The sequence below is a fragment of the Anastrepha ludens genome, chromosome Y (genome assembly GCF_028408465.1).
Source record: "Anastrepha ludens isolate Willacy chromosome Y, idAnaLude1.1, whole genome shotgun sequence".
NCBI lineage: Eukaryota > Metazoa > Arthropoda > Insecta > Diptera > Tephritidae > Anastrepha > Anastrepha ludens.
In genome coordinates, this window is record NC_071504.1 from 1,819,532 (window position 1) to 1,963,710 (window position 144,179).

Sequence of the window (144,179 nt, forward strand, 5' to 3'; positions counted from 1 at the left end):
TCGAAGATGTAAAGAAATTATATTTCTTATTATATTACATATTCATTTAGTTTTAAATTCACCGCTCATCTCTTAGAGTAAGGGAACACTTATTCATTTGCATTCATTACAAATTCAAGTGGAAATATTAAATTTCATTCATTTTAAAAAATCAATCGTATTTGCGAGATCTCCCCTGATGAGTTCATGGGGGAGCTTTTCCATTTGAACCTGAAGGAGTTCAGCCCTGGTTGTCCGGAGAAGGACGTCAGGATGGTCAGCCGTCTTTGGAAGGTCAGTCCTGATGGGGTGACGAATGTTGTCCTTGAGGGCACGGACATGCTAATGTCCGCCCTCTTGGAGGCAGGTCGTTGCTACGTCAAGTGGTTTTCCTTCCGGATACGGCCGGACCAGTTGACGCCCGGCTGTTTCCGCTGCATGGGCTTTGAACATAGGGTGGCGGAATGCAGGCCAAGAAGGATGTCTACCGAAGGTGCGGGCAGGAAGGGCACAGGAGTGCAGGTTATGGCAATGCCCCGCATTGTCCCAACTAAACCGTCAGGAGGCTTATGCCGTAATGTGTGAGTTGGGGGCGCGTATGTTGGAGGGGGGCGCGTATGTTGGAGGGGGGCTGCGGCATTGCTTTGCTCCAGGAACCATGCTCTACCAATGGGGTGGTGAGAGGTCTTCCTGGGGGCTTTAGGGTCTTTACTGACCTTTGAGTCAATGCCGCAGTAGCTGTGTGTGAGCCAAGCTACTCTTATGTAGTAGTTGACTCATGGTGAGGAGTATTCATATGGGCTAGAGACCAAAAAAAAAAGCTAAATCAAGTTACGAAAATGGACGCACAACGATATGCACCACCCCGTTATTCTCTCCATCGTGGGTAGCAGCAATAGGGTTATGATTTTAATTTGTTTCTATTCATTTGGTCTCTAAATTGTCAAATGTTGCTTACGTTTTATCCAATTCGCGTGAAGGGTCAATCTTTGTTTATAGATTTAGAGATTCTAGGGGCAAAAAGCAAAAATAAAATTCATTGCACTACTGCTGCTACCTGTTTAATGTGCCTTGAGCTACATAGAATTTTTTCAATCACGTAGTAACCGTAGAGATGTAATTTTGATTTTTTCAATCATTACAAATTCAAGTTGAAATCTTTAATTTCATTCTTTAAAAAAAAATTAATTTCATTCTTGCCAAAAAAAAAATAATTAGTATAGTTGTAAATTCTATTAAATATAAATTAAGGCGGCCAGTCGCGAAATACTCGTATTGATTTCACATAAAATACCCAATGATTGAGATTGAAAAAAAAGCATCGACCCGCTCAGCGAGTAAAGCGAATTGTGTGTCGAAAACAACACTTTACAAAACGAAAGCTGGAAAATGCCAACGTCCCATTCCCAACGGAGTGCTCCATCGTAATCCATATTTGAATTTCTTACGTGAATTTCGCCTTCGCAATGGTCATCTCCCTGCGGTGGAAATTATTCGTCGCGGCGCCAAGGAGTGGAAGAATATGCCTAAAGAGGGATAACTTGGCGAAGAATGCCAAGTTTTCTGAGGTGGCGCTCGATGTGAGCGTAAGACGGAAGCTCCACCAATGGCTTATGGAACTCCTGCACCAAAAATAGCAGAAACAGTTTTAAGGTCTTATAATTTTAATCTGAAAACAGAAAACAAAACAATTGAAATTGATGGATATAAAATTGATAACCCAGTTTGGGAAAATAATGGATCCTTTCCATTTGGAATAGTAAGTTCTAATTGGCATCCAGGGGAATTACACCGAATGGCTTATACATTTTTGGTAGAAAATTTTATAGCAATTAAAGATCTGGCTTGCAATGTAATAGAAATGGCAATGTATACCAACTCGGATATATTGACAAAAGGAAGACAAACTTGGGATCCTATAAATGAAAGAAGTGGTCCAAGTTCGCAAGCTTATTCCAGTTATTGTGAATTCTTAGTTGAGAAGGGCTTCCCAAATCATCATAGCCTTATGGGATTAATTAAATATACCTTTGAACCGATGGACAAACCAACAATAATTGGAAAGAAAGTTTTATGGAAGTATGAAGAAAAGATAAAAGTTGAAAAGGGACAAAGATTAATTGTTAAGGTGAAAAAGTCTTATATTGTTAAAAAACAATATGATGGTGAAGAAGCAAGAAAATATGTAATGAATTTAATTCGTTCTTTTTGTGGGTATAATAAAAGCGGATAAAGGGCTCACCTGAGAAGAAGAGCAATTGCTTCCCCATCAATCCCCATGCGAGCTTTTCTATTGCTCGTTGAAGAATTCCATCTAAAACTAGGGAAAAAGATTCCTGGAATCACTATATCTATTGAAAATAGTTGGCACTATGGGGAAAGCTAAAGTGGACCCAGAAGCTGTTGTTTCTTTACAATCAACTCAAGGCGCCACTAAATGGAATGAGTGTCTAAGGGCTAGTGGTTTTGGCATGATGTCACAAACGTTTTTTGATTCAGAAAGAAGAAGAATCCTTGGCCTTCCAAGTTTAGACAACTGTGCAAAGATATTTGCAAAAGTCTGCCAAGCTAGTCATTTTTTGCTTACCGTGAAACGTATAGCATTGGGGAAAGGGTTACAAGGTAAATCAAAGATTTTGGCAAAAGAAAATCTTTTCAAATTCAGTCAAATATCTAGGCCATATAATACAAAATAACACAGTACGACCAATAAGGGACAATTTAATTTCAATCAAAAATTTTCCAATACAAAAAAATCAAAAGAATATAAGACAATTTTTAGGGAAAATTAAATTTTATCATGAATATATACCGAATAGTGCCAAAATATTAGAACCACTCCATAATTTACTTCAAAAAGATCAAAAATTTATTTGACCTGAAAGTTGTCAAAATCATTTGGAATAAAAATATTGTTCAAAAAATAAGTAAAACGACGAAAAGCAATACGAGTACAAATACTCATAAAAGCAACCACAACTACAACGATTTAGATGCTAACAATGATATGTCGGATGAATTGAGCGCGTACAGCTCGGAGGAAGACGAGGTGACATCACGAAAATCGCGAAAAATACAGCCAACTGATGCTGCGGATTACGAGGATGGGGGCGGAATGTAAAAATGTAAATTAATTTGTGTGCAAATAAATTACAAGTGATATTTTCATATTTGAGCCGTAAGCCCTGGCAGCTAGTGTTCCTTTTTTTATTGTAAAATAATAATTTATTGTTATTTTCCATATATTAAATTAAATTAATTAAAAATATTGTTATGCTCACAACCAATCTTGGAAATATTTGATCGAAGATGTAAAGAAATTATATTTCTTATTATATTACATATTCATTTAGTTTTAAATTCACCGCTCATCTCTTAGAGTAAGGGAACACTTATTCATTTGCATTCATTACAAATTCAAGTGGAAATATTAAATTTCATTCATTTTAAAAAATCAATCGTATTTGCGAGATCCCCCCTGATGAGTTCATGGGGGAGCTTTTCCATTTGAACCTGAAGGAGTTCAGCCCTGGTTGTCCGGAGAAGGACGTCAGGATGGTCAGCCGTCTTTGGAAGGTCAGTCCTGATGGGGTGACGAATGTTGTCCTTGAGGGCACGGACATGCTAATGTCCGCCCTCTTGGAGGCAGGTCGTTGCTACGTCAAGTGGTTTTCCTTCCGGGTACGGCCGGACCAGTTGACGCCCGGCTGTTTCCGCTGCATGGGCTTTGAACATAGGGTGGCGGAATGCAGGCCAAGAAGGATGTCTACCGAAGGTGCGGGCAGGAAGGGCACAGGAGTGCAGGTTATGGCAATGCCCCGCATTGTCCCAACTAAACCGTCAGGAGGCTTATGCCGTAATGTGTGAGTTGGGGGCGCGTATGTTGGAGGGGGGCTGCGGCATTGCTTTGCTCCAGGAACCATGCTCTACCAATGGGGTGGTGAGAGGTCTTCCTGGGGGCTTTAGGGTCTTTACTGACCTTTGAGTCAATGCCGCAGTAGCTGTGTGTGAGCCAAGCTACTCTTATGTAGTAGTTGACTCATGGTGAGGAGTATTCATATGGGCTAGAGACCAAAAAAAAAAGCTAAATCAAGTTACGAAAATGGACGCACAACGATATGCACCACCCCGTTATTCTCTCCATCGTGGGTAGCAGCAATAGGGTTATGATTTTAATTTGTTTCTATTCATTTGGTCTCTAAATTGTCAAATGTTGCTTACGTTTTATCCAATTCGCGTGAAGGGTCAATCTTTGTTTATAGATTTAGAGATTCTAGGGGCCAAAAGCAAAAATAAAATTCATTGCACTACTGCTGCTACCTGTTTAATGTGCCTTGAGCTACATAGAATTTTTTCAATCACGTAGTAACCGTAGAGATGTAATTTTGATTTTTTCAATCATTACAAATTCAAGTTGAAATCTTTAATTTCATTCTTTAAAAAAAAATTAATTTCATTCTTGCCAAAAAAAAAATAATTAGTATAGTTGTAAATTCTATTAAATATAAATTAAGGCGGCCAGTCGCGAAATACTCGTATTGATTTCACATAAAATACCCAATGATTGAGATTGAAAAAAAAGCATCGACCCGCTCAGCGAGTAAAGCGAATTGTGTGTCGAAAACAACACTTTACAAAACGAAAGCTGGAAAATGCCAACGTCCCATTCCCAACGGAGTGCTCCATCGTAATCCATATTTGAATTTCTTACGTGAATTTCGCCTTCGCAATGGTCATCTCCCTGCGGTGGAAATTATTCGTCGCGGCGCCAAGGAGTGGAAGAATATGCCTAAAGAGGGATAACTTGGCGAAGAATGCCAAGTTTTCTGAGGTGGCGCTCGATGTGAGCGTAAGACGGAAGCTCCACCAATGGCTTATGGAACTCCTGCACCAAAAATAGCAGAAACAGTTTTAAGGTCTTATAATTTTAATCTGAAAACAGAAAACAAAACAATTGAAATTGATGGATATAAAATTGATAACCCAGTTTGGGAAAATAATGGATCCTTTCCATTTGGAATAGTAAGTTCTAATTGGCATCCAGGGGAATTACACCGAATGACTTATACATTTTTGGTAGAAAATTTTATAGCAATTAAAGATCTGGCTTGCAATGTAATAGAAATGTCAATGTATACCAACTCGGATATATTGACAAAAGGAAGACAAACTTGGGATCCTATAAATGAAAGAAGTGTTCCAAGTTCGCAAGCTTATTCCAGTTATTGTGAATTCTTAGTTGAGAAGGGATTCCCAAATCATCATAGCCTTATGGGATTAATTAAATATACCTTTGAACCGATGGACAAACCAACAATAATTGGAAAGAAAGTTTTATGGAAGTATGAAGAAAAGATAAAAGTTGAAAAGGGACAAAGATTAATTGTTAAGGTGAAAAAGTCTTATATTGTTAAAAAACAATATGATGGTGAAGAAGCAAGAAAATATGTAATGAATTTAATTCGTTCTTTTTGTGGGTATAATAAAAGCGGATAAAGGGCTCACCTGAGAAGAAGAGCAATTGCTTCCCCATCAATCCCCATGCGAGCTTTTCTATTGCTCGTTGAAGAATTCCATCTAAAACTAGGGAAAAAGATTCCTGGAACCACTATATCTATTGAAAATAGTTGGCACTATGGGGAAAGCTAAAGTGGACCCAGAAGCTGTTGTTTCTTTACAAGCAACTCAAGGCGCCACTAAATGGAATGAGTGTCTAAGGGCTAGTGGTTTTGGCATGATGTCACAAACGTTTTTTGATTCAGAAAGAAGAAGAATCCTTGGCCTTCCAAGTTTAGACAACTGTGCAAAGATATTTGCAAAAGTCTGCCAAGCTAGTCATTTTTTGCTTACCGTGAAACGTATAGCATTGGGGAAAGGGCTACAAGGTAAATCAAAGATTTTGGCAAAAGAAAATCTTTTCAAATTCAGTCAAATATCTAGGCCATATAATACAAAATAACACAGTACGACCAATAAGGGACAATTTAATTTCAATCAAAAATTTTCCAATACAAAAAAATCAAAAGAATATAAGACAATTTTTAGGGAAAATTAAATTTTATCATGAATATACACCGAATAGTGCCAAAATATTAGAACCACTCCATAATTTACTTCAAAAAGATCAAAAATTTATTTGACCTCAAAGTTGTCAAAATCATTTGGAATAAAAATATTGTTCAAAAAATAAGTAAAACGACGAAAAGCAATACGAGTACAAATACTCATAAAAGCAACCACAACTACAACGATTTAGATGCTAACAACGATATGTCGGATGAATTGAGCGCGTACAGCTCGGAGGAAGACGAGGTGACATCACGAAAATCGCGAAAAATACAGCCAACTGATGCTGCGGATTACGAGGATGGGAGCGGAATGTAAAAATGTAAATTAATTGTGTGCAAATAAATTACAAGTGATATTTTCATATTTGAGCCGTAAGCCCTGGCAGCTAGTGTTCCTTTTTTTTATTGTAAAATAATAATTTATTGTTATTTTCCATATATTAAATTAAATTAATTAAAAATATTGTTATGCTCACAACCAATCTTGGAAATACATATTTGATCGAAGATGTAAAGATATTATATTTCTTATTATATTACATATTCATTTAGTTTTAAATTCACCGCTCATCTCTTAGAGTAAGGGAACACTTATTCATTTGCAATCATTACAAATTCAAGTGGAAATATTAAATTTCATTCACTTTAAAAAATCAATCGTATTTGCGAGATGTCCCCTGATGAGTTCATGGGGGAGCATTTCCATTTGAACCTGAAGGAGTTCAGCCCTGGTTGTCCGGAGAAGGACGTCAGGATGGTCAGCCGTCTTTGGAAGGTCAGTCCTGATGGGGTGACGAATGTTGTCCTTGAGGGCACGGACATGCTAATGTCCGCCCTCTTGGAGGCAGGTCGTTGCTACGTCAAGTGGTTTTCCTTCCGGGTACGGCCGGACCAGTTGACTCCCGGCTGTTTCCGCTGCATGGGCTTTGAACATAGGGTGGCGGAATACAGGCCAAGAAGGATGTCTGCCGAAGGTGCGGGCAGGAAGGGCACAGGAGTGCAGGTTGTGGCAATGCCCCGGATTGTCCCAACTAAACCGTCAGGAGGCTTATGCCGTAATGTGTGAGTTGGGGGCGCGTATGTTGGAGGGGGGCTGCGGCATTGCTTTGCTCCAGGAACCATGCTCCACCAATGGGGTGGTGAGAGGTCTTCCTGGGGGCTTTAGGGTCTTTACTGACCTTTGAGTCAATGCCGCAGTAGCTGTGTGTGAGCCAAGCTACTCTTATGTAGTAGTTGACTCATGGTGAGGAGTATTCATATGGGCTAGAGACAAAAAAAAAAAGCTAAATCAAGTTACGAAAATGGACGCACAACAATATGCACCACCCCGTTATTCTCTCCATCGTGGGTAGCAGCAATAGGGTTATGATTTTAATTTGTTTCTATTCATTTGGTCTCTAAATTGTCAAATGTTGCTTACGTTTTATCCAATTCGCGTGAAGGGTCAATCTTTGTTTATAGATTTAGAGATTCTAGGGGCCAAAAGCAAAAATAAAATTCATTGCACTACTGCTGCTACCTGTTTAATGTGCCTTGAGCTACATAGAATTTTTTCAATCACGTAGTAACCGTAGAGATGTAATTTTGATTTTTTCAATCATTACAAATTCAAGTTGAAATCTTTAATTTCATTCTTTAAAAAAAAATTAATTTCATTCTTGCCAAAAAAAAAATAATTAGTATAGTTGTAAATTCTATTAAATATAAATTAAGGCGGCCAGTCGCGAAATACTCGTATTGATTTCACATAAAATACCCAATGATTGAGATTGAAAAAAAGCATCGACCCGCTCAGCGAGTAAAGCGAATTGTGTGTCGAAAACAACACTTTACAAAACGAAAGCTGGAAAATGCCAACGTCCCATTCCCAACGGAGTGCTCCATCGTAATCCATATTTGAATTTCTTACGTGAATTTCGCCTTCGCAATGGTCATCTCCCTGCGGTGGAAATTATTCGTCGCGGCGCCAAGGAGTGGAAGAATATGCCTAAAGAGGGATAACTTGGCGAAGAATGCCAAGTTTTCTGAGGTGGCGCTCGATGTGAGCGTAAGACGGAAGCTCCACCAATGGCTTATGGAACTCCTGCACCAAAAATAGCAGAAACAGTTTTAAGGTCTTATAATTTTAATCTGAAAACAGAAAACAAAACAATTGAAATTGATGGATATAAAATTGATAACCCAGTTTGGGAAAATAATGGATCCTTTCCATTTGGAATAGTAAGTTCTAATTGGCATCCAGGGGAATTACACCGAATGGCTTATACATTTTTGGTAGAAAATTTTATAGCAATTAAAGATCTGGCTTGCAATGTAATAGAAATGGCAATGTATACCAACTCGGATATATTGACAAAAGGAAGACAAACTTGGGATCCTATAAATGAAAGAAGTGTTCCAAGTTCGCAAGCTTATTCCAGTTATTGTGAATTCTTAGTTGAGAAGGGCTTCCCAAATCATCATAGCCTTATGGGATTAATTAAATATACCTTTGAACCGATGGACAAACCAACAATAATTGGAAAGAAAGTTTTATGGAAGTATGAAGAAAAGATAAAAGTTGAAAAGGGACAAAGATTAATTGTTAAGGTGAAAAAGTCTTATATTGTTAAAAAACAATATGATGGTGAAGAAGCAAGAAAATATGTAATGAATTTAACTCGTTCTTTTTGTGGGTATAATAAAAGCGGATAAAGGGCTCACCTGAGAAGAAGAGCAATTGCTTCCCCATCAATCCCCATGCGAGCTTTTCTTTTGCTCGTTGAAGAATTCCATCTAAAACTAGGGAAAAAGATTCCTGGAACCACTATATCTATTGAAAATAGTTGGCACTATGGGGAAAGCTAAAGTGGACCCAGAAGCTGTTGTTTCTTTACAAGCAACTCAAGGCGCCACTAAATGGAATGAGTGTCTAAGGGCTAGTGGTTTTGGCATGATGTCACAAACGTTTTTTGATTCAGAAAGAAGAAGAATCCTTGGCCTTCCAAGTTTAGACAACTGTGCAAAGATATTTGCAAAAGTCTGCCAAGCTAGTCATTTTTTGCTTACCGTGAAACGTATAGCATTGGGGAAAGGGCTACAAGGTAAATCAAAGATTTTGGCAAAAGAAAATCTTTTCAAATTCAGTCAAATATCTAGGCCATATAATACAAAATAACACAGTACGACCAATAAGGGACAATTTAATTTCAATCAAAAATTTTCCAATACAAAAAAATCAAAAGAATATAAGACAATTTTTAGGGAAAATTTAATTTTATCATGAATATATACCGAATAGTGCCAAAATATTAGAACCACTCCATAATTTACTTCAAAAAGATCAAAAATTTATTTGACCTGAAAGTTGTCAAAATCATTTGGAATAAAAATATTGTTCAAAAAATAAGTAAAACGACGAAAAGCAATACGAGTACAAATACTCATAAAAGCAACCACAACTACAACGATTTAGATGCTAACAACGATATGTCGGATGAATTGAGCGCGTACAGCTCGGAGGAAGACGAGGTGACATCACGAAAATCGCGAAAAATACAGCCAACTGATGCTGCGGATTACGAGGATGGGGGCGGAATGTAAAAATGTAAATTAATTTGTGTGCAAATAAATTACAAGTGATATTTTCATATTTGAGCCGTAAGCCCTGACAGCTAGTGTTCCTTTTTTTTATTGTAAAATAATAATTTATTGTTATTTTCCATATATTAAATTAAATTAATTAAAAATATTGTTATGCTCACAACCAATCTTGGAAATATTTGATCGAAGATGTAAAGAAATTATATTTCTTATTATATTACATATTCATTTAGTTTTAAATTCACCGCTCATCTCTTAGAGTAAGGGAACACTTATTCATTTGCATTCATTACAAATTCAAGTGGAAATATTAAATTTCATTCATTTTAAAAAATCAATCGTATTTGCGAGATCTCCCCTGATGAGTTCATGGGGGAGCTTTTCCATTTGAACCTGAAGGAGTTCAGCCCTGGTTGTCCGGAGAAGGACGTCAGGATGGTCAGCCGTCTTTGGAAGGTCAGTCCTGATGGGGTGACGAATGTTGTCCTTGAGGGCACGGACATGCTAATGTCCGCCCTCTTGGAGGCAGGTCGTTGCTACGTCAAGTGGTTTTCCTTCCGGATACGGCCGGACCAGTTGACGCCCGGCTGTTTCCGCTGCATGGGCTTTGAACATAGGGTGGCGGAATGCAGGCCAAGAAGGATGTCTACCGAAGGTGCGGGCAGGAAGGGCACAGGAGTGCAGGTTATGGCAATGCCCCGCATTGTCCCAACTAAACCGTCAGGAGGCTTATGCCGTAATGTGTGAGTTGGGGGCGCGTATGTTGGAGGGGGGCTGCGGCATTGCTTTGCTCCAGGAACCATGCTCTACCAATGGGGTGGTGAGAGGTCTTCCTGGGGGCTTTAGGGTCTTTACTGACCTTTGAGTCAATGCCGCAGTAGCTGTGTGTGAGCCAAGCTACTCTTATGTAGTAGTTGACTCATGGTGAGGAGTATTCATATGGGCTAGAGACCAAAAAAAAAAGCTAAATCAAGTTACGAAAATGGACGCACAACGATATGCACCACCCCGTTATTCTCTCCATCGTGGGTAGCAGCAATAGGGTTATGATTTTAATTTGTTTCTATTCATTTGGTCTCTAAATTGTCAAATGTTGCTTACGTTTTATCCAATTCGCGTGAAGGGTCAATCTTTGTTTATAGATTTAGAGATTCTAGGGGCAAAAAGCAAAAATAAAATTCATTGCACTACTGCTGCTACCTGTTTAATGTGCCTTGAGCTACATAGAATTTTTTCAATCACGTAGTAACCGTAGAGATGTAATTTTGATTTTTTCAATCATTACAAATTCAAGTTGAAATCTTTAATTTCATTCTTTAAAAAAAAATTAATTTCATTCTTGCCAAAAAAAAAATAATTAGTATAGTTGTAAATTCTATTAAATATAAATTAAGGCGGCCAGTCGCGAAATACTCGTATTGATTTCACATAAAATACCCAATGATTGAGATTGAAAAAAAAGCATCGACCCGCTCAGCGAGTAAAGCGAATTGTGTGTCGAAAACAACACTTTACAAAACGAAAGCTGGAAAATGCCAACGTCCCATTCCCAACGGAGTGCTCCATCGTAATCCATATTTGAATTTCTTACGTGAATTTCGCCTTCGCAATGGTCATCTCCCTGCGGTGGAAATTATTCGTCGCGGCGCCAAGGAGTGGAAGAATATGCCTAAAGAGGGATAACTTGGCGAAGAATGCCAAGTTTTCTGAGGTGGCGCTCGATGTGAGCGTAAGACGGAAGCTCCACCAATGGCTTATGGAACTCCTGCACCAAAAATAGCAGAAACAGTTTTAAGGTCTTATAATTTTAATCTGAAAACAGAAAACAAAACAATTGAAATTGATGGATATAAAATTGATAACCCAGTTTGGGAAAATAATGGATCCTTTCCATTTGGAATAGTAAGTTCTAATTGGCATCCAGGGGAATTACACCGAATGGCTTATACATTTTTGGTAGAAAATTTTATAGCAATTAAAGATCTGGCTTGCAATGTAATAGAAATGGCAATGTATACCAACTCGGATATATTGACAAAAGGAAGACAAACTTGGGATCCTATAAATGAAAGAAGTGGTCCAAGTTCGCAAGCTTATTCCAGTTATTGTGAATTCTTAGTTGAGAAGGGCTTCCCAAATCATCATAGCCTTATGGGATTAATTAAATATACCTTTGAACCGATGGACAAACCAACAATAATTGGAAAGAAAGTTTTATGGAAGTATGAAGAAAAGATAAAAGTTGAAAAGGGACAAAGATTAATTGTTAAGGTGAAAAAGTCTTATATTGTTAAAAAACAATATGATGGTGAAGAAGCAAGAAAATATGTAATGAATTTAACTCGTTCTTTTTGTGGGTATAATAAAAGCGGATAAAGGGCTCACCTGAGAAGAAGAGCAATTGCTTCCCCATCAATCCCCATGCGAGCTTTTCTATTGCTCGTTGAAGAATTCCATCTAAAACTAGGGAAAAAGATTCCTGGAATCACTATATCTATTGAAAATAGTTGGCACTATGGGGAAAGCTAAAGTGGACCCAGAAGCTGTTGTTTCTTTACAATCAACTCAAGGCGCCACTAAATGGAATGAGTGTCTAAGGGCTAGTGGTTTTGGCATGATGTCACAAACGTTTTTTGATTCAGAAAGAAGAAGAATCCTTGGCCTTCCAAGTTTAGACAACTGTGCAAAGATATTTGCAAAAGTCTGCCAAGCTAGTCATTTTTTGCTTACCGTGAAACGTATAGCATTGGGGAAAGGGCTACAAGGTAAATCAAAGATTTTGGCAAAAGAAAATCTTTTCAAATTCAGTCAAATATCTAGGCCATATAATACAAAATAACACAGTACGACCAATAAGGGACAATTTAATTTCAATCAAAAATTTTCCAATACAAAAAAATCAAAAGAATATAAGACAATTTTTAGGGAAAATTAAATTTTATCATGAATATATACCGAATAGTGCCAAAATATTAGAACCACTCCATAATTTACTTCAAAAAGATCAAAAATTTATTTGACCTGAAAGTTGTCAAAATCATTTGGAATAAAAATATTGTTCAAAAAATAAGTAAAACGACGAAAAGCAATACGAGTACAAATACTCATAAAAGCAACCACAACTACAACGATTTAGATGCTAACAATGATATGTCGGATGAATTGAGCGCGTACAGCTCGGAGGAAGACGAGGTGACATCACGAAAATCGCGAAAAATACAGCCAACTGATGCTGCGGATTACGAGGATGGGGGCGGAATGTAAAAATGTAAATTAATTTGTGTGCAAATAAATTACAAGTGATATTTTCATATTTGAGCCGTAAGCCCTGGCAGCTAGTGTTCCTTTTTTTATTGTAAAATAATAATTTATTGTTATTTTCCATATATTAAATTAAATTAATTAAAAATATTGTTATGCTCACAACCAATCTTGGAAATATTTGATCGAAGATGTAAAGAAATTATATTTCTTATTATATTACATATTCATTTAGTTTTAAATTCACCGCTCATCTCTTAGAGTAAGGGAACACTTATTCATTTGCATTCATTACAAATTCAAGTGGAAATATTAAATTTCATTCATTTTAAAAAATCAATCGTATTTGCGAGATCCCCCCTGATGAGTTCATGGGGGAGCTTTTCCATTTGAACCTGAAGGAGTTCAGCCCTGGTTGTCCGGAGAAGGACGTCAGGATGGTCAGCCGTCTTTGGAAGGTCAGTCCTGATGGGGTGACGAATGTTGTCCTTGAGGGCACGGACATGCTAATGTCCGCCCTCTTGGAGGCAGGTCGTTGCTACGTCAAGTGGTTTTCCTTCCGGGTACGGCCGGACCAGTTGACGCCCGGCTGTTTCCGCTGCATGGGCTTTGAACATAGGGTGGCGGAATGCAGGCCAAGAAGGATGTCTACCGAAGGTGCGGGCAGGAAGGGCACAGGAGTGCAGGTTATGGCAATGCCCCGCATTGTCCCAACTAAACCGTCAGGAGGCTTATGCCGTAATGTGTGAGTTGGGGGCGCGTATGTTGGAGGGGGGCTGCGGCATTGCTTTGCTCCAGGAACCATGCTCCACCAATGGGGTGGTGAGAGGTCTTCCTGGGGGCTTTAGGGTCTTTACTGACCTTTGAGTCAATGCCGCAGTAGCTGTGTGTGAGCCAAGCTACTCTTATGTAGTAGTTGACTCATGGTGAGGAGTATTCATATGGGCTAGAGACCAAAAAAAAAAGCTAAATCAAGTTACGAAAATGGACGCACAACGATATGCACCACCCCGTTATTCTCTCCATCGTGGGTAGCAGCAATAGGGTTATGATTTTAATTTGTTTCTATTCATTTGGTCTCTAAATTGTCAAATGTTGCTTACGTTTTATCCAATTCGCGTGAAGGGTCAATCTTTGTTTATAGATTTAGAGATTCTAGGGGCCAAAAGCAAAAATAAAATTCATTGCACTACTGCTGCTACCTGTTTAATGTGCCTTGAGCTACATAGAATTTTTTCAATCACGTAGTAACCGTAGAGATGTAATTTTGATTTTTTCAATCATTACAAATTCAAGTTGAAATCTTTAATTTCATTCTTTAAAAAAAAATTAATTTCATTCTTGCCAAAAAAAAAATAATTAGTATAGTTGTAAATTCTATTAAATATAAATTAAGGCGGCCAGTCGCGAAATACTCGTATTGATTTCACATAAAATACCCAATGATTGAGATTGAAAAAAAAGCATCGACCCGCTCAGCGAGTAAAGCGAATTGTGTGTCGAAAACAACACTTTACAAAACGAAAGCTGGAAAATGCCAACGTCCCATTCCCAACGGAGTGCTCCATCGTAATCCATATTTGAATTTCTTACGTGAATTTCGCCTTCGCAATGGTCATCTCCCTGCGGTGGAAATTATTCGTCGCGGCGCCAAGGAGTGGAAGAATATGCCTAAAGAGGGATAACTTGGCGAAGAATGCCAAGTTTTCTGAGGTGGCGCTCGATGTGAGCGTAAGACGGAAGCTCCACCAATGGCTTATGGAACTCCTGCACCAAAAATAGCAGAAACAGTTTTAAGGTCTTATAATTTTAATCTGAAAACAGAAAACAAAACAATTGAAATTGATGGATATAAAATTGATAACCCAGTTTGGGAAAATAATGGATCCTTTCCATTTGGAATAGTAAGTTCTAATTGGCATCCAGGGGAATTACACCGAATGACTTATACATTTTTGGTAGAAAATTTTATAGCAATTAAAGATCTGGCTTGCAATGTAATAGAAATGGCAATGTATACCAACTCGGATATATTGACAAAAGGAAGACAAACTTGGGATCCTATAAATGAAAGAAGTGTTCCAAGTTCGCAAGCTTATTCCAGTTATTGTGAATTCTTAGTTGAGAAGGGATTCCCAAATCATCATAGCCTTATGGGATTAATTAAATATACCTTTGAACCGATGGACAAACCAACAATAATTGGAAAGAAAGTTTTATGGAAGTATGAAGAAAAGATAAAAGTTGAAAAGGGACAAAGATTAATTGTTAAGGTGAAAAAGTCTTATATTGTTAAAAAACAATATGATGGTGAAGAAGCAAGAAAATATGTAATGAATTTAATTCGTTCTTTTTGTGGGTATAATAAAAGCGGATAAAGGGCTCACCTGAGAAGAAGAGCAATTGCTTCCCCATCAATCCCCATGCGAGCTTTTCTATTGCTCGTTGAAGAATTCCATCTAAAACTAGGGAAAAAGATTCCTGGAACCACTATATCTATTGAAAATAGTTGGCACTATGGGGAAAGCTAAAGTGGACCCAGAAGCTGTTGTTTCTTTACAAGCAACTCAAGGCGCCACTAAATGGAATGAGTGTCTAAGGGCTAGTGGTTTTGGCATGATGTCACAAACGTTTTTTGATTCAGAAAGAAGAAGAATCCTTGGCCTTCCAAGTTTAGACAACTGTGCAAAGATATTTGCAAAAGTCTGCCAAGCTAGTCATTTTTTGCTTACCGTGAAACGTATAGCATTGGGGAAAGGGCTACAAGGTAAATCAAAGATTTTGGCAAAAGAAAATCTTTTCAAATTCAGTCAAATATCTAGGCCATATAATACAAAATAACACAGTACGACCAATAAGGGACAATTTAATTTCAATCAAAAATTTTCCAATACAAAAAAATCAAAAGAATATAAGACAATTTTTAGGGAAAATTAAATTTTATCATGAATATACACCGAATAGTGCCAAAATATTAGAACCACTCCATAATTTACTTCAAAAAGATCAAAAATTTATTTGACCTCAAAGTTGTCAAAATCATTTGGAATAAAAATATTGTTCAAAAAATAAGTAAAACGACGAAAAGCAATACGAGTACAAATACTCATAAAAGCAACCACAACTACAACGATTTAGATGCTAACAACGATATGTCGGATGAATTGAGCGCGTACAGCTCGGAGGAAGACGAGGTGACATCACGAAAATCGCGAAAAATACAGCCAACTGATGCTGCGGATTACGAGGATGGGGGCGGAATGTAAAAATGTAAATTAATTGTGTGCAAATAAATTACAAGTGATATTTTCATATTTGAGCCGTAAGCCCTGGCAGCTAGTGTTCCTTTTTTTTATTGTAAAATAATAATTTATTGTTATTTTCCATATATTAAATTAAATTAATTAAAAATATTGTTATGCTCACAACCAATCTTGGAAATATTTGATCGAAGATGTAAAGAAATTATATTTCTTATTATATTACATATTCATTTAGTTTTAAATTCACCGCTCATCTCTTAGAGTAAGGGAACACTTATTCATTTGCAATCATTACAAATTCAAGTGGAAATATTAAATTTCATTCACTTTAAAAAATCAATCGTATTTGCGAGATGTCCCCTGATGAGTTCATGGGGGAGCATTTCCATTTGAACCTGAAGGAGTTCAGCCCTGGTTGTCCGGAGAAGGACGTCAGGATGGTCAGCCGTCTTTGGAAGGTCAGTCCTGATGGGGTGACGAATGTTGTCCTTGAGGGCACGGACATGCTAATGTCCGCCCTCTTGGAGGCAGGTCGTTGCTACGTCAAGTGGTTTTCCTTCCGGGTACGGCCGGACCAGTTGACGCCCGGCTGTTTCCGCTGCATGGGCTTTGAACATAGGGTGGCGGAATACAGGCCAAGAAGGATGTCTGCCGAAGGTGCGGGCAGGAAGGGCACAGGAGTGCAGGTTATGGCAATGCCCCGCATTGTCCCAACTAAACCGTCAGGAGGCTTATGCCGTAATGTGTGAGTTGGGGGCGCGTATGTTGGAGGGGGGCTGCGGCATTGCTTTGCTCCAGGAACCATGCTCTACCAATGGGGTGGTGAGAGGTCTTCCTGGGGGCTTTAGGGTCTTTACTGACCTTTGAGTCAATGCCGCAGTAGCTGTGTGTGAGCCAAGCTACTCTTATGTAGTAGTTGACTCATGGTGAGGAGTATTCATATGGGCTAGAGACCAAAAAAAAAAGCTAAATCAAGTTACGAAAATGGACGCACAACGATATGCACCACCCCGTTATTCTCTCCATCGTGGGTAGCAGCAATAGGGTTATGATTTTAATTTGTTTCTATTCATTTGGTCTCTAAATTGTCAAATGTTGCTTACGTTTTATCCAATTCGCGTGAAGGGTCAATCTTTGTTTATAGATTTAGAGATTCTAGGGGCAAAAAGCAAAAATAAAATTCATTGCACTACTGCTGCTACCTGTTTAATGTGCCTTGAGCTACATAGAATTTTTTCAATCACGTAGTAACCGTAGAGATGTAATTTTGATTTTTTCAATCATTACAAATTCAAGTTGAAATCTTTAATTTCATTCTTTAAAAAAAAATTAATTTCATTCTTGCCAAAAAAAAAATAATTAGTATAGTTGTAAATTCTATTAAATATAAATTAAGGCGGCCAGTCGCGAAATACTCGTATTGATTTCACATAAAATACCCAATGATTGAGATTGAAAAAAAAGCATCGACCCGCTCAGCGAGTAAAGCGAATTGTGTGTCGAAAACAACACTTTACAAAACGAAAGCTGGAAAATGCCAACGTCCCATTCCCAACGGAGTGCTCCATCGTAATCCATATTTGAATTTCTTACGTGAATTTCGCCTTCGCAATGGTCATCTCCCTGCGGTGGAAATTATTCGTCGCGGAGCCAAGGAGTGGAAGAATATGCCTAAAGAGGGATAACTTGGCGAAGAATGCCAAGTTTTCTGAGGTGGCGCTCGATGTGAGCGTAAGACGGAAGCTCCACCAATGGCTTATGGAACTCCTGCACCAAAAATAGCAGAAACAGTTTTAAGGTCTTATAATTTTAATCTGAAAACAGAAAACAAAACAATTGAAATTGATGGATATAAAATTGATAACCCAGTTTGGGAAAATAATGGATCCTTTCCATTTGGAATAGTAAGTTCTAATTGGCATCCAGGGGAATTACACCGAATGGCTTATACATTTTTGGTAGAAAATTTTATAGCAATTAAAGATCTGGCTTGCAATGTAATAGAAATGGCAATGTATACCAACTCGGATATATTGACAAAAGGAAGACAAACTTGGGATCCTATAAATGAAAGAAGTGGTCCAAGTTCGCAAGCTTATTCCAGTTATTGTGAATTCTTAGTTGAGAAGGGCTTCCCAAATCATCATAGCCTTATGGGATTAATTAAATATACCTTTGAACCGATGGACAAACCAACAATAATTGGAAAGAAAGTTTTATGGAAGTATGAAGAAAAGATAAAAGTTGAAAAGGGACAAAGATTAATTGTTAAGGTGAAAAAGTCTTATATTGTTAAAAAACAATATGATGGTGAAGAAGCAAGAAAATATGTAATGAATTTAACTCGTTCTTTTTGTGGGTATAATAAAAGCGGATAAAGGGCTCACCTGAGAAGAAGAGCAATTGCTTCCCCATCAATCCCCATGCGAGCTTTTCTATTGCTCGTTGAAGAATTCCATCTAAAACTAGGGAAAAAGATTCCTGGAATCACTATATCTATTGAAAATAGTTGGCACTATGGGGAAAGCTAAAGTGGACCCAGAAGCTGTTGTTTCTTTACAATCAACTCAAGGCGCCACTAAATGGAATGAGTGTCTAAGGGCTAGTGGTTTTGGCATGATGTCACAAACGTTTTTTGATTCAGAAAGAAGAAGAATCCTTGGCCTTCCAAGTTTAGACAACTGTGCAAAGATATTTGCAAAAGTCTGCCAAGCTAGTCATTTTTTGCTTACCGTGAAACGTATAGCATTGGGGAAAGGGCTACAAGGTAAATCAAAGATTTTGGCAAAAGAAAATCTTTTCAAATTCAGTCAAATATCTAGGCCATATAATACAAAATAACACAGTACGACCAATAAGGGACAATTTAATTTCAATCAAAAATTTTCCAATACAAAAAAATCAAAAGAATATAAGACAATTTTTAGGGAAAATTAAATTTTATCATGAATATATACCGAATAGTGCCAAAATATTAGAACCACTCCATAATTTACTTCAAAAAGATCAAAAATTTATTTGACCTCAAAGTTGTCAAAATCATTTGGAATAAAAATATTGTTCAAAAAATAAGTAAAACGACGAAAAGCAATACGAGTACAAATACTCATAAAAGCAACCACAACTACAACGATTTAGATGCTAACAATGATATGTCGGATGAATTGAGCGCGTACAGCTCGGAGGAAGACGAGGTGACATCACGAAAATCGCGAAAAATACAGCCAACTGATGCTGCGGATTACGAGGATGGGGGCGGAATGTAAAAATGTAAATTAATTTGTGTGCAAATAAATTACAAGTGATATTTTCATATTTGAGCCGTAAGCCCTGGCAGCTAGTGTTCCTTTTTTTATTGTAAAATAATAATTTATTGTTATTTTCCATATATTAAATTAAATTAATTAAAAATATTGTTATGCTCACAACCAATCTTGGAAATATTTGATCGAAGATGTAAAGAAATTATATTTCTTATTATATTACATATTCATTTAGTTTTAAATTCACCGCTCATCTCTTAGAGTAAGGGAACACTTATTCATTTGCATTCATTACAAATTCAAGTGGAAATATTAAATTTCATTCATTTTAAAAAATCAATCGTATTTGCGAGATCCCCCCTGATGAGTTCATGGGGGAGCTTTTCCATTTGAACCTGAAGGAGTTCAGCCCTGGTTGTCCGGAGAAGGACGTCAGGATGGTCAGCCGTCTTTGGAAGGTCAGTCCTGATGGGGTGACGAATGTTGTCCTTGAGGGCACGGACATGCTAATGTCCGCCCTCTTGGAGGCAGGTCGTTGCTACGTCAAGTGGTTTTCCTTCCGGGTACGGCCGGACCAGTTGACGCCCGGCTGTTTCCGCTGCATGGGCTTTGAACATAGGGTGGCGGAATGCAGGCCAAGAAGGATGTCTACCGAAGGTGCGGGCAGGAAGGGCACAGGAGTGCAGGTTATGGCAATGCCCCGCATTGTCCCAACTAAACCGTCAGGAGGCTTATGCCGTAATGTGTGAGTTGGGGGCGCGTATGTTGGAGGGGGGCTGCGGCATTGCTTTGCTCCAGGAACCATGCTCCACCAATGGGGTGGTGAGAGGTCTTCCTGGGGGCTTTAGGGTCTTTACTGACCTTTGAGTCAATGCCGCAGTAGCTGTGTGTGAGCCAAGCTACTCTTATGTAGTAGTTGACTCATGGTGAGGAGTATTCATATGGGCTAGAGACCAAAAAAAAAAGCTAAATCAAGTTACGAAAATGGACGCACAACGATATGCACCACCCCGTTATTCTCTCCATCGTGGGTAGCAGCAATAGGGTTATGATTTTAATTTGTTTCTATTCATTTGGTCTCTAAATTGTCAAATGTTGCTTACGTTTTATCCAATTCGCGTGAAGGGTCAATCTTTGTTTATAGATTTAGAGATTCTAGGGGCCAAAAGCAAAAATAAAATTCATTGCACTACTGCTGCTACCTGTTTAATGTGCCTTGAGCTACATAGAATTTTTTCAATCACGTAGTAACCGTAGAGATGTAATTTTGATTTTTTCAATCATTACAAATTCAAGTTGAAATCTTTAATTTCATTCTTTAAAAAAAAATTAATTTCATTCTTGCCAAAAAAAAAATAATTAGTATAGTTGTAAATTCTATTAAATATAAATTAAGGCGGCCAGTCGCGAAATACTCGTATTGATTTCACATAAAATACCCAATGATTGAGATTGAAAAAAAAGCATCGACCCGCTCAGCGAGTAAAGCGAATTGTGTGTCGAAAACAACACTTTACAAAACGAAAGCTGGAAAATGCCAACGTCCCATTCCCAACGGAGTGCTCCATCGTAATCCATATTTGAATTTCTTACGTGAATTTCGCCTTCGCAATGGTCATCTCCCTGCGGTGGAAATTATTCGTCGCGGCGCCAAGGAGTGGAAGAATATGCCTAAAGAGGGATAACTTGGCGAAGAATGCCAAGTTTTCTGAGGTGGCGCTCGATGTGAGCGTAAGACGGAAGCTCCACCAATGGCTTATGGAACTCCTGCACCAAAAATAGCAGAAACAGTTTTAAGGTCTTATAATTTTAATCTGAAAACAGAAAACAAAACAATTGAAATTGATGGATATAAAATTGATAACCCAGTTTGGGAAAATAATGGATCCTTTCCATTTGGAATAGTAAGTTCTAATTGGCATCCAGGGGAATTACACCGAATGACTTATACATTTTTGGTAGAAAATTTTATAGCAATTAAAGATCTGGCTTGCAATGTAATAGAAATGGCAATGTATACCAACTCGGATATATTGACAAAAGGAAGACAAACTTGGGATCCTATAAATGAAAGAAGTGTTCCAAGTTCGCAAGCTTATTCCAGTTATTGTGAATTCTTAGTTGAGAAGGGATTCCCAAATCATCATAGCCTTATGGGATTAATTAAATATACCTTTGAACCGATGGACAAACCAACAATAATTGGAAAGAAAGTTTTATGGAAGTATGAAGAAAAGATAAAAGTTGAAAAGGGACAAAGATTAATTGTTAAGGTGAAAAAGTCTTATATTGTTAAAAAACAATATGATGGTGAAGAAGCAAGAAAATATGTAATGAATTTAATTCGTTCTTTTTGTGGGTATAATAAAAGCGGATAAAGGGCTCACCTGAGAAGAAGAGCAATTGCTTCCCCATCAATCCCCATGCGAGCTTTTCTATTGCTCGTTGAAGAATTCCATCTAAAACTAGGGAAAAAGATTCCTGGAACCACTATATCTATTGAAAATAGTTGGCACTATGGGGAAAGCTAAAGTGGACCCAGAAGCTGTTGTTTCTTTACAAGCAACTCAAGGCGCCACTAAATGGAATGAGTGTCTAAGGGCTAGTGGTTTTGGCATGATGTCACAAACGTTTTTTGATTCAGAAAGAAGAAGAATCCTTGGCCTTCCAAGTTTAGACAACTGTGCAAAGATATTTGCAAAAGTCTGCCAAGCTAGTCATTTTTTGCTTACCGTGAAACGTATAGCATTGGGGAAAGGGCTACAAGGTAAATCAAAGATTTTGGCAAAAGAAAATCTTTTCAAATTCAGTCAAATATCTAGGCCATATAATACAAAATAACACAGTACGACCAATAAGGGACAATTTAATTTCAATCAAAAATTTTCCAATACAAAAAAATCAAAAGAATATAAGACAATTTTTAGGGAAAATTAAATTTTATCATGAATATACACCGAATAGTGCCAAAATATTAGAACCACTCCATAATTTACTTCAAAAAGATCAAAAATTTATTTGACCTCAAAGTTGTCAAAATCATTTGGAATAAAAATATTGTTCAAAAAATAAGTAAAACGACGAAAAGCAATACGAGTACAAATACTCATAAAAGCAACCACAACTACAACGATTTAGATGCTAACAACGATATGTCGGATGAATTGAGCGCGTACAGCTCGGAGGAAGACGAGGTGACATCACGAAAATCGCGAAAAATACAGCCAACTGATGCTGCGGATTACGAGGATGGGGGCGGAATGTAAAAATGTAAATTAATTGTGTGCAAATAAATTACAAGTGATATTTTCATATTTGAGCCGTAAGCCCTGGCAGCTAGTGTTCCTTTTTTTTATTGTAAAATAATAATTTATTGTTATTTTCCATATATTAAATTAAATTAATTAAAAATATTGTTATGCTCACAACCAATCTTGGAAATACATATTTGATCGAAGATGTAAAGATATTATATTTCTTATTATATTACATATTCATTTAGTTTTAAATTCACCGCTCATCTCTTAGAGTAAGGGAACACTTATTCATTTGCAATCATTACAAATTCAAGTGGAAATATTAAATTTCATTCACTTTAAAAAATCAATCGTATTTGCGAGATGTCCCCTGATGAGTTCATGGGGGAGCATTTCCATTTGAACCTGAAGGAGTTCAGCCCTGGTTGTCCGGAGAAGGACGTCAGGATGGTCAGCCGTCTTTGGAAGGTCAGTCCTGATGGGGTGACGAATGTTGTCCTTGAGGGCACGGACATGCTAATGTCCGCCCTCTTGGAGGCAGGTCGTTGCTACGTCAAGTGGTTTTCCTTCCGGGTACGGCCGGACCAGTTGACGCCCGGCTGTTTCCGCTGCATGGGCTTTGAACATAGGGTGGCGGAATACAGGCCAAGAAGGATGTCTGCCGAAGGTGCGGGCAGGAAGGGCACAGGAGTGCAGGTTATGGCAATGCCCCGCATTGTCCCAACTAAACCGTCAGGAGGCTTATGCCGTAATGTGTGAGTTGGGGGCGCGTATGTTGGAGGGGGGCGCGTATGTTGGAGGGGGGCTGCGGCATTGCTTTGCTCCAGGAACCATGCTCTACCAATGGGGTGGTGAGAGGTCTTCCTGGGGGCTTTAGGGTCTTTACTGACCTTTGAGTCAATGCCGCAGTAGCTGTGTGTGAGCCAAGCTACTCTTATGTAGTAGTTGACTCATGGTGAGGAGTATTCATATGGGCTAGAGACCAAAAAAAAAAGCTAAATCAAGTTACGAAAATGGACGCACAACGATATGCACCACCCCGTTATTCTCTCCATCGTGGGTAGCAGCAATAGGGTTATGATTTTAATTTGTTTCTATTCATTTGGTCTCTAAATTGTCAAATGTTGCTTACGTTTTATCCAATTCGCGTGAAGGGTCAATCTTTGTTTATAGATTTAGAGATTCTAGGGGCAAAAAGCAAAAATAAAATTCATTGCACTACTGCTGCTACCTGTTTAATGTGCCTTGAGCTACATAGAATTTTTTCAATCACGTAGTAACCGTAGAGATGTAATTTTGATTTTTTCAATCATTACAAATTCAAGTTGAAATCTTTAATTTCATTCTTTAAAAAAAAATTAATTTCATTCTTGCCAAAAAAAAAATAATTAGTATAGTTGTAAATTCTATTAAATATAAATTAAGGCGGCCAGTCGCGAAATACTCGTATTGATTTCACATAAAATACCCAATGATTGAGATTGAAAAAAAAGCATCGACCCGCTCAGCGAGTAAAGCGAATTGTGTGTCGAAAACAACACTTTACAAAACGAAAGCTGGAAAATGCCAACGTCCCATTCCCAACGGAGTGCTCCATCGTAATCCATATTTGAATTTCTTACGTGAATTTCGCCTTCGCAATGGTCATCTCCCTGCGGTGGAAATTATTCGTCGCGGAGCCAAGGAGTGGAAGAATATGCCTAAAGAGGGATAACTTGGCGAAGAATGGCAAGTTTTCTGAGGTGGCGCTCGATGTGAGCGTAAGACGGAAGCTCCACCAATGGCTTATGGAACTCCTGCACCAAAAATAGCAGAAACAGTTTTAAGGTCTTATAATTTTAATCTGAAAACAGAAAACAAAACAATTGAAATTGATGGATATAAAATTGATAACCCAGTTTGGGAAAATAATGGATCCTTTCCATTTGGAATAGTAAGTTCTAATTGGCATCCAGGGGAATTACACCGAATGGCTTATACATTTTTGGTAGAAAATTTTATAGCAATTAAAGATCTGGCTTGCAATGTAATAGAAATGGCAATGTATACCAACTCGGATATATTGACAAAAGGAAGACAAACTTGGGATCCTATAAATGAAAGAAGTGTTCCAAGTTCGCAAGCTTATTCCAGTTATTGTGAATTCTTAGTTGAGAAGGGATTCCCAAATCATCATAGCCTTATGGGATTAATTAAATATACCTTTGAACCGATGGACAAACCAACAATAATTGGAAAGAAAGTTTTATGGAAGTATGAAGAAAAGATAAAAGTTGAAAAGGGACAAAGATTAATTGTTAAGGTGAAAAAGTCTTATATTGTTAAAAAACAATATGATGGTGAAGAAGCAAGAAAATATGTAATGAATTTAATTCGTTCTTTTTGTGGGTATAATAAAAGCGGATAAAGGGCTCACCTGAGAAGAAGAGCAATTGCTTCCCCATCAATCCCCATGCGAGCTTTTCTATTGCTCGTTGAAGAATTCCATCTAAAACTAGGGAAAAAGATTCCTGGAACCACTATATCTATTGAAAATAGTTGGCACTATGGGGAAAGCTAAAGTGGACCCAGAAGCTGTTGTTTCTTTACAAGCAACTCAAGGCGCCACTAAATGGAATGAGTGTCTAAGGGCTAGTGGTTTTGGCATGATGTCACAAACGTTTTTTGATTCAGAAAGAAGAAGAATCCTTGGCCTTCCAAGTTTAGACAACTGTGCAAAGATATTTGCAAAAGTCTGCCAAGCTAGTCATTTTTTGCTTACCGTGAAACGTATAGCATTGGGGAAAGGGCTACAAGGTAAATCAAAGATTTTGGCAAAAGAAAATCTTTTCAAATTCAGTCAAATATCTAGGTCATATAATACAAAATAACACAGTACGACCAATAAGGGACAATTTAATTTCAATCAAAAATTTTCCAATACAAAAAAATCAAAAGAATATAAGACAATTTTTAGGGAAAATTAAATTTTATCATGAATATACACCGAATAGTGCCAAAATATTAGAACCACTCCATAATTTACTTCAAAAAGATCAAAAATTTATTTGACCTCAAAGTTGTCAAAATCATTTGGAATAAAAATATTGTTCAAAAAATAAGTAAAACGACGAAAAGCAATACGAGTACAAATACTCATAAAAGCAACCACAACTACAACGATTTAGATGCTAACAACGATATGTCGGATGAATTGAGCGCGTACAGCTCGGAGGAAGACGAGGTGACATCACGAAAATCGCGAAAAATACAGCCAACTGATGCTGCGGATTACGAGGATGGGGGCGGAATGTAAAAATGTAAATTAATTGTGTGCAAATAAATTACAAGTGATATTTTCATATTTGAGCCGTAAGCCCTGGCAGCTAGTGTTCCTTTTTTTTATTGTAAAATAATAATTTATTGTTATTTTCCATATATTAAATTAAATTAATTAAAAATATTGTTATGCTCACAACCAATCTTGGAAATACATATTTGATCGAAGATGTAAAGATATTATATTTCTTATTATATTACATATTCATTTAGTTTTAAATTCACCGCTCATCTCTTAGAGTAAGGGAACACTTATTCATTTGCAATCATTACAAATTCAAGTGGAAATATTAAATTTCATTCACTTTAAAAAATCAATCGTATTTGCGAGATGTCCCCTGATGAGTTCATGGGGGAGCATTTCCATTTGAACCTGAAGGAGTTCAGCCCTGGTTGTCCGGAGAAGGACGTCAGGATGGTCAGCCGTCTTTGGAAGGTCAGTCCTGATGGGGTGACGAATGTTGTCCTTGAGGGCACGGACATGCTAATGTCCGCCCTCTTGGAGGCAGGTCGTTGCTACGTCAAGTGGTTTTCCTTCCGGGTACGGCCGGACCAGTTGACGCCCGGCTGTTTCCGCTGCATGGGCTTTGAACATAGGGTGGCGGAATACAGGCCAAGAAGGATGTCTGCCGAAGGTGCGGGCAGGAAGGGCACAGGAGTGCAGGTTATGGCAATGCCCCGCATTGTCCCAACTAAACCGTCAGGAGGCTTATGCCGTAATGTGTGAGTTGGGGGCGCGTATGTTGGAGGGGGGCGCGTATGTTGGAGGGGGGCTGCGGCATTGCTTTGCTCCAGGAACCATGCTCTACCAATGGGGTGGTGAGAGGTCTTCCTGGGGGCTTTAGGGTCTTTACTGACCTTTGAGTCAATGCCGCAGTAGCTGTGTGTGAGCCAAGCTACTCTTATGTAGTAGTTGACTCATGGTGAGGAGTATTCATATGGGCTAGAGACCAAAAAAAAAAGCTAAATCAAGTTACGAAAATGGACGCACAACGATATGCACCACCCCGTTATTCTCTCCATCGTGGGTAGCAGCAATAGGGTTATGATTTTAATTTGTTTCTATTCATTTGGTCTCTAAATTGTCAAATGTTGCTTACGTTTTATCCAATTCGCGTGAAGGGTCAATCTTTGTTTATAGATTTAGAGATTCTAGGGGCAAAAAGCAAAAATAAAATTCATTGCACTACTGCTGCTACCTGTTTAATGTGCCTTGAGCTACATAGAATTTTTTCAATCACGTAGTAACCGTAGAGATGTAATTTTGATTTTTTCAATCATTACAAATTCAAGTTGAAATCTTTAATTTCATTCTTTAAAAAAAAATTAATTTCATTCTTGCCAAAAAAAAAATAATTAGTATAGTTGTAAATTCTATTAAATATAAATTAAGGCGGCCAGTCGCGAAATACTCGTATTGATTTCACATAAAATACCCAATGATTGAGATTGAAAAAAAAGCATCGACCCGCTCAGCGAGTAAAGCGAATTGTGTGTCGAAAACAACACTTTACAAAACGAAAGCTGGAAAATGCCAACGTCCCATTCCCAACGGAGTGCTCCATCGTAATCCATATTTGAATTTCTTACGTGAATTTCGCCTTCGCAATGGTCATCTCCCTGCGGTGGAAATTATTCGTCGCGGAGCCAAGGAGTGGAAGAATATGCCTAAAGAGGGATAACTTGGCGAAGAATGGCAAGTTTTCTGAGGTGGCGCTCGATGTGAGCGTAAGACGGAAGCTCCACCAATGGCTTATGGAACTCCTGCACCAAAAATAGCAGAAACAGTTTTAAGGTCTTATAATTTTAATCTGAAAACAGAAAACAAAACAATTGAAATTGATGGATATAAAATTGATAACCCAGTTTGGGAAAATAATGGATCCTTTCCATTTGGAATAGTAAGTTCTAATTGGCATCCAGGGGAATTACACCGAATGGCTTATACATTTTTGGTAGAAAATTTTATAGCAATTAAAGATCTGGCTTGCAATGTAATAGAAATGGCAATGTATACCAACTCGGATATATTGACAAAAGGAAGACAAACTTGGGATCCTATAAATGAAAGAAGTGTTCCAAGTTCGCAAGCTTATTCCAGTTATTGTGAATTCTTAGTTGAGAAGGGCTTCCCAAATCATCATAGCCTTATGGGATTAATTAAATATACCTTTGAACCGATGGACAAACCAACAATAATTGGAAAGAAAGTTTTATGGAAGTATGAAGAAAAGATAAAAGTTGAAAAGGGACAAAGATTAATTGTTAAGGTGAAAAAGTCTTATATTGTTAAAAAACAATATGATGGTGAAGAAGCAAGAAAATATGTAATGAATTTAATTCGTTCTTTTTGTGGGTATAATAAAAGCGGATAAAGGGCTCACCTGAGAAGAAGAGCAATTGCTTCCCCATCAATCCCCATGCGAGCTTTTCTATTGCTCGTTGAAGAATTCCATCTAAAACTAGGGAAAAAGATTCCTGGAATCACTATATCTATTGAAAATAGTTGGCACTATGGGGAAAGCTAAAGTGGACCCAGAAGCTGTTGTTTCTTTACAATCAACTCAAGGCGCCACTAAATGGAATGAGTATCTAAGGGCTAGTGGTTTTGGCATGATGTCACAAACGTTTTTTGATTCAGAAAGAAGAAGAATCCTTGGCCTTAAAAGTTTAGACAACTGTGCAAAGATATTTGCAAAAGTCTGCCAAGCTAGTCATTTTTTGCTTACCGTGAAACGTATAGCATTGGGGAAAGGGCTACAAGGTAAATCAAAGATTTTGGCAAAAGAAAATCTTTTCAAATTCAGTCAAATATCTAGGCCATATAATACAAAATAACACAGTACGACCAATAAGGGACAATTTAATTTCAATCAAAAATTTTCCAATACAAAAAAATCAAAAGAATATAAGACAATTTTTAGGGAAAATTAAATTTTATCATGAATATATACCGAATAGTGCCAAAATATTAGAACCACTCCATAATTTACTTCAAAAAGATCAAAAATTTATTTGACCTGAAAGTTGTCAAAATCATTTGGAATAAAAATATTGTTCAAAAAATAAGTAAAACGACGAAAAGCAATACGAGTACAAATACTCATAAAAGCAACCACAACTACAACGATTTAGATGCTAACAATGATATGTCGGATGAATTGAGCGCGTACAGCTCGGAGGAAGACGAGGTGACATCACGAAAATCGCGAAAAATACAGCCAACTGATGCTGCGGATTACGAGGATGGGGGCGGAATGTAAAAATGTAAATTAATTTGTGTGCAAATAAATTACAAGTGATATTTTCATATTTGAGCCGTAAGCCCTGGCAGCTAGTGTTCCTTTTTTTATTGTAAAATAATAATTTATTGTTATTTTCCATATATTAAATTAAATTAATTAAAAATATTGTTATGCTCACAACCAATCTTGGAAATATTTGATCGAAGATGTAAAGAAATTATATTTCTTATTATATTACATATTCATTTAGTTTTAAATTCACCGCTCATCTCTTAGAGTAAGGGAACACTTATTCATTTGCATTCATTACAAATTCAAGTGGAAATATTAAATTTCATTCATTTTAAAAAATTAATCGTATTTGCGAGATCCCCCCTGATGAGTTCATGGGGGAGCTTTTCCATTTGAACCTGAAGGAGTTCATCCCTGGTTGTCCGGAGAAGGACGTCAGGATGGTCAGCCGTCTTTGGAAGGTCAGTCCTGATGGGGTGACGAATGTTGTCCTTGAGGGCACGGACATGCTAATGTCCGCCCTCTTGGAGGCAGGTCGTTGCTACGTCAAGTGGTTTTCCTTCCGGGTACGGCCGGACCAGTTGACGCCCGGCTGTTTCCGCTGCATGGGCTTTGAACATAGGGTGGCGGAATGCAGGCCAAGAAGGATGTCTACCGAAGGTGCGGGCAGGAAGGGCACAGGAGTGCAGGTTATGGCAATGCCCCGCATTGTCCCAACTAAACCGTCAGGAGGCTTATGCCGTAATGTGTGAGTTGGGGGCGCGTATGTTGGAGGGGGGCGCGTATGTTGGAGGGGGGCTGCGGCATTGCTTTGCTCCAGGAACCATGCTCTACCAATGGGGTGGTGAGAGGTCTTCCTGGGGGCTTTAGGGTCTTTACTGACCTTTGAGTCAATGCCGCAGTAGCTGTGTGTGAGCCAAGCTACTCTTATGTAGTAGTTGACTCATGGTGAGGAGTATTCATATGGGCTAGAGACCAAAAAAAAAAGCTAAATCAAGTTACGAAAATGGACGCACAACGATATGCACCACCCCGTTATTCTCTCCATCGTGGGTAGCAGCAATAGGGTTATGATTTTAATTTGTTTCTATTCATTTGGTCTCTAAATTGTCAAATGTTGCTTACGTTTTATCCAATTCGCGTGAAGGGTCAATCTTTGTTTATAGATTTAGAGATTCTAGGGGCCAAAAGCAAAAATAAAATTCATTGCACTACTGCTGCTACCTGTTTAATGTGCCTTGAGCTACATAGAATTTTTTCAATCACGTAGTAACCGTAGAGATGTAATTTTGATTTTTTCAATCATTACAAATTCAAGTTGAAATCTTTAATTTCATTCTTTAAAAAAAAATTAATTTCATTCTTGCCAAAAAAAAAATAATTAGTATAGTTGTAAATTCTATTAAATATAAATTAAGGCGGCCAGTCGCGAAATACTCGTATTGATTTCACATAAAATACCCAATGATTGAGATTGAAAAAAAAGCATCGACCCGCTCAGCGAGTAAAGCGAATTGTGTGTCGAAAACAACACTTTACAAAACGAAAGCTGGAAAATGCCAACGTCCCATTCCCAACGGAGTGCTCCATCGTAATCCATATTTGAATTTCTTACGTGAATTTCGCCTTCGCAATGGTCATCTCCCTGCGGTGGAAATTATTCGTCGCGGCGCCAAGGAGTGGAAGAATATGCCTAAAGAGGGATAACTTGGCGAAGAATGCCAAGTTTTCTGAGGTGGCGCTCGATGTGAGCGTAAGACGGAAGCTCCACCAATGGCTTATGGAGCTCCTGCACCAAAAAATAGCAGAAACAGTTTTAAGGTCTTATAATTTTAATCTGAAAACAGAAAACAAAACAATTGAAATTGATGGATATAAAATTGATAACCCAGTTTGGGAAAATAATGGATCCTTTCCATTTGGAATAGTAAGTTCTAATTGGCATCCAGGGGAATTACACCGAATGACTTATACATTTTTGGTAGAAAATTTTATAGCAATTAAAGATCTGGCTTGCAATGTAATAGAAATGGCAATGTATACCAACTCGGATATATTGACAAAAGGAAGACAAACTTGGGATCCTATAAATGAAAGAAGTGGTCCAAGTTCGCAAGCTTATTCCAGTTATTGTGAATTCTTAGTTGAGAAGGGATTCCCAAATCATCATAGCCTTATGGGATTAATTAAATATACCTTTGAACCGATGGACAAACCAACAATAATTGGAAAGAAAGTTTTATGGAAGTATGAAGAAAAGATAAAAGTTGAAAAGGGACAAAGATTAATTGTTAAGGTGAAAAAGTCTTATATTGTTAAAAAACAATATGATGGTGAAGAAGCAAGAAAATATGTAATGAATTTAATTCGTTCTTTTTGTGGGTATAATAAAAGCGGATAAAGGGCTCACCTGAGAAGAAGAGCAATTGCTTCCCCATCAATCCCCATGCGAGCTTTTCTATTGCTCGTTGAAGAATTCCATCTAAAACTAGGGAAAAAGATTCCTGGAACCACTATATCTATTGAAAATAGTTGGCACTATGGGGAAAGCTAAAGTGGACCCAGAAGCTGTTGTTTCTTTACAAGCAACTCAAGGCGCCACTAAATGGAATGAGTGTCTAAGGGCTAGTGGTTTTGGCATGATGTCACAAACGTTTTTTGATTCAGAAAGAAGAAGAATCCTTGGCCTTCCAAGTTTAGACAACTGTGCAAAGATATTTGCAAAAGTCTGCCAAGCTAGTCATTTTTTGCTTACCGTGAAACGTATAGCATTGGGGAAAGGGCTACAAGGTAAATCAAAGATTTTGGCAAAAGAAAATCTTTTCAAATTCAGTCAAATATCTAGGCCATATAATACAAAATAACACAGTACGACCAATAAGGGACAATTTAATTTCAATCAAAAATTTTCCAATACAAAAAAATCAAAAGAATATAAGACAATTTTTAGGGAAAATTAAATTTTATCATGAATATACACCGAATAGTGCCAAAATATTAGAACCACTCCATAATTTACTTCAAAAAGATCAAAAATTTATTTGACCTCAAAGTTGTCAAAATCATTTGGAATAAAAATATTGTTCAAAAAATAAGTAAAACGACGAAAAGCAATACGAGTACAAATACTCATAAAAGCAACCACAACTACAACGATTTAGATGCTAACAACGATATGTCGGATGAATTGAGCGCGTACAGCTCGGAGGAAGACGAGGTGACATCACGAAAATCGCGAAAAATACAGCCAACTGATGCTGCGGATTACGAGGATGGGGGCGGAATGTAAAAATGTAAATTAATTGTGTGCAAATAAATTACAAGTGATATTTTCATATTTGAGCCGTAAGCCCTGGCAGCTAGTGTTCCTTTTTTTTATTGTAAAATAATAATTTATTGTTATTTTCCATATATTAAATTAAATTAATTAAAAATATTGTTATGCTCACAACCAATCTTGGAAATACATATTTGATCGAAGATGTAAAGATATTATATTTCTTATTATATTACATATTCATTTAGTTTTAAATTCACCGCTCATCTCTTAGAGTAAGGGAACACTTATTCATTTGCAATCATTACAAATTCAAGTGGAAATATTAAATTTCATTCACTTTAAAAAATCAATCGTATTTGCGAGATGTCCCCTGATGAGTTCATGGGGGAGCATTTCCATTTGAACCTGAAGGAGTTCAGCCCTGGTTGTCCGGAGAAGGACGTCAGGATGGTCAGCCGTCTTTGGAAGGTCAGTCCTGATGGGGTGACGAATGTTGTCCTTGAGGGCACGGACATGCTAATGTCCGCCCTCTTGGAGGCAGGTCGTTGCTACGTCAAGTGGTTTTCCTTCCGGGTACGGCCGGACCAGTTGACGCCCGGCTGTTTCCGCTGCATGGGCTTTGAACATAGGGTGGCGGAATGCAGGCCAAGAAGGATGTCTACCGAAGGTGCGGGCAGGAAGGGCACAGGAGTGCAGGTTATGGCAATGCCCCGCATTGTCCCAACTAAACCGTCAGGAGGCTTATGCCGTAATGTGTGAGTTGGGGGCGCGTATGTTGGAGGGGGGCTGCGGCATTGCTTTGCTCCAGGAACCATGCTCTACCAATGGGGTGGTGAGAGGTCTTCCTGGGGGCTTTAGGGTCTTTACTGACCTTTGAGTCAATGCCGCAGTAGCTGTGTGTGAGCCAAGCTACTCTTATGTAGTAGTTGACTCATGGTGAGGAGTATTCATATGGGCTAGAGACCAAAAAAAAAAGCTAAATCAAGTTACGAAAATGGACGCACAACGATATGCACCACCCCGTTATTCTCTCCATCGTGGGTAGCAGCAATAGGGTTATGATTTTAATTTGTTTCTATTCATTTGGTCTCTAAATTGTCAAATGTTGCTTACGTTTTATCCAATTCGCGTGAAGGGTCAATCTTTGTTTATAGATTTAGAGATTCTAGGGGCAAACAGCAAAAATAAAATTCATTGCACTACTGCTGCTACCTGTTTAATGTGCCTTGAGCTACATAGAATTTTTTCAATCACGTAGTAACCGTAGAGATGTAATTTTGATTTTTTCAATCATTACAAATTCAAGTTGAAATCTTTAATTTCATTCTTTAAAAAAAAATTAATTTCATTCTTGCCAAAAAAAAATAATTAGTATAGTTGTAAATTCTATTAAATATAAATTAAGGCGGCCAGTCGCGAAATACTCGTATTGATTTCACATAAAATACCCAATGATTGAGATTGAAAAAAAAGCATCGACCCGCTCAGCGAGTAAAGCGAATTGTGTGTCGAAAACAACACTTTACAAAACGAAAGCTGGAAAATGCCAACGTCCCATTCCCAACGGAGTGCTCATCGTAATCCATATTTGAATTTCTTACGTGAATTTCGCCTTCGCAATGGTCATCTCCCTGCGGTGGAAATTATTCGACGCGGCGCCAAGGAGTGGAAAAATATGCCTAAAGAGGGATAACTTGGCGAAGAATGCCAAGTTTTCTGAGGTGGCGCTCGATGTGAGCGTAAGACGGAAGCTCCACCAATGGCTTATGGAACTCCTGCACCAAAAATAGCAGAAACAGTTTTAAGGTCTTATAATTTTAATCTGAAAACAGAAAACAAAACAATTGAAATTGATGGATATAAAATTGATAACCCAGTTTGGGAAAATAATGGATCCTTTCCATTTGGAATAGTAAGTTCTAATTGGCATCCAGGGGAATTACACCGAATGGCTTATACATTTTTGGTAGAAAATTTTATAGCAATTAAAGATCTGGCTTGCAATGTAATAGAAATGGCAATGTATACCAACTCGGATATATTGACAAAAGGAAGACAAACTTGGGATCCTATAAATGAAAGAAGTGTTCCAAGTTCGCAAGCTTATTCCAGTTATTGTGAATTCTTAGTTGAGAAGGGCTTCCCAAATCATCATAGCCTTATGGGATTAATTAAATATACCTTTGAACCGATGGACAAACCAACAATAATTGGAAAGAAAGTTTTATGGAAGTATGAAGAAAAGATAAAAGTTGAAAAGGGACAAAGATTAATTGTTAAGGTGAAAAAGTCTTATATTGTTAAAAAACAATATGATGGTGAAGAAGCAAGAAAATATGTAATGAATTTAATTCGTTCTTTTTGTGGGTATAATAAAAGCGGATAAAGGGCTCACCTGAGAAGAAGAGCAATTGCTTCCCCATCAATCCCCATGCGAGCTTTTCTATTGCTCGTTGAAGAATTCCATCTAAAACTAGGGAAAAAGATTCCTGGAACCACTATATCTATTGAAAATAGTTGGCACTATGGGGAAAGCTAAAGTGGACCCAGAAGCTGTTGTTTCTTTACAAGCAACTCAAGGCGCCACTAAATGGAATGAGTGTCTAAGGGCTAGTGGTTTTGGCATGATGTCACAAACGTTTTTTGATTCAGTTTAGACAACTGTGCAAAGATATTTGCAAAAGTCTGCCAAGCTAGTCATTTTTTGCTTACCGTGAAACGTATAGCATTGGGGAAAGGGCTACAAGGTAAATCAAAGATTTTGGCAAAAGAAAATCTTTTCAAATTCAGTCAAATATCTAGGCCATATAATACAAAATAACACAGTACGACCAATAAGGGACAATTTAATTTCAATCAAAAATTTTCCAATACAAAAAAATCAAAAGAATATAAGACAATTTTTAGGGAAAATTTAATTTTATCATGAATATATACCGAATAGTGCCAAAATATTAGAACCACTCCATAATTTACTTCAAAAAGATCAAAAATTTATTTGACCTGAAAGTTGTCAAAATCATTTGGAATAAAAATATTGTTCAAAAAATAAGTAAAACGACGAAAAGCAATACGAGTACAAATACTCATAAAAGCAACCACAACTACAACGATTTAGATGCTAACAACGATATGTCGGATGAATTGAGCGCGTACAGCTCGGAGGAAGACGAGGTGACATCACGAAAATCGCGAAAAATACAGCCAACTGATGCTGCGGATTACGAGGATGGGGGCGGAATGTAAAAATGTAAATTAATTTGTGTGCAAATAAATTACAAGTGATATTTTCATATTTGAGCCGTAAGCCCTGACAGCTAGTGTTCCTTTTTTTTATTGTAAAATAATAATTTATTGTTATTTTCCATATATTAAATTAAATTAATTAAAAATATTGTTATGCTCACAACCAATCTTGGAAATATTTGATCGAAGATGTAAAGAAATTATATTTCTTATTATATTACATATTCATTTAGTTTTAAATTCACCGCTCATCTCTTAGAGTAAGGGAACACTTATTCATTTGCATTCATTACAAATTCAAGTGGAAATATTAAATTTCATTCATTTTAAAAAATCAATCGTATTTGCGAGATCTCCCCTGATGAGTTCATGGGGGAGCTTTTCCATTTGAACCTGAAGGAGTTCAGCCCTGGTTGTCCGGAGAAGGACGTCAGGATGGTCAGCCGTCTTTGGAAGGTCAGTCCTGATGGGGTGACGAATGTTGTCCTTGAGGGCACGGACATGCTACTGTCCGCCCTCTTGGAGGCAGGTCGTTGCTACGTCAAGTGGTTTTCCTTCCGGATACGGCCGGACCAGTTGACGCCCGGCTGTTTCCGCTGCATGGGCTTTGAACATAGGGTGGCGGAATGCAGGCCAAGAAGGATGTCTACCGAAGGTGCGGGCAGGAAGGGCACAGGAGTGCAGGTTATGGCAATGCCCCGCATTGTCCCAACTAAACCGTCAGGAGGCTTATGCCGTAATGTGTGAGTTGGGGGCGCGTATGTTGGAGGGGGGCTGCGGCATTGCTTTGCTCCAGGAACCATGCTCTACCAATGGGGTGGTGAGAGGTCTTCCTGGGGGCTTTAGGGTCTTTACTGACCTTTGAGTCAATGCCGCAGTAGCTGTGTGTGAGCCAAGCTACTCTTATGTAGTAGTTGACTCATGGTGAGGAGTATTCATATGGGCTAGAGACCAAAAAAAAAAGCTAAATCAAGTTACGAAAATGGACGCACAACGATATGCACCACCCCGTTATTCTCTCCATCGTGGGTAGCAGCAATAGGGTTATGATTTTAATTTGTTTCTATTCATTTGGTCTCTAAATTGTCAAATGTTGCTTACGTTTTATCCAATTCGCGTGAAGGGTCAATCTTTGTTTATAGATTTAGAGATTCTAGGGGCAAAAAGCAAAAATAAAATTCATTGCACTACTGCTGCTACCTGTTTAATGTGCCTTGAGCTACATAGAATTTTTTCAATCACGTAGTAACCGTAGAGATGTAATTTTGATTTTTTCAATCATTACAAATTCAAGTTGAAATCTTTAATTTCATTCTTTAAAAAAAAATTAATTTCATTCTTGCCAAAAAAAAAAATAATTAGTATAGTTGTAAATTCTATTAAATATAAATTAAGGCGGCCAGTCGCGAAATACTCGTATTGATTTCACATAAAATACCCAATGATTGAGATTGAAAAAAAAGCATCGACCCGCTCAGCGAGTAAAGCGAATTGTGTGTCGAAAACAACACTTTACAAAACGAAAGCTGGAAAATGCCAACGTCCCATTCCCAACGGAGTGCTCCATCGTAATCCATATTTGAATTTCTTACGTGAATTTCGCCTTCGCAATGGTCATCTCCCTGCGGTGGAAATTATTCGTCGCGGCGCCAAGGAGTGGAAGAATATGCCTAAAGAGGGATAACTTGGCGAAGAATGCCAAGTTTTCTGAGGTGGCGCTCGATGTGAGCGTAAGACGGAAGCTCCACCAATGGCTTATGGAACTCCTGCACCAAAAATAGCAGAAACAGTTTTAAGGTCTTATAATTTTAATCTGAAAACAGAAAACAAAACAATTGAAATTGATGGATATAAAATTGATAACCCAGTTTGGGAAAATAATGGATCCTTTCCATTTGGAATAGTAAGTTCTAATTGGCATCCAGGGGAATTACACCGAATGGCTTATACATTTTTGGTAGAAAATTTTATAGCAATTAAAGATCTGGCTTGCAATGTAATAGAAATGGCAATGTATACCAACTCGGATATATTGACAAAAGGAAGACAAACTTGGGATCCTATAAATGAAAGAAGTGTTCCAAGTTCGCAAGCTTATTCCAGTTATTGTGAATTCTTAGTTGAGAAGGGCTTCCCAAATTATCATAGCCTTATGGGATTAATTAAATATACCTTTGAACCGATGGACAAACCAACAATAATTGGAAAGAAAGTTTTATGGAAGTATGAAGAAAAGATAAAAGTTGAAAAGGGACAAAGCACGGTGCTCTAGAAGGGGGCTTAAATAAAAATGAGTTGGCACTTCGAAATTCCTTTTGATTATGATTCTTGGGTTAGTAGGGAATGTTTTAATATAGAATTTAAAATCAGTTCACGTGGCCGATTTTAAATAATTTGAGTTTGAAATTAGAAATAGCGCTATTATTACTATATTATATTTTATTCAATACTTTTTCGAAATCTCAAAACTGTTTTGAAAATTGGGATCGAAAGCCCTCGTTGTCTTCTATTTTATGCAATTTATTTGAAAAGAATCCGATCATAAATGGCAAAGTTATTCGCATTTGAATGTCCACCACAAGCGCACATTGCACTATGGGCTGGCATCAAGAAAGGTGGCCAAAAGTCGGTTTTGGAACTGGGACCAATGGAGTATATTTTTGATATCTATACACTTTAGAGCAGCTATGAGCAAAATTTCAGAGAATTTCGTTTAGTAGTTTTGCCATTAAAGGGCGATAACCATTCATACTTCGGCTTTTTTTGCACTTGGTCATATAGTTAAAAACAGTGCGAAATTCGAATACCGCTCAAAATATTTTTGGTAAATTTTACGTTTTTGTATTCAGTTAGAATATTCCAACACAGATTATACTGAAAAAGCTTTGAAATAAAGGAACTTGACGAAAAAAAATTAATTTTATTCTTAAAATGTTGTTTTTTACCAAAAAGTTTTAGCCGTCGAATGCTGGCAACTTTTGGCACTCCATGATATTAACAAAATTTCAATATGAAAATATTCTTTGAAGTATCTATTATTACCTATTAATGCGCAAATGTGCGCTTTTTAGTATTTTCAGAGATAACGGTAAAAACGTATGTGCGCTCTGAACAGCTTTTGTACTGTGTCTATGTTCAAATGCCCATAACGTTTTACTGAATTGACAGATTTGAGTCATTTTTGATATATTAAAAATATTTTTAAAAAATCGTTACACAGCCAATAGAAATGTTTTTTTTGTTTACATTACAAAAGTAACAAAGTAGCCATGATAAATTAAAAAAATCGTTGGGAGAACGTAATTCTGATTGGGGGAAGGTTTTTTTAAATGTCTAGAATTTTGCTTCTAACAACATAGTAGGCATTAAATCAAAAATAAATTTCAGAAAATTCGAAACTTAGTTGGTCGGCTCATTGTTAACTGCAATTTAATCAAAGCTGTTTCATTATAATGGCGACATTCACGAAGAAGGAAATTTTAGATGCCAATGATGCTGAAAAAGGAAGCGGTGTAAAATATATTTTAAATAAATTACTAATTGAAGAAAATAAGGTACATTCTGAGGATCTTAAGCGTTTAGTTAAGATGGTTGCGTCTCTTATTTCTAAAAGAAAGGTTAAATACAAAAAAACCAAAAAAAATAATAAATCATTTACAGAGAAAAATGTCGAATGGATTAATTCACAGTTTCTCATTCCAGAATTAAGAATAAAGTCTAGTTCCGATTCTTCTTCCTTGAAACGTGGTCGCCCATGTGTTGAATTTGAAAAAATGTCAGATCGATCGAAGCGGCGGGCAATTGCAAAAATAAGCCAGCAATGTGAAAACGATCCTCTAAAAATATTATTGGCGGCACGACAAGCTGCAATAAAGTCTCAGGAGTGCGAATTAAGTTCGGTTTTGAAGAAAATCATAGAAAACCCAGAGTATTGCGTGAAAATAAAGCAATCCAGTAAAGCCACGCTTTCACTTATTGTGAAATCTCCTGAAGAAGCTCTGGCTTTTTTGATCGATAATGGGCTTTCAAAATCAGTTTATACAAATATAAGGTTAGCAACAAAATTAAGCGGAGCTGATGTTTGGCCTCCTTACGATCGATTAAAGGAAGCTAAAGAGCAATGTAGACCTCTAAAAGAATTCATTCAAATAAATGAGAATGAAGCTAAGTGCGATCTTCAAGCGCTTTTAAATCATACTGCCAGAAGAATTGCCGAGTTGCAGCAAGAAGTAGTACTTTTATATGCACAGAAGTCTAATTTTTGCGACATTGAAGCTGTTTTTATTTTTTCTTGGGGGTTTGATGGAACCAGTGGATTTCCATCATTCAAACAACCTTATTCTGAATCAAGTGTAGAAAAAGTTGATACAAATTTACTTGCTTGTACATGCATTCCTTTAAGATTAGTAACGACAAATGGGACCATTTTGTGGAACAACGCTATTTCTCAATCTGAAAAATTTTGTCGCCCAATTTCATTTAAATGGATAAAAGAAACTACTGAAATTATTAAATCACAAAAGCAAATAATGGACGAACAAATTAATAAGCTCGAGTGCTTGGAAATTGAGGTACAACATTTTCGTATACGTTTACATTTTTCTTTGCATATGACTCTAATAGATGGTAAAGTTTTAAATGCACTTACTGACACAACATCATCACAGTCATGTCCAATTTGCCACGCGACACCAAAACAATTCAATGATCTTTCCAATATTGCGACAGATGTTTTCTTACCAATTACTGGCTCCCTGCAGCATGGCATAAGTCCATTGCACGCTTGGATTAAAATTTTGGAATGCTGTTTAAATATTTCATACAGGAAAAATATAAGAAAGTGGAGAGTCTCAAACGAAGTTGATAAAAAAGAATATTCGCGCAGAAAAGCAGAAATACAAGATATTTTGTGGAAGAAATTGGGATTGAAAGTGGACATGCCCAAGGATAGAGGTTGCGGAAACAGTAATGATGGCAATTCAGCTCGTCGGGCTTTTCAAAATTCAGAAGTCTTTGCAAATTGTTTAGAGTTGAATACAGAATTAGTAACCAACTTTTCAATAATATTAATGGCTTTATCCTGCCATCTGCCGATAGATCCTAATAAATTCAATATACTGTGCCATCAGACTGCAAGAATTTATGTTGCGAACTACAATTGGTATTTTATGCCTGCGACGGTTCATAAAATATTAATTCACGGCTCTGCGATTATAGAAAATAGTATTTTACCTGTAGGAATGTTTGCAGAAGAAGCTTCTGCAACCCGCAATAAAAATTATAAGTGTTACCGTGAGCGGCACAGTCGGAAATGTAGTCGAGAAGCTACAATGCAAGATATGTTCTTGCGTTCTATGGATTCCTCAGATCCACTAATAGCGTCTCATAGCTTGAGTTCACGACTACAAAAACGAAAAAAATTGCCTCTTCCATCTGCAGTAATTGCATTACTCGCATTACCAGAGGTTCCGCAAAGTGAAGAGTAACGGCCACTCCTCAAAAGAGATAAAAAAAAAGTAAATCATAAAAAAAATATAAAAATATAAAAAAATTAAAAAAAAAAAATCTTAAAAAAGCAAAAAAAAATATTTTCAGTTGAAATCAATTTTATTTTCCTAAAATATCTTTAATTTTCAAATTAAGAAAAATATAAAATAAAAAAATCTTAAAAAAAAATCGTTTTAATAAAAAAAAACCAAAAAACCGTAAAAAAAAATTTAAAAAATAAAGAAAAAATAAAAAAAAATAAAAAAAAAATTAAAAAAAATAAAAAAAAAATAAAAGTGGAGTCTTCTAAACCTGTAACCTCCTCGTGGTAGGCTCTGGAAACTGCAAATGTTCACCAAACTTTGCAGGCTAATAACAGGCTTATGAAAGTGCTGGAATTTTCAACTTAGGCGCTTGGTATAAAGATTTTTCAAATTCTGAGTCCAGATTCGAAATCAGCGACCTCGAAAACCCCTGTATGCAAATATTTGTATAAAAAAATTGATTTTTTAAAATTTCGGTCGCCATATTGGATCCGCCATATTGAATTTTTAAATCCTGAGTCCAGATTCGAAATCAGCGACCTCGAAAACCCATGTATGCAAATATTTGTATAAAAATATGGATTTTTTAAATTTTCGGTCGCCATATTGGATCCGCCATATTGAATTTCTAAAATCTGATTTCAGATTCGACATCAGCGACCCCAAAAACATTTATATACCAAGTTTCACGAAAAAATGTTTTGATTTCGATTTATGGCCGCTTTTCCTTGATGCCAGCCCATAGTGCATTGTTCATTGTATAGGACGTATAGGATTTGTACTGGTGGACGACCCTTGCGGCATCACATTCCAATGCGAAATTATAACGGTAAACATCAAAATAATTACATATATTTCACGAATCTAACTGCGCAACAATCGGAGTCAGAGTCATAGTCATAGTAGAAAAATAATTGCGTCGTAGTTTTACACAGGAGCCTATAGTCACTAAAATAAAATGCGCAGTAGAGCAAGAACAGAGAATAATTATGTGCATTATTTGTAAAAATTAATTAGATTAGGTAAGTCAATTTTTCGAAATTTTAAACTTTAACTATTGACGCAAAGTGTTTATTTAATCTATTACATTATTATTATTATTCATTTTTAAATAGCAATCATTAGACATGCAGTCACAAGGTAAATCTTCCAAAAATCATGAACAAAATCGTCATAGTATGTGTTTGATTTGCAAAAGGAAGCCGCAGAAACAGTATTTTAAAACTACAGGCGCAATTGGAGCTCAAATCAAACTACTATTTCCTGATTTTAATGAAAAGGATTCAAGGCTTCCTGATGTGGTTTGTTGTGCTTGTAGGCACAAAACTATAAGAGCTAGTGCAAATCCAAGTTTGAAAGGTTCCCTTCAAATGCCAGATTACTCAAAATACCATTTTAAAATAAAAACCCGTACATCAGTGTCAGAAAAAGAATGTGAGTGTACTTTGTGCAACGAAATTAGATCAAGACAAGGAAATTTGGATGCCGTAAATGCTAAAAAAAAATCTAAATCTTTAAAGACTACTACTACTAATAGTAGGCGCTGCTCAAAGTGTCTTACTTTAATTGCTAAAGGTGTTAGTCATAAATGTTATGCAACTTCAACGTTGACAAATATTCATGAATGCGTCCAATCGCCAAAGCAAGCCGAACAATTATTATCTGGACTGTTAAAAAAGAACATACTTAAAGACAAATTAAATGTCAAAGAAGGAAGCACAACCATTCCAGCATCCCTATCGCAGCAGCATGGTAAACCCGTAGATTTACTCATTAATGCAAATCCGAAAAAAGTAGTACGTCAGATATCATCTAATGATTTATGTGAGTTACAAACAGATCTAAATTTATCGAATCGTCAGGTAAAGAATGTTTCTAAATTCATAAGAAAAAAAACGAGTACAAGAGATATTATTGAACCTTATGCTCAAGAAAAATTTGTTTTTACGTCCCACAACTTGGATGATTTTTTTGAAGTGCAGTCATTTGATTTTGAAACAACAAAAAAAGACGTAATGACAAAAGCTACAAACTTTGCTGTTGTTTGTGTTGACTTGATGCTCTTTGTAAGGCACATTATTGATAAACGGGAAATTTTTGATTTTCACTTAAATTTTGGTCTCGACGGTGGCGGAGGTTCCCTGAAATTCACCTTGTCTATACAATCAAGTCAAGAAAATGATGATTTAAACCAGAAAACTAAAAAAAACAGTGAAAAATGGAAGGATACTGGAGTGAAGAAAATATTTATCATTGCTCTTGCCCCAGATACCCAAGAAAATTACAATAATGTTAAACTTCTGTGGTCAAAATTGGAAATAAATAAATGTTTGATTGAATATCCTGCAACAGTAACGACGGACTTGAAACTTGCAAATATTATTACGGGTTTGACAAGTAACGCAAGTTTTTGCCCATGCATTTGGTGTGACGTCACAAAATCTGATTTAAGTTCCTGTGGTACTTTAAGGATAACTGCAAGCTGCCTGTCTAATTACAATAATTGGTGTCATCAAGGAAGTGTGAAAAATAAAGTGAAGGATTTCAAAAATTGCATACATCCACCTTTGTTTTGCTCAGATAAGGATCAATTAATTTTGGATGTGATCCCTCCTCCTGAACTGCATCTATTGTTAGGATGTGTTAACACTCTTTACAGTAGCATGCTTAAACTACATCCTAATATTGCAGAAAAGTGGGCGCAGGAATGTCATGTTCAAAAAAGTTGTACAAATGGTGGCAATTTTTCGTTTGAAGGGAATGCTTGTAAGATCTTACTTAATAATGTTGACAAACTTCAACGGTTATGCGAAGTTAATTTTGGTGGTCTATCAGGTTGCATTGCGTACGTAGATACTTTTAGAAAGTTTAAAACAGTTGTTGACGATTGTTTTTCTTTTAAATTACGGCCAAAGCTTCAACAACATGTTACCGAATTTCAGAAAAGTTATGAACTTCATAACACAGTTTTGCTCAACACGTTCCACAGTTTTGCTCAAAATTTCAGAAAGGTCTAGGATTTTTTGCAGAACAAGCCACAGAATCGGTACATCACGATTTCAACGAAAAGTGGAAAAACTTTAAGGTAGCAAAAATTAATGAAAATTACTTTGCAAAACTACTTCGAGCTGTACGTAGCTACAATAGTACACATATATAGCTTTGTGAGCAGTATATTATATGTATTAGTTTTAATTTATATTTAATAAAATTAGTTTAATAAAATATTTCATGAACATTATTTTGTTTCTTTATGATTACATTTATGCATTAAATCAATTCCAATACGCATTAAAAGCAAGCAATTTGAAGCAATGAACAATGTGCGCTTGTGGTGGACATTCAAATGCGAATAACTTTGCCATTTATGATCGGATTCTTTTCAAATAAATTGCATAAAATAGAAGACAACGAGGGCTTTCGATCCCAATTTTCAAAACAGTTTTGAGATTTCGAAAAAGTATTGAATAAAATATAATATATATTAGTAATAATAGCGCTATTTCTAATTTCAAACTCAAATTATTTAAAATCGGCCACGTGAACTGATTTTAAATTCTATATTAAAACATTCCCTACTAACCCAAGAATCATAATCAAAAGGAATTTCGAAGTGCCAACTCATTTTTATTTAAGCCCCCTTCTAGAGCACCGTGAAAGATTAATTGTTAAGGTGAAAAAGTCTTATATTGTTAAAAGACAATATGATGGTGAAGAAGCAAGAAAATATGTAATGAATTTAATTCGTTCTTTTTGTGGGTATAATAAAAGCGGATAAAGGGCTCACCTGAGAAGAAGAGCAATTGCTTCCCCATCAATCCCCATGCGAGCTTTTCTATTGCTCGTTGAAGAATTCCATCTAAAACTAGGGAAAAAGATTCCTGGAACCACTATATCTATTGAAAATAGTTGACACTATGGGGAAAGCTAAAGTGGACCCAGAAGCTGTTGTTTCTTTACAAGCAACTCAAGGCGCCACTAAATGGAATGAGTGTCTAAGGGCTAGTGGTTTTGGCATGATGTCACAAACGTTTTTTGATTCAGAAAGAAGAAGAATCCTTGGCCTTCCAAGTTTAGACAACTGTGCAAAGATATTTGCAAAAGTCTGCCAAGCTAGTCATTTTGTGCTTACCGTGAAACGTATAGCATTGGGGAAAGGGCTACAAGGTAAATCAAAGATTTTGGCAAAAGAAAATCTTTTCAAATTCAGTCAAATATCTAGGCCATATAATACAAAATAACACAGTACGACCAATAAGGGACAATTTAATTTCAATCAAAAATTTTCCAATACAAAAAAATCAAAAGAATATAAGACAATTTTTAGGGAAAATTAAATTTGATCATGAATATATACCGAATAGTGCCAAAATATTAGAACCACTCCATAATTTACTTCAAAAAGATCAAAAATTTATTTGACCTCAAAGTTGTCAAAATCATTTGGAATAAAAATATTGTTCAAAAAATAAGTAAAACGACGAAAAGCAATACGAGTACAAATACTCATAAAAGCAACCACAACTACAACGATTTAGATGCTAACAATGATATGTCGGATGAATTGAGCGCGTACAGCTCGGAGGAAGACGAGGTGACATCACGAAAATCGCGAAAAATACAGCCAACTGATGCTGCGGATTACGAGGATGGGGGCGGAATGTAAAAATGTAAATTAATTTGTGTGCAAATAAATTACAAGTGATATTTTCATATTTGAGCCGTAAGCCCTGGCAGCTAGTGTTCCTTTTTTTTATTGTAAAATAATAATTTATTGTTATTTTCCATATATTAAATTAAATTAATTAAAAATATTGTTATGCTCACAACCAATCTTGGAAATATTTGATCGAAGATGTAAAGAAATTATATTTCTTATTATATTACATATTCATTTAGTTTTAAATTCATCGCTCATCTCTTAGAGTAAGGGAACACTTATTCATTTGCATTCATTACAAATTCAAGTGGAAATATTAAATTTCATTCATTTTAAAAAATCAATCGTATTTGCGAGATCTCCCCTGATGAGTTCATGGGGGAGCTTTTCCATTTGAACCTGAAGGAGTTCAGCCCTGGTTGTCCGGAGAAGGACGTCAGGATGGTCAGCCGTCTTTGGAAGGTCAGTCCTGATGGGGTGACGAATGTTGTCCTTGAGGGCACGGACATGCTAATGTCCGCCCTCTTGGAGGCAGGTCGTTGCTACGTCAAGTGGTTTTCCTTCCGGATACGGCCGGACCAGTTGACGCCCGGCTGTTTCCGCTGCATGGGCTTTGAACATAGGGTGGCGGAATGCAGGCCAAGAAGGATGTCTACCGAAGGTGCGGGCAGGAAGGGCACAGGAGTGCAGGTTATGGCAATGCCCCGCATTGTCCCAACTAAACCGTCAGGAGGCTTATGCCGTAATGTGTGAGTTGGGGGCGCGTATGTTGGAGAGGGGCTGCGGCATTGCTTTGCTCCAGGAACCATGCTCTACCAATGGGGTGGTGAGAGGTCTTCCTGGGGGCTTTAGGGTCTTTACTGACCTTTGAGTCAATGCCGCAGTAGCTGTGTGTGAGCCAAGCTACTCTTATGTAGTAGTTGACTCATGGTGAGGAGTATTCATATGGGCTAGAGACCAAAAAAAAAAGCTAAATCAAGTTACGAAAATGGACGCACAACGATATGCACCACCCCGTTATTCTCTCCATCGTGGGTAGCAGCAATAGGGTTATGATTTTAATTTGTTTCTATTCATTTGGTCTCTAAATTGTCAAATGTTGCTTACGTTTTATCCAATTCGCGTGAAGGGTCAATCTTTGTTTATAGATTTAGAGATTCTAGGGGCAAAAAGCAAAAATAAAATTCATTGCACTACTGCTGCTACCTGTTTAATGTGCCTTGAGCTACATAGAATTTTTTCAATCACGTAGTAACCGTAGAGATGTAATTTTGATTTTTTCAATCATTACAAATTCAAGTTGAAATCTTTAATTTCATTCTTTAAAAAAAAATTAATTTCATTCTTGCCAAAAAAAAAATAATTAGTATAGTTGTAAATTCTATTAAATATAAATTAAGGCGGCCAGTCGCGAAATACTCGTATTGATTTCACATAAAATACTCAATGATTGAGATTGAAAAAAAGCATCGACCCGCTCAGCGAGTAAAGCGAATTGTGTGTCGAAAACAACACTTTACAAAACGAAAGCTGGAAAATGCCAACGTCCCATTCCCAACGGAGTGCTCCATCGTAATCCATATTTGAATTTCTTACGTGAATTTCGCCTTCGCAATGGTCATCTCCCTGCGGTGGAAATTATTCGACGCGGCGCCAAGGAGTGGAAAAATATGCCTAAAGAGGGATAACTTGGCGAAGAATGCCAAGTTTTCTGAGGTGGCGCTCGATGTGAGCGTAAGACGGAAGCTCCACCAATGACTTATGGAACTCCTGCACCAAAAATAGCAGAAACAGTTTTAAGGTCTTATAATTTTAATCTGAAAACAGAAAACAAAACAATTGAAATTGATGGATATAAAATTGATAACCCAGTTTGGGAAAATAATGGATCCTTTCCATTTGGAATAGTAAGTTCTAATTGGCATCCAGGGGAATTACACCGAATGGCTTATACATTTTTGGTAGAAAATTTTATAGCAATTAAAGATCTGGCTTGCAATGTAATAGAAATGGCAATGTATACCAACTCGGATATATTGACAAAAGGAAGACAAACTTGGGATCCTATAAATGAAAGAAGTGTTCCAAGTTCGCAAGCTTATTCCAGTTATTGTGAATTCTTAGTTGAGAAGGGCTTCCCAAATCATCATAGCCTTATGGGATTAATTAAATATACCTTTGAACCGATGGACAAACCAACAATAATTGGAAAGAAAGTTTTATGGAAGTATGAAGAAAAGATAAAAGTTGAAAAGGGACAAAGATTAATTGTTAAGGTGAAAAAGTCTTATATTGTTAAAAAACAATATGATGGTGAAGAAGCAAGAAAATATGTAATGAATTTAATTCGTTCTTTTTGTGGGTATAATAAAAGCGGATAAAGGGCTCACCTGAGAAGAAGAGCAATTGCTTCCCCATCAATCCCCATGCGAGCTTTTCTATTGCTCGTTGAAGAATTCCATCTAAAACTAGGGAAAAAGATTCCTGGAATCACTATATCTATTGAAAATAGTTGGCACTATGGGGAAAGCTAAAGTGGACCCAGAAGCTGTTGTTTCTTTACAATCAACTCAAGGCGCCACTAAATGGAATGAGTGTCTAAGGGCTAGTGGTTTTGGCATGATGTCACAAACGTTTTTTGATTCAGAAAGAAGAAGAATCCTTGGCCTTCCAAGTTTAGACAACTGTGCAAAGATATTTGCAAAAGTCTGCCAAGCTAGTCATTTTTTGCTTACCGTGAAACGTATAGCATTGGGGAAAGGGCTACAAGGTAAATCAAAGATTTTGGCAAAAGAAAATCTTTTCAAATTCAGTCAAATATCTAGGCCATATAATACAAAATAACACAGTACGACCAATAAGGGACAATTTAATTTCAATCAAAAATTTTCCAATACAAAAAAATCAAAAGAATATAAGACAATTTTTAGGGAAAATTAAATTTTATCATGAATATATACCGAATAGTGCCAAAATATTAGAACCACTCCATAATTTACTTCAAAACGATCAAAAATTTATTTGACCTGAAAGTTGTCAAAATCATTTGGAATAAAAATATTGTTCAAAAAATAAGTAAAACGACGAAAAGCAATACGAGTACAAATACTCATAAAAGCAACCACAACTACAACGATTTAGATGCTAACAATGATATGTCGGATGAATTGAGCGCGTACAGCTCGGAGGAAGACGAGGTGACATCACGAAAATCGCGAAAAATACAGCCAACTGATGCTGCGGATTACGAGGATGGGGGCGGAATGTAAAAATGTAAATTAATTTGTGTGCAAATAAATTACAAGTGATATTTTCATATTTGAGCCGTAAGCCCTGGCAGCTAGTGTTCCTTTTTTTATTGTAAAATAATAATTTATTGTTATTTTCCATATATTAAATTAAATTAATTAAAAATATTGTTATGCTCACAACCAATCTTGGAAATATTTGATCGAAGATGTAAAGAAATTATATTTCTTATTATATTACATATTCATTTAGTTTTAAATTCACCGCTCATCTCTTAGAGTAAGGGAACACTTATTCATTTGCATTCATTACAAATTCAAGTGGAAATATTAAATTTCATTCATTTTAAAAAATCAATCGTATTTGCGAGATCCCCCCTGATGAGTTCATGGGGGAGCTTTTCCATTTGAACCTGAAGGAGTTCAGCCCTGGTTGTCCGGAGAAGGACGTCAGGATGGTCAGCCGTCTTTGGAAGGTCAGTCCTGATGGGGTGACGAATGTTGTCCTTGAGGGCACGGACATGCTAATGTCCGCCCTCTTGGAGGCAGGTCGTTGCTACGTCAAGTGGTTTTCCTTCCGGGTACGGCCGGACCAGTTGACGCCCGGCTGTTTCCGCTGCATGGGCTTTGAACATAGGGTGGCGGAATGCAGGCCAAGAAGGATGTCTACCGAAGGTGCGGGCAGGAAGGGCACAGGAGTGCAGGTTATGGCAATGCCCCGCATTGTCCCAACTAAACCGTCAGGAGGCTTATGCCGTAATGTGTGAGTTGGGGGCGCGTATGTTGGAGGGGGGCTGCGGCATTGCTTTGCTCCAGGAACCATGCTCTACCAATGGGGTGGTGAGAGGTCTTCCTGGGGGCTTTAGGGTCTTTACTGACCTTTGAGTCAATGCCGCAGTAGCTGTGTGTGAGCCAAGCTACTCTTATGTAGTAGTTGACTCATGGTGAGGAGTATTCATATGGGCTAGAGACCAAAAAAAAAAGCTAAATCAAGTTACGAAAATGGACGCACAACGATATGCACCACCCCGTTATTCTCTCCATCGTGGGTAGCAGCAATAGGGTTATGATTTTAATTTGTTTCTATTCATTTGGTCTCTAAATTGTCAAATGTTGCTTACGTTTTATCCAATTCGCGTGAAGGGTCAATCTTTGTTTATAGATTTAGAGATTCTAGGGGCCAAAAGCAAAAATAAAATTCATTGCACTACTGCTGCTACCTGTTTAATGTGCCTTGAGCTACATAGAATTTTTTCAATCACGTAGTAACCGTAGAGATGTAATTTTGATTTTTTCAATCATTACAAATTCAAGTTGAAATCTTTAATTTCATTCTTTAAAAAAAAATTAATTTCATTCTTGCCAAAAAAAAAATAATTAGTATAGTTGTAAATTCTATTAAATATAAATTAAGGCGGCCAGTCGCGAAATACTCGTATTGATTTCACATAAAATACCCAATGATTGAGATTGAAAAAAAAGCATCGACCCGCTCAGCGAGTAAAGCGAATTGTGTGTCGAAAACAACACTTTACAAAACGAAAGCTGGAAAATGCCAACATCCCATTCCCAACGGAGTGCTCCATCGTAATCCATATTTGAATTTCTTACGTGAATTTCGCCTTCGCAATGGTCATCTCCCTGCGGTGGAAATTATTCGTCGCGGCGCCAAGGAGTGGAAGAATATGCCTAAAGAGGGATAACTTGGCGAAGAATGCCAAGTTTTCTGAGGTGGCGCTCGATGTGAGCGTAAGACGGAAGCTCCACCAATGGTTTATGGAACTCCTGCACCAAAAATAGCAGAAACAGTTTTAAGGTCTTATAATTTTAATCTGAAAACAGAAAACAAAACAATTGAAATTGATGGATATAAAATTGATAACCCAGTTTGGGAAAATAATGGATCCTTTCCATTTGGAATAGTAAGTTCTAATTGGCATCCAGGGGAATTACACCGAATGACTTATACATTTTTGGTAGAAAATTTTATAGCAATTAAAGATCTGGCTTGCAATGTAATAGAAATGGCAATGTATACCAACTCGGATATATTGACAAAAGGAAGACAAACTTGGGATCCTATAAATGAAAGAAGTGTTCCAAGTTCGCAAGCTTATTCCAGTTATTGTGAATTCTTAGTTGAGAAGGGATTCCCAAATCATCATAGCCTTATGGGATTAATTAAATATACCTTTGAACCGATGGACAAACCAACAATAATTGGAAAGAAAGTTTTATGGAAGTATGAAGAAAAGATAAAAGTTGAAAAGGGACAAAGATTAATTGTTAAGGTGAAAAAGTCTTATATTGTTAAAAAACAATATGATGGTGAAGAAGCAAGAAAATATGTAATGAATTTAATTCGTTCTTTTTGTGGGTATAATAAAAGCGGATAAAGGGCTCACCTGAGAAGAAGAGCAATTGCTTCCCCATCAATCCCCATGCGAGCTTTTCTATTGCTCGTTGAAGAATTCCATCTAAAACTAGGGAAAAAGATTCCTGGAACCACTATATCTATTGAAAATAGTTGGCACTATGGGGAAAGCTAAAGTGGACCCAGAAGCTGTTGTTTCTTTACAAGCAACTCAAGGCGCCACTAAATGGAATGAGTGTCTAAGGGCTAGTGGTTTTGGCATGATGTCACAAACGTTTTTTGATTCAGAAAGAAGAAGAATCCTTGGCCTTCCAAGTTTAGACAACTGTGCAAAGATATTTGCAAAAGTCTGCCAAGCTAGTCATTTTTTGCTTACCGTGAAACGTATAGCATTGGGGAAAGGGCTACAAGGTAAATCAAAGATTTTGGCAAAAGAAAATCTTTTCAAATTCAGTCAAATATCTAGGCCATATAATACAAAATAACACAGTACGACCAATAAGGGACAATTTAATTTCAATCAAAAATTTTCCAATACAAAAAAATCAAAAGAATATAAGACAATTTTTAGGGAAAATTAAATTTTATCATGAATATACACCGAATAGTGCCAAAATATTAGAACCACTCCATAATTTACTTCAAAAAGATCAAAAATTTATTTGACCTCAAAGTTGTCAAAATCATTTGGAATAAAAATATTGTTCAAAAAATAAGTAAAACGACGAAAAGCAATACGAGTACAAATACTCATAAAAGCAACCACAACTACAACGATTTAGATGCTAACAATGATATGTCGGATGAATTGAGCGCGTACAGCTCGGAGGAAGACGAGGTGACATCACGAAAATCGCGAAAAATACAGCCAACTGATGCTGCGGATTACGAGGATGGGGGCGGAATGTAAAAATGTAAATTAATTGTGTGCAAATAAATTACAAGTGATATTTTCATATTTGAGCCGTAAGCCCTGGCAGCTAGTGTTCCTTTTTTTTATTGTAAAATAATAATTTATTGTTATTTTCCATATATTAAATTAAATTAATTAAAAATATTGTTATGCTCACAACCAATCTTGGAAATACATATTTGATCGAAGATGTAAAGATATTATATTTCTTATTATATTACATATTCATTTAGTTTTAAATTCACCGCTCATCTCTTAGAGTAAGGGAACACTTATTCATTTGCAATCATTACAAATTCAAGTGGAAATATTAAATTTCATTCACTTTAAAAAATCAATCGTATTTGCGAGATGTCCCCTGATGAGTTCATGGGGGAGCATCTCCATTTGAACCTGAAGGAGTTCAGCCCAGGTTGTCCGGAGAAGGACGTCAGGATGGTCAGCCGTCTTTGGAAGGTCAGTCCTGATGGGGTGACGAATGTTGTCCTTGAGGGCACGGACATGCTAATGTCCGCCCTCTTGGAGGCAGGTCGTTGCTACGTCAAGTGGTTTTCCTTCCGGGTACGGCCGGACCAGTTGACGCCCGGCTGTTTCCGCTGCATGGGCTTTGAACATAGGGTGGCGGAATACAGGCCAAGAAGGATGTCTGCCGAAGGTGCGGGCAGGAAGGGCACAGGAGTGCAGGTTGTGGCAATGCCCCGCATTGTCCCAACTAAACCGTCAGGAGGCTTATGCCGTAATGTGTGAGTTGGGGGCGCGTATGTTGGAGGGGGGCTGCGGCATTGCTTTGCTCCAGGAACCATGCTCCACCAATGGGGTGGTGAGAGGTCTTCCTGGGGGCTTTAGGGTCTTTACTGACCTTTGAGTCAATGCCGCAGTAGCTGTGTGTGAGCCAAGCTACTCTTATGTAGTAGTTGACTCATGGTGAGGAGTATTCATATGGGCTAGAGACAAAAAAAAAAAGCTAAATCAAGTTACGAAAATGGACGCACAACAATATGCACCACCCCGTTATTCTCTCCATCGTGGGTAGCAGCAATAGGGTTATGATTTTAATTTGTTTCTATTCATTTGTTCTCTAAATTGTCAAATGTTGCTTACGTTTTATCCAATTCGCGTGAAGGGTCAATCTTTGTTTATAGATTTAGAGATTCTAGGGGCCAAAAGCAAAAATAAAATTCATTGCACTACTGCTGCTACCTGTTTAATGTGCCTTGAGCTACATAGAATTTTTTCAATCACGTAGTAACCGTAGAGATGTAATTTTGATTTTTTCAATCATTACAAATTCAAGTTGAAATCTTTAATTTCATTCTTTTAAAAAAAAATTAATTTCATTCTTGCCAAAAAAAAAATAATTATATTAGTATAGTTGTAAATTCTATTAAATATAAATTAAGGCGGCCAGTCGCGAAATACTCGTATTGATTTCACATAAAATACCCAATGATTGAGATTGAAAAAAAAGCATCGACCCGCTCAGCGAGTAAAGCGAATTGTGTGTCGAAAACAACACTTTACAAAACGAAAGCTGGAAAATGCCAACGTCCCATTCCCAACGGAGTGCTCCATCGTAATCCATATTTGAATTTCTTACGTGAATTTCGCCTTCGCAATGGTCATCTCCCTGCGGTGGAAATTATTCGACGCGGCGCCAAGGAGTGGAAGAATATGCCTAAAGAGGGATAACTTGGCGAAGAATGCCAAGTTTTCTGAGGTGGCGCTCGATGTGAGCGTAAGACGGAAGCTCCACCAATGGCTTATGGAACTCCTGCACCAAAAATAGCAGAAACAGTTTTAAGGTCTTATAATTTTAATCTGAAAACAGAAAACAAAACAATTGAAATTGATGGATATAAAATTGATAACCCAGTTTGGGAAAATAATGGATCCTTTCCATTTGGAATAGTAAGTTCTAATTGGCATCCAGGGGAATTACACCGAATGGCTTATACATTTTTGGTAGAAAATTTTATAGCAATTAAAGATCTGGCTTGCAATGTAATAGAAATGGCAATGTATACCAACTCGGATATATTGACAAAAGGAAGACAAACTTGGGATCCTATAAATGAAAGAAGTGTTCCAAGTTCGCAAGCTTATTCCAGTTATTGTGAATTCTTAGTTGAGAAGGGCTTCCCAAATCATCATAGCCTTATGGGATTAATTAAATATACCTTTGAACCGATGGACAAACCAACAATAATTGGAAAGAAAGTTTTATGGAAGTATGAAGAAAAGATAAAAGTTGAAAAGGGACAAAGATTAATTGTTAAGGTGAAAAAGTCTTATATTGTTAAAAAACAATATGATGGTGAAGAAGCAAGAAAATATGTAATGAATTTAATTCGTTCTTTTTGTGGGTATAATAAAAGCGGATAAAGGGCTCACCTGAGAAGAAGAGCAATTGCTTCCCCATCAATCCCCATGCGAGCTTTTCTATTGCTCGTTGAAGAATTCCATCTAAAACTAGGGAAAAAGATTCCTGGAACCACTATATCTATTGAAAATAGTTGGCACTATGGGAAAAGCTAAAGTGGACCCAGAAGCTGTTGTTTCTTTACAAGCAACTCAAGGCGCCACTAAATGGAATGAGTTTCTAAGGGCTAGTGGTTTTGGCATGATGTCACAAACGTTTTTTGATTCAGAAAGAAGAAGAATCCTTGGCCTTCCAAGTTTAGACAACAGTGCAAAGATATTTGCAAAAGTCTGCCAAGCTAGTCATTTTTTGCTTACCGTGAAACGTATAGCATTGGGGAAAGGGCTACAAGGTAAATCAAAGATTTTGGCAAAAGAAAATCTTTTCAAATTCAGTCAAATATCTTGGCCATATAATACAAAATAATACCGTACGACCAATAAGGGACAATTTAATTTCAATCAAAAATTGTCCAATATAAAAAAATCAAAAGAATATAAGACAATTTTTAGGGAAAATTAAATTTTATCATGAATATATACCGAATAGTGCCAAAATATTAGAACCACTCCATAATTTACTTCAAAAAGATCAAAAATTTATTTGACCTGAAAGTTGTCAAAATCATTTGGAATAAAAATATTGTTCAAAAAATAAGTAAAACGACGAAAAGCAATACGAGTACAAATACTCATAAAAGCAACCACAACTACAACGATTTAGATGCTAACAATGATATGTCGGATGAATTGAGCGCGTACAGCTCGGAGGAAGACGAGGTGACATCACGAAAATCGCGAAAAATACAGCCAACTGATGCTGCGGATTACGAGGATGGGGGCGGAATGTAAAAATGTAAATTAATTTGTGTGCAAATAAATTACAAGTGATATTTTCATATTTGAGCCGTAAGCCCTGACAGCTAGTGTTCCTTTTTTTTATTGTAAAATAATAATTTATTGTTATTTTCCATATATTAAATTAAATTAATTAAAAATATTGTTATGCTCACAACCAATCTTGGAAATATTTGATCGAAGATGTAAAGAAATTATATTTCTTATTATATTACATATTCATTTAGTTTTAAATTCACCGCTCATCTCTTAGAGTAAGGGAACACTTATTCATTTGCATTCATTACAAATTCAAGTGGAAATATTAAATTTCATTCATTTTAAAAAATCAATCGTATTTGCGAGATCTCCCCTGATGAGTTCATGGGGGAGCTTTTCCATTTGAACCTGAAGGAGTTCAGCCCTGGTTGTCCGGAGAAGGACGTCAAGATGGTCAGCCGTCTTTGGAAGGTCAGTCCTGATGGGGTGACGAATGTTGTCCTTGAGGGCACGGACATGCTAATGTCCGCCCTCTTGGAGGCAGGTCGTTGCTACGTCAAGTGGTTTTCCTTCCGGGTACGGCCGGACCAGTTGACGCCCGGCTGTTTCCGCTGCATGGGCTTTGAACATTGGGGGCGCGTATGTTGGAGGGGGGCTGCGGCATTGCTTTGCTCCAGGAACCATGCTCCACCAATGGGGTGGTGAGAGGTCTTCCTGGGGGCTTTAGGGTCTTTACTGACCTTTGAGTCAATGCCGCAGTAGCTGTGTGTGAGCCAAGCTACTCTTATGTAGTAGTTGACTCATGGTGAGGAGTATTCATATGGGCTAGAGACCAAAAAAAAAGCTAAATCAAGTTACGAAAATGGACGCACAACGATATGCACCACCACGTTATTCTCTCCATCGGGGGTAGCAGCAATAGGGTTATGATTTTAGTTTGTTTCTAAATTGTCAAATGTTGCTTATATTACGTTTTATCCAATTCGCGTGAAGGGTCAATCTTTGTTTATAGATTTAGAGATTCTAGGGGCCAAAAGCAAAAATAAAATTCATTGCACTACTGCTGCTACCTGTTTAATGTGCCTTGAGCTACATAGAATTTTTTCAATCACGTAGTAACCGTAGAGATGTAATTTTGATTTTTTCAATCATTACAAATTCAAGTTGAAATCTTTAATTTCATTCTTCTTAAAAAAAATTTATTTCATTCTTGCCAAAAAAAAATAATTAGTATAGTTGTAAATTCTATTAAATATAAATTAAGGCGGCCAGCCGCGAAATACTCGTATTGATTTCACATAAAATACCCAATGATTGAGATTGAAAAAAAGCATCGACCCGATCAGCGAGTAAAGCGAATTGCGTGTCGAAAACAACACTTTACAAAACGAAAGCTGGAAAATGCCAACGTCCCAGTCCCAACGGAGTGCTCATCGTAATCCATATTTGAATTTCTTACGTGAATTTCGCCTTCGCAATGGTCATCTCCCTGCGGTGGAAATTATTCGACGCGGCGCCAAGGAGTGGAAGAATATGCCTAAAGAGGGATAACTTGGCGAAGAATGCCAAGTTTTCTGAGGTGGCGCTCGATGTGAGCGTAAGACGGAAGCTGGGACCTAGGGTTGTGGTCTAGGGGGTCCACACGGAGATCTCCCCTGATGAGTTCATGGGGGAGCTTTTCCATTTGAACCTGAAGGAGTTCAGCCCAGGTTGTCCGGAGAAGGACGTCAGGATGGTCAGCCGTTTTTGGAAGGTCAGTCCTGATGGGGTGACGAATGTTGTCCTTGAGGGCACGGACATGCTAATGTCCGCCCTCTTGGAGGCAGGTCGTTGCTACGTCAAGTGGTTTTCCTTCCGGGTACGGCCGGACCAGTTGATGCCCGGCTGTTTCCACTGCATGGGCTTTGAACATAGGGTGGCGGAATGCAGGGCCAAGAAGGATGTCTGCCGAAGGTGCGGGCAGGAAGGGCACAGGAGTGCAGGAGTGGCAATGCCCCGCATTGAAAGTTTAGTTATGTTGTTTTATATATTTTTTTTTGACGGCATTGCGCAGTTAGTCCATATCAATCATCATCATCATCAATAATACTAGTCTCGTGTAGACCATTAGTTCCACAACTTCGGTTCTCTACTCCAATTGATCCTCTATTATGTCACCACTGACAGATCAGGATAACCAACTTTATTGAGATCACTCTAACGACTGTCTTTTCATTTACATAAAATGAGTTCGTATCCAAACAAATGAATGAACTGTGTTAAAAACAGCATGCACAAGAAATAGTAAACAAATAATGTAAAATGAATCCACAGAAATGCCAAATATATGGAATAAGTGATGGCAATTACGCCTCTCCAGTTTGTGATCCCCATTTTTCGGAGATCCTAAACCCAGCGTTTATTTGGTTTCCTTAGACTTCTCCTTCCAAAGACTTGTCTATATGAGCTATACTAACGGCTCTCCATTTGGCAATTCTGTATATGTAACCCAACTATCTGATGCATTCACATTTTATAAAGCGTATTACGTTTCCATTATGTATTAATGCCTCAAGCTTGTGACGGTATCTTACCTGATATGTTCCGGCGGAAGGGAGCATATATTGTTGGCAGTATTTTTCTTTCAAACCTCAGTATTTGGTAGATGCCTGTTATTTTAAGTACCCATACCTCGCTGCGGTATGTTAGTATGGGTCTTGCAAGCGCTTTATACACTGCCATTTGAACTCTTGATAGCGATTGAGACTTGAATTCTTTTACATGTGTAAATAATGCGTAGTCGAATGAGTTGGTGCGTGACTACCATTCGGAAAACGTAGGTTCGAAACCCCGTGAAACACCAAAATTAAAATTTTTTTCTAATAGCGATCGCCCCTTGGCAGGCAATGGCAAACCTCCGAGTGTATTTCTGTCTCATAAAAAATATTTGCAGTTCGGAGTCGGCTTAAAACTGTAGATCCCTCCATTTGTGGAACAACATCAAGACGCACATAGCAAATGAGATGAGGAGCTCAACCTATTACCCAAAAATGGTAGAAGCCCCAATTATATATACATATATGTATATATCTGAATAAAGCTTCACCATATTTCCTGCATTTACTTGGTTATTGACTGCCACAGAACTATCAGAATTACTCACACCGTATGAGTAGTCCACGAAAATTTTTTGACAAAGTCAGGCAAAATATTATCCAAAATCAATTAGAGTTTTGAGTCACATTAAACTTGGACTTTATTAGACTAAAATTTAATGGACAACAAAACTGCATACTCAATTTTTTTTTTTAATTCTTTTAAAAATTCTGAAAGTTGTATGGAAATATAGCGATTTGTATGAATCTTATACAAAGCTTAAAATATTTTACAGTACTACTACGATAAAGGCAAAAATGCATCTCATGCTGTCAATAAAATTTGAGCAGTTTATGGACCCGATACAGTTTCCATTTCCACCGCGCAACGATGGTTTCAACGTTTTCGTTCTGGTGCAGAGGTGATCGAAGATGCGCCACGGTCCGGAAGGCCTGTCGTCGAAAATTGCGATAAAATCGCTGAATTGGTCGAAAGAGACCGGCATGGTAGCAGCCGTAGCATCGGCCAAGAGCTGGGCATGAGTCATCAAACCGTTATAAACCATTTGAAGAAGCTTGGATTCAAAAAGAAGCTCGATGTATGGATGCCACACGACTTGACGCAAAAAAACATTTTTGCCCGTATGGATGCATGCGAATCGCTTCTGAATCGCAACAAAATCGACCCATTTTTGAAGCGGATGGTGACGGCGACAACGTGATGCGCAAACGGTCGTGGTCGAAAAGCGGTGAAGCTGCCCAGACGGTGGTCAAGCCTGGATTGACGGCCAGGAAGGTTATTCTGTATGTTTGGTGGAATTGGCAGGGAATCATCCACTATGAGCTGCTCCCCTATGGCCAAACGCTCAATTCGGACCTGCACTGTCAACAACTGGACCGCTTGAATGCAGTACTCATGCAGAAGAGGCCATCTTTGATCAACAGAGGCCGAATTGTCTTCCATCAGGACAACGCCAGGCCACACACATCTTTGGTGATGGGCCAGAAGCTCCGGGAGCTCGGATGGGAGGTTCTTTTGCATCCACCGTATAGTCCGGATCTCTCTGTCTACGGCGAACGAGCTTGGTAGTCGGAAGTTGTCCACAAGAGAGTCCTGTGAAAATTGGCTCTCCGAGTTTTTTGACAATACGGAAGCGAGCTTCTATAAGAGGGGCATTATGAAGTTGGCATCTCGTTGGGAACTCGTCATCGAACAAAACGGCGCATATTTGACTTAAATCGCATTATTATAACCAATTTTATGAACAATTGAAAATTCAATAAAAATAGACTTTTTTGACAACCTATAATTATGATAAAAAAAATAATAATAAAAATTAAAATTAAAATAATTATAATAAAAAATAATAATAATAAATAATAAAATTAAAGTAATTATAATAAAAAATAATAATAATAATAACAAATAATAAAAATTTTCCTCTTTGATTTAAGGAGTCTTAAGTTGGCTCCAAACTTTAATTTATTAGTGCTCGCTCGGAGGAACTTCTTAACTTGCATACTTAAGTATGCGTTTTTCAAAGGGCATTATTGTACTATACTTGTTCGAGCAAAAATTATATAAAATTTTTTTTTTCTAGCTGGATATCCTCTTTAGTGTGATATTTAGAGTAACCTCATAGAGTGAGTACAAGCATTTAAAATATTTTTTTGAATTTGTTTCTTTCTTTGAAATTTTTTAGTATTTTAAAATTTTAAAGATCTTGAAAGAAATTAAATGGTTGAGAAAATGAAAATCTTAATGTGCAGCATTGCTAAACAAAACCTATAGTTTCACGTGCATATGAAATTTGTTCCCATATAACTTTTACTGTCGCTTGGCTCATTACTGGCTCTCTATCGCCTGCTGTTTTTAGATTTATTTAATTGACAATTTTCCGCTTTTTCTTTCTCGCTTTACGCTGTACCTGTTCCAGCCTCCATATACTTATACAAATATATTACAGTAATTATATGTGTGTGTGTGTGTGTGCAAGCAAATGCGCCCGCCTACGATACTTAATTTTAATGTGCAAAGTTCGTCTTCAACAGTTTACCGTTCGCTTGACGATGGTTTCATGTTGCAAAGCCATAAAGTAAACGCTTTAACTGCGCCAATACTCGTATACTCACTATACCTGTCCCTGCGTATGAGCCAACATTGACCGAGCTGGGATGAGAAGTCTAACGGCCGTATAAGTAATTCCATTGCAAACTTTTGCTAAACTTTTAACAAACTTGTTGGCCACAAACTTATCGTTGTCAACGGTACAATTCAGCTGCGCACCATTCATTGTTTACCTGTACAGAGTGATTGTTATTGTTTTTTGTTGACGATGTTGCTTTTGTTGACCAAGTCTTTCGTTCACCTTGCCTTGATTGCTTGTTTTAAGTATTACGTTGTTGTTGCTGCTATTAAATCTGTGTTGGTCGCCCTCTGCCACTGCCATTGGATGTCCTACGGATAGATTTCATAGTTTAACTTGATGAACAAAAACAACAATATATAGTATAATATATTGCACAATGAATGAAATGAGCAAATATGTAGATACCGACTGCTTTTCACTCATTTGTGTAGGTCATATTTGCTCACATATGCACAGAAGCAGTTTGCTGCTGCTCAATAGTCAAGTTGCTTGGATTTATAAATTTTCCCCATGGGATTTATTTAAGCGCCAGCCGCCTCACTTTAGGTTTAAGTCGTTGCTTATTTGTTTGCTTTTATTTTGAGTGCAGATTTTCTAGATTTGGGAAATTAAGCAAGGTAAACAATTAGGGTAAGGGTTAAGTAGCTTTGTTTTACATGCAATTGCGTATTTATTTCTGTATACACACATACATCTCTACATCTTATAATGTGAGGAGCCAGCGAGTGAATCAGCCCCAAGAGGTAATACCTTCTTTGGAGTTTTGCGGGAAGAGTGGTTGTTAGTGGAGATGCATTTAGCACACAGGTACAAGCCCCTGACAGTACCGGTATAGCAGTACTCATGATAGTTTTTTCTTCGTGCGCGTTCGTTGCGAAAAAACATCTTATCAAATAAAGTTCTAAAACTTGAAAAAATTTATGCTAATAAGTATACGCAGAGTGAGCCATTTTGTATCGGGTTATTTTGCTTTCAAGCTTATCTCTCATAGAAGGTTTTTTTCAACATAAATTTCATAAACTGACTATCTCATGCCCTGTACTCTTCGCAGTAATAAAACTGATTGGCTGTATTTCAGAACTTTAATTGCCTCAACAATTAACCTGAAGCTTCCACTCAAGACAAATAACAACATTACAATTCCAGTTGGACATTTCAATAATTGCCTTCAGCAAGCAACTTGGAACTCAACACCGCCTACAACCAATCAACAACACGCCTAGATATCTAAAGCTAAAAAACGCCAGGCGAGAAAAAGACGGCAACAAAGCAAACACCCCGAAGATAAAAAACTCTGAACTCGGTTGCACAATAACTAAAAAAATTCCTTGAAAAAGAACTTAGCATTCAACTTCAAAATTACTTCAGTAAGCGAGATGCATCCTCATCCTCTGAATACTCTCTTTCGAAAGCAGCAAAAAAATTCAAAATACCAGTCCTAACACAGTCAGCCATCAAAATGGGAAATAATAAGTGGACTAAATTGGATCTTGGAAAAGCTCATCACTATTCTCGTCGCGGCGGCCGCCGTAGCCGAATGGATTGGTCCGTGATTACCATTCGGAATTCACAGAGAGAACGTTGGGTCGAATCTCGGTGAAACACCAAAAGTTAAGAAAAAACATTTTTCTAATAGCGGCCGCCCCTCGGCGGGCAACGGCAAACCTCCGAGTGTATTTCTGCCATGAAAAAGCTCCTCATAAAATATCTGCCGTTCGGAGTCGGCTGGAAACTGTAGGTCCCTCCATTTGTGTAACAACATCAAGACGCGCACTACAAATAGGAGGAGGAGCTCGGCTAAACACCCAAAAAAGGGTGTACGCGCTAATTATTTATATATATATATATTCTCGTCGCTAATCCCGAGACTTTATACCACATGAAGTCGAACTTCCGTTAAGCACTGTCCAAATAGTCAAAGACACCCTCGAACTCATCCACCAGGTGGACCCGCCAATGCAAAAACATATTTCAAAACGAGGTAAAAGCAGCAGTTAAAAGGCTGAAAACAAAGACAGCTCCCGGACATGATCTAATCACTGGAGAACTACTCAACCAACTGCCCCATAAAGGAATCTATTTTCTCACGTATATATGTAATGTTATTGTACTAACTGATTTTGTTCCTCCCCTATGGAAAGCAGCATAAATAAAAATGATCCCTAAATCCGGACAAATCACCGAAAAAGTGAAATCTTAGCGTCTTATTTGCTTACTTATAGGATCCCTTTTTCTTAAAAGAATGATTCCCATAATTCAAAACCGAAAATTAGTCCCAAATCATCAATTTGGCTTCAGAAAGACTCATGGTACCATCGAACAGGTACACAGACTCGCAAATAGTATTCATCAAGCTTTTGAGCAGGAAAAGTATTACACAGCCATATTTCTCGACATATCCCAAGCATTTGACCGCGTTTGACATGACGGATTACCATGCAGACTAAAAGGCATTTTACCCACAAATTATTACACTTTTATTAAGTCGTACCGCAAAGACCACACGAAGAACAGTCTGAATACTATGAACGCTTAGCTTGGGTACCCCAAGGCAGTATAATGCGCCCAATACTTTACTTACTTTACACACCAGATCTACCAAACACAAAGGAAACTATCGTCGGAACTCGTCCAGATGACACTGCCCTACTCGCTATAGACTCCCGCTCTACTCGCTTTCCCTCAAACTCCAGAAAGGACTTGATCAAATAACGCAAATGCTAAAAGAAAGAGAAAATAAAAGCTAACGAGATAAGATCTGTTCGAGTTATCTTTCCACTCAAACAAAACACTTTCTCCACCGTTAAACTCAATAATGTAATCATTCTCCAAAATAATGTTACAAAACATGGAAAATGCAAAGCACTTGGAATTAAACTCCGAAAACTATACCGGTTTCTCAATCGAAATTCTCATGTTTCTTTCAAATGCTTCTTACTCTACTCAGTTACCTTAAAACTAATATGGACCTATGACATACCACTCTGGGGCACTGCAGCTAACTCTAACATCGAAATACTCCAAAGTGTCCAGTCAAAAACTCTAAGAATGATTACAAAGGCATCATATTACATCACAAATGCCCAAATACATCGTGATCCCAAATTTCTTATAATAGACAGACTAGCGTACCCTCGCCCGCTTCGCTAGACGACAAATTCAATGATTTGCTGAAAGAGAATACAATTAATACGAAACAAAGCAAATTCTTTGATACAATTTCATTCGAACTTTATTGTAACACTTTGGTAGACAACGTTTTTGGTTTTTACATCTTTCGCGTGAATAATGACGATGGTTTGCCAACTCGTGAGCAAGCTACATACAATTGTCCATGAGAAAAAATTGGGTAGTTTTGAAAAACACTTCGCTCTAACAAATTTCTTCTCAGTTAATTGCTGAAAATTAAATATTTTGAAAAAACTATTTTTTTTTAATTTAACGTTTTTGAGAAAATTTTGTTCTTGAAAAAATTTCATACTTTTGTAAAAGTTTAAATTGATTTGTTAAAAAAAATTTTTTTCCGCTTTGAAAAACACCCCCTCGAAAAAATGTATTCTCTATTAATAGTGGAATATGAAATGCTTTGAAAACACCATTTTTTTTTTTAAATTTTGTTTGGTTTTCAGAAAATTTTGTTTTGAAAAAATTTCATAGCCTTGAAAAAGTTTTATTTTACTTTATTTGTTTAAAATTTTTGAAATTTTTTTTTTTGTAATTTTAGAAAAACACCTCTTCGAAGAAATTTCTTTTATCTTTTTGAGGAAAATTTGGTTTTGAAAAAATTTCATGCTTTCGAAATTTTTTTATTTTACTTTATTTCTTCAAAATTTTTTAAAACAATTTTTTTTATAATTTTCGAAAAACACCCCTTTGAAAAAATGTTTTCTATGTGTCATAGTGGTATTCCATTAACTTTTAGGATTATAGTCAAATATGTACTTACAAATATCTACGCTTTCACAAATAGCAACAATAAACAAATTTCCTCAAAACCAAAAAATTTACTTTTCTTCTAAAAAAATTCTAAACAAACAACGTAATAAATTTAGAATTTTGTGTTCACTTGTGTTCACGAAAAAACAGTATTGTTTTTATTGTATTAACTGAAAACCAAAATGTTGCAAAAAATCAAAACAAAACTAAATTATTTTTTTGTGTTCATTTGGTCCATATGTTCCATAAAAAGTTGATATGGTAAATAATATGCAGGGTCTGATACACGCAAATTTCCATTGACCATTATAGTGACAAAATTATCGATCACCAATTCCAACTGGATTTCAAAATCAGAGTTGGAATGAGTTGTTGTGTGGTGTACTTCTGAAAAAATGAGAAATAAACAAAATAAATCTAAAAATTCGAATTCTAACTTTATCTTGTGTATGTTCTTATTACCTTTGAATTTTTCCAATGAAGCACCATTCATTTTAAATTTTCCAAGAATTTTTTTTATCATTTCGCGTTTCTTTCCTTTTTCATTCGATTCCAACATTTGTTCATAGCCGAAAACATCGTTTGCAAACGCATTCATTTCCATATAGAATTGGTCAAAGAAAGCATTGCTCAATTGAATTGAAACATTATTTTCATAAATACTTAGGACCTTAACTAATGCACCTTGGTACATACCTAACGCAGATATTAATCGCGACCTTGACATCGATACTATAGATGAAACAATACAAAGCGCTAGCAGAAGACACATAAATAGACTATTAACGCATACAAATCCTATGATGAGAAGACTGCCAAATAAAGAAAAATCTACCCAAAGTCGGCTTAACCGTCAAACACCAACAGATCTTGCAAAATCCTTGTAATCAATTATCAACTAATCGTACATGTCATTGCTTGTTAACCACTTGTTTTTAAATAATATGTATATTTCTTCTATATGAGCTTGGGGGCATTGGCCCTTCAATATTACTCTCATTCCATCTTTTTGTAAATCAAATTACTTATTGTCTAACGACCGGTGTAATATTTTATGGAAGAAATAAAAAAGAAAAAAAAAAATTTCATTCAAATCATTTGAAATTTCTGTATACAATAATGAAAAATTCAAAAAAAGTTGTACACATAAAATGAATGCCGATTCGAAACTTACTTTAATCTAAGAATCGAGCAAGTTTTGTTTTGCACAATATTTTGATTTTTTCTTTTTTTTATATGAAGAAAATATTTAATCGTATCGGCCCAAAAAATGCGTACAAACGAACATCATTTCATTTTTATATATATAGACTAGCGTACCCTCGCCCGCTTCGCTAGACGATAAATTCAATGATTTGCTGAAAGAGAATAAAATTAATACGAAACAAAGCAAATTCTTTGATACAATTTCATTCGAACTTTATTGTAAGACTTTTTGGTAGACAACGTTTTTGGTTTTTTCATCTTTCGCGTGAATAATGACGATGGTTTGCCAACTCGTGAGCAAGCTACATACAATTGTCCATGAGAAAAAATTGGGTATTCTAAATTAATACCGCACATTTGTAGAGACTGTCCTTGCGCCTTATTAATTCTCATAGCGAAGGCAAGGCGAATAGGGAACTGCAAACGTTTGAAATCGAATGGTAAATCCGCCGGAATCAGTGGAATTCAGGGTATCAAAATGTCTTCTCCTTTGTACTTCCCTTTCAAAATTGTTGCTTCGATAACGTTACCCATTAGCTTCTTCACAGCGAGTCTGGTACCGTTGCAAAGTCGGGGCACATTACTGTTGCGCAGCATAATAATAGGTGCTCCAATTTTTTATCGTAAATTATGAGGTGGTAGGCTTGGCAAATCGAGTGAGTTTAAGAATTCAGTTGGATAATTTACGACATCATCTTGATCAGTAATAGTGGCCACTGACTTGATATGCAACTATGTCACCAGGTATTTGATTCAAAATAGCTGCATTTATATCATTGACGTCCTTATTTTTCCCAGCTAAAATTGCTCTTTCGCTGAGTCAATCATGGTTTTTGTAATGTTGAACTATGTTTGGAAATACACTCTGTATCAATGCCTCTTTAGACTGTGCAAAAGTGCAGAAATTGTTAGGCAATGTTATCATTCCTGTTGTTTTTGAAAAAAGGTTTATTTTTTTTGGTTAAAAAGTGTTTTTTGAAGTTTTGAAAAACACTTCGCTCTAACAAATTTCTTCTCAGTTAATTGCTGAAAATTAAATATTTTGAAAAAACTATTTTTTTTTAATTTAACGTTTTTGAGAAAATTTTGTTCTTGAAAAAATTTCATACTTTTGTAAAAGTTTAAATTGATTTGTTAAAAAAGATTTTTTTCCGCTTTGAAAAACACCCCCTTCGAAAAAATGTATTCTCTATTAATAGTGGAATATGAAATGCTTTGAAAACACCATTTTTTTTTTAATTTTGTTTGGTTTTCAGAAAATTTTGTTTTGAAAAAATTTCATACCCTTGAAAAAGTTTTATTTTATTTTGTTTAAAATTTTTGAAATTTTTTTTATGTAATTTTAGAAAAACACCCCTTCGAAGAAATTTCTTTTATCTTTTTGAGGAAAATTTGGTTTTGAAAAAATTTCATGCTTTCGAAATTTTTTTATTTTACTTTATTTCTTCAAAATTTTTGAAAACAATTTTTTTTATAATTTTCGAAAAACACCCCTTTGAAAAAATGTTTTCTATGTGTCATAGTGGTATTCCATTAACTTTTAGGATTATAGTCAAATACTTACAAATATCTACGCTTTCACAAATAGCAACAATAAACAAATTTCCTCAAAACCAAAAAATTTACTTTTTTTCTAAAAAAATTCTAAACAAACAACGTAATAAATTTAGAATTTTGTGTTCACTTGTGTTCACGAAAAAACAGTATTGTTTTTATTGTATTAACTGAAAACCAAAATGTTGCAAAAAATCAAAACAAAACTAAATTATTTTTTTGTGTTCATTTGGTCCATATGTTCCATAAAAAGTTGATATGGTAAATAATATGCAGGGTCTGATACACGCAAATTTCCATTGACCATTATAGTGACAAAATTATCGATCACCAATTCCAACAGGATTTCAAAATCAGAGTTGGAATGAGTTGTTGTGTGGTGTACTTCTGAAAAAATGAGAAATAAACAAAATAAATCTAAAAATTCGAATTCTAACTTTATCTTGTGTATGTTCTTATTACCTTTGAATTTTTCCAATGAAGCACCATTCATTTTAAATTTTCCAAGAATTTTTTTTATCATTTCGCGTTTCTTTCCTTTTTCATTCGATTCCAACATTTGTTCATAGCCGAAAACATCGTTTGCAAACGCATTCATTTCCATATAGAATTGGTCAAAGAAAGCATTGCTCAATTGAATTGAAACATTATTTTCATAAATACTTAGGACCTTAACTAATGCACCTTGGTACATACCTAACGCAGATATTAATCGCGACCTTGACTTCGATACTATAGATGAAACAATACAAAGCGCTAGCAGAAGACACATAAATAGACTATTAACGCATACAAATCCTATGATGAGAAGACTACCAAATAAAGAAAAATCTACCCAAAGTCGGCTTAACCGTCAAACACCAACAGATCTTGCAAAATCCTTGTAATCAATTATCAACTAATCGTACATGTCATTGCTTGTTAACCACTTGTTTTTAAATAATATGTATATTTCTTCTATATGAGCTTGGGGGCATTGGCCCTTCAATATTACTCTCATTCCATCTTTTTGTAAATCAAATTACTTATTGTCTAACGACCGGTGTAATATTTTATGGAAGAAATAAAAAAGAAAAAAAAAATTTCATTCAAATCATTTGAAATTTCTGTATACAATAATGAAAAATTCAAAAAAAGTTGTACACATAAAATGAATGCCGATTCGAAACTTACTTTAATCTAAGAATCGAGCAAGTTTTGTTTTGTACAATATTTTGATTTTTTCTTTTTTTTATATGAAGAAAATATTTAAAAGAAATTTTTTTTGCTAAAAACCTTCCCCTAGTGGATCCCTATAATATGAAAAAAGAACGAATAAAATTGGCCTCGTATCGGCCCAAAAAAATGCGTACAAACGAACATCATTTCATTTTTATATATATAGATGAAGAAATAAAAAATGCTTGCATCACACAACAAAAGACTTCAATCACACATAAAAACTTTAATGACAGAAACAACTCGAAATCTCATCTTTGACTGAAAGGGAGTCAACAATGGACTTATTATCCTAATAAGCAAATATATTTTAGCAAATGTATTTTAGAAATGGTTGCACCACTGGGTGCCATCCATACATGACTAATAAAATATTTTAGTTTTAATTAAAAATATTGTTTAATGTTTGAAAAGCAGATCGCAATAGAGAAATGAACTAAAAAAAAATAGCAATCTAACGGTTAGACGCGATAGAAGTGAAACTTTCCGTAAAACAAACTGAGAGAATGAGACGAAAGCAGCATTAGGAGCGGGATAATTATAGGTTCATTATAATATTGCTCTAAAGTTCATATTTTAATTTCTTCATTTTATTATTATTCATCCTCAATGTTTTTAATTTCAACAAATGATACGAGTGGCTTATGATAGCTAAAATATGATACAAATGCTTTGGTTTCGATGTTGTCAACATATCTTTGAAATACCGCGTCAATTGTTGTTTTTGATCGTATTGTCGATTCAGTGCGATGGTTGCACATTTTTAAATTGAATGTTGTATTGAGAAAGTCAATTAAAGGAACCGCTGTGTCAAATGCAAAATTTACGTTAAAATCGCCACTTAAAATCATTGGAACTTTATCGTAATCTTTTCTAAGTATCCGCGATACTTCTGGTGTATACTTTATTAAATTTTCGTGAATGGATTCCGTGATGCTATTTATTGATTGATTCGGTGAAATATAAATTGCCACAATTAAAACTGTTTTTCCATTGCTCAATCTGGTTTCGCATGCACATATGTCTCCCACTTTAGAGAGCTGAGCAGACAGTGGAGTTACAATACGAGCACCGTCATTTTGATTGTGGTATATTGCAACACCGCCTGCAATTGCGGTAAATATTTAAAAATGAAAATATTTACGAATATAAAAATGCGGTTGCTATTATGAGCGTCGTAACGCGTATATTACATAGACGTACTAGCATACACACAAACATTCGTAGGACGCTTGGTCTAAGCAAGTATTAGGTAATGTAGTATGTAATGCCTTCTCGCTCATCGTGGCTCCGTAATACGCAGGCGCGCACACATACGTACTAGCATACATACAAACATACATACGTATGACGCTTGAACTAAACACCAAAACAAGTAATGTAAAGCAGTGTAGTATACATACTACAATACTCACTATACTAGAGTGGCTCAGCAGTACGCATCCACACACATATACGTATATCAACATATAACGCTTCGTAGTGTCGCTTTTTCATTTCATCGAGTCTCAAATCAGCCCCAACGATTCTAAAGAAATTTTCACTTCAAAAAATCCCAATTTTACATTTCTTTGCATCCTGTGCCCCAAAAGGAAAAATGATACGATCCAGGCAAATAGTAAATTAATAATATCTATAAATCTCTCTCCACAAGCCCTATAATACTGCATTTTTCTCTTTATGTTAATTTACAAGCATGCCCTGCTCTTGACCTTAAAGATATAATTCCAGTATTTTCGTAGTTTGGAATTACTGTCCGAAGTGATGTCTACGCCCTGCCTCTTTTTCTTCCTATTTGTCAACAGTTTTGGATTTCTTTTCACATTTTTATTACCATTCACGCCGTCAGCCATTCAATGTCAACTTATTTTCGTTCTGATTTTATTGTAAGGCTTCGCACAAAATTCCACTGAAAACCGATAAACTAAAAGCTGATTAAATAAAAAATACTAACTTTCCTTTCGAAAAAGTTCTCTTAGCAACACCAAAAGCGTATACGCAAATGCTGAACGTACACTTTTGACACTCGCCTTACTAAATACGTATACGGAAACTAAATACCGTTAGAACCGGTGGCAACACATTGCAGTGATTGTGTCGCCAGCATTACAATTACGATAGTAAACAACGGAGATGTTGAATTTGAATTTGCACTGAGCTGACCGTTGGAATTTCAGCGACAAATAGTATTTAAAAATAAAAGGAGCGTAAATTTATGACATCTACTGTATTACTACATATATGAAAAATGGAAATTCAGTACCAAAAATGCTGAGTCCTAAGGCGGCTATTACTGGTATTCCATAATATAAAATATTTATTAATACTGTATTTTGACATATTTCACAATTGAATTTAACGAATTTCGGTTTTCCACAAACTGCAACAGTTGGCCAGTATTTTCACTTTTATGGCCAGTACCTAGAAAATATGTGCTGCTCACAAGTTTTATTTGTTGGTTTTGGGCAAATTCTCAAGTATATTGCAAACATTCAACCACAATACTTTTCAACTTTTCCGACTGCATTTGCGGTTTAACAAAATTAAACAACATGAAAACCAGTGGAGTCCAATTACAATAATAATAATGGCCGCTCTTAATACTTACAAACTGAATAGAGGTTTTTGCAAGCAGGCAAACAATGAATACATATATACATATATATGTATGTATATACTCGTATATACCTACGTAAGTCCATACATATTTAGTTGCAAACTTATGTAACCACTCAGGCCAACAACATTTAATTTTATAATGGATTTTGTGATTGCTGCTGGATTTTTATTACAGCCTTTTCCCCTCTCTTTCTTAACTTTCACGTGGAACAATCAAGTGGTTTGGTTTTTAAGTAACTACATAAAGTAGCTACATAAAAGAAAACTATTTTGGTGCTGACCGCAGGTGAGTCGAAATGTAAATAGAAAATTTTAGGTAGGAAGAAAGCCACAAAAATATACCGAAAGTAAGAAAAATCCATTCAAAAATCCACTTTTGCATTTTCTTATGCATCCGATATTTATTAAATTCGCATTTGACCTAAATTTTCGTGTTGGTAAAAGTAAAAATTTTACTTTCCAATTTGTATGCTTGCTCAAGAAAGTGCCTTTTTGGTTAAGCAATAGAGTTGTGAGAGTTGCGTACAAGTAATTACTTCGTTCGATTCTATTATTATTTTTTGTTTTTTTTTATTATCTGGGCAAGATATGCATGTATATTTGTTTATATTTCATTGCGGCACCCACCACTTCCACTTGACTCGCTTCGGCTTGCTGCGGCTGACAGCAAACCACCCATCTTCTGTCCGCCCATGCTAGCAACAAATTCTCTTCCTCTCGTTAAAGAGATGTATAAATTATTTCAGCTACTCAAATGTTTGCCAAGATTGGTCAAAAACTTACCACAAGCTTTATTGCATTACTGTAAATATTTCCACAGCAATTTATCAAACAATGCGGGTTTGGTGCTTTCGGAAAGGTCGAACATTAGCTGAACTTTCATTCAATGCATTGAAAAGCAGCCGGAATAAATATTTTGTGGGCTGAGCGTAAATTAGAAGAAAATTATATTATCAGTTTACTAATTGAGTTGAATGTTACAACGTAGGCAGAAAAGGTATTCTATGCGAGAGAGGAAAATATGATAAAAAAAAATTATTTTATTGATCCACATATGTATATGTTGCTTATCAAAATTTTACTACATTTTTTAAGGATAATGTAATTCATTTGCCCACAAAAACCATACAAATCCCAGCTTGAAATAAAAAAAAAATTCAACAAAAGTTCCAATAAATGCTCAAACTTTTTATTGAGAATTTTTAGAAAATAGCCGAGTATGACAACTTATCGATCATTTAAATTTCGCAAAATGCAATCGCGAACTAGCTCAAAAACCGCGTTCATTTTTGATTTTTTTTTTTTTACTAATGATGTTGGTGGTTTGCTTTCATATAAACGAATTTTTGGAATTATCATATAAACGAAATATGGAGAAAATGCATAAGGCCGCCAACAAAAAAAATTATCAAAATCAACATGATTTTTGAGGCAGTTGAAAATTATATTTTATTACACCAAAATTGAATGCGCTATAAAACTACGTGCACAAAATATTTATAAAAAATCGAATTAAAAGTTATGAAATTTTGCTGAGAATTTATTGGTTTTTTTCTAGATTTGGCTGAAGTAGCAAACTTGAATCGAGATCGTTTTTGTTGCAGAATTGACTCTATTTTCACAAAACAATTTTCTAAAGTAATAAATCACTTACAATAATTATAAGGTCAGTCCATAAGTTCGTGCGTATTTTACCCATAATTTCACTTTTATACGATTTTTGCATACAAAAAATTATTCGCGAAATATAACGGAACTATTTAACTTTTCTTTGATATATTGTGCATTCAACAAGTGCTTTTAATCGCGGATAGAAGCACGTGTTGTTAAAATATAAAATGGAATCTTCGAACGCGTATAAGAGGCATATTTTGTATTTTTTTTATAAAAGTGGTAAAAATTCAACAACTGCCGCTGCAGAAATTAACACTGTTCACGCAGAGGATACCGTGAGTGTAAGAACTCCGTAAAAGTGGTTTTCAACATTCCGAAGTGGTAACTGCGACTTGGAGGACGCCACGCGCGCTGGTCGTCCTGAAGTCTTTAACTCCGACGCCTTGGTCGATCTTGTGGAAGCTAATCCAAATTTCACAGTCGATATGATAGCTCAGAGGTTAAATTTATCGCATGGAACAGTTCACAGGCACTTGGTTCAGTTGGGAAAGGTTTCAAAGCTGGGAAAATGGGTTCCACACGGACTTTCCGACGCCAACCTTCAGCAAAGAGTGGATGTGTGTTTTCAGCTGCTGCAACGGCTTGAAAATGAAAATTTTTTGAACGGAATCGTTACTGGTGATGAAAAATGGGTCCTTTCCAATAATCCTGTTCGAAAACACCAATGGTTAGATAAAGATGAAACACCAGAACCGACCCCTAGAGATGGCCTTCACCCCAAGAAGATTCTACTGTCTATTTGATGGGTTGTGGCCGGTGTTGTTTATTATGAACATCTGGAACCAAACCAGACGATAACTGCTGATTATTATTCCCATCAGCTATCAAACCTGGATGAGGCACTTAACAAAAATCGACCGTTTTTAGTGAATAGACGCAAAGTTTTGTTTCACCACGACAACGCAAGACCTCATACCGCAAGGCAAACATTAGGCAAGCTGAACGAGCTCGGATGGGAGCTAATGCCGCATCCACCATACTCTCCGGATATTGCACCTTGTGATTATCACCTTTTCCATGGACTTCAATCACATATGAGCAACAAGAACTAATCCTCAAAAAAAGCTAATATATAAAAAGGGAATCAAAGCGTATTTTGACTGAAAACACTTTTTTGAGAAGGGAATTAAAAATTTGCCTAAACGTTGGGAAGACATTGTAAATAATAAAAAAAAATTTATTATTGCTTAATAAATACTTTAAATATCTTTTTTATTAATTTTAAAACTACCTTTAAAAAACGCACGAACTTATTGACTGACCTGATATTTAACGCAGTGATTTTGTACTTCGCACTTTGGAAATTGTTTTTAATCAGAAAAAAACAGGATTCATAGAAAATGCCTATATAATATTGTAACAAAAAACACGCTTTCCAGATTTTTTAGTAGTTCAAAAATCAAAACATTTTTGCACACTTTTGAATCATACCTTTTACAAATAGTTTGTCAGGGTAAGTCTTAGTGCTTGTTCGTAAAAATTGTAGACTGGCCGAATTTCAGTTTCAACTAAAAAATTTTGACTCGTCTGGTTTTTGTTAGTTCAAAAGTAACATAAACTTTTGGTTATTACAAACATTTTGAATACTATTATCGAAGTGAACATTTTCTATTAAAAGGGAGGCTATATGATACCCACACATACTCATATTTGTTCTGTCATGGTATGTGTGGCTAGTAAGCAATTATTTAGTACTTGAGATCAACTCTACTTATACTGGTATACAGATTGGCTTAAACACTGATAACTTTACTGATTTTCATACACGGACACTTTGCAGTAGCAGTAAAAACGCGATATATTTTTACATTTTGACTAGCAATAATCTCTAAATATTTTATTGATAATGTTAATCAATTTATATTATCAGTATTTTAACTGCAAAATTTTTCAGTAATGACTACAAAAAGTATTTTTAATACAATTTTTTTTAGTATATTAGTTAGTAAAAGTTTACTGGCAAAGCAAGTTCAATTTCATTATCAATATTTTACTGGATAGTGCCATTTATAATGCAATAAATATATAATGCAGTGTGCCAATCTATGATGTTTTTACATTTAAATACCAAAACAGGTTAATTGATTTCTCTCAAATTTCGTACGTTGAATTTGAACGCGTTCTGAGAAAACAATGTCTCTCAAATCAAGTTAGTTTCACTATTTTTCACAAAAACTTCACTGAAATTTGTGTGCTGTTCAAAATATGTTACTCTGTTTCATTCATCCGCAAAATAATTGACTTTAAGCGTCATAGGCGTTTAACAGCAAGAGCTAACAGCAAGAACTAAAGCTGTAAACTAACATTGACCATAAATGGCATGCATGTCTCTCAGCTAACAGAATTAAATTCCTTTGATTTATCCGTCAATTTGGTATTTCGAAAAATAACCCACGGCCGCCGTAACCGAATGGGTTGGTGCGTGACTACCATTCGGAATTCAGAGAGAGAACGTCGGTTCGAATCTCGGTGAAAGATCAAAATTAAGAAAAAGTTGTTTCTAATAGCGGTCGCCCCTCGGCAAGCAATGGAAAACCTCCGAGTGTATTTCTGTCATGAAAAAGCTTCTCATAAAAATATTTGCCGTTTGGAGTCGGCTTGGAACTGTAGGTCCCTCCATTTGTGGAATAACATCAAGACGCACACCACAAATAGAAGGAGGAGCTCGGCCAAACACCCAAAAAGGGTATAAGCACCAATTATATATATATATTTTTAAATATATTTGTAAACTTACTTATATTTTCACACACGCTAATGAGTGTATAAACAAACTTGTTTTTGAAATGTTCCCCAAATATTCTTCAAATTTAGAATAGTTAAATTCCAAAGAATATGTCGACGAAAGTATTCAATTTTTGGTAACCAAATAATGGATGCGTCAAAAACCTATTTTCTTCAACTGTCACAGTATAAATTTAATTTAATTAAAATGTAGAACTATTTTCGTAGACAATGCACCCATTATTAGCAGCAGGTGGACCATTTCAAGGTAATTAGACTAACTGGTATTATATAGTAAGTACAAAAATTTTGCAATATAGATATAAAATGTGAACTAGAGGAAAGAAATGAATTTCTCTATACTATTTATTTACATAGTGCCACTTCTAGTGCTGACTTCTTTATATGTTTGTTCCTCAACAATCGATTATCTCAAATGAAAGTTATTGAGTTACTTCTTCAGTAAAGGAATCACCAAAAATCCTCGGGCTTAGACGTAATAAAAAATAGAATACTTCAAAAATTGTCAAATAGACGGAATGTCTATTTTCCTTAATTGCAGTTGCAATACTTTTCAGAAATAAAAGATATATGAAGAATTTAGGAAAAATAACTACTTTACTCTCCATCCATTTGTCAATCAAATCATCTACTCCACACCAAATGCCGACAGTCAGATCTATGGAGCAATAAATACTAAAATAGTTTAGACAAAACCTTTGAGCAACTACTTACAGGCAATCTAAGTGACTTTATAAACGAAAATAAGATAACGCCTGATGAGCAATTTGACTTCAGAAAATGTCATGGCATCGTACACACAAAGAATTTACACACCCATTAAATCAAGTTTATAATGACAAGAAGTCGTCCGCATTAGTTTTATTCGATGTTGAAAAAAAAGCATTGATTTCGTATGACACAGTGGGCAGTAGAGCTCAAAGCTCACTGAACTGAAATTTCCTATCCAGTTAAAAAAAATTGTTCTGCTTTTTAAAAAAGGCGAGATTATTGTGTCTGTGTGAATGATGAAACTTCAAATCATAAAATTTCTGTTGGTATACCCCAGTACCTATTGTATTGGACATATATGTTTCTAACATCCTAAACTCGAAAACTTTAGGCAGGCGACACTTGCATAACTCTGTTCACGATATATCGGGTATTTTTTTTAGCTATTGTACCTACATAAGAACTATCGATATCAATAGCTATAGTTTGACAGCAGAGAATGGCAATCTGTGTTGATATTTCTAGGCAGGAAGGTTAGGCAAATGATGAGATTCATCAGTCACTTGAAGCGGTTAATACGAACGCAATGGGCCGCTGTTGGGCGTCGTCATCTAATCCAAAGTTCCTTCTTCCTATTTCCACCTGTTGGGTTCCTTTCCTTCTGCTTTCCATCTTTCAGCAAATGGGTTGGTGCGTGACTACCATTCCGAATTCAGAGAGAACGTAGGTTCGAATGTTGGCGAAAGACCAATATGAAGAAAACGTGGTCGCCCCTCGGCAGGCAACGGCAAACCTCCGAGTGTATTTCTGCCAAGAAAAAGTTTCTCAGAAAAATATCTGCCGTTCGGAGTCGGCTTAAATGAAGGACCATTTACGGAAAAATATCAAGACGCTACCACAAATAGGAGGAGCTCGGTCAAACACCCAAAAAGGATGTACGCGCCAATTATATAGTATATATTTATAATATAAAAATGAATCGCAAAATGTGTTGGTAAGCGCATAACTCAACAACGCATGGACCAATCTTAACAATTCTTTTTTTAAAATGTTCCTTGAAGTCCAAGGATGATTTGTACGACGAGAAAACCCTAAGCAGCCCTTTTTTCCATACAAATATTGCGCGTTCGTATGTGTGTGCGTGTTCGCGCTGGAGGATCTAATGCGTTCACACAAAAGTGTTAATATCGTGAACCCGACCAAATTGAAAAGTCAAAAAATGTAAGAGCTATAGGTTTGATTCGCCTTGCAATATTCTTTCTTTTGTTTTAGTTTCAGAACGAGTTAAAGAAAGATTTCATTCACAAATAGTTGAGTAAATAAATTCTAAGAATAATCATGCAGGGCTGAACAAATCCAAATATATTTTAAGAATAACAAAAGACGAACCTATTTTAAGAAGAACAGAAGATAAATATATTTTACAAGATCAACGGAGCAATCATAACTCATTTGGTGGTGCAATGATTTTATTAGCAGGAGAGATTTTTGTCAATCTTGCCAGTGATTCCACGGTCAACACCAGCTGATGAACTTGATGCATGTTCGAAGTACTCAAATTTGTGGAAACATGTCAAGTTATACGCTTAAGCAAGAATATGCGTGTTGAGTTGCAAAATGTCCAATCTGGAGACATATTCTCTAAACAACTCATTGACATTGGTAATGGTGAATTTCCTATAGACACCTTGACAGGTTGCATTAACTTTCCTCAAAGTTTTTGTCACTTAACTCGATCAAAAGATGAACTTATTCAAAAGGTGTTTCCAGATGTTAATAATAATAATAATAAATAATTAATTATCTCTAAGTTTTGCCATTGAAGCACCCACTTTATAAATATTTGTCACCTTTAGGTTCCCACCATCCCTTTAGATTATTTTTCAATCAGGTTTGAACCTTTAGTTTCCCTCTTAGTTTGAAGGCCTCTGGCAAACATCCCAGTCGGGGTTTTCAGTGGGTCCCAAATGCCAAAGTTCGTGGAAGCGAAGATACTTAGCTGACCTTTTCTTTAATTCTCCTGAACAGAACCGTCACCATGATGATAGGGCGGTGTGTGAGGATCAACAGAGTAAAAACGTCTTAAGGTTGTAATATAAACTTCCACATTCAAAATCTATTTGACAGAATGAAGTCTGTCGGATCCGCTAGTATATATATAAATACATATATAATGTTAGACAAGTCACCAAAGTTCAAAGCTACAACAATGCTTCCAAATTGTGGAAATTTATTTTGAAAAAAAATTAATTTATTCGCAAAGTTCATAGAGAACTAGGCTTCTTTTTCGTAGGGCGACAGAGATAAATCATTTATCTTTTTTTCAGATTATTGTTTCAGCAAATTATGTTCAAATGAAATTTTTTACTATGATACCCGTATTCTGCCGCTTTATTCCTGCAAACAATTATATTTTATTAATTTTTTATTTATTTTTATCCAGCGCAGTGTCTTCTTAATAGCATTATTCACCTTCTAATTAACCAAATGGGATCTTTTATTAGAGTTTAAATTCAAAATTCACTTTCATATTAAACATTTTTCAACTTTTCTTTTTTAACAATGACTCAATTTCCAACATTTCTTCAAACATCGTGCACATTAAGTCAATAAAATCTTGAAACTCGCAAAAAGTTTGCCATTATTGCCTTAGGTCCGTCAGCATGCTAATACTGAAAGGCTCAATGTCCAACTGTGTCATACAAAATCAACAAATCCCGGTTGTTGCACGCAAATCAGTTCGAAATTCCCATTTGAACTGCAAACAAAGAAATTAAATTCACAAGAAGTTGAAAAGAAAATTGCCCACTAACTCAATATGCATAGAGAAGAAATATTTTTGTCACTTTTTATATTACGTTTCCACCGCAGCCGGAGTTTGGGTTCTCTGCCGCTATCGTGTTCTTAGCGCAAACACCAAACAAAACCCCTGTCAAATCCCATACAAAATTAAAACACAACTCCATACCAAAACCCACTTTTCAAAGCGTGTTTTGTTGGGTTTGCATCTAATTTAATTATTAAGTGGTGGCAATGTTGCTCATTTTCCTCATTTATTATTGCATTCTTATCGAAACATGGCAACAATGATTGCAATTTGTCAATATGACATTTGATTGACGCACCGGCTATCCATTTGGTGAATCTTGCTCAAACGACTGTTATATATATCAAACAACAGGTAAAAAACCGAGTGTTAAGCGAATAGAGGCTACTGGTGATGCGCCAATTCCGCAATATGGGCCGGGAATAGTTTTACACGAACATTATTTATATACGGTTGGGGGAACAACTGGCTATGATTACTCTTGTGATGTGCATCGCTTAAATTTGCGCACACGAGTGTGGGAATGCATATATATCTGTCGTCCAGATATACGCGAAGATTCAGAGGGTCGTTATCGTCACGAAGTTGTCTACGATGGGCAATACATATATGTGCTGGGTGGGGGTACATCGAATTTAGTGTATGATTTACAACGCATCCCTGCATTTAATTTAATAACAAACCGATGGGAAGATTTCGTCACATTACCCGATCGAACATCACAAACAAATCTAACAATCGAGCGACAAAATTCCGGATATCCAAACCCACGAAAGTGCTTTTCCTGCGTACAGCACCCGAAATCGAATGGTGAGGTCGAAGCATTCATTACGGGAGGCTTGCAGGTGCGTAATAATTAAATTTAGTATTATTAAATTATATTTGAAGCTGGATATCCCTTTTCCATTTGCAGGCCGATCAAGTATATTTTTCAGATATATGGAGATTAAATTTTACTACTAAGCAATGGACACTTATAAAAACAGCCTCTCTACCAAAAGCTTTGTACTTCCATGCCGCAGCGCACAGTCAAAATGGTTGTATGTACATATTCGGTGGTATTGAATATGATGAAAAACGTATACGACGGTGCAATGACCTTTATAAAATGTGGATGACCATACCATTATTAAATGAAATTTGCTGGGAGGCAGTGTTACATTACAGACCAAATCTCAAATTGAATGGCCACTCACAGCTGCTTAAAATGGGCGTACCATTGCGCTTTGCACAGAGATTGTGGCATTCTTCAAAAGCCAAATGATTATACAATAAATGAAGAGATATATGGTATGGTATGTCATGTAACGAGCAATAAGAATCGACAATTTTTATGTTTCATTCTAGACATAAAAGCATAATTATTGTTTGCTAACCATTTAGGAATGACATAGTTTCATATGGAAGAAATGGAACCAAAAGAATAAACATAATAAAATAAGACATTAATAATGAGTAAAAATGAAAAAAGCTAATTAATATGAAAATAAGAGTAATTATTTTTATACGCTACATATGTATACGAGCAGTTGTGGCGATTTTTTTTACAATATGGTTCATACACTGTCAATGGATGCTCAGATCACGAATTCTAGAAAATTGTATCATAAGAGTGGAAGCAGGATCAAGTGGCCAATCGGGCAACCAGATGAACACCAAATTTAAAAGGATAATAGTCTGCCGTCTGATTTAAAGTTCGTATCCATGAGTCTATGCATAATTAAATTCGCTTTTTCCAGATTAACGATATAAACAAATTATTTTCAATAAAGAAAAGATACCAAGTTTTTAAATCAAGGCGGCAGTAATGTGCTAAATAGAGATTGACCTCGAATGTCTGCAGTTTTTTTCTGCATACAGAGCAATTGCCACGCGCTTTTTTAGTGAAATCGGGTTTCGATAGGTCGTTTTTCTTTTGGCTATTTTTTCAAGTTTGCTGCACAATTTTTCAAAGCAGGATCTTTCCATTCGGAAATTATCTTTGAAAAACTTGTCCCCATTACTCTGGCAGTCTACTTCCCAAAAGGTACTGGAATGTTCCTAAAATATACATGTACATTATACACAAATAATGTATCATAAATCTGTTTACCATACCAAAGACCATACACTTTGCGAACGCATTAAATTGGCAGCAACGCTTAAAATTATTTTATTTTCCCTTAACCTTTTTTTAAAATAATATGTGACCAACTCACTATCAATTATTTTAAAATAAAATGATAAAATCAACATAACAAATTGATTTTTATGCACCATTTTATAATTTTATTAATTTTTATAATTCTTATTTCACAATGTCAACAAAAGACAGTTCAAACACAATTTCTCCCAAACTTCTGGTGGAAACAGTTGACAGTTCTCCCAAACACAACTCCTGCAAACACGGTGTTTGCTTTTGGTGGAAACGTAATATTATTCACTCTTTATAAATATGACCACTTGACATACATACAAACAAACAAACATAGCGACAAATTATGAATTCTTGGTCAGCTATTTTTTTTGAATTTCATTGTCATTTTGATAATTTTAAGCTAGCTTAGATTGTGAGAATTTCAAACGTTCACAAATTTCTATGTACACAAATGCAAGGGACGGGCTGAGAGCAGAGCAACACTTATTTAATCTGCCTTGTAGGAAAGTCCATTGGTTTCACACTGATGCAATGAGAGGCTTTCAATTCAAATTAGAAAAATCAATTCTTTTAATTTCCAACAATGATTTTCATCAAAATTTTATTAAGACAAAGAAATATTGAAGACTATGAAATTTTAACCCATTCTGTAAGGGTTGGAGCACTAAATTTCGCTTACTATATAAGTACAGTAGCATAAATTGCGTAAAAGCCATGGAGGAAATATTGAATCGTTTGTGATAAGAATATAAAAAATATACCCTTTAGTGTACCCTTTTGCTTAATATACAATTTTTTACATAAAAAATGTTTTATTTTTTGCATATAAAGATCTTTTTGATAACTGAGTATTTTTAAATAAATTTTTTTATATAAGAAAGAGAAAGATATATAAACTTTTCCAATATGACTCTTGGCATAATTGCAATAGAAATAAAAATAAAATACTTCTAAGTAAAAAATACTTAAAACATTTTCTTTTTAACTGAACATTTTTTAAATACAAAATGTTTTATTTTTTTTATATAATAGGACTATGAATAAGTTCGTTACGGTTTTACAACAGATGGCGTAACTTGATTATTATTCCATCGATCCACATTTCCAAACATTCATTGGAGAGCTACTGTCGTAAGGCACAAACGTCAGTATAAGTTTTTTATTTGAAGCGTAAACAACAATATTTTTACCACACTTGAAAATGTCGAATTTCGTGCCAAATAATGTGTTTTTGCGGGGAATTCTTCTTCATTATTTTAATATGAAGAAAAAAGCAGCCGAAAGTCATCGTATCTTGGTGGAAGTTTATGGTGAGCATGCTCTATCTGAGCGAACGTGCCAGAAGTGGTTTGCACGCTTTAAAAGTGGTGATTTTGGCTTGGAAGACGAAGAACGCGAGGGTGCGCCGCCAAAGTTCATGGATACCGAATTGGAGGAATTGCTCGATCAAGATCCGGCTCAAACGCAAGAAGAGGTTGCAAAAACTTTGGGAGTTGATCAATCAACCATTTCCAAACGTTTAAAAGCCATGGGAATGATCCGAAAGGTAGGCCATTGGGTGCCGTATGAATTGAAGCCAAGAGACGTTGAACGCCGTTTTATGGCATGCGAACAACTGCTTCAACGGCACAAAAGAAAGGGTTTTTTGCATCGAATTGTGACTGGCGATGAAAAGTGGGTCCATTACGACAATCCAAAACGTCGGGCAACGTATGGATACCCTGGCCATGCTTCAACATCGACGTCGGCGCAGAATATTCATGGCCTGAAGGTTATGCTGTGTATCTGGTGGGACCAGCTGGGTGTTGTGTATTATGAGCTACTGAAACCGAATGAAACGATTACGGGGGATGTCTACCGACGACAATTGATGCGTTTGAGCCGAGCACTGCGAGAAAAACGGCCGCAATACGCCGATAGACACGACAAAGTTATTTTGCAACATGACAATGCTCGGCCACATGTTGCACAAGTGGTCAAAACATACTTAGAAACGCTCAAATGGGATGTCCTACCCCACCCGCCGTATAGTCCAGACCTTGCGCCATCCGATTACTATCTCTTCCGATCGATGCAACATGGCCTGGCTGACCAGCACTTCCGTAATTACGATGAAGTCAAAAAATGGATCGATTCGTGGATTGCGGCAAAACCGACCGAATTTTTCACAAAGGGAATCCGTGAATTGCCAGAAAGATGGGAAAAAGTAGTAGTAAGCGATGGACAATATTTTGAATATTAAATTTGTAACCATTTTACGTCAATAAAGTTTCAAATTTCGAAAAAAAACCGCACGAACTTATTGATAGTCCTATTAACAATTTTCTTGATAAATAAATTTTTTTATATAATTTTTGTTTGAACATCGACAAATAACACAGCCCCACAAAAAAAAAAAAGTTTGAGTCCCAGAAACTTGACCTCGGTTACTATATGTTTTTGGGGTCGCTGAATCCGAATCCGGGGTCAGTTTTACCCCATCAGGTCAATTTCAAGGTCGGTTCAAGGTCAAATCATCAAAATCTGTAAAAATGGACCCTAACCATACTATCTTGGGGTTTTTGGGGTCGCTGAATCCGAATCCGGGGTCATTTTCACCCCATCAGGTCAATTTCAAGGTCAGTTCAAGGTCAAATCATCAAAATCAGCAAAAATGGACCCTAACCATACTATCTTGGGGTTTTTGGGGTCGCTGAATTAACGGTAGTTTTTTTTTGATTACTTCTGCTTATATTCGTATGTCGCGTCCGTTACCGAAAAATAGCATTTATTGTTCTCATTAGTGCAAAAAGTGTTGAAGTATAAATTGCTTTCAGACTTTAAGCAAATAACTTATTTCACTTAAGAAAAGTAGCCATTGACTCTCGACAAAAACGATTCATAAAATTTATTGGTGTTTGAAATTTGTCGCGTCCGTTAGTGGGAAACTTGGCTATGGAAGAGTATAATACTACAAGAATCTTTCACTTCAGGTCTGGTGACCAAGAGTGCAAAGTAAAAAAGCGTGATTGTTTTTGTTATATTTGTAGTAAGTATGAGGACCTTAAAAATAGAAGAAAATTCAATGAAAAACATAAACAACAATATCATGAATTATTTGGCATTGATAGTACAGTCGACGAATCCGATTGGGTTCCAAAAACCATATGTGCATTATGCCGGAAAATGCTAGGAAGTAAAAAAACCGAAGTAAAAATGAAAGTGCCGACGATATGGAAGGAACCTTTTGAGAAAAGAGATTGTTATTTTTGCAATACAAATTTGTTGGGGATAAATAGTAGAGTCAAGTCAAAAATTAAGTACGCTAATGTTAAAAGTGTCACGAAACCGGTTTACTTATCTCGAATTCAGGAAGAAGAAGTATCATTGGATTCGTTTGCAAGTGAACATATGGATGTTGAGCAAAATTTGGAAACTGATGCAAATGAGAGTTTGGTAGAAGAAATAAAAAGAGTACCTGATGAAGAAAGATTTACAGAAAATGACGAATCGATTGATGGTGACACTGACGTTGTTAGTGCTAGTGATGACGAAGAGTACACTCCAAATAATGCTGAGAATAGCAAAGGTCCAATTGCACAAGAACATGTGAATGAGCTCATACGTGATTTGGGTTTACCAAAGGACGGGGCAGAGTACCTAGCATCATGGCTAAAAGGAAATACTAATGTAGCTGATAAAATTAAAGTTTCTTACTATCGAGATAAGGATAAGGAATTTCGTGAATATTTCGCTAATGATGCAGAATACTCTCTGGTGTATTGCAAAGATATAGTTGGATTGATGAATCGCTTCAAGCAAGGATGTTATGAAGCTAACGAGTGGAGATTGTTCATCGATTCGTCAAAGAGAAGTTTAAAAGCTGTTCTTTTACACAATACAAATGTTTATGCAGCTGTTCCCATAGGATGAACTGACCTTGAAATTGACCTGATGGGGTGAAAATGACCCCGGATTCGGATTCAGCGACCCCAAAAACATATAGTAACCGAGGTCAAGTTTCTGGGACTTAAAATTTTTTTTTTTTGTGGGGCTGTGTAATTGTCGTCCTAAGAAAAGAGTCCTAAACTTTTCCAATAGGACTCTTGGCATATTTTGCGACGAAAATATTTAAAAAAAATTTAACTTTTTCATATAAAGATTTTTTGGCTAATACATTTTTTTAAAACGCTTTTTTGTTATATAATTTTTTTTTTGAATATCGACAAATAATTGTCGCTGCAAGAAAAGAGTCCTAAACGTTTTCAAAAGGACTGTTGGCATATTTTGCGTTAAAAAAAATATACTTTCGCGTTAAAAAAATATACTACTACTTAGATTAGGTTGGAATGGTTATCCAAGGAACGGGCATACTTGGACGAAGATAAACGGATTTGTCCTTTGTGGTACCATTGTGAAGGAGGTAAGATGAAGTAGAAAACTGATGGACTGAAAGGAGAGGGCGGGGAGAGGTGGTGGTAGGATGGTTAGGAGGATACGTTTAGAGTGTGGGGATTTTGAGCGAAGACTGTGCTGCGTTTGCATCAACCGCTTTACACTGCAGATGAAGTTCATCAGATTTTTAATGCTATATCGCAGGCGTATCAAAGAAGTAGGAGCCAAGATGCCTAGAGCTTAGCCCCGCTAGAGTAGGGTAGCTAAGGAGAATGTACTGAAATAAGTCCACCTAACCCTCCATTCATCTGACGCAAAAATGATATATATACTTTTAAGTAAAAAATATAAAAATTTGTTTTTAACTGCACATTTTTAAAAATAAATTGTTTTAGTTTTTTACATATAAAGGGTTTTCCAAAAAGAGGTGTTATTCCCGTAAAATATCAATGTTTTCGTTGCTTGTGTGGCACGTAGCGCCGCACAGTGGGGCAAAAAAAGTGCCCGTGGACAAATGAGGATAGAGGTCACAATTTTTCTTCTTTTTTAACTTTTTTTTTTTAACTTAAAGCTGATAAAATTGCGCATAACGCCACCGTTTTTGTTTTTTGAAAAAAAAACTTTTTTTAAATAATTTAATTAATGTTCAAATTCAAAAAAAAAAAATTTTTTTCCACGTATTCCACAAGTATATTTTCTTGTAAAATAATATTATTGTCTTAAGGAAGCTTAAAATATTTAAAACAATTATTAACAAATAAATTTTGATATTGGTTGCATTGTTAAAAAATTTATTACATTTGTTATAAACAAATAAGTGGAAAAAGCTGTTTTGCTCGAATTATGAATATTTAATTATTGAATTCAGTTGGATTTTCAATTTTTTTAGTCTAACAGTGATTATGAATGAAACTAATTATTATAAACAAACAAATGTTATGTTATTAACAATTTTTATAAACATTATATTTGTCGAAGTTGTTTACCGCACAAAATTCCTAAAATTTTATCAACCATACATATAGTTATTGCTCAAGATTGACTATATTTATTTTATTTAATAAATTTTTATGCATAGCATTGTTTAAACAAACCTTAATTAACAAATGCCTAGTATTGTTGTTTTTAGTCGCATTAACTTTGTTTTTTTTTAATTTTTGCTTATTTGTAAAATATTTTTTTAATCATTTATATAATTTGTCAACTAATAACATTTAGTATTGTTATTAACAATTTAATAAACAATTTTTAAGCATAAACAATTTTAGTTTAAATCAGGTCATTTTTTCAGCTTTAATTAATGACGTCAAGTGGAAAATGAAGCTACTTAAAAAAATTTCCTTATTAGTTAAAAATTAGACATTTGTTTATATCTTGCCTAATTAACAAACGTATACTCTTAAAATTTGTAGTCTTACAGTCTTCTTCTTTTTTAATTCAGTTCCTAATATTGATAATATTTTTCAAAACTCATTTCATTTCACAATGAGTAATGATACTAATGATTGCCATTACACAAAATTTTATTTATTGATAAGTAAAGCAATTGCTTCTGGCAGCAAGGGTTTTTGTACTTTAGGATACTCTTGTCTTAAGTTTGATATGTACATGTCTGCTGAAATCAAAAGGTAATGAATTAAATCGGTATTAGTTTCAATACGACTGCTTTTTCGGGTATTATCTTGTCTGCATCTTTTGAAATCTTTATTTTTAGCTTCTTGAGCTTCTTCAGATAATTGGCCGATTGGGACAACAAGAGAATCGATAATTTTCGAACCATGAACTAACATTTTGTGCATGGACGCAGGCATAAAGTACCAATCATACTTTTGTATGTATAATTTTGCGGTTTGTATTGCAAAGTTATGATAAGCTTTTGTGCAAATAGGTTTTCCTGATGCTAAAGTTTGCAGGAGTACATACAAATTTTTTATAAGAGCTTTATCAAAACCAGTGATTTTTGAAATTGTTTCATAATTTTCAAAGAATCTTCGTGCCGTGTTGCCATCATTAGAAGACCCAGTACCTTGTTTTGGTGTCTCTACTATTAAGCCAAGTTGCTTTTTAATTTCACCTTTAATCTGTAATTTCCTTTTGTCACGATTAGATTTTTCTTCTGCAGTCTTACACGACCATTTTTTAATTTGTATCCTGTAACTGATGTTCAGCACACATTCCATTAGACGAATCCACAAGTGTAAGACTTGTAATCTAATCGAAAATGATTCTATCTTTTCTTCTTTGTGACAAGTTATTCATTTCACTTGGTTTGGCTCCACAAACTATACAATTTGCTGCAGAAGAGGTCTCTGTTAAATGCTGACAAACTTTTCCATCAAAACAGCGGCTTAGAAAGAAACAGATCTTTACTTGATGCGGAAGAAAAATGAAGTTAATTTACATAAGAACCAAAATTGGGATATAAAGTATCATCAGTTGATAATGTTGTTGATTTTGTTGATGTAGATGTAGATGCAAATGTAGCAGATGTGGTTGAGAAAATTTTAGGAATTTTGTGCGATAAACAACTTCGACAAATATAATGTTTATAAAAATTGTTAATAACTTTACATTTGTTTGTTTATAATAATTAGTTTCATTCATAATCACTGTTAGACTTAAAAAATTTGCAAATCCAACTCAATTCAATAATTAAATATTCATAATTCGAGCAAAACAGCTTTTGTCCACTTATTTGTTTATAACAAATGTAATAAATTTATTAACAATGCAACCAATATCAAAATTTATTTGTGAATAATAGTTTTAAATATTTTAAGCTTCCTTAAGACAATAATATTATTTTACAAGAAAATATACTTGTGGAATACGTGGAAAAAAATTTTTTTTTCAATTTGAACATTAATTAAATTTAAAAAATTTTTTTTTTCAAAAAACAAAAACGGTGGCGTTATGCGCAATTTTATCAGCTTTAAGTTAAAAAAAAAAAGTTAAAAAAGAAGAAAAATTGTGACCTCTATCCTCATTTGTCCACGGGCACTTTTTTTGCCCCACTGTGCGCGGTCTTGTTGAAAATAAATGTTGCCCGGATCAATACCATCCAATTCCGGTCATAAAGAATCGTTAATCATCTCTCGATATCGCAATACATTCACCGTAGCTGTTGCTCCAGCTTCATTTTCGAAAACGTAAGGTCCAAGTAAGGACTCCGCCGGACCACAAACCGCACCAAACAGTCACACGTTGAGGATAGAGAGGCTTTTCTACAATTACTCTTGGATTTTCTGAGCCCCTTATCTGACAATTTTGCTTGTTGACGCTGCCACCGATGTGGAAATGGGTGCCATCACTCAAGACGATTTTTCGATGGAATTCCGGATCATTTTTATGCATTTCAACGATCCCATCAGCAAACACACGACGTTGTTGATGATCGGCCGGCTTGAGTTCTTGTGTTTATAAGTCTTAAGACCCAAATCTTTATGGAAAATACGGTGTAATAACGTTTGTGGAATGCCTAATTCCAAATAACGACGAGGAATGGACAAACCTGGGGTTTCTTCAACACTTTCGGCTACAGAAGCAAATATTTTCGGCTGTTCTTGAGCAACGTGCACGGGTTTTACTCTTCACATCACTAACTTGTTCCAGCAGCTTGAATTTTTTCACCAATTTCTGTATTGCGGTCCGACAAGGTGCTTCACGATGATACAAAAATGTTCAAGATTTACGAACCGTCTCTTCCCAATTTTTTTTTTTAATTTTTAATAGTTTCTAAAAAATTCGAAGGTGGTTTTGTTGATTTTATTTGAGGGCCGTTTCGTAAATCAAGTTTATCAATAGTGATGTGGATTGTAGAAAACATTAACTTAAGCTTGCTTCGACGAAGGAAAATTATTTTGAAATGGGGCCCATTTAGGCCTTCAAGCGTAAATAAATCGGATAAAAGACGAATTTTCGAGTTAATTACAAAGCACATAGGCACATACAAACATTGATTTGTAAATCAGAACTATTTTTTAAGAAAATTTGTAATTAAGCGTATAGAGTAGACACTTCTAAACTTGGTTTTCATGCAGACCGTTAATCAATACATTCAAAAAAACTTGTATATGTACTTTTTTGCGTTCTTGATTCCCGTGATAATCCGGACACCGGAGCAGATTGGAAGTTTTGTGTTAGAACTTTTTTAAATACTTTACAATTTTCCAGTAGGGTACATACATTCCCCCGCAGAGGCATACATACTCCTACACACCAAGTGGTTGAACTCCTACGAGATGCCAATAAATGGACCTATTGAAAATTTATGAATTCAAGTATGGAAAATATTTTAAAATGTAAGTAAGAAAAAAAACCAAAAACAAAAAAGAAAAAGTAAAAAAATAATAATTCGATAGAAAGAGCGAACGAAAATGGTTGGCAATCAACGGAATTGATGGCAGTTATGACAGGGAGGTAAGACGGTAAAGCTGATTGGGTTTGTATGCGGTAAGAAAATCGTTATACTCAGTTGCATAGTTGGCTACTTGAATGGCAAGTTTGTAGAATAGTTTGGCTGACTACTTCACTTCGAGACTTATTGACCAACCGATGTGGATTTCATTGGCCAACTTGACAAATATTTGATAGGAAAAAACTTTGAAAATTTCGTTTATGCCGTAAAATGTTGAATGCGGTTTGAAGAATGGATGATTTGCCGCTCATTGCTGCTGGCAATCTGCGTCAATGGCTTGAAACAAATATGCAGACGAAGACGAGTTAGTTTACATACATATGTATATACACGCACACAAGCATCTACTCACGAACACATTTTGCAAACTCAACCATTCAAGCGAAACACACCCAGCAATCGTACGCAGCCATTTGGCAACTACCAGCGCCAAATATATTAGTTTCATAAACTTACATATTAATACTGACATACATACATACATACATACATACATACTAAATACTTGCTTATAACATGAACGTTCAACTGCACAAGCAAATAAATATACCATTATAATATTCATAGGAAAATGGAAGGCGCGCCAATACAAGCCAGCAACTCCCAAGTACCTCCTAACTACCAACTATTGCAACAAAGCAGCCATGGTAGCCACCACCCCACCAACAACGACAGCAACAACCAACTGAAGCCTCATCATCAACAGCGACGGTGGAACAATAACTAGCGCTGTGGGACCAATAGTTGTGGTGGTATTTGTGTGTACACTTTTGGTTCCGGAGTGGACACCACTGAAAACCAATTTACGAAATAACATAATTTTGCGAAAAATAAATTTTGTTTACTGTGACAGCAAAATTTTGTAACATAACTATACTTATATAGTTGTGTGCGTCTACTTTGTTCGTCAAGTGGTAAAGGGCGGTGCGCTGCACAGTGGGACAGAAATTTCCAAACCGTCTCAAAAATAGGTTTTGTGAATTTTCGATATTGAATATTTTGTTTATGTACATATGTGACTAAATGTCCAATACATATTATATTGTGTTTAAACAATATTATTTAAATTATTTTTGTAAAAAAACATGACTTGCAAGTTGATGCATAAAATAGTGTCGATTATGATGCACATTATACTAGCAGTTTACATGGTCATATTTTGATTATCTTCGATGCAAATCTATAAGTGTTATATATTGTTAGAAAGGTCATTCAATTTACTATTAAAAAAGTATTTAAATTTTATTTTTTGCAAAACTTGGAAAGGCATACATTTTTTTAAAGAATACCTTATTTTGTATGCGTATTAGAAACTTCAAATGGACTTTTGACAGTTAGCTCCGTTTGGCTCTCTCGTAATTTTAATATCATAACATAAAGTAACTTATGTAGAAGTAAAATCAAAAAGAAAAGTTTGCCCCAACCTGCCCCAAAATTAATTAGACACCAAATTTCTCTTTAAGAAAAGGAAAACAATTTTCAAAAAATTTTAGTAAAATTTGAATTAAAGATCAATCAAAAATATATCTAAATAAATAAACACATAATCTTTTAGTTTGGTTGACATATCTATAGAAACAACACATTTTTTCATATTAAAACCCTTTGACCTTTGACCTCCAAATTAACCACGCGAAGTATCACAAAAAGATCATCTTATAGCACGATGAAGTTATTAAATCTCTGTTGTTTGAAAGTAAAGTTCTTAATAATTAACGAATTCTTGGAATAACGATTTTACTGTGCGTTTCTGCTAGATTGCGTAAACTTATTGTTGGTAAGTAGTGCATACAAGTTAACGCCTCCTATACCACACACCACTAACCCAGTATGTAAACAATTAACCATAGATTAATAGCGCAAGCCACTTCCCAAAAAAATAAACAATGGCCCCTATTATGAGTTGTATTCGATCTTCGATATTCGCTGGTTGTCGAAGATCGAAAATCGAATGTCAATTTGGTATTATGAGCGGTGCAACCCTATCGAAATTTTCGTTGTTTACCGAATTTAGAGTCGAATGCAATTTTGCTTTCGATCGTGTAGCGTATAGTGGGAAAACTTGTTAAAGTGTAAGTTGTTTGCGATTATTTATGGTTTTATAGTAACCAAATAATAAATATATACTAATTTTGTTAATATTATGCAGGGCGAAAGTCGTGAGTACAAAACAACAATTAGAAAGGCGAATCCACAATTCGCAAAAGGGATTTGCACCAAACTTCAAGCAGCAAAAAAATGGGAGGAATTTACAACGGAGCTGAATTGCTTGGGACCACCAGTGAGAACGGCAGCAAAATGGATTAAGCTTAATAATGGTTTTTTTTGTGATGTTTATAGAAATACATTTTCATATTTTTTTCGAATGACGAATAATTGAATAAAGAAAATTTATAACAAAAATAAAACAGAAAGTGTGGTGTAAAGGTTTCTATTTAATACTTTTTAGATTTTTCTATAATATTCTCAAAATTTCATTTCTTATGTTTTCTAATTCTCCGTTATTTGACTCCACTTCAATATCTTCAGCATCATCGTACACATTGGGTTGAGCAAGTCCTAGCATACCTTCATTACCAATACTCAATTGGTACGATCCCTGAGCACAAACTCGCAGAACTGTGGCTAGCTTTAAAATATTTGGAATCAATTTGGCTCGGGTGCACTGCTGCAACTGGTTTTCTGTACTGGACAGTAGGTTCACAAACGGCTCTTTAGATAATCTAAAGTTCTTTAAAAATCTGTAAGGAAATTTCTGTAATATTAAGTACGTCAACACATTTTGAAAGCTCTAAATTTACTCAGTGGAAGCCATTTCTAGGTGGTTGGATGCGTCCCTCAATTGTTTCCTACTTCTAGCTAGTTCCACTAATCTTTCATCGTCCGATGAATCGTCGAACCACAACTCCGTTGTACTCATTTTCACAAAAAATACTTTTTTTACCTTTTAAAAATAATGTTAGCAAAGAATTTCAACACACTCGGTTTTTCTTTTATTTTGATTGCTGTATCAGCTGAGAAAAAATTATCTATTGTAAATGCGTCGAGCGATCGAAATTCACAATAGTCATATTCTTCAACGAATGAGCACCATAATACCAAATGAAAATTCGTTCGATCAGCACTTTCGACTACAGTCGAAGATCGAATGTTGCTCATAATAGGGGCCAATAAATATAAGCACTTACCATTAGCGAAAGTGTCAAACATGTCATTGACACTTTGCTAATGAAGGAAGTGGACATCACATATCACGTATGGTCCGCTTTCAATAGAATTAAGAAAACAATAAATATAAGCGCTTACCTTAGCGAAAATGTCAAACATGTCACATATCACGTATGGTCCGCTTTCAATAGAATTAAGACATACTAACCTAAGATTTAAGCTTCAGATTCTGTATAAATATGAAGATTAATAAAGTTTCGGATCAGTTTTTGATCCGGTGTGCAACGAAGACTCACAATGTTTTTTAAAAAAACTTTTGCTATTTAAGCAAAAGATAATTGGCGATCCTGCCAGGAGCGATTTAAGTTCTGGTGGACCAAATAAAAGTTGTGTACTATAGTAGCCTGTAAAAAGGCAGTGCACAATTTAAATAAATAAGTATCCCTAAATCGGAAAAGGGAGAAAAAAAATTTTTTTAAAGACTAAAAAAAGGAGAAAACTAAAAAGTATCCTAAGTCTAAAAAATAATAAAACAAAAAGAAAAATTTAAAAAAAAAGGAGAAAACCAAAAAGTATCCTAATAAAACAAAAAGAAAAATTAAAAAAAAAAGGAGAAAACCAAAAAGTATCCTAATAAAACAAAAAGAAAAAATTTAAAAAAGGAGAAAACCAAAAAGTATCCTAGTCTAAAAAAATAATAAACCAAAATATCGAGCAATTCTACAAAATATAATAATTCTACAAGGAAAAAAGCAAAGGAGGAAAAACGCACTCAATAGAGGGAAAATCACTGTATGCAAACATCTTTAGCAATCAAACACCAAGTTGGACCAATAATGAGTAAGAAATTAAATAATTTTTAAGAATTAAAAGTTGTAAAGTATTAATTAATTGAGAATAAGTATAGCATATGGGCAATAGACCTAGTAGCTTAGGTTACGAGAGATTACACTACTGTGAAAAGTGTAAAGAAAACCACAAAAATTGTGTAAAAAATAAAGAAGTGATTAAAAATTTTTCAAATTTTACCAAAAATAAAGCTGGAAGAGTTGAGAAGTAGATTTGCAGATATGTCTATAGTGAATAATAACAACAGCACGACCAATATGGATGTTGCGTCGCGACTTATAGCTGCTAGCACCGCCTCGCTGCGTAGCGAGGTAGAACAAGTTAGACGTCAGTTGCAGGCTTTAAGTAATTCCGACAATGTTGCTGAATATGCAACAGAATCAATAGATTCAACGATCAATTGTGAGGAAAGTTTAGATGTCATAAAATCTCTTCCTGAATTTCGAGGAAAAATCAACAATTATGTTAGCTGGCGCGAGGCTGCTAACAATTCAATGTCATTGTATACTAGGGGAAGCAAAAAATATTTTGCTGCCTTGACTATCTTGCGTAACAAAATTACGCAGGACGCTAACAATATTTTAACGAACCACGGTACGGTTCTTAATTTCGATGCAATTCTGAGTAGGCTAGATTTTGCCTTCGCTGATAAGAGGCCGTGTCACATAATAGAACAGGAAATGAGTGTGCTTAGGCAAGGACCTGGTACCCTAATAGAGTTCTACAACGAGGTCAATAAAAAACTGACGTTATTAATTAACAAAACGATAATGGCGCACGGAACGAATTCCGCAATTACAAAGGAGCTTAATACCAAAAACAGGGAAACAGCTCTTCGAACTTTCATTACAGGTCTTAACCCTCCGTTGGACCAGATCCTCTTCACGTTGGCACCACGTGACTTACCAAATGCTCTTGCCAAGGCGCAGGAGCTCGATGCCAATCAAATGCGAGCACAATTCGCATTGCATTTGTCAAGGAGTAATAATAATAGCAATAATAATATTACAATAAACAGAAACGCTCCTCAGGGCGTTCGTAGGGGTGCGAATTTTCTGAACAATTTAAGGTATCCACCAAGGAATACCCAAGCAAATGAGGTCAAACAAAATCGTCCAGAGCCAATGGACGTTGATCCATCATTACAGATCACAAATAGGCCCAAACCGGTACAAACGTACCAGCAACAGGTGAGAGGCAATAGAAATAATTGGCAGACCAATTATAATTATCAGGCAAATGCTGTGCCAAAAAGGTCGAATGATAGTGCGCAAATAAGTACGCAACCTCAACAGAAGGTGCAAAGAATTAATAACATGGGAGAAAACCATTTTTTAGAGTAAGGTCTGATTTGCCCTACATTGTCAAGACGGATAGGAAGACGGGGCAAATCTTCAAAATCTTAGTTGATACGGGAGCAACAAGCTCATATATACGGGCCGGGCTCTATGTAAACAAAAATGTTTTAGAAAATAAGAAGAGGGTAAGAACCATTCATGGTTCGACCATCATAAACTTTTTCCATAATATCAATTTATTTGATGTTCAGGAACGATTTTACGAGATTGAAAATTTAGAAAGTGATCTCTTAATTGGAATCAATTTCTTGAGTAAAATCGAGGCCAAGATTGATATTCCAAATCGGGTGTTGATCTATGGTAATAACAAAACAGAAAAAATTCATTTTCTTGATGATTTTGATATACCAAACCCCTCGGGACAAGAAGGTCCTGAAACGTCTGTCGAAGATGACGTCTGTCCATAAAAAACTTATACTGACGTTTGTGCCTTACGACAGTAGCTCTCCAATGAATGTTTGGAAATGTGGATCGATGGAATAATAATCAAATTACGCCATCTGTTGTAAAACCGCACGAACTTATTCATAGTCCTATTATCAATAAACCCAAAGGGAAAAATAATGAAAGAAATACCAAAAACGGTGTGAAGAAAATTAATCAGAAACTAGTAGGGAAAAAAGGTCAGAAGGGGCCTGCCAAAAATTATACTAGAAACAAAAAAGATAATAAAAATTTGCAAAAAAATATATCGGAAAACTTAACTCCTAAAACTTTTGCTGATGTAGATACCGCGAAAATAAAAAAATTTAAAAATCAAGATAAGAATGAAGCTTCCCAAATTGGAAATTCATTGAATAATTTAAGGTCGGATTCCTCAAAGATATCCTTTGAAGTAGATAGGAAAGGGGAGTCGATCGAAGGGTTGCAAAATAAGGTGATTGAGGAAATTTCAATAACACATAGTGATGTTAATTTAGATTTACCTTTTCGTACCGACGTAAAGGCGGAAATACGAACTTTTGAAGAAAGGCCAATTTGGTCAAAACAATACCCTTACCCAATGTGAGTGAATGATTTTGTTAATAATGAGGTTCAAAGCCTGTTGCAAAAGGATATAATTAGGGAAAGTAAAAGTCGGTACAATTCTCCAGTATGGGTGGTTCCAAAGAAAGGAGTAAATGATGACGGAAGTCCTAAATTGAGATTGGTCATCGATTTCAAAAAAATTAATGAAAAAACCACATATGATAGGTACCCAATGCCTAATCCAGAGGTTATACTTTCGAATTTGGGAAAGTCTAATTATTTTTCTACAATAGATTTGGAGTCTGGATTTTACCAGATATTAATGAAAGAAGGTGATATAGAGAAAACGGCATTTTCGGTAAATAACGGGAAGTACGAATTCCTACGAATGCCGTTCGGATTGAAAAATGCACCAAGTATTTTTCAACGGGCTATGGATAATGTTTTAAAAGAATATATTAACCCAAAGTTGGTTACGGGAATATATTGCTCACCTGAGGTGCTTTACGAAATAAAGAACGTATTGAGGGAGGCATTTCCAACTGTAAAATTTTTTCATACGAAATTGTTCCCAAACGATATTACTAATAGAGAGGATCAGGGAGCGATTATTGAGCAAACTCACAATAGGGCACATAGAAATTATAGGGAAAATTTGGCCCAAATTAGGCAACAATATTATTGGCCATTGATGATAAAACAGTTCAAGCAATATGTAAAAAATTGTAACATATGCAACAGTAATAAATATGAAAGGCACCCAAAACTTATTCCGATAGGAGAGGCACCTATTCCGGAAAGAGAGGGGGAACAACTCCATATTGATATTTTTTTCGCGCAAAAATTAAAATTTTTAACTTGTATAGATTCTTATTCTAAATATTTAATTGTAAAATATATTGGGGATAAGCTTAATTTGGAGGAAAAAATTTTGGAACTTCTGCAAACATTTCCAGATGTTAAAAGTATAGTTATGGATAATGAACCAGGTTTAAGTACGATACAATTCAGGTCTTTAATGGAAAGACTCAACATACAAATCTATTATTGCACACCACGTCATAGTACGAGTAATGGTCAAATAGAAAGGGTTCATTCCACACTTATAGAAATATCTCGATGTTTAAAAGAGAAACACAGTTTAGTTAGCGATTTCGAATCAATTATGAGGGCGGTGCAGCAGTATAATAAAACTATACATTCAGTAACAGGTAAACAACCTTGTAATATTTTGTTTAATAAAGAGAAGCATGAGAATATAAGGGATATATTAAAAAATAATCAGGAAAAAATGTTAAAATATCACAACAAGAAAAGGCTTCAAAAAAATTACCATAGGGGTGAAATTATATATGAAAAAGTATATGGGGAACGAAATAAATTAAAACCCAAATATAAAAAGCAGATAGTAGTAGACGATTTAGGAAATAAAGTTAAAATACAGAACAGAAACAGAATAATTCACAAAGATAACATTAAAGTTTAATTGCATTATTTTTAGGAAAAATGGGGAAATTAGTGCCACTTATATTGATATTTTCATATATCAGTATCATTACAACAGATATAATTGATTACACAAGAGAAAATTATATACTTGTAGAAGAAGAAGATGCAGGAATTTTTGAATATTATGGATCATTATACCATTTAACAAATCTAATTATCATTATTTGAAAATGTTGTAAACAAATACAAAAGCAATGAAGAAATAATATTAATTGATAATTCAAGTATGGATTATGAAATTCAAATTATAGAAACATTACTAGGACAATTGAAGGTTGATAACAAAAGATCGAAAAGAGGTATTAATGAATTAGGTACTGTTTGGAAATGGATTTCGGGTACGCCTGACCATGATGATTTTATGAAAATAACAAATAAAGTAAATGATCTAATAGAAAATAATAATAAGCAGTTTACAACAAATTCACAAATATTCAAAACAATCACAGAATTAACGCAAATCCTTAAGCAATTACAGGGCAGTTCTAATGAAAAAACTGTTTTAAGGCAAAGAAATAAATTAATGATTACAGAGCTTGAAAATATAGTGGAAACAATTACCTTGTCAAAAGTAGGAATATTAAATCCTTTAATTTTAGATATGTCAGAAATAAAAGAAATAATAAGCAATGAGCAAGTAAATGTAACAATATCAGATCTTATAGATGTTTCGGAATTTAAAATTGTACAAAAAAGTAATTTAATAGTTGTTTACATTAAGTATCCAAAAGTAAAAAATGTTTGTAAATTGTATAAAGCAATAGCTGTAGCGCAAAATGATGGAAAATTGTTGATTGAAAATGAAATAATAAAATGTGGAGATAAATTTTATTCAGTCAAATTTTGTAAAAAGGAATTAAATAATGCTTTTTGTATGATAAAAGGAAATAACACATGTTTGTCCGATATGTTAAATGATAAACATGCCAACAGCACAAAAATAAATGAAGCAAATGAATCAATAAATATTGTAAAAGATGGTGCTATAATAGCATCAGGAAAGCATAAAATTAATAATCACACTATAGAAGGAGTTTATTTGATAACTTTTCAAGATGATGTTATAATTGACAACAGAAAATATGAAAATCCTACAGGAAAAATTTTAAGATATTTAAGGGAAGGAAAATTAAAATCTTTTTTTGTAAATAAATACATTGAAACAAAAAATATTGATTTAAAACTAAACAATGTTAATATGCTCACACCATTAAAGCAAGAAATAAAACGAAATCCTGTTTGGTGGACATTTACCACTTTAATTGTAATAATATTATTTGCATATTTTGTCTTTAAATTTATCATATACATTAATCTAAAAATTAAATTAAAAAATGCAAAAGAAAAAGAAGAATTATTATTGCAATTATCAGACAGAATTAATCACTTAACAGCTTTATATTCGAAGACGGGACGCTTCGATTTAGAAGAGGGGGAGTTAACGCCTCCTATACCACACACCACTAACCCAGTATGTAAACAATTAACCATAGATTAATAGCGCAAGCCACTTCCCAAAAAAATAAACAATAAATATAAGCACTTCCCATTAGCGAAAGTGTCAAACATGTCATTGACACTTTGCTAATGAAGGAAGTGGACATCACATATCACGTATGGTCCGCTTTCAATAGAATTAAGAAAACAATAAATATAAGCGCTTACCTTAGCGAAAATGTCAAACATGTCACATATCACGTATGGTCCGCTTTCAATAGAATTAAGACATACTAACCTAAGATTTAAGCTTCAGATTCTGTATAAATATGAAGATTAATAAAGTTTCGGGTCAGTTTTTGATCCGGTGTGCAACGAAGACTCACAATGTTTTTTAAAAAAACTTTTGCTATTTAAGCAAAAGATAATTTACATATGAATATACAACATGCACGCGCACGTTTGATCATGCGTTTGCAGCTCAAGAACAGTGACGAATTTTTGCGTATATTTGAAAGACACAAATAGTTACACAATTCAAACAAATTTTTTTGCCAAATACTTAACAAAATGAGTGAATTTGTGGTGCCTCGAGGAGAATTGTGCGTATTTTTCATTGACCACGGCACAACAAAAGATGCTATAAAAAATTACTTAGAAGAACAATATAATTTGAACTCATTTAAAAGCGAATTTGTTTTGAAAAGTATTCAACAACTGCTCTTATCAAAGTTCAACGATCGCTGGAGCAAATCTAGCCGAACAAAACAACGTTTTCTTCTTAATAACTTGACTTGGTTGGAAAGTGAATTTAAGGTACAATTCCAGAAAGTACCAATTGATATTACACCTAGAGCGTCTGGAGAACGTGGACGGCCACCAAAGTCTTATGGTCATCTATCAGAGAAATCTAGAAAAAGGAAGCATATGGAATTGGTTCAAGAATATGGACTCGAGTATATACATAACGCATATGTCCAAGGATTGCGGTCTGAAGGAGAGTTCGATGAAGCTTCTGTTGTAGAAATGATGCGAAAGAGCGATAAAAAAGAAAAAAAGATTATAAAGGAAAAATTGTTGCGTGAAACTTGCAATGCAACCTGTTTTACGCCGGATGAAGCTTTAAGTTTGTTTGCTGATTTAGATCATTCAAAAGCACAATATGGATTACTTCGGTTAAGCCTTATTAAGAAGAACTTTAATATATTTCCATCTTATAACGTATTGACAGACGCAAAAAAACTATGTTATCCTCAACCCTCCAGCATTGAAGTGACAGATACTGGTGTTAAAGTTAATCTGCAAGAGTTACTGGATCATACTACAGCCCGTATCCTGAAAATTGAAAATGCTTACAAGCCAGCAAAAAGAAATCTTCAATTGTTTACCAAATGGGGATGTGATGGTTCATCGGGACAAAGTGAATATAAACAAATTTTATCAGATGAAAAAAATTTGGTTTCGGATGCAAACTTATTTATTGCGTCTTTGGTTCCAATAAAGCTGACAGATATTGAAACAGAAGAAGTTCTTTGGCAAAATCCAGCTTGCTCTTCAATTCGATATTGCCGACCAATTTGGATAGAATTTGCGAAAGAAACCCCGGAGAAAACCCGTTCGGTGGTTGCTGATATTCGTGATCACATTAATAATTTGACAACGTCTAAGATACACAGAGAGAACCAGGTAACAGAAATAAGTCACAAACTATTTTTAACTATGGTGGATGGAAAAGTTACACAAGTTCTAACTGGCACAAGTTCTGCAGCTGTGTGCACGGTATGTAATTCTAAGCCAAGCGAGATGAATAATTTGGAAAGAATAGATACAAAGCCAGTTAACATAAATGCATACGAGTACGGCTTGTCTACATTGCATGCTTGGATTAGATGCATGGAGTTAATTTTGCATATTTCATATAATCTCTCATTTGAAAAATGGACTGCAAGAACTTCGGAAGACAAAAAAAGTAAGGAAGACAAGAATAAACTTGTGCAAAGTTTATTTCGAAGCCGGATGGGATTAAATATTGACAAACCCCGGCAAGGTACCGGAAACAGCAATGATGGCAATACAGCTCGACGGTTTTTTGAAAACTACAGTTGTTCTTCGGAAATTACAGGAGTTGATAAGAACCTCATTAAAAGATTTTATATAATTCTTCAAACTTTGGCATCAGGCCTTGCAATTAATCCGGAAAAATTTGGAGCATATACTCGAGCTACAGCGGAATTATACGTCACGAAGTATATTTGTGGTATAATATGCCATCTTCCGTTCACAAAATTTTAATACATGCCGAAAGTATCATTAAACATTTTGCTGTTTTGCCTATTGGCCATTTATCTGAAGATGCCCAAGAGTCTCGCAACAAAGATTACAGAAATATAAGATTGAATCACGCTAGAAAGTGCTCTAGGTCAGCAACAAATGAAGATGTATTTAATGGACTTCTTTTTACATCAGATCCATACATCTCTAGTTTTAGAAAAGCACCTATAAATATTGAAAAACAATTATTAGATGAAGCCAAGAGCTTAGTATTTATGTAAATAGCAGTATTATTTTTTTTCTTTAAGTTTCAAGTATAGGTATTAAGTATTTTCACTTTTAGAATTTAATTTGAAGTGAAGTATGGTTGTTATGCAAAATATTTGTTTGTATGACAATATACATTTTTTTTTAGTATTATAAACATAAAATAATACACCAACTGTCCTTTTATTCTATAGTATAAACATTCTAGATATTACATAAAAATTTTCAGTTCGTTACTCCAATTAGGAACAAAGTTACAGATTTTTGAGACGGTACGCACGGTTCTGTCCCACAGTGCGCTGGCATACATACTTACATACACGGACAAATACTTATTGTTTCAAAAACTATGCAAAACAGCTACATAACAATAAAACTTTCCATGGTCTCAACAATGTATGCGAGAGTCGCTATGTATATGGAACAAAAACACAAGAATACAAAAAAACAAAGAAAAAAAACAAAAACAATAATAAAAACAATGAAACCAAAAGTGGTAGTGAGACGTTCAATGTCAGATACGCATCTGAAGAACCAGAATATTTTGCGTGGAAAACATAAATCAGTATGGAGTGGCGCCAAGGACCGAAAATGCAGTCTGAGCGCATTTATTTTAAAACTTAAAACTCACAAGTAATCAGGAATTAACCTGCAATTAAAATTACACACAAATTAACCGTTTCTGGGGATTTTCGTTTACTGGCGAACAAAATCAGTAATGTATGACTCAATGAATCACTAAAGTAATGAAAGAAATGACGAGAGAGCGATAATATACTTTTCGCATAATATTTTAGTAGTGCGAGGGGACTAACAAAAGTTCGGTAAATTGAATGGAAAAAAATATCATTATTATTTAAAAATAAGAAAAACGAGGAAGTGCCTCACTATTTCTTGCGCAATGATAATGCGCCAGTTCACGCTGCTGAAATGATTAGTAACTTCATTTTTAATCTGTAAGTCCACTATTGAAAACAGTCCTGAAAATCGTGTTTTTGTAGCTTCTTAAGTTTAGCATTAACCGCATTTATTATCTCTTCATTGCTACCAAAGAATCTTCTTCTAAAATTTTTATTGATTTTCGCAAACACACAGAAATTAAACGACACCAGATTTGGAGGATATGGTGATGGACGAATTTCTCCACTGGCAAAAATCGCAACGAAGTTACTTATCATTTCAGCAGTGTGAACTGGCGCATTATCATTGCGCAAGAAGTAGCGACGCATTTCCTCGTTTTTACTATTTTCAAGCAAATTATTGAACACATTTGGTAAGTACATTTCAGTATATCATTTGGTAGTTACTGCCTGAGAAGAATCTAACGGAATAGCAGCACCTATTTTTGCTCTAGTCACGTGAACCGAGATTATCACTTTTGTTGCTGATATTTGCAGCCTGGCTTTGCGCTTTCGGACTCCATAACATAGATTGCTATTTAGTTTCCGGGTTATAAAGGGTGGTTAAATTTCAAGGGCCGATGTTGAATGTCAACCACAACGTCAAGCTTCTTCTGCATTTTATTTGACATTTTTCAATCTCAGACTAACTCAATTTAAACCATGGAAAGATACACAACAACGCGTTAAAGTTATTCAGGCTTATTATGAAAACAGGCGTTGAAATCAAAATGCATATCGCGCACTTCGTGAAGAAAATCATCTTCAGTGATGAGGCCCATTTTCAGTCAATAAGCAGAATTGCCGCATTCGGGCGAATGATAATCCAAGAGTGATTGCCGAAAAACCAATGCACCCACAAAGAGTGACTGTTTGGTGCGATTTATGGGCCGGTGGCATCATGGGACCGTATTTTTTCCTAAATGAGGCCGGTCAGGCAGTTACTGTGAATAGTGTTCGGTATCGTGAGATGAACTTTTCATGACCCGAATTGGAAGATATGGATGTGGACGATATGTGGTTTTAGCAGGATGGTGCCACTTGTCACACAGCACTTGACACCGATTTGACTTCTTTCTTTGGTGTTATTTGAAAGAAAAGGTGTACGTCGATAAGCCAGCAACAATTCAAGAGCTAAAGGATGAGATAATTTGGCACATTAACCGCATAGAACCTCAATTATGCCTCAGCGTCATCGAAAATTTTGACCATCGGATGTAGGTGTGTCGCCGTGGCGGCTATTTGGCCAATAATTTGTTCCATACGTAATTGAGCTATACCAATATTATCATAGTAAAGAGAAATGACAATAATTTCCAAAAAAAATTGTGTTTTATTCAAAATCAACACCGGCCATTAAAACTTTATTTAAAAAACCAAGCTTCGTCATCTATTACTTTCTGTTTTAGAATTTCTTAAAAAATATTGAGCAATCTTTGGCGAAAATTTGAGAAAGTTCAGCAAATTCTCATCGAAATGTTTAATTTTATATTCACAATTTTTGAAAAATTTTCAGAACGCGTTTTTATAATCCAACGAATTTTGGTATACTAAAGCATCTTGAAAATCGCGTTGATTTTTAAAATTTTTGTTTAGTGGTCTTGTACATTTTTTCCATCTAAAAAAATTTAGAGCATTCGTTATATCGAAAAAATGTATAGCACCGTGAACAAAAAAAAAATGATCTAAAATCAACTCGAATTTTTAGTTGCTTTAAAATTATATGCTAAAATTGGATGAGCCATAAAACTGGTTACATAGAATTTTCCTAAAAATACCTTAAGGACATATATGCCTTTAACCAAAGTAGGCTAGTTAAGAAAATTTTAATCGTAAGGAATTTTAAATGAATTTTATGGATTTATTTTCAAAACATCGATTTTTGGTTCGTCACTCCTTTCTGAAGCATAATGCTTCCTAAATCAGAAAAAAACTTACGGAGATATATGACTTTAACTCAAGTAGTCCAGTTGGGGAAACTTAAAACAAAGGAAACTTTAAACGAATTTTGCCGATTTAGGGAGATTATTGCCAAAATCCGTAATCATATCGCAACCGGGATTAGCAATTAGTTACACATCGATTGAATCATAAGAAGCAGAATTGTGAAAAAGGCCTTCAAATGGTCAGATACAAAACGAAATTGAACAAATAACGATGTTGTGCTTAAAGACACAAACAGAGAAGGGCTATAATGACTGGAGAACCAAGCTACAGGGTCCACTTACTGGGGACTTCTTTTTGGGTAAATTATTCAAAAGCAAGTACTCTTGCCGAAGTCCCGCTGAAACAAGGTGGCACTAAATTAATCATTTAATTTTGTTTTTGAATAACTTCTTCTTACTAAATAAAGAAGAAAAAAATATTTTGAGTTATGTAAGTCTTGATTTTGAACTTTATGTGCTCCATTGCTTGTCTGTGTTCACATACGTCAAATTTGCAAAATTTATAAATCTTCCGATAGGATGATTAATTTTGCGACATCTTGTATTGCCCGAGACGCTGACGAGTGTGATGGAAAATGTCAACAAAAAAGGTCTCGCTTCTGTCTTATCAATGAGGGTAATCTCTCAATCGAAACTACATGGATGAGATAAATTCTATAAGGGACTTACTCTTAATGAAAACGTATTTTTATAGTAATTTAGTTCTTCCGCTGACTTCTGATTAGGATGGAGCACCCTATATCAGGGCGAATATGACCAATGAAGGAAATTACGATTGAAACTAATTTACTATTACTATGGAGTGCTGAAAAGTTTATAAATGCAAAAAAAAAAAATGCAAGTGAAAGGTCAACCCCAGGAAACTTCATAAACATTTTTATCTACAATGGAATAGGCAATGACAATCAACATCTAAAGCGACCATAAAAGCAAAGAACCCCATTATGAAAAAGTTGAGTTGATTGTATAAATAGAAGTGCCTTATAAAGGAAGAAAGAAGTTTTGTTAAGCGGAACAATAAAATAACATCGGCAGTCTAATAAATAAAGATGTACTTTTGAGCAAAATAAATAATTAGTAGCTATTGCGTTGCTACTAAAAACAGTTTTAGAAAAATTGCAATGACATTCATGATTCTCGAACAGTTAATTACCTTTGTTGCAGTTCCGTGCGTACAGTGCCCGTGGACGATGACGAGGAGTTGGAAGATGTGTCAGTTGCCGTTGAAGCATTAGAGGATGTCGTCGATTCTGAAGAGGTGGAGCATGTCGAGGATGTCCTAGAGCCTGTTGAACATGCCGACACTGAGCTGTGGCAGGAATCGCGCGCTGTTACTGCCCTGCTGTCATTGCCAGCAAACGTCGATGTTGTATTTGCCATAGCTGCCCTACTAGATGCCAAAGCCGCTTTTAAGAGCTTTGTTTGCGCCAATTGTGCGGCAATGGCATTTGCTATTGTTCTTGTTGCATTGGGCGTCGTTGTCGTTGTCGCCGGTGTAGCTGACATGCAAGTGACAGGTACGCGCGTTAACGTTGCTGCTGTTTCGGTTATTTTTGTTGTTTCTGTTTCTGCTGGTATAGATTTCAACGTTGCTGGTATTTCCTTTTGCTGCGGTTGTACTTGTTGTTGCGATTCTAATTGTGCTTGTAAACTGCCAACGCTAGCATCCCTCAGCACTTGTGGCATGTGTGGCAGTGCTGCCACATCGCCTCCTTTTCCGATTGTAGCACTAATGTATTTTGCCGTTTGTGTCGTGTGGGCTGCAATTGTTGTTTTAGTTGTTGCTGCTGCTGCTGCCATGGAATCCATTGTTTGCATGCCACCCATAGCTGTCACCTGGTTGTCGATGTCACTATTTGTCAATTCCTTTGCGCCCAACCGGCAGGTTATTTCAGCAGTTGGTGTTGTTGTTGGTGCTGTTGCTATTGTCAACTGGTTCGCTTTGGCTACCTCATCGCCAGCAATTGGCTTTAATGTCGCCGCTGTTGTTGATGTGTTGTCCGGTATGCGTGCCAAGGCGGCAATTGCGCCTATTGAAGGTGACTTCGGAAGTGTTGTTGTAGAATGATTCGAGATTGCTGCTTTTGTTGTAGATTGTTCAACCGTTGGCGCATTCAATTTGGATGCTGTCAAATTTGCCTTTGCTTTAATTGCCAACTTGTTGGGTTGCGCATAAATGTCGGTGATGCCAGAGTTAATAGCAACGTTTTTGTTGTTGTTGTTGCTGCTACCAGTAGGCAGCATATTATTGTGTACACTACCACTTTGATGGCCTGTCAAATTCATTAAAGTGGGTGTGATTAACGTATTAGGTGTTGCTGCTGCTGTTGTTGTTGGCGTCGCTACATCCGCTATTGCTTGGCTGCCTGTTCGCATGGGTGGCAAATTAGTTGGCTGTTGTATCGCATAAACGCGCTCAGTGTGATGTGTATGTTGTAGTTGTTGCTCGCTTCGTTGTTGCTGCAATTCGTCTTCCTTGCTCACTGAAATCGGACGACTCTCGAAGCTTTGCAAGCCAGCACAGCCGCTACTACTTAAGGGGTTATATACCTTGTGGTCCGGTGAAATTAGCGAAAGTTGGGTTTTTTTTAAAGATATGTAGCAATAATTTTATTGTATAAAAGTTTTTATTATTGGATATTACAATGTTTAAAGAAAAAAAAGGCTTTGTTTGTGTAAAAATATTTAAAAATGGCGGAGTTATGGCGTTTTCCCCCAAGACCCTTTTTTTGGAAGAGGCTTGCGGTGGACGCAATTCAAGTCCACCAAGTCAACTAAAATCAAAAAATCGAAAAGATTTCATTAGTATAGGGTTATATCTTCTTAGTGAACGATCAATATATTAAATATTTTGATTTTTGTGAAAATAGGAACATGTTTTTAAAAAACTCCACTTCTACAGTCCTAAAATTGGCATTAAAAAATTCATATCTGCAAAATAAAAATTTATACATAAAAAGTTGATCGTTCACTAAGAGGCGACATCAATTACGAACAATTTAAAAAAAAAATTATAAAAATCGGTTGAATACTTTTTTTGCAATCGCGTCCACCGCAAAAGCATTTTTGGAAAAACACGTTTTTGAGATAATCGCGTTTAAAGTTTCAAGCGCCGCATGAGGCCGTACGCTCAGGACGTGACGACGCACAATTTAAAACGCTGTAACTTTCGATCTATTGCTCAGATCTCTATGAAATTTTTGGAAAATGTTCTCAAGGGATTGTACTTTACGATAAAGAAATAAAATTTATTTTGATTTTTTTGAAAAACACAAGGTATATAACCCCTTAAGAATGTTGTAACGCCGACCACACCAGCTGTCGTAGTCGCCCACTTTGAGCCGATTTGAGTGCTGGTTGGCGTTAATGATGCGCCAGATATGTTGTTCATAGCTGTTGTCGTTGTTGTTGTTTTTCTTGCTTTGCTTGTTGCGTCATCCGCTCTATTGCCCAACAAGCTATTAAAGACCGCTTTCGCAGCTGTGGTTGCTCCATTGCGCTGTAACGTGGAGTAATTAGCATCAGCACCGCCAACTCCTGTCTCAGCACCAATCGTCAGTTGCTTCTGCTGCGGTATTAAGGGTCCCACAATAAGCGTATTTTGCGTGATTGGCGGCTCTTCCTCTTCCTCTGCAGTGTAGTCGTGCGCTAACATTAGCGGTGATGTCGTAATATTATTGCTATTACGGCGTTGCGATGGCTTACGTCCAAGCGTGGAAATGGTGCGTGGTGGGGGTAGTGGTGGATAGCGCCCACCCACAATGCCACTTGCACCCGTTGTGCCGCTAAAATGTGGCAGAAAGCTATTGGGTGGCAGTGAGTTGCGTTTGTTGGTGGTGCGCAAGTCCAATGTCATGGGCGGTGAATCGTCGGCGTTCGTATGCAATGGCACACCACTGTTAGGTGTTGTTTTTATTGTAGGTAAAACTTTCGGATAGTTGCGACTTTTAATAACTTGAAGTTGTTTCGCGTGTGTTAGGCGTACACCGGCCAATGCATCTGCAGAAACTTCATCATCGTCGCGACTGGTCACATTTATGTCCTCATCCACGAAACTGGTCACCTTTTCATCGCGCTCAGTTGCACCACAAATATTGCTATAGTATTGCTTCATATCCACCGGGTCAGAATGTGAATGGGCATGCTGTGGCGTTGGTTTGTATACCGGCAACTGGCCCTGTTGTGACAATTCGGCCTCACAAGGCTCGGTGGCAGCTGAGTGTTGGCGCACAAGCGTATAACGCGACGAGTCCAGCGAGTTTTGTGGCGTGAGCAGCTCCTGATCAACCACCTCTACTTCCTGGCAAATGATTATATTGCGCCCATCGGCCTTCAGTTTTAGCACCTCGATGGGTTCTTGTTCTAATATGCTACTGCTACGCGCCTGTGGTGTGGCATCCACTGCAACGCTAACTTTTTGCGGCGCCTTGGGCTATCCGTACCGCCGTCGGCACACGCCTTTACCTCTGCAGCGGCGCCAGCTGCCGCAGACATCCAAGCGCATACCTTTGTGTGTGTATCTACGGTGGAGGTGCTTAGTTGGCGTGTCATTTGAAAGCCGTTGATGGGCGAACGTTCCGTCTTAACTGCTTCGTATGTATTGGATTTGCGCACAATATCCAAAATGTAGCTCTCATCACCATCATTTTGCTTCGAGCACTTGAACTCATCATCGGTCGTGCCATCGTAGCTGAGTATGCCGTCTAGTTTGCGTTGCATATTGTGCACTTTCTTCTTCTTCTGCAGCAGGAAGGTGGAGTAGATGATGACATTGAGCACAATGAAGACAGCAATCAGTCCGATGAACAATTGTATTGTCGTCTCTGATTTGGCAACTTCCTCTTTATTGCCTGCGTTACCAGCAGCACCAGTAGCACTGCCTGCATCATCACCTGCGCCACCGCTACCGCCACCGCCATCACCAAAACCACTTTCATCTTTTGTAATTTCCGTTTTGGGCACACCATAAATTGCATTGCCGCCGCCAGCCAATGCCACGCTAGTGCCAATACCGAGCCCAGTAAAACCACCCAGGCCATTTGTTGCCGCTACACCATCGCCACCGCTACCACCACCAGGGCCTGCAATCATGCCGCCACCCATTACACCCGTTGCTACCATTCTATAGTGTTGTTCATCATCGGCAGTCTTAGTTACGCCAAACGTTGGTGGCGCATTGTACATATTCTCTGCTAACGTATCCATGCCCACAACGCCTCCACCGTTTGCGTTGGCTCCCATTGCTACCACCTAACTTCCAAGGCTCTTGAAGCAGTAGTTTCAGTGTGCGTACCGGATCCTCGGCACCATTATCACGTGTGCCAAATTGACTCATGTGCCCGGTTATTACTTCACTGCCACCACCAATGCCATGCCGCTGCAACGGATATGTGCGGTGCATTGTGGTGGCAGTGCCGTCACGTGGGCGTTGTGATGCAATAGCCCCATTAGCTTTATCGTAGACGGTTGCATGCAAATATGGTTGCCGTTGAATGTTCGCAATTTGATTCAGTTCATCGGGTAGCTCTTTGTTCCAGAAATTCATTTAGATATGCCGGTACTTGTAGCCAATCGATGGTGGTATGCCTGTGAATATATAATGAAGAAATTTTGAGTGTATAGTTATTCAAGCACATATGTATGTATGCACGTTAGGGTGACCACTATTTCTGAAATTTTGTATTTTTCTTAATTATTTATACAAATAAAGCCTATGACATTATAAGTTTCTTACAGACTACAGGCAAGATAAATTTACAGCACCTTAGCAAAATAAGAAACTAAAAGGAATAGTTGAAAATATTAACGAATTCATATTTGTTTAATATAGAACTCTAGATCTTTTTAAATTCATTAACTGTACCTGCAATTGCATTACGTACATATCCTAGCCTCCAACTACTCTTAAAAAACACAAAAACTGATACGCAAAAATAAAAAAGTACAATCTACGGAGCCACTAGCAACATTAAATATAAAAGATAGGGAGAGTACAGATCTCCTAGCATCCAAACACATCTACTAAGTGTGAAATATTGTGTCAATGGAAGATTTAGAGGCTTCATCCTAAGCCTGAAATCCGACATTTTCTTATATGGAGCACCGCAAAAAAATAAAAATAAAAATCGACATAATTCTTGAATCACTTCAAATTTGCACTTTATTACTACTATAATTGATTGAATTCTGAAACTGTATACATACTCGAAATATTTCTTCGTCTTCGCTTATTTATGAAAATTCCTGCTTACAAAAATATATCTAGATAACTTTTAATGTGCGGCGGCCACCGTAGCCGAATGGGTTAGTGCGTGATTACCATTCGGAATTCACAGAGAGGACGTAGGTTCGAATCTCGGTGAAACACCAAAATTAATAAAAACATTTTTCTAATAGCGGTCGCCCGTCGGCAGGCAATGGCAAACCTCTGAGTGTATTTCTGCCATGAAAAAGCTCCTCATAAAAATATCTGCCGTTCGGAGTCGGCTTGAAACTGTGGGTCCCTCCATTTGTGGAACAACATCAAGACGCACACCACAAATAGGAGGAGGAGCACGGCCAAACACCCAAAAAGAGTGTACGCGCCAATTATATATATACGAGTATAATTTTTAATGTAGTTAAGTGGGTTTGGATGTTCAGCATTCGTGCCATCTCTTCGGTGGCCGCACGGCTGGTCTAGTATGGATTATTCTGCCATTCATCGCCATATTTGCTATTCTGCGAGTCCTACTTGAAGCAGTCACATTGCGTTCCATGCGTTAGATCTTTATGTTATAAAAACTCTATGGATGGACAGATAAAAAACGATTTCAAAGTATTTAAAAAGTTCAAACGAATCACCGAATAAGTGAAATAGAGTGCGTCGCAACAAGTAATATACATACAGCCAAGTATTACATAAAGTTAAACTACAGCAAATACTCAGCTCTTGACGATACAAACAACCAAGAGCCCTTTGGCATTCGCTGTAGTAAATATAAATGAGTTTCTCAGAAACATCGGCACATCAAATGTAAACTCGCTCTATATTATAAATAATGTACATAAGAGGACAGTTCAATAAGTACCCACGTTTGATGTCGGAGGGCGATCCTAGGGGAAATTGATGTTAGTATCATGTGCTGCCATCTATCAAACAAATATCAGAGTGATTGATAATTTAGTTTGTATTTGGCATCTATTCGAATAAGACGCGATTCGTGATTTTCGCTGAGATGGAAAAAAAGTATCTTTCGATAATTCGCTTTTTGTTTTTGGATGGGAAGAAATACGAGGAGATAAAAGCAAAGTTGGATGCTGGCTATTGGGACAATTCGCCATCTATGACCACAGTTAGTTATTGATTCAACGAATTTAAAATTGGAAATTATTCAAAAAGTCTACGACATGATTCTCGCTGCTCGAGGACCGAAAGTGCGTGAAATAACAGAGACCAAAGGTGTGTTGACCGGAATGGCAATTAATATTTTATATGATGAGTTGGCGATGGGTGCCGCGATTGCTCACGATGGACAACAAGCAGATGCGGCTGTTAGATTCGAAGTAGTGTTTGGAGCAATTTAAGCCAGATTCGAATAAATTTTTGCATCGGGTTATTACCGTGATGAAACCTGGATTTATCATTACACACCAGAAACTAAGCCCCAATCAAAACAATGGATTTCCCCCGGTGAATCTGCTCTAATGAAGGCGAAGCCAGTCCCATCGGCCGGAAAGATCGACGAAAGGGCGACGCTTTCACAAAGCTCCTTCAATGACCGACCGCATTTGGCGAAAAAGAAGGCGCTGTTTCCCCACGACAACGCACCAGCAGTTTCAATTAGAGTTGTCGTTGCCAAACTGCACCTCGCATTCACCCGATCTAGCCCCCTGTGACTTCTTTTTGTTTCCTGAAATGAAACGAAGAAATCATAGCCGGGACAGGGGCGTATTTGGAGAGCTCGACAAATCCTATTTTTTAGTGTATATTTCTAAAACTTTGGAAAAATGGTGCGATAAAAAAAGACTTTATGGGTGTATATATAAAGGGTGGTTAAGTTTCAAGGGCCGGTGTTGATTTTTAATCAAATATTATTTTTTAGGGAATTATTGTCAGTACTCTTTATTATGATAACATTGGTACGGCTCAACTATGCACAAAACAAAATATCGGCCAAATGACCGCCGCGGCCTTGGCGGCACACCTCCATCCGATGGTCCAAATTTTCGATGACGCTGAGGCATAATTGAGGTCCTCTGCCGTTAATGTGCCGAATTATCTCATCCTTTAGCTCTTGAATTGTTAGATACTGGCTTATCAAAGTACACCCTTTCTTTCAAATAACCCCGAAGAAAGAAGTTCAACGGTGTCATATCACATGATCTTGACGGCCAATTGACATCGCCGCGACGTGAGATTATTCGGCCATCAAATTTTCGTGCAAAAGAGCCATTGTTTCGTTAGCTGTGTGACAAGTGGCACCATCCTGTTGAAACCACATATCATCCACATTCATATTTTCCAATTCGGGCTATGAAAAGGTCATTATCATCTCGCGATAGCGAACACTATTCACAGTAACTGCCTGGCCAATGATGACGCCGACCCATAAACCGCACCAAACAGTCACTATTTTTGAGTGCATTGGTTTTTCGGCAATCACTCTTGGATTATCATTCGTCCAAATGCGGCAATTCTGCTTATTGAAGAATCCACTGAGGTGAAAATGTGCCTCATCCTTGAAGATGATTTTGATTTTGATTTGAACACCCGTTTTCATAATAAGCCTGAATAACTTTAACGCATTGCTCGATTGTGTATCTTTCCATGGTTAAAATTGAATTAGTCTGAAATTGAAAACTGTCAAATGAAATGATGCAGGAAAAAACTTGACGTTTAGGTGTGGCTTACATTCAACATCGGCTTTTGAAATTTAATCACCCTTTATATTAACTTAGAGAAGGGTATCTTCTGTTCCATACAAATTATGGCTATCCTATTGCACATACACATTTATATGTAACGGTAGGTGAAGAAATATAGTGCGAAATAAAGGTGAGTTCACTCATTGGGTTACGTTGTATTGAGTTGCACAACTGAAAGCCTCTTGGAACTCAGCAACTGAGTACTCGAAAATTTAAAGGAGCACAGAGCAGTATTTGCATACGCCAGGCGGGGCATTGCACGAAAAACTTTTGGTGCGTTATTAATTTTTATAGACTGCTTTTGATTATTAAAAAACTATGTATCATATTAATATAATATTATGCTTATTTAATTAATCAGCTAATCAATATTACAGATTTTACAGAAGTTTTAAGGTTAATAGGCTTTAAACAAAGGAAGTACAATTAAACTATTTATAATAAAATGCAAATTATTTATAATAAATATGCAATATAATAAATATGCATTTCAATAGAATATTTTCTGAAAATAAAAAATCTATGTCAACAAATTTAGAGATTTTATCAAACTCAATTAAGGCTCTAGTAATAGCAGCATTTCAGGCACAAAGAGATATTGAGGGACCAACATAGAACCATATCAAAGAAAACACTCTCAAAAAGCGCCAGACAGTGAACGACACCACGCATCAAAGCAAAAATAAAAGACAAAAATAGGTTCAGAAATAATTTAAAGTTGTGCAATGATTGAGCAATTCACAATTTAGTGGCTTTTCGATTGCAAATTCTGAGACATTTTTTTGTTGTATTGCCAAGTAACATGCAAATTTCATGTTGACTGATTGTAGACTCCCCTGTTGTATTCTCTGGCGAATTACATTTTTTATCTTATTGCACCTTGGTCCAGAAGTCCCTTAGTAGTTAACAAGCCAAATAGATTAACAATGGAGACCTAGAATTAGATCTCTCGAAATAGATCTACTTGCAAGAGCAGAAATTATTAATACAATTTTTTTTTATTAAAATGTTCAATTTTATTCAGCTGGTATATTGTCATTTCTCTTAGCATTAAGCCAAAAACGGCGAACCGTTCAAGTGAATTTTTGGAGAAAAATATTACGAACAAAATATATTAATATTAAATGCATTTTCTCTATAAAAATTGTAATTCAGAAGTAAGTAAGAAATATATGCTTCAGTAAGGGGATCCTTAGATTTGCGAGCTAAGGAGAAAAGAGTCCAGCCACAATGAGGAACCTAAAACCCTTCATAAACGCGTCAACAAATGTCGATAAGAAATACTTTAAGAACTTCTTTAGTAAAGCCAAAGAAAGTTCTGGTCAAAGTGGCTACAAAACATTCTCTCTAAAGCCTGATGGCTCCATTCTGAATGAGAGCCTAAACGGCGGATCAAAATCACTTGCCGTGAGAGGCTACATGCGGTCATGGCCGCTTTCTTGTCGAGGTGCGCCGAGGACTGCAGTAGTGCCGTTATTATTATAATGTTATTCCATTCCGTAGGGAACACTCTAAAGGTATATTTCTAGCCACAATAGGCCGGAAGTAGCTTTTAACATAGATAGCAATTATTATTTATTCCTTGGAACATCTGAAAAGTGTACAAGTAATAAGTATTCAAAAATGCACACACAAATTTAGAAGATGCATTGCTTGTCATTGGAGCATAGAGCGCAAGCTAGTCTCTTCCAATGGCTTCTATCACATGCTTTGCTGCTAATTTGACTCCAGAAACCAAATTGCATGCTTTTAGAGCATACCGTCCTCACCCACGTCATCTTTGGGCGACCACGATCTCTTTTCCCTTGTGCATTCCATTCAAAAGCCACTTTTTCTATGTTGCTGTTGTCTTTACGTGATGATAACTGGGCAGAAAATCCGGTAAATTTTTCAGAGTGGCATTTATTTACGAGGACTTTTAGTTTATTGCCGATCATGTCAGTCACTCTCCAAGTTTCTGATCCATTCAAGAAAACAGGTTTGATGCGTGTATTGAAGATTTTGAGTTTACTCTTTCGCGATAGAACATTGGAGTCCCAAATCTTTTTCAATTTCTGCACTTTCACCTTCATCCTTCGCTTTCATACTGCCCAGATAGGTGAATTGCCAACATCAGCGATTGACTCAGTGTTGTCATTAAAGTTTAAGGGTTTAAGTAATTAGGATTTGAAGTGAATCTGACAAATACTTTCGAATTATTCAAAAATTAACAAAGGGCGCTTGGGCGCTTCGGGGCGTTCGTGAGCCGGTAGCTAAACTTTAAATGCATTTTTCTCAAAGCTATGTTTTTTGAACTGGTGATCACCATAACTTAAAAACCTGCTTTTGAAAAACATAAAAAACTCGTGCTTGATAGAAGGCTTATGTTTTTCTCAAAAATTTAGATTTTTGAGGCAATTAATTGTCGGTTTTTTTTCTCAAAAATCTGAAAAATATTTCTTGAGGTCGCCATATTGTTAATTTTAAAAAAAAAGAGCTTCGATCAGGCACAAGATTATCTACTGATAAAACTAATTTCTCTTTTCCGATTGGTTTTAGATGAATTTCCAAAGACTTGTGATCATAACTTTTACAATTGTAATTTTATTTTTTGAAAATTTGTTAAAGTAAAGTCGAAACATGATGTATTAATGCTAGGTTTTTATTTTTGTAAAATAAAGCACCTGACTAACAAAAAAAAATTATTGAAAGTCTTTATTTTTTCGGGCATCTGACTACCCCTAAACGCTTAACTTTTGGAAAGGATTCTATTGAATTCCATCCGGGGATATGCGATCAATTTTCTTTAAGACTTCATCCAGCATTAATTCCAAATTTATTGCCATCCCTTCCTTTGAAACGGACGCTGCCTTCTAAACCTGCAAGATTGATCGGGGTAGATATTTCTATTGGGGAGTAGTCTTTTGGCTACACAACTTCGAAAAACTCTTTACTGAGAAGCTGCTCAACAGAACGTTGAGTAGTGCATCCCTCAGAGGTGGAATATTTGGCTTGGTGTTTGCAAGCCTTTTGATAACAATAGTCGAATAAAAAGTGGAGTAAGGTAAATTGCTCCCATGTGGTCGATACGCCTTATCGTCTCTCTTCCTTCTTCTCATAAAGTAACAACTAAATATGGTTAGCCTCTCACACGCATACTCTAAAGACAAATCATTGGAGACCATGCTCCACGAATTCATGTCAAAGATAGGACGATGAAGATTGGCCTTTAACCTTTCAGGAGCAATTTTTTAGAATTAATAAATTTCTTTGCAGGGTTCAAATCACCCCCAGATGAAGTTTTAAACAATTTTTTGATATGAATCGAATAATGGCGACTTTGCCTGTTACAACAGACACGAATGAACGCGCCTTTTCAACGCTGCGTCGTATTAAGACCTTAGATCGACTATGAAGAGCGATTGTAAACCTTTGAATATACATCGAAAAGTTGTAGTAGATCCTCAAAGAGTTTTAAAGGAATTTTTTTCAGTACCACGAAGAGTCAAAATGCTAGGCGACGTTGAATGATCGTGTTGTTTGACTTGGTCGTACAAACATTTGTTTGTCTTTACTCAAATACTAATAAATGTATATTATATGTTCAATTACTTCTATAAAATCTGATAATAGCTAATGACATAGATCGATTAGATGTGCCGAGAAAACAAATGAGATACGAATAAAGCATGAGAACATTGATGAGTTATTATAAAGCATATTATAATAAATTAATTTCAACCTTTTTTTAATTATTATTTACCTTTATCACCAATCAAGATTCATCCAAAACTGTGAGTTAAGCGTGTACTGTGTCATAAATTTATAAACACAAGCAAAGTTATATCAGACTGCAACAAAAGTTGGAACCCTCCCTAAATCTGAGGGTCTGCGCACGGTACTGCTTGCGATGTATAAATGTATGTTTCTATAGATGAGAAGGAATGCGATATCTTTTGTGCAACAACATATTGGATCAGCAAACCCGAAACTTTTAATAAACCTAAATATTTCCATTGCGCATCTGAGCCAAACTCTAAACTGGTACAATTTTCCAAAATTGACTTTGGCTTTCGCCGCGAATTCTCTTTTAAGAATGAAAACGGATGCCCACAAGGGTTGATTTAGAATTTTGAGAGGGAAAAATTAGCTCAAGCTATATAAAATGAAAGCGGCGATGTTCGATGACACTTGTCTAGTACTTTCCAAGAAATTCGTCCGCAAATGATAGCCTAGTAAGATTATTGTATGTACAAGCCATGAGTTCATTTTTCATTTTCATTTTTCATTAGCTGATTTCTAGAGAACCAAAAAAATATTGAAGAAGTGTTAATGATAGTAATCCTGTATGAATTTTAATCAGAATGCCTTATCCACAACTACCCGAACTTGGCATTCGACATCTGAAGTATTCTTTAACAGCGGCCGCCCTTTAGACTACAGTACACTTTGATATCGGCCAAAATGACTTAACAGGTTAGAACACCTTTTAGGAAGAAGAAGAAATATAAGCCCCTCATAAAATCCATTACTCATTTGGAACAAGAGACATAAACTACAGCGCTAAGTCACAATAAAGAAGAAACTCAAGATATACGGCTGTACGGTGGCAAAATAAGGTTTAAATTTACAATTTATTTCTAACCGGCAAGCGCGTGTGATGGGAGCGAACCACGTTAACTTTATTATTTGTGCGCGTTGTTTAGTCGAGATGGCGCAGTGGATGGGTAAACGACATGCGTTCTTAATTGAAGCAGCCTTGCACTAGGAGGTGTTTCTGCTCACTCGGAATTTGAAAGTTTGGTTGTTTTACATTCGATTTTCATATTTTGCCGTACCTGGAAAGCACAACACTTTTGCAGCAACCTCCCGAAATTTCATGCTGATCGGAGTAAAGAGAAGTGAGTTATAGGAATTTTACTAAAAAGTTACGGTGATATCACTTATAGCCAAAGCGGCCTTGCACTAGCAGGTGTTTCGGTTCACTTGGCATTTTGTAGTTTGGTTTTTTTATGTTCGATTTCTATAATTTTACGCGCCTGGAAAGCGTAATGCTTTTGCAGCAAGCTCACGAAATTTCAGGCTGATCGGAGTAAAGAGAAGTGAGTTATAGGAATTTTACTAAAAACTTATGGTGAGAATCACTGATATCACTTATACCCAAAGCAGCCTTGCACCAGGAAGTGTTTCGGCTCACTTGGCATTTGGCCGTTTGGTTGTTTTTCATTTGATTTCCATAATTTTTCGTGCCGTGAAAGCATTATAGTTTTGCAGTAACCTCCCGAAATTTCAGGCTGATCGGAGTAACCGGAAACGAGTTATAGCAGTTTTACTAAAAAGTTATGGTGATATCACTAATGGCCAAAGAAGGCTTGCACTAGGAGGTGTTTCGGCTCACTCGGCATTTGACAGTTCGGTTGTGTTACATTAGATTTTCATAATTCTTTACGCTTAGAAAGCATAATACTTTTCCAGCAACCTCCCAAAGTTCAGGCTGATCGGAGTAAAGAGAAGTGAGTTATAAGAATTTTACTAAAAAGTTATGGTGATATCACTTATAGACAAAGCGGCCTTGCACCAGGAGGTGTTTCGGCTCACATGGCATTTGGCAGTTTGATTTTTTACATTCGATTTTCATAATTTTTCGTGCCCGGAAAGCATTATAGTTTTGCAGTAACCTCCCGAAATTTCAGGCTGCTCGGAGTAACCGGAAACGAGTTATAGCAGTTTTACTAAAAAGTTCTGGTGATATCACTTATAGCCAAAGCAGCCTTGCACAGTGACAGCTGCGCATGTCATAGAGAATGTGAAGATCCCGATACCCCAATCGATGACGACGGAATTGTAGTTCCGTTACCCGACCATGACGAGGTGAGAATAGCAATATCACGGCTAAAGAACAACAAAGCCGCGGACGCCGACGGACTGCCGGCTGAGCTATTCAAACATGGCGGCGAGGAGCTGGTAAGGTGCATGCATCAGCTTCTATGCAAAATATGGTCGGATGAAAGCATGCCTGCCGATTGGAATTTAAGTGTGCTCTGCCCAATCCATAAGAAGGGCGATCCTGCAATTTGTGCCAATTACCGCGGGATTAGTCTTCTAAATATCGCCTATAAGGTTCTAGCGAGCGTATTGTGTGAAAAGCTGAAGCCCACCGTCAACCAACTGATTGGACCTTATCAGTGTGGCTTCAGACCTGGAAAGTCCACCATTGACCAAATATTCACAATACGCCAAATCTTGGAAAAGACCCATGAAAGGAGAATCGACACACACCATCTTTTCGTCGACTTCAAAGCTGCATTCGACAGTACGGAAAGGAGTTACCTGTATGCCGCTATGTCTGAATTTGGTATCCCCGCAAAACTAATACGGCTATGTAAGATGACGCTGCTCAACACCAGCAGCGCCGTCAGAATTGGGAAGGACCTCTACGAGCCGTTTGATACCAAACGAGGTTTCAGACAGGGTGACTCACTGTCGTGTGACTTCTTTAACCTGATGTTGGAGAGCATCGTACGAGCCGCAGAACTTAATCGCTCAGGCACAATATTTTATAAGAGCGTACAATTGTTGGCGTATGCCGATGATATCGATATCATCGGCCTTAACAACCGCGCTGTTAGTTCTGCCTTCTCCAAACTGGATAAAGAGGCAAAGCGAATGGGTTTGGTGGTGAACGAGGACAAAACGAAGTACCTCCTGTCTTCAAACAAACAGTCGGCGCACTCGCGTATCGGCACCCACGTCACTGTAGACAGTTATAATTTCGAGGTTGCAAAAGACTTAGTTTATTTAGGAACCAGCATTAACACCGATAACAATGTCAGCCTTGAAATCCAACATAGAATCTCTCTTGACAACAAGTGCTACTTTGGACTAAGTAGGCAACTGAGCAGTAAAGTCCTCTCTCGACGAACAAAACTAACACTCTACAAGACTGTCATCATGCCCGACCTGACGAAGGCGCAGAAGCGTGGACGATGACAACATCCGATGAAGCGACGCTTGGAGTGTTCGAGAGAAAGATTCTGCGTAAGATTTTTGGACCTTTGCACGTTGGCAACGGCGAATATCGCAGACGATGGAACGATGAGCTGTATGAGCTTTACGACGACATAGACATAGCGCAGCGAATAAAGATCCAGCGGCTTCGTTGGCTGGGTCATGTCGTCCGAATGGATACAAACGCTCCGGCTTTGAAAGTATTCGATGCGGTACCAGCTGGTGGTAGCAGAGGAAGAGGAAGGCCTCCTCTGTGTTGGAAAGATCAGGTGGAGAAGGACTTGGCTTCACTTGGTGTGTCCAATTGGCGCCGGTTAGCACGAGAAAGAAACGACTGGCGCGCTTTGTTAAGCTCGGCCAAAATCGCGTAAGCGGTTATCGCGCCAATTAAGAAGAAGAAGAAGCCTTGCACCAGGAGGTGTTTCCGCTCACTTGGTGTTTAGGCCACAGCCTAATATTAAATATACTTTTTTTAGCCACCCTAATGGTAACTGCGTCTACCGTTCCGACTGTTGCTAACCACCGTTTCCAGTCGCTGCAACGTGAAGGCCGTTAACCCTGGCATTTCCAGGCCGAACAGTTAAAACGTTTACCGTGTTAAACGTTGTTCGGCGAGGTTACTTTCACTTTAATTTCAATTATAACTTTCACTTCGATTTGTTAAAGGAAAGGATCAGGACGTGTCAGCCAGAGGTAAATAAAATTATATATATTTATATTTTATATTAACAATAAATAACACCGAGTTGTTACATATTGCAATACACATTTTATATCGACATGCATATTAAGATATATACTGCAAAATAAATATTAACGAATATATACTGACACGCCTTTGTGCTTTTCATTTTTTATAAAATACTAGCATTCCCCAGTGGGCTTCGCACCACCATACATAAAATGTTTTTTTATATTGAATCGTCTGGCGTGCTCCCCAATTGGTGTTTTATTGGCTTTTATTATATTATTATTTTGTGGTCATCGGTGGGCATCAGATCGAGTGCCACTTTGAACAATTTCACGAATTCATTGTGTTGATGGAACATTGTTTGCAATTCATTCACGATTAATCTTCTCGTATTTGTCGAAATTGCACAGCGCTGATCTAATTCACGATTCTCATCACCAATAAAATATATTTGCAAAAATTGATGGTCACCATCTGGGAATAGTAGCAAAGACCCAGCTCTATGGTATATTTGACCTTGAATCTGTAAAGTTCGAGAAATATATGTAGATAACGGATCTGATTTTTTAAAAACATCGAACACAGGGACGGCACATAAATTAAATACGATATTGTTTATTCCAAACGAAGTAATAACCTTAAACGTCGGCAAAAATCCATCTCTTATAATATTTGTAGCTCCAAAAGATGTGATTTGAAAGCATGAATTGTATTTTTTAATGTTTAAGAGGAAATGCTTCGACGTTGGTGAATTGCCAAAAACCAATGAATGCAAAGGTTCTGGCGGAAGTTCTAGCACCGGCAATTTGACTTTCCCACCAGCACAGCACATACCAGGCGTTTAGTTTCTGAATTTAATTGCTTTGCAATGTATACATTCTATATTCATTTTGCCAATGTAGGCATGCATGCTGTAATCAATGGTGGCATCGTAATTGAAATACGCGCGGTCCATTTGACGTATATCATAAACGGACGTACGCCCACGACGGTTTCTTGGTGCTTCACTATTAACCGACTGATTTCTCCGTCTGTGTCTTGTTGTCTGTTGTCTTTCCACTTAATTTCGTCGAACACGATTTTCTTCACTTTGTAATCACATAAAATGTCATAACTCAGGAACGGCTGCACCGATTTCAATCAAACTTCGCACAAACCACCTCCTCAAAGATAGAAAAGAACTCTAAAATTTTCGTGTCAATCGGTTCGGCGGTTCTTGAGTTATAAGATTACCAAGGAAATGTAACTTCTTTTTATATATATAGATATCATCGGAGCGACCGTGGAGGCCCCACATTTTTCAAACCGCCCATTGCGTCGCATTCCGATGAGAACATGGTCCTTCGAGCCGGATTTTAATAAAGGATCCATTTAAACAGAGCACCAGCAAGCCAAAGAGCACCAGCAAGCATCAAAAGCACCAGCAAGCTAAAGAGCACCAGCAAGCATCAAAAGCACCAGCAAGCTAAAGAGCACCAGCAAGCATAAAAAGCACCAAGCCATCAGCTAACAATCCGTTCCAGCAAAACCAGGTACGTGGATTTATTGCACACTTTTTTTTTGGTGGAAATAAGCAAATTAAAAAAAAAAAAAAATCAAAAAGGGTCAACGACTCGGTCTGTCCGCAAACAGACAATACAAGCAGAGAACGTAAATTCATAGAGAAGGCGCAGTCCCGGCCCGTTCCTCCTAACAAAATATGGGTAGGAAAGCACAAGTTAACAGTAGGAAATTAATTAATATGGCTGCCGGAGAGAAATGAGAGGGAGAGAGTGATACGCAAGTGTGAAAAAATGTAGTTTACATTAGCTTACATTTGCTTGCGTACAGAACAGATTTGTTCATTTGATATGTCCATATGATTTGTATGCATGTTTACAGATTTGTTCTTTTTGGTTTTTTTATAAAAATTGCGCGTAATTTAGGACATATGTATGTAATTAAGTTATGAAAATTGCGCGAAATTTTATGTATGCATGTTTATATACATATATTAGCAAAGGACATATTTATTTTAGGTTTACATATATGAAAATTGCGCCAAATATTGGAAAAAATGTATGATTGCATTAGATTTGATTTTGATTAGATAAATGTATATACATATGTACATATATGAAAATTGCGCCAAATATTGAAAAGCTCTTATGATTGCTTGTAACCAATTGAACTTGAATGCGCACATTCTCATTATTTTATTTACATATTTATAAAAAACTTTTGAATTTAAAGGATCGGGTGTAGGATAATGCCGTATGGGTAATTTGAAGCCAAGTATAATGATTTATTTAATGAAACTTGGTTGAGATGTAAGGGAGTGGCTCATGAACAACTTTTATATCTTTCAATATTTACACGCATTTTAATACAATACACTTATAAATTGGTACATAATACAACTATGTATGTATGTTGTTCTAAATTTCACTTCAATTCATAAAATATATGGTCACAAACGCATTTTTACTGGTTTTTTACTTGTATTCTAAACAACAATATCCTTTCGCTAAATTACATAATTTTAACAATTAATTACTTGAAAACTATAAATCCCCGGAGGGTGCGGTTTCTTGTTTTATATATGTATATGATTATACTGAATATACCTCAATTTAAATTTTGTAAAAATTAAAATAAAAACTTTAATTAGGCTATGATGATGTCCCACCGAACAAGTGGGCCGAAAAAAAGAAAAAAAAGGAGCTGATGTATCGAGAGCTGCGTGCCTAAGGATAAAGTTATACTTTTTGCGTTTCCTAGGGACGAAGATACCCGTAAGAATTGGGCCTTGGCTTGCAACGTGCAAGTGTCAAGCACTGACAGGGTTTTTATTTGCCAACGCCATTTTGAACCCACATTGGTTACAAAATATAAACTCTTGAAAGGGGCTTTTCCTTGCTTCAATTTAGAGCCAGTAAATAGAAGTCGCTCGCCTAGTGCTGCCTCTGATTGTGCTTGCCCGCCCGTCACTGCAACTTATTGTAGGGTAGTTAAGCAAGTAGAAGAAGATTTAACTCTGGAAGAGTTTGAGAAATATTCGATATTAGAGGAAAACAGGCAGGCTAGTTATAGTTATCAGATCTGCGTGGACTTAGAAACCACAATCACTCGCGAACGGTTTGCTCAGTCTGCTCGCTATTATCAGAGCAACGCGGTCAAATTCAATAAACGTATTGAGGAGCTTGAAAAAGAAAATAATGACCTAAAAAATAAATATTCTGAGTTGTTGAAATGTGCAATAATTGCGGAAGAAAGTTGTAGCAACTTTTGCAAAAATGATCGTCAGTACCAAAAAAGGTTGGTATAATGAGGACGAAAAGACATTGGCTCAAAATTTGAACTATATGTCCACTAAAGCATATACTTTTATGCGTGACGATGTAGGTTTTTGTTTACCACACAAATCATCGCTTTTGCGTTGGCGCCCCATCAGGTATGTTGTTCCAGGTTTCAATGCCAATGTCGTTAACAATTTAAGCAAAATTGCTAGCAAAATGTCCGGCACAGAACGCATATGCATTTTATTATTTTATGAAATTAGCATCAAGCCGGATCTTACTTATAATAAAAGTAGGGATATAATTGATGGGTTTGTGGACCATGGGGAAGGTCAACGTCAAAGCAGAATAGGGAACAAATGTTGTTTTTTTATGGTTAAAGGGTTGTGCTCTAAGTGGAAGTATGTATTTTCCTACTATATTTCCAAAAATGGTTTTAATGGTACAGAGTTACATCAAATTGTAATGAGTAACATTTTATTTTTCAGGGTTTTCTCCGTCTTTCAGATTTTTCTCTATCTTTCAGGTTTTCCTTTTATCTTATTTTTCAGGTAGCACCTGAGCCTAGATTTTTAAACCACTACAATTTTCACTTAATCACGACAATAATTTAATTCGACAGGATTTCCTTACAAAATCAATATATTCGTTCAGCTAAATCAAATGAATATCTGCATATGAAAAATCGTTCATATGGACGTGCAAAAGCAAACACGCATTCACATAAATACATGCCTACAAACTTCCATAGACATACATACATATGAGGCTGCGAGCACTTGCGACAGAAAAAATATTTCGATTTGCTATTGCTGTCGAGAATTGAGAACACATATTTACATACATATATTGATGCATACATATGTACGGAGCCGCGGCCACTCGACTTGACAAAAATTCAAGATTTACCAAATATTGGCAAATAATTCAACGCGAAATATTCCAATATTGACTATTTTCGAATGGTCGCGAAAATTGGCATATGGGCGGCTCGTTTTATGAATGAAAGTACTTTGCTCGTAGAAATATGAGCTCGAATTTTTCAATGAATTTTTTGATGATGAGTTTTTGTTGCACAGTACAATAGTTGAAACTGTTCGGCGCCGCCGCGACTGTTCAGCGCTATGTCAACTAGAATGATGGCCGCTACGCTTGCGCCTAAGACTGCATTTTGTTCTTGTAGTCGCTAGGCTTAGAATTTTAGTTTTGGAAGCATACACATGTAGAGGCATAAAGTAAGTATGTGCGGTTATATTATATGTATATACGAATATTCATTGTTTTGCTTAGAATAGAAACATTTACGTACATATGTACATTGTCCCAACATATGTATTCATATAAGCATATATACATACATATGTTTATGTACGCGAATATCGTTTAGATGAGTTTTTTTGCATATGTTAGGAATATGTTTGCATACGTTTGTCTATTTGCTTTTGAATGTTTTATATGTAGATACATATGAGCTGTGTTTTGAGGCAGGTCAAGATTTTTTTCTGCCCACATGAATATGTATGGTAGATGTTATATCTACATATTTAGTATATGAATATATGTACATACATATGGATATAAAAATTTAAAAAGGACACATATTGTTGAATAATAACCGTTGATGCAAATGAATGGTTTACAAAGCCAATTTTTTATGTGAATATTTTGAAATTATTTTGATAATGCACTTAATATCAATACAATTTAGTTAATTAGATATTTAAAATTTCACATTCATGCATGCATATACTTAGAATTAATTTATTCATCTCACAAGAAATAATCCATTTGCGCATGCAAAATGCCTACGGGAAATAAGCATGAAAAAGAAATGTGATTTTTGCATACATACATACATACATATGTAACTATATTAGAAATATGTTTGCATACGTTTGTCTATTTGCTTTGAATTCTTTATATGCAGATGTGTATGAGAGGTGTATGAGCTGGGTTTTGAGGCAAGTCATGTTTTTTTCTGCCCACATGAATATGGATGGCCACATGAAGATGGAATGGTTTACAAAGTTATTTTTTGTGTTATGATATTTGAATAATTTTGATAATAGACCTAAATTCAATACAATTTAGTAAATTCGATACTTAAAATTTCATATTCATGCATGCACATACTTAGAATTATTATTTATTAGAGAAATATGAAATATAACACTAACTGATAGAGCACTCTAGCTACTTAGGCCTACGGTGCTATTGCGTTACTTAGAATTAATTTATTCATCTCACAAGAAATAATCCATTTGCGCATGCAAAATGCCGACGGCAAAAAAGCATGAAAGAAAAATGTACAAGTCTGCTGTTATTTTCTTTTCCCTAACATCAAATCATGGCATATTACATTTCAATGCAAACGCTATATTTATTTCTGTTGACTACGCTCCGCTATGTTGACTACGCTCCGCTATGTTAACTCTCTTATGTTAATTTCCTACCCTCGTTTTGATGTGTTTTGACATTTAACCTGTCCATTCGTTCCTGCGCCTTCTCTATGAATTTACGTTCTCTGATACAAGTGCGCGCGGTATTTTCAAGCTAATCAACCATCTAACAGCGCGTTGTTGGGAATTTTTCAATTTTTCTCTTATTCCGTTCCTTTTACTTGTACATTCCCGCTGTTAAGTTGAGTACACAACTACACAAGCAACGCCGTAGTAAATTAAAATCGATCCCAGCGGACTTTTTGCTACGGTATATACATACCGCTGATTATTGTGTGGGTGGCGAAATTCTCGTACATAAATATAAATATATTATCTTTTTGGTCAATAAATATATATCTATATATATAAAAATGAAATGATGTTCGTTTGTACGCATTTTTTTGGGCCGATACGAGGCCAATTTTATTCGTTCTTTTTTCATATTATAGGGATCCACTAGGGGAAGGTTTTTAGCAAAAAAAAATTTCTTTTAAATATTTTCTTCATTTAAAAAAAAGAAAAAAATCAAAATATCGTACAAAACAAAACTTGCTCGATTCTTAGATTAAAGTAAGTTTCGAATCGACATTCATTTTATGTGTACAACTTTTTTTGAATTTTTCGTTATTGTATACAGAAATTTCAAATGATTCGAATAAAATTTTTATTTTTTTTTATTTCTTCCATAAAATATTACACCTGTCGTTAGACAATAAGTAATTTGATTTACAAAAAGATGCAATGAGAGTGATATTGAAGGGCCAATGCCCCCAAGCTCATTTTGAAGAAATATATATGTACATATTATTTAAAAACAAGTGGTTAACAAATAATGACATATACGATTAGTTGGCAATTGATTACAAGGATTTTGCAAGATCTGTTGGTCTTTGACGGTTAAGCCGACTTTGGGTCGATTTTTCTTTATTTGGTAGTCTTCTCATCATAGGATTTGTATGCGTTAATAGTCTATTTATGTGTCTTCTGCTAGCGCTTTGTATTGTTTCATCTATAGTATCGATGTCAAGGTCGCGATGAATATCTGCGTTAGGTATGTACCAAGGTGCATTAGTTAAGGTCCTAAGTATTTATGAAAATAATGTTTCAATTCAATTGAGCAATGCTTTCTTTGACCAATTCTGTATGGAAATGAATGCGTTTGCAAACGATGTTTTCGGCTAGGAACAAATGTTGGAATCGAATGAAAAAGGAAAGAAACGCGAAATGATAAAAAAAATTCTTGGAAAATTTAAAATGAATGGTGCTTCATTGGAAAAATTCAAAGGTAATAAGAACATACACAAGATAAAGTTAGAATTCGAATTTTTAGATTTATTTTGTTTATTTCTCATTTTTTCAGAAGTACACCACACAACAACTCATTCCAACTCTGATTTTGAAATCCTGTTGGAATTGGTGATCGATAATTTTGTCACTATAATGGTCAATGGAAATTTGCGTGTATCAGACCCTGCATATTATTTACCATATCAACTTTTTATGGAACATATGGACCAAATGAACACAAAAAAATAATTTAGTTTTGTTTTGATTTTTTGCAACATTTTGGTTTTCAGTTACAATAATACAATAAAAACAATACTGTTTTTTCGTGAACACAAGTGAACACAAAATTCTAAATTTTTTATGTTGTTTGTTTAGAATTTTTTTAGAAAAAAAGTAAACTTTTTGGTTTTGAGGAAATTTGTTTATTGTTGCTATTTGTGAAAGCGTAGATATTTGTAAGTATTTGACTATAATCCTAAAAGTTAATGGAATACCACTATGACACATAGAAAACATTTTTTCAAAGGGGTATTTTTCGAAAATTATAAAAAAAATTGTTTTCAAAAATTTTGAAGAAATAAAGTAAAATAAAAAAATTTCGAAAGCATGAAATTTTTTCAAAACCAAATTTTCCTCAAAAAGATAAAAGAAATTTCTTCGAAGGGGTGTTTTTCTAAAATTACAAAAAAAAATTTCAAAAATGTTAAACAAATAAAATAAAATAAAACTTTTTCAAGGGTATGAAATTGTTTCAAAACAAAATTTTCTGAAAACCAAAAAAAAATTAAAAAAAAAATGGTGTTTTCAAAGCATTTCATATTCCACTATTAATAGAGAATACATCTTTTCGAGGGGGTGTTTTTCAAAGCGGAAAAAAATCTTTTTTAACAAATCAATTTAAACTTTTACAAAAGTATGAAATTTTTTCAAGAACAAAATTTCCTCAAAAACGTTAAATTAAAAAAAAAATGTTTTTTCAAAATATTTAATTTTCAGCAATTAACTGAGAAGAAATTTGTTAGAGCGAAGTGTTTTTCAAAACTTCAAAAAACACTTTTTAACCAAAAAAAAAATAAACCTTTTTTCAAAAAAAGCAGGAATGATAACATTGCCTAACAATTTCTGCACTTTTGCACAGTCTAAAGAGGCATTGATACAGAGTGTATTTCGAAACATAGTTCAACATTACAAAAACCATGATTGACTCAGCGAAAGAGCAATTTTAGCTGGGAAAAATAAGGACGTCAATGATATAAATTCAGCTATTTTAGATTAAATACCTGGTGACATAGTTGCGTATAAGTCAATGGACACTATTACTGATCAAGATGAGGTCGTAAATTATCCAACTGAATTCTCAAACTCACTCGATTTGCCAGGCTTACCACCTCATAATTTACGATTAAAAATCTATGAATAATTTTCTTTGAAATAAGTGAAAAGAAATAACTGAGAGTTTTAAGATAAACACGTTAAATTATTTTAATACTTTATAACAGTGGGTGAACGCAGACTTTTTCTGCCATGTGTACCTACTTGCCTTCTAAACTTCCTACAAAATAATTGTATTCATATGTTACTACATCCATGCACGTTCATACATTCAAGCATACATATACATATGCGCGAGCACAGCGCTCCCTTCTTGCTTCCGTGTACTTTTGTCTTTCACCAGTCGATATTCCTAATATTGTACTTACAAAAACACAATACAGGTATCCCTTGTATAACGCGGTCTTATACAACGTGGTTTCGATATAACGCGATTTGGAAAAATTAGGTTTCAGTACAACGCGAAATTTAGGATTATATAACGCGAAGGGGAAAATACATAATTATAAAATCTGGTAACACTAATTTGCGTACCACATATTTATAATATGTAATGTATTTTTAATGTAAACCGGGAATTACCCTTTTTTGCCTTAGATAGATAGAATAGATATTAATCTAGCACCTTATTACGAAATTGAAAAGGAGCTTAAAAAAACCACCCACCAAAAACTGATAACAGATTTCGCAATTATAAAACCAGTAGAAGAACCGCAAGGTCCCACAACTAGTTTCTTATCCAATAGCGAAAACTATGTTGAAGAAATATTTTCTGATGAAGCTATGGCTCCCCCAAAACGAACACGTGCAAAGATCTTTGAAGACAGTGAAACAGATTAATTACCATATGAAGTTTGAAGAATAACAATAAAGTTTTTAATAAACCTTTAATTTGTTTTAGTTTATTTTTAAATTTTTTGTTTTGTGTTTTTAATTGTATAAGAAAGTCTGAACTTTAGTATTGAGTTGAAATATATGTGCATCTGTTATTTTGTATGTATTTTATTTAAAAAAAACCTATTGGAACATAATCCCCAAATTTATATGAAAACTATGTTTTAGATAACGCGGAATTACATAACGCGCAAGAGGGGGTATTCTACTTTCTAAAAGTGAAAACCTCACTTGGCGGTGGCTTATAGTTTTTAAGTTATTTGAGTTTAAAAATTGTAAAATTGACCAAGAATCCTCCTATTTTGGTTACTACAACCAGCCGAAGTGCTGCCAGACATCGTATAAATAAACAATTTTAGAAGATAATAAATGAATTGAAATACAAAATTTTACAAATTATTTCTATATTATATACGTCTATTCATATATATATATATATATATATATATATATATAGGTATATTTATGGATATATGTATATATTTATATACATATATATATTAATGCTTGATTTTCAGTAAAGTATGTTTGATTGTATGCATTTTGAATATATGATATATATATGATATATATATTTTTAATTTCAAATTTTCACTATATTATTATAAATATATGATATATATATATACATATATATATTTAAAAAAAAAGAAAGAAAAAAAAGCGCCGGAGGCGAAAATTTTTTATTCCAAACTTTCACTATATTATACATATATATATTTAAAAAAAAAGAAAAAAAAAGCGCCGCAGGCGAAAAGTTGGAATAAAAAATAGCGCGATTTTTAATCCCAAATTTTCACTATATTATACATATATATATTTAAAAAAAAGAAAAAAAAAAGCGCCGCAGGCGAAAAATTTGGAATAAAAAATCGTCTATGCTGTCCACAGTATTTTTGCGTAAAACTTTCTTCTGCGTAGGCGGCCTTCGGCCGCACTTCAAAAAAATAACCCTCATCAGTCCAACTCCGGCTAGGCAATCCACAGTATTTTTGCGTAGTACTCCTTTTCGCGTAGGAATTTTACGTGAAGCTGAACTGTATTTCGAAAATCATATCGATATTGTATTTATATATATTTATGAACTCAATATATACACCTTAGAGGTTGTAAACCCCCATTCCCTCATTATTCTAACAAAAAAGAGTGTGGAAATTATGTTCCTATGTTGCTTCGTTTTCAATCGCATTCTATTTTTTTATTATTTTTTGCTTCTGGCAGCACTCCATTCAGCCATGCTTTTCAGTTATTGTAAATTTAGCTGGGGCGTCAAGTGTTTGCAAGTTATAAATGCAATTTAAATTGTTAATTTATGGTATATATCAATAAAAAGAGTTAAAAACGTGTGTGTATGTTAATGTAGTTTGAATATTTATTAAAATAAATGTGATAAGTGCACTTATTGTATCAAAATTTGGTGAAGGTAAAAGACAAACTTTATCAACAAATAACTTAAAAACTATTATTAACAGAATAGTGTTGGTGCTAGTTTTAGCAAAATAAGCACGAAATGAACATCTCCTGTGAATTTCATTGAAAAATTCGTAATATTTCTTTCAAAACAAGTGAGGGGAGAACACATGGAGTCGGAGCCAATATGTCTTCTAACTGTGCGACAGTCGAGAGTTAATGCCACTTCCAGCGAATCACACATTGCTGTCCGCAAAGCCGCATATATGTACCTTATGATCAGAAAGTACCGGGAATGTTTAAATTAAACAAAACAGAGTTAAATTTAAGGCAAATTTATATTATCTCCTTCAAAATTTGACCCGTCTGAAGCAACACACATGTGCCAACGTTTAACCCAGTCCTCCAAACACCCCCGGCAGGCCGATTTGTATTCTCTTTGATCAGTGCGATGGCGCGTTATCATCATGCAAAATCTGAGAATTGTTTGCTCACATTTCCGGGGGTTTCCAACACACAGCTTCCAGAGAACGTTAATGAATAGAGAAGTCTTAATGACTGGAAAGTGTTCATTTTCGAGGGGTACTCGTCTCGCGAAGACAATTTCACCACAGACACATTTTTCAACAAAAATTAACAGTAAGGGGCTGAATTATGTAAATTTAGCAGCAGTCGATAAGGATTTGTTGGTGATTAGAAGCAAAGAATGCTAGGTAGCTTTTTAATATGACCTATATATTTGAATTTCTCCAAATCATCCAAATTATGTACATATGTTATGTCTGTCTGTCTGGTGTCTGTAAAACTTTGTTGAATTCCCTTCAACTGAATCAAAATCCTCTATAGCAAACGCTTCATTACCAGGCGCACAGGAAGATGGCATATGCAAATGTAAATTTGTGAATTTATATACATTTGTGAATTTATATACATTTGCGCATATGTATATGCTGTGTGTATGTGTGCTCACCAGCCACAGCTCAAGATAAAACGGTAAAACTTCGCAAGAAATCCAGCGCGCATTCAAAGGCGCAGCGCACATTCATAGGCACAGCATTGTATGTACAGTAACCTTGACATGTTTACAGGCATCTTCAAATGCTCTGATTTCAGAGTAAGTTTCTAACTGCAGATATATGCATATGTTTTGTGCACTTTTTATCAATTGAAAAACTACATACGTAAAGTAATCTACTAATTAACTATTTGCCTACTATCAGTTAACATAAAATAATTGTTTCCAAATTTTATCTTAGTATTAAAATGTCCGAATCAGACCTTTTTTTTTAAGCTACTTGTTTTCTTCTGCAACTTACTGTATGCTCATGCGCGCACTTGACGCACAGCAGCTGCGGCTGTCGAGCATTTAGAAAGACATATTTACATACATATATTTTTGCATACATATGTACGATGCCGCGGGCACTCTACTTGACAAAAATTGAAGATTTATCAAATATTGGCAAATAATTCTACGCGAAATATTCAAATATTGACTATTTTCGAATTGTCGAGAAAATTGGCATATGGGCGGCTCGTTTTATGAATGAAAGTTCTTGCTCTTAGAACTATGAGCTCGAATTTATCAATGAATTTTGTGAAGATGAGTTTTTGTTGCACAGTACAATAGTTGAAACTGTTCGGCGCCGCCGCGACTGTTCAGCGCTATGGCAACTAGAATGATGGCCGCTACGCCTGCGTCTATGACTGCATTTTGTTCTTGTAGTCGCTAGGCATAGAATTTTAGCTTTGAACGACATACGCATTTTGAGGAATAAAGCGAATGCCCTGTGTGTGCGGTTGTATGTACATGCATATGTGTATATTAATAAGCATTGTTTTGCTTGAATTCAATATTTATATTTGCATATGCCATCTTCCTGTGTGCCTGGTAATGAAAATGTAATGAAGCGTTTTGTATACAGAATTTTTTGATTTGATCGATTGATTGATATATAGATATAGTTAGGGATCAGGTGTGCATATACATACGCACATGCACATGCGTCGATGCATATGCAGTAGAAGTTGTTTTAGCATTTGCAGGAATTCGATCATTCGAATATTTACATCCTAATTATTGCATGAAATATGATAAGGCGATGCTCGTGAGGTAGGTCATGTTGCTTCAGTGCATACATATGCGTGCAACACTATATTAAAGATGCAATAGAACTTAGTTGTCCCATATATGTATGCAAATACGTTTCTTTCAAGTTTTCTTTTATTTATTTTAAATTTTAAAGTTTTGTACTATCTATAAAATGCATACATATATGAATTATTCCCTGTAATATACATAGGTAAATTTAAAAAATTTTCGTTTGGCACAGGACCAAAAAATGCATATTCAAATGCACATAAATATGATAAGGCAATGCGTCGTGAGGTAGGTCATTGTTGCTGCAGTGCATGTGCACATACATACATTTCTAACACTATAAGAATTGAAGATGCAATTGAACTTTTGCACAAATATAACTAACAAAATATATGTATGTATATATACATATATTGATATACATACATATATTCAATGCTCTTTGAATTTTTGTCTAAAATTAATTTCGACTCGAAAAATTAGTAAAAATTTTCATCAAATTTACTAAAACGCACACAACAAAATGTGTGCATTAAAGTTACTTTGATTTTAAATCTTGGATTTTAAATCTTTATTTGGTTGTATTTGTTTGAAAATACAAATTGAATAAATTTTCGTTTACCAAGGGAACATAAAAATGCACAAGCAAATGCCTTGCAAAATGCCGTCGGCATTTGTCAATTTGATTTCATACAGAAACCAAAAACTGAGCAGAGCCAATGTACTTGTACATAATTTACTGTAATCAGGTCTGTTAAGAACTTCCCCGCCTTCGAGTTAAGCGAGGTGAAATAGTGTTCGCGGTTTCACTTCATTTTTGACAATTCACACTATTCGTAGCTCGTGAGAATTCTCTATATTTAACGTTCTCTGCAGCTTCTCTCTAAGGTTTCAAAACGGATAAATAATATTTTCTATTGACTGTCTGGCCCGATGGAAGGTACTCATGGTGGACTATGCCTTGGCAATCGAAGGAAACAGTCAACATCACCTTCCCGGTTCTTTTTGCTCATAGGGTATACATATCCCATCTTTTCACTGACGGACAAGAAGACGGTCGCAGTTGCTGTTTTTTATATGCATACATTTTGCGTTCGTTGAAAGTTTGTATATAATATATTTGTATACATATGCGTGTATGCGCGTTTGGCTTTCTGGATGCATCCATGGATATTAGAATATTTTCTCATCAATATGTGTATGTAAGTAGTTCAGATTTGACTGAAGAGATTAAATATAGGAATGCATATTCATATGATTGCCTTTATGGCTGTTTTAGATATAAATTAATTCAAAAGAAGTATGAATAATGTTATAGAAAATAAATTTCTAAATAACAGGTATTAGAAAAACCTGAATACACTATTTTAAATCAATTCTAATTAAACCAAATATAAAAAATGAAATATCGAACAAAAAACCGCGTACAGGATTTGAACCTGAGTCAAAATTGAGACTATGTACCGCACACACAACACGTCTTTCACGATTGCGCTAATCTATAATCACTAACGAACTTTTCTAAATCACTCATTTATTCGATTCGCAGTTTTATATGCACATATTCTGCGTTAGTTGAAAGTTTGTATGCGTAATTATATGCATACAGTGGCTCACAGCTTATTTCGTGTGCCCGTTTATCAGAATAAAAAAGTTTAATATTTTTGTATAAATTTTATTTAGAAAAAAAAACTTAAACGTACATTCAAAGATAAATTATTTCTTGTTACAAACATACATAAATGAACTTAAATTATTTCTTCTTAAGTAATATATATTATTTACAGCAAAATCAAAATTATAAGTAAATCCACGTCACACCTTATTTCGTGTGCTTAACCAAACTAGAAAAAACATGATTTTTTTTTTTAATTTATTAAGTTTTTACTAATCTAATATTTTGTGGGGTAGCCTTTTTGTTTTAATACAGCTTTTAACCGGGATTGCATGGAGCTAACAAGTTTTCCAGTGTATTCAGGAGATATTTTCTCCCACTCCACTTGCAATGCTGTTTTTAGATCTTGTTTGTTGCTTATGTTATGTTTTCTAATTTTTTGATCCAGAATATTCCATAAATTCTCAATTACATTGAGATCAGGTGATTGTGCTGGCGTTTTTACCACATGAGGGCAATTCCATATAAGCCACCCTTGCACTAATTCCGACTTATGCTTCGGATCATTGTCCTGATAGAACCTGAACCTGTCCCGAATGCCTAATTTTTCAGCACTTTGTAGTAAATTATTTTTTAATAAATTCAAATAAACTGTTTTATCCATAATTTCGTCGATAAAAACCAAGTTTCCGACACTAGCTGTTGACATGCAGCCCCAAACCATTGCATGGCCCCCACCGTGTTTTACTGTACCACGCAGATTCTTCGGGTCCAGCTCCGCGTTGGGCTTACGCCAAACGAAATACTTTCCATCGGAACCAAAGAGGTTGAATTTGCTTTCGTCGGCGAAAATAACGTCATTCCAAAATGTTTGGTCTTTATTAACATGTTTTTTTGCAAACTCCACCCTTAATCTTCTGTTACGCTCATTAACAAACGGTTTGTTTTGAGCTGTACGACCATGGAAATCAGCTTTGCGCAGAATTCTTCTTATTGTTTCAGGATTACATGACTTACCAAGTACTTTTTCAACCTCTTTTGTCAAAGCTGGCGCACTAATTCGTGGGTCTTTTTTAATTTTTCTTAATATCCACCTTTCATCAGCTTCTGTAAAAATTTTGTTTGGAGCTTGGCGGCCTTTGTCAACCACTCTTTTTTCGCGAGAAAAGCGTTGAATAATGTACTGTACTGTGGAAGTACTTAAATTTACAATTTCAGCAATTTTTTTCTGCGACTTTCCATTTTTGTAGTGCGTAATCACTAATTCGCGCCTTTCAATCGACGTACGACGACCCATCACGGTATTTTTAAATTAAGCTGGACAACCGACTACTTTCAATGTGTAAACTAAATAAGGATATAATCTAATATACTATGCAAAACAAATTTCCTATAATTGCTAACCGGTTTACTGGCGCCGATAACGGTAAAAGTGAACACACGAAATAAGCTGTGACGTCAATTTACCTAGTGTTCTGTTTTTGTTGTAAATATTCTACTAAAGCAGAAAAAATTTGAATGCATTTATACATGTTTTTAATTAGAAATAATTTATCTTTGATTGTGCATTTAAATTATTTTTAAAGTAAATCAAATAAAAATAATTTTGCAATTCTTTAGTTTAACATACAGCCACACGAAATAAGCTGTGAGCCACTGTATGTACACATGGCAGAAAAAGTCTGCGTTCACCCACTGTTATAAAGTATTAAAATAATTTAACGTGTTTATCTTAAAACTCTCAGTTATTTCTTTTCACTTATTTCAAAGAAAATTATTCATAGAGGTTATGAACAAAATTTTTTTGGAGTTTGAGCTGCGTCGTGTTCAGATAACGGGATTGTAGTACAGTTACTTAAATAGGCTAAGCAGAAAAAGTGTGCGTTCATTTCGAATAGTGACGATTATTTGCATGGCAATTACGTTAAATTAAATTTTAAATCATTCATGTAGTTGACGCGGTTAAGAACAAATCTAAAGAGGGAAAAATTGGTATTAGAAATACATTTTTTGTTACTATGGACCAAAGGCGAAAAGAAATAGATATTGGTGAAAGGAAAATCATTGTAAGTTTGTGGCAAAATAGTAAGAGCTATCGGGAAATCGCGAAAATTGTTGGGAGGCAATACTCCTCAGTCCAAAGAGTGATAAACAACTTCAAGCAAACGAATTGTTTGGAGTCTAAGCCTCGTTCTGGGCGTCCAAAAAAACTGACGGAAAGAGAAGAACGCAACATAACTATTCTTGTGAATTCTAATCCACGACTAACAGCAAGCCGGATTTCAAAAGACATAGAAGTAAAATACCAAAAGATAGTACATCCAGATACAGTAAGAAAAATTCGAAAAAGAATCGGATTTCACGGCAGAGTGGCCCGAAAAAACCCCTTCATATCGCGAGTAAATCGACTTAAGCGGATGGCTTTCGCCAAGGAATACGTAAACAAGTCACCTGAGTTTTGTAATAGTGTGATTTTTTCAGATGAGGGCAAGTTTTGCATTTTCGGGATAAAAAGTCGTAAAATTATTTGGAGGAAAAACGGAACGGCACCTGGAAAGCAAAATCTGGTACCTACGGTAAAGCATGGGGGAGGAGGTGCCATGATATGGGGGTGTATGGCTAGTTCGGGCGTTGGAAATATGCAGTTTTTTGAGTCGATAATGAACAGACATGATTATCTCGATATTTTAAAAACGAATTTGAGAGAAAGTGCAATCAAACTGGGACTCGGTGAAAGATTTGTTTTCCGACAGGACAACGACCCGAAACACACAGCAGAGATTGTTGGGTTGTGGTTGTTGTATAATGTTCCAAAACAACTTCGCACACCCCCACAATCACCTGACCTTAACCCCTTTGAGCACTTATGGGACGTTCTAGAAAAAAAAAAATACGAGAGCGTACAATAACTAGCAAGGAAATGCTAAAGAACGCGCTAAACGAGGAATGGGAACCCATAAGACCAGAAATAACAGCCAACCTAGTTGGATCAATGAAAAGACGCCTCCTAGAAGTCATAAAAAGCCGGGGATATCCAACTAGCTATTAATTTTAAAACATTTCTATGATCTTAAGCCTTTTATTTTATTATTATTGAAGTGAACGCAAACTTTTTCCGTTTAGTTTAAATGGCCTTTTTAATTTTATGTGATCTCATTTTAAATTTGATTTTGTTATTGGTAGCGAAATATGTGTGATAGTTACGTTTAAGTGAACTTAATAAAACTCATTAAAACAAAATTTTGAAATATTTATTGTTTTGAACTTTTTCTAATGCAAAGAATATTTGCATAGGTGAACGCAGACTTTTTCTACTATGTGTATGTGTGTTTGCGCGTTTGGCTTTCTGGACAGATATTAGAATGATATATTATTTCCTCATCAATATAATTTGGATTTGATGAAATAGATTATAGACATATGTACATATTTTCTGTTTTGATTGATTTATATAAAAATCAGGTCATATCCAGTATGAACTATTTTATACCGAAAAGAAATTTCCATTTATAAAATACAAAAAAAAAAACAGTATTTTAAAGAAATTTTAATTAAAATAAACTCAAAAATTTTACCAAACTTTCCTGGTTTGAATTGTAAAATAAAATGTGCAAGAAAAAAAAATATGACTTCAGGACTTGAACCTGAATTAAATACGTGCCAAAAAACAAAACGAATAACTCCGCCGACTTTAGCTTCTGCACCACAAACTAACTGCCGCACGGCCTTCTTAATCGCAAATTTATTCGCTTCGATTTCCTTAGTAGTGTGCCGAAAAATCTTATGAACTTCCTCAGTAGTATGGTAAACGCAGAAAAAATCTGAATTTCTGTCCTAGCGTGGTAAGTAAATATAGAAACCCTCCACTCGCGTCACTCGCGTGGTAAATATCTGCAATTCGCCACTCGTGAGCAAAGTTGAATTTGAAATGACCTTATTATGAATCTACAAATTAGAACTCGAAAAAAGCTCGTTTAACATTTGCTCCTTCTCATTGCATTAACATTCTCTGGTTATACCCTAGCAAACCTAAGAAGCTACTACAACACCTACAACCTACGAGGGATGCAATTGCATCGACATTCTCAAAAACTTTTAAATTTATTTTATTATCTGTAGGAATATTTGAATTCACTGTTTTGATTTCCCATTATTTTAGCAATTCCCTACCTGAAGTTTGTTGTAGAAAACTAAAGTTGCTAAGAAATGAACAAAAATATTTTTTCTTAATTTCATTGATTATATTCAGTTTATTGAATTTCGCCTTTATACTTATGCACATACAACATAGTCCCAGATATTCCATTAGCATTAATATACGTGTAAAATACACAAATATAATATTACATTACGACAATGCTAATATATTTACATAAATTTTATTTCACTGGTACAAAAACCATATTAGGGAAAAGTGAAATTATTATATTAGCCCCATATAATTATATCTTGGAATTTAACTACAACAATTTGTAAATTTTTTATCACAGTTTTCTAAAACTACAAAACATAATAAATTGCACAACCCTAATGAGAAAAACTGCGAAAGTAAACCACATTATTTTGTACATAAAGGAGAATGTTTGAAAAACGATAACATAATCCGAATTATAGTAACAAACACTTTTGAATATGTAACGCAAAAACTACAGTTAAAGGCCTGCGTCTGTTCGCGGATTTGTGTGTTCATATGGAAGTAAGCCATGTAGTGGATACACCAGTTGGTTGTGGTCGGTAACCGCGCGAGCTTTCCTACCGGGATGCAATTCGTGCGTTACAATTTTCCCCATTTTTCTCTAGGTCAATTAAAGCTTGGATGACACAAACATCTAAAAAGGCACATTCTTACTTTTACAGTCATATTCACGTATTAACATATTTACCTCTTAGCAGCGGCAACGAGGTGATTAAAGATATCCTTCCAGTTGGCGATATCCCAGATAGCTTCAACATGGGATGGTCGTAGTCACTTCAGTTTTTTCTGCGCTGCAGCAAACTGCTCCTTTTCAGCGTTCACAATGGTCACATATGTTGATGATGCCTATAATACACAGAATTAATTATAAAATTCATTAAGCACTAATTATATACATTCATATATTTTAAAATCTCACCTTTAATATAAATAAAAATTTAATTAAAATATAATATTTCGTTCCATGATGATCCAAATGCGAGCTCCATACGTAAATTCTGATGGCGCTCCTTCTTTGCCGTGGTCCAAGGATTTCTTGTGGGTGGTCGATTCACTAAATTGCCGTCATTGGTAACGCGCACCTGTGGAATTTTTACGCACTTGTTATCTAGCCTTTATTCACACGCAAAACCGAAAGGGGCTCCGACTCCATGCAGTATCCCCTCACTTGTTTTGAGAGAAATATTACGAATTTTCCAATGAAATTCACAGGAGATGTTGATTTCGAGCTTATTTTGCTAAAACTAGCACCAACACTATTCAGTTAATAATAGTTTTTAAGTTATTTGTTGATAAAATTTGTCTTTTACCTTCACCAAATTTTGATACAATAAGTGCACTTATCACATTTATTTTAATAAATATTCAAACTACATTAACATACACACACGTTTTTAACTCTTTTTATTGATATATACCATAAATTAACAATTTAAATTGCATTTATAACTTGCAAACACTTGACGCCCCAGCTAAATTTACAATAACTGAAAAGCATGGCTGAATGGAGTGCTGCCAGAAGCAAAAAATAATAAAAAAATAGAATGCGATTGAAAACGAAGCAACATAGGAACATAATTTCCACACTCTTTTTTGTTAGAATAATGAGGGAATGGGGGTTTACAACCTCTAAGGTGTATATATTGAGTTCATAAATATATATAAATACAATATCGATATGATTTTCGAAATACAGTTCAGCTTCACGTAAAATTCCTACGCGAAAAGGAGTACTACGCAAAAATACTGTGGATTGCCTAGCCGGAGTTGGACTGATGAGGGTTATTTTTTTGAAGTGCGGCCGAAGGCCGCCTACGCAGAAGAAAGTTTTACGCAAAAATACTGTGGACAGCATAGACGATTTTTTATTCCAAATTTTTCGCCTGCGGCGCTTTTTTTTTTCTTTTTTTTAAATATATATATGTATAATATAGTGAAAATTTGGGATTAAAAATCGCGCTATTTTTTATTCCAACTTTTCGCCTGCGGCGCTTTTTTTTTCTTTTTTTTTAAATATATATATGTATAATATAGTGAAAGTTTGGAATAAAAAATTTTCGCCTCCGGCGCTTTTTTTTCTTTCTTTTTTTTTAAATATATATATGTATATATATATATCATATATTTATAATAATATAGTGAAAATTTGAAATTAAAAATATATATATCATATATATATCATATATTCAAAATGCATACAATCAAACATACTTTACTGAAAATCAAGCATTAATATATATATGTATATAAATATATACATATATCCATAAATATACCTATATATATAATATATATATGAATAGACGTATATAATATAGAAATAATTTGTAAAATTTTGTATTTCAATTCATTTATTATCTTCTAAAATTGTTTATTTATACGATGTCTGGCAGCACTTCGGCTGGTTGTAGTAACCAAAATAGGAGGATTCTTGGTCAATTTTACAATTTTTAAACTCAAATAACTTAAAAACTATAAGCCACCGCCAAGTGAGGTTTTCACTTTTAGAAAGTAGAATACCCCCTCTACCCCCCCCCCCTTATAACCCCTTTTTTTAAAAGAGGCGGGGGACCAAATGGGTATTTTCCCCCGAAAGGCCAACAAATTGCCACTTAACATATTTAATATAACGCTCGATCTGAAATTTTTTTAGCGCGACGATTTTTGGCTCCGACTCCATGTGTTCTCCCCTCACTTGTTTTGAAAGAAATATTACGAATTTTTCAATGAAATTCACAGGAGATGTTCATTTCGTGCTTATTTTGCTAAAACTAGCACCAACACTATTCTGTTAATAATAGTTTTTAAGTTATTTGTTGATAAAGTTTGTCTTTTACCTTCACCAAATTTTGATACAATAAGTGCACTTATCACATTTATTTTAATAAATATTCAAACTACATTAACATACACACACGTTTTTAACTCTTTTTATTGATATATACCATAAATTAACAATTTAAATTGCATTTTTAAGTTGCTAACTCCAAATATGCCAGCTAAATTTACAATAACTGAAAAGCATGGCTGAATGGAGTGCTGCCAGAAGCAAAAAATAAAAAAAATTATAGAATGCGATTGAAAACGAAGCAACATAGGAACATAATTTCCACACACTCTTTTCTGTTAGAATAATGAAGGAATGGGGGTTTACAACCTCTAAGATGTATATATTGAGTTCATAAATACAATATCGCAGGCGAAAATTTGGAATTAAAAATCGCGCGATTTTTTATTCCAAATTTTCGCCTGCGGCGCTTTTTTTTTCTTTTTTTTTTAAATATATATATGTATAATATAGTGAAAATTTGGAATTAAAAATCGCGCGATTTTTTATTCCAAATTTTCGCCTGCGGCGCTTTTTCTTTTTCTTTTTTTTAAATATATATATGTATATATATATATCATATATTCATAATAAAGTGAAAATTTGGAATTAAAAATCGCGCGATTTTTTATTCCAAATTTTCGCCTGCGGCGCTTTTTTTTTCTTTTTTTTTTAAATGTATATATGTATAATATAGTGAAAATTTGGATTAAAAATCGCGCGATTTTTATTCCAAATTTTCGCCTGCGTCGCTTTTTTTTCTTTTTTTTTAAATATATATATGTATATATATATATCATATATTCATAATATAGGGAAAATTTGGAATTAAAAATATATATATCATATATTCAAAATGCATACAATCAAACATACTTTACTGAAAATCAAGCATTAATATATATATGTATATAAATATATACATATATCCATAAATATACCTATATATATATATATATATATATATATATATATATATATATATATATATATATGAATAGACGTATATAATATAGAAATAATTTGTAAAATTTTGTATTTCTAGTCATTTATTATCTTCTAAAATTGTTTATTTATACGATGTCTGGCAGCACTTCGGCTGGTTGTAGTAACCAAAATAGGAGGATTCTTGGTCAATTTTACA

The 144,179-nt window shown here is 35.7% G+C and overlaps 3 protein-coding genes, 1 long non-coding RNA gene and 1 pseudogene across 4 annotated transcripts; all 5 read right to left on the reverse strand.

Moving 5' to 3' along the window:
- Positions 1 to 60,299: 60,299 nt before the first annotated feature.
- Positions 60,300 to 107,962, reverse strand: LOC128870554 (uncharacterized). Its single transcript, XM_054113207.1, has 2 exons — positions 106,224 to 107,962; positions 60,300 to 61,287 (listed from the first exon to the last, which is right to left on the reverse strand). The coding sequence occupies exons 1-2, from the start codon at positions 107,444 to 107,446 to the stop codon at positions 61,245 to 61,247; spliced, it is 1,266 nt and encodes a 421-aa protein (XP_053969182.1). The 5' UTR covers positions 107,447 to 107,962; the 3' UTR covers positions 60,300 to 61,244.
- LOC128870555 (uncharacterized) lies at positions 92,813 to 93,395 on the reverse strand. Its single transcript, XM_054113209.1, has 2 exons — positions 93,199 to 93,395; positions 92,813 to 93,138 (listed from the first exon to the last, which is right to left on the reverse strand). Exons 1-2 carry the CDS (start codon positions 93,315 to 93,317, stop codon positions 92,853 to 92,855), a joined length of 405 nt encoding a protein of 134 aa, XP_053969184.1. The 5' UTR covers positions 93,318 to 93,395; the 3' UTR covers positions 92,813 to 92,852.
- A 192-nt stretch (positions 107,963 to 108,154) lies between the features above and the next one.
- On the reverse strand, positions 108,155 to 110,326 carry LOC128870556 (uncharacterized; annotated as a pseudogene).
- Positions 110,313 to 110,615, reverse strand: LOC128870569 (uncharacterized; the record flags this gene model as incomplete). The annotated part of the gene is made up of 1 exon (XM_054113221.1): positions 110,313 to 110,615. A coding segment is annotated over exon 1 (303 nt), but the record flags the coding sequence as incomplete, so codon positions are not given.
- Positions 110,616 to 140,246: 29,631 nt separating this feature from the next.
- Positions 140,247 to 142,108, reverse strand: LOC128870547 (uncharacterized). Its single transcript, XR_008455411.1, has 3 exons — positions 141,128 to 142,108; positions 140,897 to 141,054; positions 140,247 to 140,842 (listed from the first exon to the last, which is right to left on the reverse strand). It is a non-coding gene; the product is annotated as an uncharacterized LOC128870547 (long non-coding RNA).
- Positions 142,109 to 144,179: the final 2,071 nt, after the last annotated feature.

What these genes read in the sequence shown, in the direction of transcription:
- LOC128870555 (XM_054113209.1), bottom strand. Translation starts at nt 93,317, where the DNA reads ATGAGTACAACGGAGTTGTGGTTCGACGATTCATCGGACGATGAAAGA. An exon ending in CTAGAAATGGCTTCCACTGA is followed by an intron (nt 93,139 to 93,198) that starts GTAAATTTAGAG and finishes ATTTCCTTACAG; the next exon opens with ATTTTTAAAGAACTTTAGAT.
- LOC128870554 (XM_054113207.1), bottom strand. Translation starts at nt 107,446, where the DNA reads ATGCGAACAGGCAGCCAAGCAATAGCGGATGTAGCGACGCCAACAACA. An exon ending in CGCACGGAACTGCAACAAAG is followed by an intron (nt 61,288 to 106,223) that starts GTAATTAACTGT and finishes ATCTATCCGTAG; the next exon opens with GACATCCAATGGCAGTGGCA.